General features: G+C 45.9%; 1 protein-coding gene and 2 long non-coding RNA genes across 3 annotated transcripts; all 3 read right to left on the bottom strand.

Moving 5' to 3' along the window:
- Positions 1–25,876: 25,876 nt before the first annotated feature.
- Positions 25,877–70,262, bottom strand: LOC119179174 (uncharacterized). Its single transcript, XM_037430246.2, has 9 exons — positions 70,102–70,262; positions 62,465–62,554; positions 58,700–58,876; positions 49,259–49,335; positions 38,200–38,354; positions 37,092–37,118; positions 36,004–36,077; positions 34,124–34,216; positions 25,877–26,080 (listed from the first exon to the last, which is right to left on the bottom strand). The coding sequence occupies exons 2-9, from the start codon at positions 62,526–62,528 to the stop codon at positions 25,899–25,901; spliced, it is 849 nt and encodes a 282-aa protein (XP_037286143.2). The 5' UTR covers positions 62,529–62,554; positions 70,102–70,262; the 3' UTR covers positions 25,877–25,898.
- Positions 70,263–98,560: 28,298 nt separating this feature from the next.
- LOC119179932 (uncharacterized) lies at positions 98,561–112,069 on the bottom strand. The gene is made up of 4 exons (XR_005110910.2): positions 111,940–112,069; positions 104,354–104,473; positions 100,841–100,952; positions 98,561–98,698 (listed from the first exon to the last, which is right to left on the bottom strand). It is a non-coding gene; the product is annotated as an uncharacterized LOC119179932 (long non-coding RNA).
- An 8,661-nt stretch (positions 112,070–120,730) lies between these two features.
- LOC142767521 (uncharacterized) lies at positions 120,731–141,760 on the bottom strand. Its single transcript, XR_012884947.1, has 4 exons — positions 141,608–141,760; positions 135,494–135,636; positions 124,439–124,550; positions 120,731–121,812 (listed from the first exon to the last, which is right to left on the bottom strand). It is a non-coding gene; the product is annotated as an uncharacterized LOC142767521 (long non-coding RNA).
- Positions 141,761–144,179: the final 2,419 nt, after the last annotated feature.

The raw sequence follows: 144,179 nt of genomic DNA, 5'->3' as shown, positions 1-144,179 counted from the left end.
GTCTTTGGTGAGCGAGGGACGCTTCCCCCACTGTATCACGAGGTGCTGCAAAGGTCCCAGCATGAACATGACTAGTGCAAATTATCGTTACTCAACTGGATTCATTTGTGGCACTTCAGTGACAGTCACTAGTTAACAAAATATAGGAAAAAAATCTGGGGATGTTAGGGCTTACAACCACTCAAAACACGAATGAAGGTATCTCCTCTAATGCAAACATTTTCAGCTGCATTGTGTAAAACCAACTCAGTTTTTTTTCATTAAACGTGGATTGTTGTTTTTTTTTCTTCATTCATAATTGCTTTATGTGCCTCAGGCGGCAAAACAGGGAAGTTGTACTTGATGGTGAGCACATGACTTCAACTGGTGTACGCTAATTATTGTCACTATATTATGGATGAAATGCGGTGTACTTTACGATATTTTGCAACTTTGCGAATTAACAAGTTATGATATTTTTGCAGCTTAAAACGAGCGAATATTTTTTTGTTTGTTCTAAGAAAAACAGTGGCGCCACTTTCGCTTGGTTTTGATTGATATGTGGGGTTCAACGTCCCAAAACCACCATATGATTATGGAGACACCGTAGTGGAGGGCTCCGAAAATTTCGACCACCTGGGGTTCTTTAACGTGCACCCAAATCTGAGCACACGGGCCTGCAACAGTTCCGCCTCCATCGGAAATGCAGCCGCCGCAGCAGGGATTCGAACCCGCGACCTGCGTGTCAGCAGCCGACCTTCGCTTGGTGGCTCCGATGATCCGTTGCTAAGGAGTGGCAGCATGAACCTTGTTAGCGGAGGGCGAGGTGGCAGCTGTCGACGAGCTGAATTAGAAAAAATGCCACGCAGCCTCCGCCATATAGTTCCTGCAACGCGTTACTAGAGCTAATCACGGAGGCCACGCGCGTCTGCCTCGCGAGGTGGTAAATCAACTTGACGTGATGACGAGTGTTCCTACCCGATTTCATGGGTGAAACTCCGCATGGTCGAGGCATGCCTGTTGGCGCTGGCGTTGTGAGCCGCACACGCTACTAGTCACGATGACTGTGACATTGATGATGCTGAAGAACAAGCGATTTCCAGAAAACACGTTCTGTTTATGTCATTATGGCAGAGCACATGCTAGCTACCCACTATACGTCATGACGATGACGATTACGCTGATGACGATGATCATCACGGATAACGACTACTGGCTTGTGCAGTAGGGGACGTCTCGATGTGCTCAATTATTAATTTCGTATGACTGGAAACAACTAAAAACCACCAGAAGAACGTGCATACACCTCGTCTTTGCCAGCTTCAGGCTAGATCCGATACCAGAGAGCAGTAATAATAATGGCAAAACGAAATTCACAACTCAATGCAAAATACCATTTGTGACCAATAAACATTGTATATAAGTGTACACCACATCGTGACTCATTTATATGCGTAAGTGTTCAAAGCCACCGGTGAGCTACGGTAAATCAGAATGATACTACGGCTTCGCCAACTCATTATCATTCACTTCGTGGAAATGGCCAGATATTTTTTTATGTTCAAAAATGGTTTGAAAGGTCAACATTGTGGGATGATACTCCATAGCTTCTTTCACTCTGGCGAACACAGTAGTCTCAGTGTAATGAACACTTGGCGAGGAGTTCAAACGAAACATAAACTCACACAGTAGAGCTTCCTCGTCATTCCCATCGCTCTAAGTGGTCATTATTCCAACGTCTATTGCAGGAAACAGCTTACGTAAGACACAGCAATGTTTCCCGATCACACTGAGACGTAAGTGAGGCATATGCTTGATATTGACAATGGTGCTATTCTTAGCTCTCCTAAAATCATTGCTTACCATCAAGACACATTATTAAAGAAGTTTTGATCTACGAATATGCACATTATAGCTCCGTAGGGCCATTTTTCCTACAAAGGACTTCTTATAATTTACTATTTGAGCCGTGAAGCTAGATATGATCATGACGTGTAGAAATCAGAGCTCGGTCTTGCAAAAAGAACCGCGGAAAGCATACCGTGGGAAGGCTTCACCTTGTCCTGTTACTGTTAATAAATGAACATTTTTATCTATGGTGAAATGTAAATCCTGGTAATAAAGGTGCCGTATAAAAATTGACTAACGGGACGTAGTATAAACCGAGCTATTTATTGGTTCGGTTTGATAGTTCATGCATAGAACTCGAATTACGGGACGTAATACAAAACGAGCTTATTTAATGGTTCCGTTTGATATTTCAAATGTCGCCTCAGAAGCACCTCAAGGGTTCTTCGTTCTTCGAACATGAACTTTCACCATATCGCACTGTCCCTGTTAGTTCAATGAGATTCAAGTGATGTACTGAGGGCTGCTGCTGTTAGTGAAATTTCCGGTTGGAACGCGTGACCCGATCCACGTTTTTGCGAAACCCGACAGCCCATGCGCAGTCTCCCATTTGTGGTAGGCCAAAGCCGTGTGGAGGCGCTTGCTGGCACATTCCTTTCGTTGACAACAGGGATGAGGGGAATATGCGATCGGACAAAAGAGAGCCGCTTTAGCAGTCAAAAAGCCATCGAACAAAAAAAAACCGTTGAGGGAGCAATGATGGAACAGTGTCGGATGCATAGTTTTTGAGAGAATATTCCCAAGATTCTTGCCATGGCTTCAGTGCCGGAATTTCCCTGTGATATTAGCTGGCCGTAAACACACAATATGTTACACTTACTTGTGTAATCGATCGTGTGGACTAAATTTCGTGAGGTTCCTACTTTCATGTATTATGTATAACATTTATTTTGTATTACAGGTGAAGATGCTGTATGCTCGCGTGCAAAGATTTGGGTGCACGTTAAAAAACCCCAGGTGGTTGAAATTTCCAGAGCCCTCCAATACGGCATCTCTCATAAACATATGGTGGTTTTGGGACGTTAAACCTCACATAACAACAGCTGATTGGTGATATCACTGAAAACATTGTTCAAATTCTCTAAAAAAGAAAATTTTGTAACGAAATGAAAACACGTTATTCTATCGCACACAACAAGAAGCTTATCTGTTGGTATTACTCATGAAATCGTGTCATGCGATATCACGTTAAGTATGTCATTACCTTATCTTCAGTGACGAGCCCAGACTTGCTCAACAGAATCTTACTCACACAAAGTCTATTAAAATCTCCCAGTACTGATACGCTCAACGGAAAACGCTTCAGAGGCTGTATTTTGTTGTTGGAGACAATCTAATGTACCCAGTGATTACTATATTAATGTCAAGAACTAGACCTAGACCTAATATATACCCTGCACTTGGTTGCGTGTTTACTTCATTAAACAGTGTTCATATGTGACTGATTTTTTGAGCGTGTGCAACATCCTCATTGTAGCATCTGTCTTGTGCGTTAATGCCGAATATAGCACGGAATCTTTTGTTCAGTGATACTTTAAAGGCTTAGTTCTGCAGAGGCTGGGCGAAATGCGTGTATCATTTGTGCAGTAGTTTATTTTCTTGGCTGACTTTCACTTATACCGTCGGAAAAAAAGTTGCCATTAGCTATAGTGCATGAATACACGGCCAGAAACGCCCCCAAATAAACACACTGATGGACGCGCGCGCGCACGCACGCACGCACACACACACACACACACACACACACACACATGCATGCGACCGCACGCACGCACGCACGTATTGTGAATATATTCGAGCACTCATCTTGAGTGAGAAGCTCATATCAATCTGAAGGGAATTCTAAAAATGGCCAATGAAATCACGACTGACGCAGCGATTCTAATTTATAAACTGATTTAACTTCACGTGAACATATGTTAGGGTAAATTAGTGCAGTGTATGGCTACAAGTAAATTACCATACTGTTACAAAACACAGAGCGCGACAAGTAGTAGTCAACAGTTTGCATGCCACATGAGAAGTAGAAAGATTTCGTGAAGGGTTTCGCCAATAAGCGGATAAGCAGTCGCACACAATGTGAAAGAGCAAAGCAGAATATTCTGTTGGAAAAGGCTTGTTACGGTGTTACGGTCATAGTTTTTTTTTTCCCAGTAGCTCGCTGACAAAATTTATGAAAAGATAAATAGTGCTTTAATTAGGCACCCCTTTCAGTAATCTAGAAATAATATTTACAACGATCCGCATGAAATACAAATGGTGCACTATCGTTCTTTCACTACATAAACCAATACTTAAATGCCAACAAATAGCCATGCTTATGTTAGTCAGTACCACGTGTTCTGAAGCTAGCTGATGCATTCTTTTAGCAACGAAGTATTGCACAAAAAAAAACAGCACACGAAAGACAGAGACAAGGACACCAGTGGGAGCTTACGGTTGATTTATTCACACCTTAGACGAGTGCGTATATAAGACAGAGAGAGGACAAAAAAGTGAAAAGAAGGATCTGTACTTGAGCAGATGAAACTGCAAAAAGGAAAAGGTAATGCGGCTGTTACCCTTACTGGGATTTCGAGTCTGTCGTACAGTAAGGCGAGCTTCCTGACGCAAGAATAGGCTTGAGCAGATGAAAAGTATTATAAAATTTAGGAAGCTTGCTACAAGTCTACCTTGGCTCTTCGACCTAAATATTTCAGGAGGTCAAAAGTTTTACACTATTACGACGCTTATGACATTTACGGATTGCCTGTAGAGTCATTCGAGAATTCTTCGCAAAACTGGAACATTGTTGGCTAGTGTTTAGACGGACGTTGTTTACCCTAAGGGCCCTGAAACACTTATCAAGTAACCATGGCATGAATTCACTGAAATACCTCATTGCCTAACGAATTTAATGCCGCAACAACTCTAAGAATCCGGCCAGTACGAGCGGAGTTACACAGATTTGTCGCACGCTTCAATCACATTCACTCTTCTCTCGTCCCGACGAAAGTACGAAAGCTAAGTGGGAAGGCTTGGCCGGGGAACATAAATTATGTCACGCATGCCCTGAGACCTGGAGCACTTTTCTCTTTCTTTTTTTCTTTCTTCGAATGCGCGGCTTTACCAGTGTGATCACGCGCGCACGCGAGGACATGCCGCGGCCTCTCGTGGCGATTCCTGTAATGACGTAGCGCGCCATGTAAACAGGCTAATGGCTGATAGATAGCCTTCTACGAGCGATGTTTGAGCCTCTTCCATCCATTGTCGAGAGAACGTAATGTTTAGCTGGCTTAGATAATATACTGTGAATTCCAGGCCACTTGTTGATGCTATATTTGGTTGGCGTGTTCTGGGAGCTTCTACTACTGATCAGCAGTGTTTTCTGACCAAGCACAAAAAGTGTTGCAGGGCCCCTTTAAATCTGAACTGCATGCGCGTGGTTTTCGAGTGACAGCGGTGAGATAGAGCGGCAAACGAGCTCCGTCGTGCTGTCGCGTCACGACGGCTGCAACCACATGTTGGTGACAAAGTGCCATTGTTTCTATATTCGAAACTATCGCTTACATGCCGATAAATAGCGGAAATAACTTTACAATATATACGTGTCACCCTAGCGAATATATTACTGCGTTGTGTGGCATATAAAGAGGTCATAATAGCGTTTCATGACTGTCTTTTTTCGCAATCTTTTGTTTAACAGCGAGAGTAAAATATCCGCTTTCACCTCAGGGGTTTCCGAGAAGCGTAGGCTATGACGGCTACGACGTACTTTGCATGACGATTTGACATTGCAGCTAGTTACTACCGAAACATTAAAATAAACCAACGATTACAAGAATAACAACCAAATACGAGTCGCTGCCTCACTCTGCGCGTGAAATGTGACTATATGAAAGGCAGTCTATACATTCATATCTTCAAGTACGCGTGGACATTAAGCATCGCGAGGAAGTTGCATTCGAAGCGAGGATCAGGGGTGCTGCCGTTTTGCCGGAAATTGTTGCACCCACATCAGGGCGACAAGCGAGCTTTTAAATTTTTCCAGAAACCCGCGATGTGGCAGTCGACAGCGATGGATGGCCCTCAGTGATATCAAATCCTGTCGCTCGTTGCCATCACTCGAAAGTCGCGTGCATGTGGTTGGGCCTTATTTTCTTGTTCATATATTCGCATTTGACGTAAGCGCCTCATTTCGATGCAAGAGGACCAGGCCACCTTCTCTGCCTATCGGTTAATAAGCCTGTCTTTTTTTTTTCTCTTGGTGCAAGAGATGGCCTTCCCCTAACTGTCCTAAAACACCACACAAAATTCACAGCTAGATGAGTGGATGAAGGAACTTTATTTAGGTACAATATGTCGTCCAAGTTTCCTGGTCCGAAGTGGGCAACTTCCACATTGAGACCGGAAGACCTAGCCTTGCGTGCGCTTTGTGGTCCTTGAGACTACCTATAAATGTGTCTCCAATGTCGGACTGATACGGATGGGTGGTTTGTAAAGAGCCTTGGCCAGTAAAGAGCGGGAGTGAGGAAGACCCTGAAGATTTCTCACAGACTTTAGTAAGAGTTTTATGGGAAGGATGCCATGAACGATCTTGTTATTCTTCCAGCGTGAAGGATTGCCATGAAGCAGAAAAGAAATCGTGAGTAACTTTTTAAAAACGACTGTGTGTCCATCCCCGTACATTGTTATTTAACAGTTTCCGTAGCGCACTAGTGCAAATGAGTACGCAAAAACATGTGATCTAGATCTGTTGAGCGGGTTATAGAGCTTCTTGACAGAAATAGTTAAGATAATGTTGTTAACGACAAGTACCTTTGAAAGATTGAATTAAGTTATACGGGAGAGGAAAATTCGGCGACGATTACGTTACTATATACCTTATGGGAATTCTAAGCACAGCCTTGTGTTGTGTTGCGTTGAGGTACAGCCAACTGTCTTTAAACCATCACCTTCTCGCAAGGTATTGACTAGGCCACCAATCACATTTTTATGAAGTAGGACAGCACCTACCACGTCATTCTTTGTCACTCTGTGGATAAGTCAGGCACCTACTACACATCCTAAATATAAGAAGTGCACTTTGTTGACTTTGAATGTTAATGATAACTCTGAAGAATTATTACTGAGTAGTTTGCACAGGGTGGCAAAAATTAAAGCAATCACACTCGTTGCGCAAATAGCATTGCGTGATGGCATGTTTCTTATTTTACTTTGCTGCATGCTGTAACACGTAGATTAACGCGTGTCGCCCCGCTGCGGTGGTCTAGTGGCTAAGGTACTCGGCTGCTGACCCGCAGGGCGCGGGTTCGAATCCCGGCTGCGGCGGCTGCATTTTCGATGGAGGCGGAAATGTTGTAGGCCCGTGTGCTCAGATTTGGGTGCACGTTAAAGAACCCCAGGTGGTCTAAATTTCCGGAGCCCTCCACTACGGCGTCTCTCATAATCATATAGTGGTTTTGGGACGTTAAATCCCACATATCAATCAGATTAACGCGTGTCCTTGCCCCGAATGACACCAGTATATGGTGTTCTTACTAAATGGTTTCAAGCACAATCGTAGTTGTGTGGTAAAATACTTGACTACCACGCAAATAGCTTGCGTTGTAGTCTCATTCTATCCTGAATATTTTTTTTTTTCATGTCTATCAGTTACGCCAATAACGGCGAGGGCAGTGGCGACGGCGACGCTGCACAGCGCAGGAACGGGAGCCCTGAGAGGTGAGCTCTGAAATGTACAGTTCTCTAAGCTAATCAATCCGGTTCTGTGCTCTTTGCTGCCACGTTATATCTGCGAATTTCTGAATAATATCTGCCCACATAATTCTCTGCTTCCCCCTCACTGATTTTCCCACTTTTGAAATCCAGTGAATTACCCTCAATATTGGACCAGCGGTTATCTTGCCTACGCGCTGCGTGCCAGGACAACCGCTGACCATAGAGGGTAACTGACAGTATTACAAGAGAGGGTAAATCCGTGAAGGGGAGCCAGAAAATTAGGTGAGCAGATGAGAGTAAGAAGTTTGCAGGCAGCAGAGAGCGCAGAACAGAGATGGTTTTCAGAGCATGGAAGATGCGTCCATTCGAGCTGCTGCTGCCAATGATCATGAAAACAAATCTGCCACTAGAAGCGTTGTTCAGGTCGCTTGCCTTTACGAATTCTACCGACTTTCATGAAGCACATAGTTACACGCTGCACGTAGCTTGACGTTGCAACCGCCTCTTTACAGATTTTACTTATACTTTATAAACACGTTAGTCGCAAAGTAAAGTAAAGGCATGAAAACGTCACGTGCTATGTTTGGACAACCAAAGTGAACCCGATGGACAGACAGCGTCTTTCCCTATTAGGATATGAGGAGCTCTTAACTTTGCTCGGCTTCCGACTTCATGCTTCTCTGCGGAGCATACCAGCTTGCCCCTTGTGTAGAACAAAAGAAGATGCATCAATTGATCTATGACAAATCTACATAGACTTCGCTGCTGAACGTATTGCTTGCGAGGAGAAAAATACGAAACTATGAGAAGTGTAGAATGCCTAACATATAATATAATTCAACAAAAATTGCACATGCTCCACAGAGCTTGATATCGGGAGCTGCATAAAAGTAAGTAAATAAACATAAATACACAGATATTGTAGGCACAGTCGAGGTACGACGACGAAGACCAAGCCATGCAGCTGATGGTAATTTATTAAGATTATGATGACGTTTATTTGCCTACGCACAAGTGGTTAATGTACCGAAAGAGAAAGAGCGAACGAAGTTGTGCACAGGTAAAACGCCGTGTGTGTTTCTTCAAGTACATCTATTCTGCTCCGGCACAGCTTTTCCGAATTGCAAATATTTGACCAACCAACCCAAACGACTGTGCTTGTGATCAAGATGCGTTTAGTGAAGATGAACCTAATACGTGCTTACCACCAAGTTAGCTATTGTATTTTAAATGAAAATAATTTAAACATATGCAAACATGGATAAATCCAGGATCGCTCAAAAATGTTCCAACGCACAAAGCAGTGACCTCTGAAAAGTTACATGACATAAAATAAAGCGCATAAAGACGACACACAAAAGAAGGAGAACACAGGATAAGCGCTGAACTAGCAACTGACATCTTTATTACAAAAAATGAGAATCAATACAATCAGTTCCGCTGAGTCCGCATCCTCCAAACTGCACGTAATAGTCACGCTTTTTCAAGTAAACTGATTACACAATCACGTAGAAAGATGTATGGGGAGGAAATGCAATTATCATGGTTTTTCATGATGCGGAATGCTTCGATGATTCCACGTGATCTTTGACACATGTGTCTCAAGATGTCATGCGAGTTATGAAACAAAGGTTTTCAACTAAAGGTGCGACAATGGGAAGAGGAATGTGAAGTAAGTGTGCCCTTCAATGTATTGTAGTGTTGTGGGAGCCTCTCGTTAAGGAAGGCGCCAGTGTGACCTATATGGGACTTCCCGCATGATAACGGTTTATATTATACCACGCGACACACGCACGTGACAAACCAGTACGGTGCTTGACGGGAACACTTTTCTTATGCGATAGACCTGTCAACTACTTATTTCCAGCAGGTCATGCTCTAGCAACTTTGCCGCGGGCAGAAAAGAGCACATCGACGTCGAAGCCTTTTGCAATTTTTTGAGCCTCTGTGATAATCTACGAACATAAGTAATGACTGTGAAATTCTTTGGCCTATTGCTGGGGAAGAACGGCGATTTGGGCTTGTTGGTTTTTAGTGGGGATTACGCGTTGTTCCGGCAGTAAAGCAGATAGCTCTAAAAATTTCAGCAAACCAAGGGAAACGTAAGACAAGGTTGAACCAGAAAATCCCGCTCTTCTTAAGCGAAGTAACTGTTCCTGAAAACTGGCTTCGATCCTGCGGTGGCAAGACTTGTTAAGATCTGTATTTAAAAAAATAAAGGCAATGTCTTCCTTCACATTCTTCGAATGTCTGGACGAATAGCTGAACAGTAATTTTTTTTCTCGCAGTGAGAAACGCCTGCATGCATAAATGATTTGGTTCAGCATGCAAATATCTCACAATCTAGTCACACTATATACTGGCTCTTCAGTCGTGAACACCAACTCGAAGGCATTGTCTTTAATTATGTTCAGTACATCATGAAATAGTGCTGTACAAGCGTCACTCGGCGGGATAATAAAAAACCGAAATAACGAAAGATTTTAGTAACTCATTTGTGCGCCTCCTTTTCTATTTTTTGCGGTCAACAAGATACAAAAAGATATTACTAAGTACAGGTGCCACTTTTGAAACCATGCAAATACCTAGTATTTCACTATATTGCCCACCTTCCCACATCACAAAAGTCGTGTTTATATAGAAATTGAACAGTTCCAAGAAGGCCTCCGTCGTTATACCACATCTATTTCTAACGGCAAAGTGTGCATTGTTTTACTGAAGCGATAAGCTTGTCGTGAGGCATACAATTAAAGAGGTCTTCCACACCAAAACTAGCAACTGTACAGGAGCTAGGGTTATGAGCAGACAGATACTCAGTAAGGGGGCTCAGACAGATACTCTGTAAGGTGGCTAGCGCTCTGTAATAGTAATGGATCTTCTAAACGTAGGGATGAAAGATGCTTTGCAAGATATCCGGAAACAACTCATTGACAGTAGTGGCGCTGCCAATGAGTAGGAATGAAATTTCCGTTTTGTGCGTTGTTGCACTGAAGAAAACGTGGAGCGTGTCCTGTTCTGCCTTCTGAACAGACAGGGCGAGATGTTCAAGGCCTATTTCGTGCATGAAGGTCACTGCCTATTTTTTTAGCACACCCACTTCACATTTGTCTTCCATTGTAGCACCTGTGGCTGTAAACCACTGTTTCATGGCACGGATGTCATCTTGAGACACATGGATCAAAGATGACGTGGAATCGTCGAAGCATTCGGCATAATGAAAAAACGATGGTAGTTGCATTTCAGCCCCATACACCTTTCTACGTGATTGTGTAATCAGTTTACTTGAAAAAGCGTGACCATTACGTGCAGTTTGGAGGATGAGCACACAGCGGTACTAATTGTATTGATTCTACTCTTTTGTAATGAAGATGTCAGTTGCTAGTTCAGTGCTTGTCCTGTGTCCTCCTTTTGTTGTCTGTTGTGAATATGCGATGCATACTACAATGCGAAGCTAAACCAACTCGGCCAGTTTTGTACGCTGCTGCTGCAATTTATTTGACGCAACAACGATCATGTTATGCCAAAATAACATGTCGAAATAAAGAAGTTGCAATAGCAGAGCAGCAACGTTGTTTTAAGGTCACGATTGCACGTACCACATGACACATGTTAGAAATTAAACAAAAGCGTTGATATGCTCGTAATGGAACATCAAAATGTATTAAAAGGTAACTGACATATATATCCCCATGTCGGCTGCGGTCGTCAGGTCAACGGTACGAGTTGTGATACGTAAAAGTCGCGTCTCGAGCGCAGGTCCTCTTGCAGGAACCAATCGAGGGAACCGGTTAGTCCCCGTCAGGCATATCTGTCTTTGAAGATTCAGTGCAGATGTCTTGAGACGCTGCATCTTCAGCGCGCCTGGTAATCTGCCCGCGAAATACGGGTACTTAAGGTGGTGAACTGTACAGCTTCCCGAAGGCGGTGTGCGACACAGTTCTGGGTAAGTCTGGTTGTCGAGACACCTGCGCGTGCACGACTCTCGACTGTCGAAGAGGTCGCCGTCATCCATGGGACACCTCCCGAAAGGGAAGTCCCACGGCCGGCATGTCTCGCCTTCGAAGAACCACAAAGGTCTCCTCAAGTCGGCGCTGCGTTGAAGAGGAAGCAGCGATGTTATTCTATTTCCGAATGAGACTTTATATGTTCGTGACCTTACCCCGAATACTGAAAGTGTATATGGAAATGAAGTAAAACTTTAAAGGCTCATTTTCTTTGCAAGGCGCAGACATATTGAGAACTAGGAGACATTGATGCCAAGAGAAGTATAGGAGTTGTATTCCGAAGAAGAATACATGACGTGCAAACGCGGTCAAAAGAATAATGTCACGCCCAGTCTTTTCCTAGGCTTGATTGCGGATGTTATTAGAAGTAATTGTAATACGAAGGTCAATAAAGAAAAGTAGACGAAAATTTAACTTGCCAAAGGCAGGAACCAAACCTGCCACCTTCGAATGACGCGTCTGTTGCTGTACCACTGAGCTACATTGTGCCAGTCATTCTTCTGTCCGATTTGTAGCGTATATATGCGCATTTAAACGTGAGAGCGTCGGCCAGCGCCACCAGTTACCATTAGGCCGAGTTCACACTGACCGTAACGTGATTTAGTAAATAGCAGGAATTGTGAGACGCGGATTGGCCAAGTTACTACAACTGGGCAAACCTCTTTTTCCTACGGCGTGCTTCAATTTAGGAGCATGAAGCTTATTTAAGCTAGAGTGATGCGGCCAGTTTCTCAACAGAAATGTTGATGGGCTGGAAGACATATGAGGCGTCCTTAGTTTATTTCAACAGCGTATTGGACACTGCAGTGCGGTGTTGTACACTACTGCAAAGCAAGATGCGACTAATACGGCAAACTCTCTCCGTACATGTGCTCTAACACAGTCAACGACACGTAATAATAATTCCTTCCTATACATGCCTTTACGTTTAGAGATACAGTGAACAGGTGAAGAAATACAGGATTTGCTTGAAAATATTTTGACAATCTCGGGTTGTGCTAAATGCAAGGTACTATTAGAACTACTCTGTTATAAATGAGCTGCAGGTACATACAAAAACCAGAAACCTCAAATTGCTTTTGTTACAAAGATAATTTCATACCTCCTGCATTGCGAAAATACGGGCCGCTCTAGGCATCTCCCCGATGGACGAATTGGGTGCACGCAAGTTTTATGGCAGCTCGCCTCGGAGGCAAACTTGTTGGGGCTGCGGTTGCACACCTCCACCCCGTAGGATGTGGTCGCCCTTGCGCACGAGTTTGTCGAACCGCTGAAGTAAAACTCCCGAGTGGTCATTGGGCAGTGCGTGTAGAACACGGTGTCGCACAGGTGGTGCCGGTAGCTCTGGTGGGACGAAAAATTGACCTCGTATCTGCATGTTAATCTGCAAATGTCGTCGAAAGACGATGGTATTGCGGGTGGAGAGAGTGAGCAAAACCTTTATTTGATGTTCTGCGCAAGAAAATCAGTGAATGGTATTCTAGAAGCGCTGCGTTAGAGTGCCTCGAGCGTGCAGCGGAGGCGAACGAGCGCATCAAGTCACGTTACACGTGAGACATGAGTGTCATCTGGCAGTTTTCTTGGAAAACGAAGCGCATGGCTCTGAGACGGGTGTGCGCACACGTATCCGAGGTGATAAGGTGTGGAACACAAGGCGACGGCTAGGTGCCACCAGCGTTTCGTCTAAGCAAAGTGTTGGAAACACTCGCTTCTTCGTGCAAGCGTTGCATGGTCAGCGCAGCGTGAGAAACGCTACAGTCTTTAGAATTCCTTATGAATGTCTTTTTTAGTAAAAGACGCACATGCAGAGTATATACGTGTTGTTATGGTGCCCCAGACATGCGCAATAATTGCCTTTTTATTGACAATTGCACAACTATGAAGGCTAAATCTTGAGCAGCACTGGTGGGTGCGACGTGACGGATAAGGTCGACCGTTTCAAATACCTGGTGTTGTTAAGAGTGGACAAACAGACAAATGGACAGACAGACAGACAGACAGACAGACAGACAGACAGACAGACAGACAGACAGACAGACAGACAGACAGACAGACAGACAGACAGACAGACAGACAGGCAGGCAGGCAGGCAGGCAGGCAGGAAGGAAGGAAGGCAGGCAGGCGGGCAGGCGGGCGGGCGGGCGGGCGGGCAAGGCGGGCAAGGCAGGCAGGCAGGCAGGCAGGCAGGCAGGCAGGCAGGCAGGCAGGCAGGCAGGCAGGCAGGCAGGCCAAACCTTTTGCGTCGAAGGTCCCCAAGAAAGACTATCGTCTTTAATAGCGAGAACGAAGGGGCTGTCACTCTGTTTCATGAGCCGCGCGCCTTGAATACCCTTGCCAACCGCCAGAATAACGTATAGATGATCTATGCGGTCATGTACATGCATTTGGGCCTCCTTACAAAAAGGCTCATTCTTCGTAGCTGAAGCATATAGAATGTGGTAACTCGACTAGGCTTACTACTCACGACTACCACATAATGGAATTGGATGGCATTGCAACCTGCGTATAACGTTTGGTAGCCTACTCACCACATCGGAACCTTCTGCGTCCAATGAAGTACCCGACCTCGAGTTATTTTGAAGCACACCGGAGTGCTCGCCGGTTTTACTGTTCGGGTTTTCTTGAGCCCCAATTTTTCTGGGGGCAGCTTCTCCTTCCCGCTCTTCTGCGTCAGCGGAGCTCACGGCACGCAGCAAGCCATAGCTCCGTGCGTGGTGTGCAGCAGCAGAGGGTGTCGTCTTGGCACTCGGTGGCGGCGCTATTGCAGTGCCTGGGACACCTGCGTGAACATGCTTTCAAGACCATACCCATATGTGCCTCATTGGTTGGAAAAAATTTCGAATGAGGCCATCGTTGTGATACCTATTGTTCCGAAGTTCAACATCCGGCCTTCTGATGACGACAGGCAGAATATAATCAATATAGGAAAACTATGTCCCTTAGCCTCTTTAATACGTCTTATCTAATGAGACACGCTGTATTAATTTACGAAAACAGTTGGAGATTGCCTAAAACCGTGCACCCGAATAGATTCTGACAGTCACCTGCCTTCAGCAGTGATGCTCCCCAGCACACGTCAGCCCCCAGCAATATTTTCCAATACTGGCTGAATTATAGCTATTGACCCTCAAGTTTGGGTGATTTGTGCTTTATGCTGGCAACGGTGGGCTGGGATGGCAACATGACCAATAATTGTAGGTATCTGCTGTGTGATTCGAACGTTCTTGTGATTCAGTCAGTGTCCGATAAAGAAGTTGGCTGCGAAGTTTTTTTCTGTTCAACTGCTTTTTTTACTTCTTTTTCTGGATTCCGGGAAAGCACATTCACTTTTCAGAATGAAATGCTTTGAATGAAATGTATGCACGTAATTTTTCATTATTCATCGAATAATAATTAATGTATGAGTCAACAATCAGGTCGCTCATTTGCTGTTCTTTTTGCTGCTTGATATGCAAGTTCAATATACAGTTGTGGAATTTCTTCTAGCCAGCCATCTGTTCAAAAATCGAAAGTTCAAGATACCAGGTGAAACAAGGTGCTAAAATGGACAGGCGATTCCCATGTGCATCGGAGTTTCCTTGCAACTGGGCTTCATTGAGAAATGTTCGTTTCACCTTTTGCCACTGTTTTTTGTAAATTCCCGGCAGCCCCTGCCTCCGCTTAAAGCCTGCTGGTCGCTGACAGGCCAAACCAGTTCACACATCAGATCCCCACACGTTCGGTGGCTGTGGGCTCAATTTTTTCCCGAAAAAAAGTAAGCCTGGACAAGCAAGGTTTTTCAAGACTTCATATGAAGACTTTCAGTACTTACTGTTTAAGTATGCATGCTCTTACGCATGATGAATTTTATCCTACGTCATATAATCTCTACGACCTTAACTGCTGATCTGCTTAGATAAATTTCAGGTCGAGACCTGAAAGTAGCGACTTCGACTCAACAGCGTTCTTTTAAGCTTCACAACCTAACCAGCTGTAGATCGAATGTTCATAACGAATGTTGTAAATAAATGAAGCATGCTACCAGTGTGGGCTTTAGATCCTTGGACTACGTTGGTTGGTCGTGATTGTCCATCGGTGTCAGGTACCAGTCGGATCAGCACAAGACCTACGGTTAGTGCCAGAATGGCCGTGAGCAGGACGATTGCAGCGTAGCACAGGCTCGTAGTCAGGGGCACCTGCGGCGCGTTCGGGTCGTCTCCACCGCACTCCGATGAACGGGAACCTTTTTTGGGGGACGACCGTGTAAGGCGAGGAAATGCTGGTGGACGACGAAGCGCGGCTTCTCTACATGCACAAGATGAAGCAGCACTAGTTTCTTTCAGCTTACAGCTGCGTACGCGAGCTCTGGATGGAGTTGCGCCGTTAGGATATACTCTCTATGCGGATGATATCACCCTATAGGCTACGCGTGGATCTCTAGCTAACAAAGAGCAGACACTTCAAGAGGCTGCAACAGCAGTTGAAAACTTTGTGAAGGCAAGCGGGCTCAGCTGTGCCCCAGAAAAATCTGAAGTTATCAGGGTACATGGAAAAAGATACAAAAGTAACGGAAGCATTGACATACACATTCAAGGTGTCAAAGTACGTGAGGTGACCGTCGCACGTATTCTGGGTTACTGGGTTCAAAGTAATGCACGAGTGAATCATACAATAAACATATTAAAATCAGCCACGAAACAAGTTGCACGAATGATTTATAGAATAACATACCACAAACAGGGCATGAAGGAAAGAGACAAAATTAGATTAGTACAGGCACTTGTACTGTGTAGGGTTACGTATAGTCTACTTTTCCACGTGTTAAACAAATCAGAAGAAGAAACCATCGAGTCTATGATTAGGGGCACCTACAAAGTGGCCATAGGGCTACCGGTAAGCACACCAACCCAAAAGCGTTTGGACCTCGGTATATATAATACATACCCTGAGCTAAAGACAGCGGTACTGACTGCGCAGAGAAATCGTCTAAGTCAAACGAAAGCGGGGAGAGAGATACTTTCTAGGATGGGCTTTCCGCCATACCCCCAGAACATGGACGATGTTCTTGTAGAAATCCCGGATCCCGTCCGCAGCAAGATCTCAATCTCACCGCTGCCGAAGAACATGGACGTAAAAACAAACAGAAAGCGCAGAGAGGAGAGAGTGCGATGGCTCCGAAAAACATTCAAAAACAAATCAAATGTTTTGTATGTGGATGCTTCGAGGTACAATTTTAAACGATCAGTTGCATCAGTACTTAGCAACGGCAACTGGATGGTGACATGTGCATCACTATACACGTCCTCGATCGCCAAGGCGGAATGCTTTGCCATTGCCCTTGCAATCAAAGCGCAGGAACAAAGAGATGAACCGCAGACAACTATCATTTCCGACTCGCAGGAAGCGTGCCGTTTCTTTTTAAGAGGCCGCCTTCCGTTAAAAATAAGCAAGTTCTTAGGCGGGAGCTTGACGAACAAATACAGACTGATCTGGTGTCAAGGACACGCAGGCATGGAGGGGAACGAAAGCGCTGACGCTTGTGCTCGAGGGCTCACGAACCGAGCAGAGCTTCGACAGCACATTCAATCCTTTGAAACACTCCAGGAGGAAGCTATCGAGGAGGATAATGACCCATCCATAATGGCCCCTCGCGAAATTCTCGCTAACCAGCGAGGCATGCGACAAAAATACAGCGCCCCCCACACATCATTAGAAGGGGAGGACGCGATTGACCTCCGCCGAATTCAAACGGGAGTCTTTCCCAATCTTCAAAGGTTACACAAAATTTTTCCAACGCTGTATGGGTGTGCTTGTCCGTGGTGTGGCGGCTCGCCATCGCTCTACCACATTTCGTGGGGATGCCTAAAACGACCACCAAATTTAGATACCTTTTTAGGTCAGTACAAGCTTTGTAATACTTTCGAGCAGTGGGAGGCACAGCTCGCCAGCTCTGACCAGAGGTGCAGCTTGCACTTCTGCGTCACGTCAGACAGACGGCGGCAGCCAGTGGAGCCCTGGACTTGGGGCCCCACCCATCAAGCTCATGACCCCTCCCAAACCCTTGCAAATAAAGTTTTTCCTTCCTTTCCTTCCTTCGCAGGCGCGCGCCGTGCTGCGTTGCTTTGACGCATGCGCGTTTCAACGCGTCCGATGTCCCTCCGTCATAAAAATAGGAAGATGCTGTGTTGTCTTGGTAACGCATTGGCGCAAATTTCACGCCTGTTTCGGTTGGGCCACGCCGACGGACGCTGGTTGCGGCGGTCGCGCCTGGCGTCAGACTATAGAGTGCTGGCGTTTTGCTAACGTAGCATCGCTGTGCCCAGCGTCCGCACGCATCAACGCTACAATAGAGTATATTGAGTCCTTCATGATGCGCTCGCGACCGTTTTGCTAGCTCCACATATACAATATTTGGTGTTACGTGGCGTCAAAGAATGATAAATGATTTGACTGGTGCAAACATGATAATCTTGACCCGCGTGTCATGTAAGTACACGACAACATACCATGCTAATAGTGGGCTCGCGGCCGTTTCGCTAGCTCCACATGTACTAACTTTGTTATCACGTGACGTGAATTGATGACCAAGGTAAACGGCACATCCAAATATGATAATCATGACATGGAAGTCTTGTAGGGCATCGTTAACCTTCACGTGGTAATGTTCTGCTAATTTTAAAGTGACATATGATCCATTTTTATTCGTGCTTCACATATCATGGATTCCCACTGTACGTGGGATCTGCCAATTTTTTTTCACACGTGGAACCCCTTGACTTTGACACAATGCTGCCTTCGTTTGATCTAATTTTTTAAGTATGCTGCTTCATCGAACACAACAGCTGACCGAATGTGACGTGTATTTTTATGGTCATCTTCAGAAACTGTCTCTCTGATGCGTATATCGTACACTCACAGAGGACATGATTGATGTGTTCAACGACGTTAAATTGTGTGCAAAATGCCGAATCTGACAGTCCCATTTCTTTCCTGAAGTAATTCGTATATAAAACGTTTAACGGATGCGGTGTGAACATGTTTCGTCTTGCTTGTTGAGGTTTCGCGGCATCTTGAAGTAACACGACAGATCGATCTTGTACAGACGCCAATACTGTTGGCTACGGTCTGTCTAGAGGGATCGCTGGAGGCGCCAAGCGTGTGCTGACACTAGCGTTGCAGCGTCCTGCCTCGAGAAAGGTATCTCGATGATTTCTGCCGAAGTGTCATGTCCACCGTTGGTAGCATCATCAGCCCGGACGTTGCCTTGTATTCCGAGGTGGGCAGGTATCCACTGCAGAACAATGTCGTGATGAATGTCACAGGCGTTTTTGCATAGGCGTTTGTTGTCCATGACCTGTTGATTTTGTGTGCATGGAAACTTCAGCGACTGCAGCGCTGCTCTTGAGTCAGTGAGGATAACCCAGGACTTGGCTGTCTGGTCCACGATGTAATTATATACAGGCAGCCCGCAGTGCAGCCCGTTCAGTGGCTGTAGATGAGGTGCAGTGGCTGAGAGTGGCAGAGATGGTGACATTGGCAGATGGAACCCAGAAACCAATGGTGGATGATGTAAACGTAATAGAGCCATCAGTGTAAATATGACGATGAGCTCTGTAGCTGTTTTCCAAATGATGTAGAGTGAAGTACCTAAGCGCTGGTCCGGATTCGCGTCTCTTGCTCTTGAACCCAGGCACGAAGGTGACTATGGTCTACGAAGGAGTTTTCCACTGTGATTCTGCATGCATTGATACACTCTGATAGCGAAGCGGAAAGAGGCTCCGCAGAGGACTGTCCGGAGCAAGTGGATTATTCAGCACTCTGGTGGCATAGCGCAAGTGGAATCGAAGAAACTCCTGCTGCAGAAGAACAGGAGCTGAAATGCGCCTACTTTCAGCAAGGGTTCCGATGCTTGATGTCTTTGTGGTAGACCAAGGTACTCCTCCAGGCACACCTTTGCTTGAGCTCCAGCCAGTGCTTAAACGTTGGTCAGAGAAATTCCATGTATCGCACGAAGGCTGTAACGTAGAAGACCTTCGCAGAGAGCGGTATTGATTGATAAGTGGGTTTTAACGTCCCGAAACCGCCATATGATTATGTGAGAAGCCGTAGTGGAAGACGCCGGAAATTTTGACTATTTGGGCTTCTTTAACATGCAGCCAAATCTGAGCACACGGGCCTGCAGCATTTTCGCGTTTATCGAAAATGCAGCTGCCGCTGCCGGGATTCAATCCCACGACCTGCTAGTCAGAAACCGAGTACCTTAGACACTAGACCACTGTGGCGGGGCGACAGCGGTATACATTCGTAACATGGCATTAACTAAAGAGCCACCAGCATCGCCTGATAACAAGCAAAATATTATGCTCGCGTATGACGCAAGTTTTTGCTTTGTTATCCGAACGTGGGGAGTGTATATCATTAGCCGGTCGATTGTCACTCCCAGAAACTTATTCTTTGTCACGTACCAAATGGGAGAATGTGCTACCTTTAATGTGTAGCGTAAGACATCACGCCTCGTAAAAGCAATGGCGGCACACTTTTCTGGTGACATTGTTAAACATCCTTCGAGTAAGCATTTTTTCAATTGAGTTGAAAGCTTTCCGCAATCTTGCTCGTATAAACGTCTGTTGCGACTACTGCTCCATATACGAATGTAATCTGCGTAAAGTGAGACTTCTACAGATGCAGGGATGCACATCTCTGCTCTGATGAGAGAAATGTTGAATAAGGTCAGACTGAGAACACCACCCTGGGGAACTCCTTGATGCACTGTATGTGGAGCTGTGTCACCTTCTCTTGTGAACATGTAGCCTGCCCTGTCGCTGAGGTAGTCCAAGATCCAGTAAAACATACGATCTGCTAAACCTAATGACTTCAGGGAGTGTAGGATAGACTCACGAGTCACGTTATCGAACGCTCCCTTGACGTCGAAGAATACGCTGATAGTGATGTTGCCGGTTGCTTTGTTTAACTTTACGCAATTGATGAGTGTGATGGTTAAGGACGTTCGTCACTATGTTTGTTATTAGCGGACGAGAAAGGATTAACATCAACAATTGATGCGAACAAAAGAAGCTTTATATTGCACACTAGAGAAGGAAGTGACACTTTCTTGTTGATGAGCTGCGCGAACCAATGGCTCTGCGCCTCCTGCGCGGGGAACACGCCCCCAAGCAGCTGCAGCAGCCCGATGAAGGCCAGCGTCGGGTGCGGCAGGTGCGGCGGAAACACATACTTGTACAGGCACACCTTGTTCTTCTCGGTTTTGTGCACTTCCTGGTCCAGGAATGGGAACGTCGCAGTTTGGGTCCCCGTCGTCCCGACATGATGCGGTCGTCGACGTGCGCGAGGGCAAAGGTGGCACGGCTGGAACGACTGACCGCACACGGATGCGCTACCGTGTGCAGCGCCGTTGAGTCGGACGTCGCGGCCAACCCAGCAGTCAGGGTCGCAACTCCGGAGGTCCAGGATCAGGCCACGGCTCACGACGACCACACCCGGTAGGCCTCGCCCACGAACCTGCTCCCGGCCACTGCACCCAGGCAGGAGCCGTTCGGAAGGTCTCGGCCTTGGACCTTGAACAGACACACCGGAGCTCGACCTGGCCGACACGTACGGGTTTCACGTCCGGCTCAGGAACGCTGCCAGGAACTCGTCCTCTCGAGCGGCGCACCGCTCCTCTGCCTTCGTGGCCTCAACCCTCGAGCTCTCTTTTCCGCACGTTCCTTCTTCTTGGCCAGGGCACCGCCAGGTACCCTCGGGTGCACACTGCAGCTCACGAGCTCGTGGCCCACGTCCGAGTCTGGTGCATCACTCGGCACCGCTCGGCGATCCTAGATTCAGCCAGCAACTTCTCTGGCACCTGGACCTTGCCCGGCTCCGTGGTCCGTGCACACACCCGCGTCTCGCCCGGCAGAACGTCTCGCTCGTCCCTTTCCGATGTGCGACGCTCTGGTGACACCGGCGCTTGATGGCATGCGTGCGACTACTGAGCAGTCAACCCGCATCGGAGACGCGATGCTGCATGCTGGGAATGGCCAGCCCGTCCAGCGAACAGCTTGCATCGAGACGCGATGCTCGGCGCAACCGTGACCATTAGCCAGGCCACGTTCATCGCTGTGTCGAACGGCTGACCGTGGAGACGCCTCGCCGAGATCCGCGATGCCCTCGGCAAGGAAGAGAACAGCAGGCCAGGCCGCGCCCCGAGATGCAGTACTCGTGCCGGTAATGCCGCCCCAGCTGGTGGTTGGACGGCAGCAGCGTGGACGGCCGCGTTCCCTGGCCGGAACGTGGCTCGCCTGAGTCCGACGCTTCAGCCCGCTGTCTCCCGTCTGCCGCTGCTTCGGCTCGTCCCCAGCCACCCAGCCTACTGCCACGTAATGGTCGCACGTGGCCCAATCGTGGCATGCCACCTCTATGGGCCACCACTGGTCATCAGCTGATTGGCGCACAGTTTTCTCGTAATCCCACGTGCCTTCTTCTTCTCTTCTTCATTTCTTGTTGTCGCCTTCGTGCCACCTGCTCTCCGCTCGTCTTTTTCAGTTTTGGTTTGCCGTTCCTCGGCGTCTTTAAGTCCTTTCCTTACAATATCCCCCTGCTCAAGAAAGTTCCATGATATTCAAAGGTACATCTACCTTAATGGTGCTTGGTGGCGTTGAAACCTGTCTTGATGCACGAGGTAAAGTTGCTAGAACCGCTACTGCAGTGATCTTAGAGCAGAAATCCTCCGCCATGTCCAACTCGCTGCTGTTACTGAGCTGAAGGGGTGCAGTTGAGTGGGTGGGGTTTTCAGGCTACAAATATTACTCCATATTTTTACAGCGGCATTCTTGGGTCTAGTTTTGAACAATGAAGCCACCATTGCCTCTTATCTAGCTTGTCAAAGTGACATTTCTTTCGTTTTTGCGTTCGCCTGGCATCACGGGTGACATCTGCAGACAATGTCCTATGAGCATGTCTTTCAGATCAGCGACGAATAGCCCGCAGCCTCTCATACTCTTCGTCGACCATTGAGTGAGCTTGAGGTGCTTCTAGATGTTTAGTGCTGGTTTGTTTTGCTCGATTCATAGCAGCCACAAATTCCTCATACGTCATTTCAGGTGGCTCTGCGACTTCGACTTCAACGTTATATACATCCCAGTTAGTGCTCCGAATCGTCCTTCACATTGTGTTCAGCGTAGGATAGCCTAATGAGATGTAGGTGGGCACGGGCTCACTCCTATAACTTTAGATTTCAGCAAAACACGTCGCCGTAGACATGAGGCAGGTGGAGATCATGGCGATGTCCAAGGCAATGCATCGGTCATTCTTCAAGAAGGTTGGCCGCCAATCATTAAAAATCACCAGGTTGTTTCGATGTGCGATGCACAAAAGGCGTCTACCGCGCACTGAAGTCCTCCTGCCGCCTCAGGCTAGGTGATGTGCATTAAAGTCCCCGGTTAGTATGTGAGGTCCAGGTGTTCCATCTATTGTGTCCGGCAGTCTGTCCACATAGAATGCAGTTCGAGGTGGTGTGTATGCCGCAATCACAGTAAATACTAATGTGTCCATCTACACTGTCACTACAGCATATTCATTGGATGCGTCAGCTGATACGTAGTGAACATGGAAAGTTAAATCATTGCAAACAGCTAAAAGAACTCTACTGACGTCCGTTCCTGTCGATGAGATTGTGATGGTGTATCCTGAAGGACGTATGCCGGTGCGCACTCGGGATTCTGAGATGGCGATCATAGGAAAGTGGTGCTTGTATACAAATTGTCTGAAGTTAGAAAGACGATAGCGGAGATTACAGGCTTTCCGATGAAATGTGATTGACTGTCCTCTAATGTTCTTCAGACTGGGTAGCTGGGCCGTTAACGCCATTGTGCCAGAACAGGAGACATAAAATCAAGCAGCGTCAATATAGACTTAGCTACCGGAAAGGACATTGGATCGAGGAAGCTGCGCACAGCGTTCACATGTGCAGATAGCAATGATTATATATGTTTCCATTGTCTTGTAGAGCACCGTACTCGCGTGGCCCATGCGAAGAAGTTGGTGCCCACGAATCATTCTACTGGCCAGACGTGAGCTCCTGAGCACTTCGTGTGGAAGGAGCTGGGTCTTATGGACGTGTCGGTAGAGACGGGAACTCAGTTGTGTCGTCGGGCCGTGGCGGAATTGCTTATGTTCGTTCGTCAGCTGTGGGCATCATTGCTTGGCCACCACTTCGAGGTTTCTGTTAATGGCGTACCGCATCCTTCACCATTCGGTACCCAACGTTGTTTTTCACCTTGTAGTTGTGGATGCGCTCCTCTTTGCGAAGAATTGGGCAGCTAGTGGACGTATATTTATGTACAGGCACGGTGTTCACGCCACCGCAGCGTCAACACCAGCAACATGACCAGCAACATGACCGAAACGCTGACACTTGGTGCACTGTCTCGGAGCCTCAATGCACTTGTACTCTCGGTATCGTTTATAGCCTCAGATTACGTCTTCAGGAGCGCTTTTCATTATGAACACAATGTGGACGTTTTCTGACGCTCCCAGTCGCCTTACAGATCCGACGGGAGCTCTTTGAAGAAGTGCAGCTTGATCAAGGTCTACTGGCACTTCATTGGTGACGCCTACTTCGCAGTTGCTCGGTCGTGGCTCGAAGGCTTGTACAAGTACTTCGACAATGCTCGAGATTTTCAGCAGACGTTCGGAAGCGTTTGCTTTACGGTTATCTACAGCCAGAAGATTCAGACGTTCATTTGGCCGTACTCGCAGTACTCCATCTGGAGCTGCGAAGGCTGCTTTCAACGCAAGTGGATTGAAGCGTGTGATTACAAGCTCTATGTTTTTTTTTCTTTTCAATATGATGGCCAAGTTCAGCTGTGTTTTCTGCTGGCAGAAAGTTAGGTGGTATGAGCGACCTTTTCGATCCACGGCAGCGTTTGTTGGGTTGTACATCAACGTATTTTTCTGAGCCATTGGAAGAAGGCGCGGTAGCATCCATGTATGTAATAGTGGCAGAGGATTCAGACATGTCAGAAAAGTCATCACCTAGACCTTCAGGCAGATTTATGTTGAGGCAGGAGACGCACTCTATGGGAGGGCCTTGGCCAGGTGGTAGCGTGATATTTGCGGAAAAAGGTGTACAACCCTGACCTGTAGCCGTTGGAAGCTTCTGCCCTGCGCCAGGGGTTGTACCGACGCTGGTTGCCGCCACTTTCGTTTGATGTGCTTTGTCTGGCGTATTACCGAGATGAAGCTCAGGAGGCTTCGACGGGTGCGGTCTCTGGGGCACCACACCTCTTGCTGGGTTCATGTCCGACGCTCAAAAATTCAGTGTGCTAGACGAAGTGCAGCGAGGCGCATAAAATAAGAAAAACTGCACGAAGACGAGCGAAGCAACACAGCCACCACGCGCTCTCTTGAAGTTCGTTTTACTGCGCTATTTCCTGATTCAGACTTTTCAAGCAAGTTGCAAACATTTTCAACTTATTAGATAATACACCTTGACAAATTTAGCATGAAAATCAATGCATTGGAATCAAAAGCCATACATGGCGCACACATCAGCGTGTCCGTTTGCTCCTGATATTGTGGGTCTTACGGACTACAACTACGCCACATGGACTCAGAGGCGTAATGACTGGGAAAACTTGGATGTGGAAATATGAACTGTACACATGTATATTGCGGATGTATTTTCTCAACACGCATTGTGCATATGCGTGTCTTAAATATTGCGCCTCAAAACACCAAGAAATATAAGAATCAGTAGCGTACAACTGACGATGCACATTTTTCTTCGTCTGTGTTCTTCACTTGCGGAGAACGCACTTGTCCACTTTTCTACGCAAGGGCTCCTGTATATCCGTAGGCTGTAACCACGTCAATGAAGGTGGGACCAATCGCACTAGTATTTGCTTTGTATCCTACGAAGCTATGTCGCTCGCATACACGCCGGGTGGTTTGTGGAAGGATTCTAGAAATTGTAATTAAGGTCCCACACTGTACGGCGGACGGGAGCACCTACATAGCTCCTTGAGGTATTCACCTTGAAAAGAAGCCTATCGGCGTCATCAAAACCAGAGCGGTCTTAATCATACGCCAATCAGCCACGGTGTAGTACTAAATTCTTATGATTCTCGGAGGGTATTTTCAAATGACCCAAGTGGATTCCATTCAGCCGAGGTGTGGTGCTATAATCTTGTGACCTCGGGTGGGTACTTTCAAATTATTAAAATGGGCCCTTGAGTAACCGCGAAACAGCAAACATTTTCCTAAAATGGCTAAACGCCTCACTAGCGGTAGTTTTGCGCCACTTAGCGTCCATTATTTAGAAGTCTTTATTTATTGTCCCCCTTTTTTGCCATGTTTGTCTGCTAACTTGTCGTGCAGTTTACAGCGATCTCGATTTTCGAGATACGGAATAGTCCACCCGCCCGGGCATTCTCTGTAGAAGGTATCGAAGCACACGCTCTCGTCTATGCCTTTGGCGTTGTCTGGCCCCCAGAGTGAGCACTTTGGTGGACCTGCAGAAAACACAGCACACACAGTGAAACTAGAAGATTTCGCACAATAACAACCGAAACTCGAAATAATTGCAGTGCTGCACTTTAAAAACGATAGTCTTTCTTGGGATTTTCAAACTAAAAAATGTTGGTCTATCTATCTATCTATCTATCTATCTATCTATCTATCTATCTATCTATCTATCTATCTATCTATCTATCTATCTATCTATCTATTTATATATCTATCTATCTACCTACCTATCTATCTATCTTTCTGTCTGTCTGTCTGTCTGTCTGTCTGTGTCTATCTATCTATCTATCTATCTATCTTATCTATCTATCTATCTATCTATCTCTATCTATCTATCTATCTATCTGTCTGTCCGTCTGTCTGTCTGTCTGTCTGTCTGTCTGTCTGTCTGTCTGTCTGTCTGTCTGTCTGTCTGTCTGTCTGTCTGTCTGTCTGTCTGTCAATTCAGCCACCCGGTGAAAGTTTGAGCCCTTTCTTAACGCCCACCCATATTCATCTCGTGGCTGCGTTCGCACTTGTGAACATTGTCAATCCAGAAGCCAATAATACGCATATTTGAAACGCAACATGAATACGTGAGTATAAAGTAGTGTGTCTTTTCGTTTGAAATACGCATAGATACGTAATTGTAATGTCCGCGATGTATATTACGCTCAGCTGCCATTGCGACGCAGGCATTCTATTGTCATTGCATTACAGGAATTCTATTGAATTATGGTTGACTTTAATCTAACATATTCATTGCTAAATAGAGTTTAGAGTGGGAAACTCTGGAAATGTGATAAAAAAAGTTAGGATTAAAAATGTTTCATCGCATATTTCATTCCAAAACTGGTACAGATAGAAATAATTACATACTTCGACCGCGTTACATCTCATCATGACTTGAACATTCTAACAAAGTTAGAGAAAACAAGTGCAGAACTTGTTTAACAACATATTTTTCCCCGCACAATTTCGCAATGAAATTATCTTACAAATAACGTTACCATCGTCACCTCTAACTCTGCCTTTCGCTTTTTGTTACGATGTTATGTGCACTTTGATTTTTTTTGTCATCATTAACTTTTGAGCGTGGAGTCCTATGCCTGATACATTGTTATCTTTTTTTCTGTTGTGTTACAAGACCAGTAAATATGTATTTATTACCCATTATGTATTGTGTAACCCCCCCTCCTCTGTAAGGTCTTTTGGCGCTGAGGGTACTTTGATAAATAAAGAAATGAACTAAAAAGCTGGTGTTTCCTACGTTTCGCTAAAACGGTAGAGTGCTGGCACCTACCAGCTGCTCTGCGCTCTCAAAACACTTTCGTTTTGTGACGTTGCTGCAGGATGGCTTCCGTATCTTACGCAGTGCCCCATTGCCCTCTGAATCCTTACACAGCTGTCGGCCCCACATTCAGAAGGAGACTGGAAACAGCCAATACGGATACCCGGCCACCGCGGAGTTAGAGGCAATGAGCTTACCCATGCTTTAGCGAGAGAATTACTCTTCCGGACCTCCGATCCCGGCATATCGCATACACCCCCAGCTCTGCGTATGGACCCGCTTCACACCTATACAGAAATTTCGCAACAACAAACACTCGAAGGACAGAAACCTCCACCCCCAGGGCTGAACCTCAGTAAGGAATCACAGGTAGCGTGACGTCACCTACAGAGCCTGTCCTACCCCAATCCGTACATACTGTCAAAGATAGATCCCGACGCACACACATATCGCAGTGCACATTCTGCGCCAATAGAACAGCTACCTTGTACCACATGTCATGGGAGTGTCCACACAATCCCCCTTTGCAGCCCAGGACACAACACAACATGAGAGGGTGGGAGGCAGCTCTCTCGAGCTCGTACCTGAAGAACAAAGAGGCCCTAGTGAAACGTGCGAGGACTGCGGTCCGCGCCAATAGAATTCTGGACTAAGAATCCCCCCCTCACCGATCTACTCTTGCAGCAAATCTTAATAAACGTTTTGTTTTCTCTCCAGACAGAAGACTGTCGTCTTTGGACGTCCTTTTCAAAAAGCACGCACATATGAGCCAAATTTTTGATTACTGGTTACTTACAATATAAACGCTAGGAACTGATCGTGGACATTTTACCCGTGCTATCAACTTAACGAACACCTATTGCGTGTGAGTGAAACCCGGGACTGAGTTTCATATTTATTCCCACATTACATGACGATGAAGGTGGTGTTCCTTCACTTAAGGCTTGTAGCCGCACTGAAAGAGTGTCCAAAAATCGTTCGAATGAAATTCTACAGTCGTGAAATATTAACTAATCATTTAACATATCAGCCTTCGTATATATACTTCATCGGGAAAAAAATTCTGTAAAATTCTCCAACGTGGTGGTATGTTTATGAAAAGGAAAACTAATAATCCTCCAATTGCCACGCAAACCTGCCTTAAAAGCATGCCGGCCTTCTGAGAAATAAATTATCATAGTTGTCGAAAACTTTGCCTTGCTAAGCATGAATTTCTTTTTGGCTTTACGCTGTAGAGTGGTAATTCTGAATTTTCCACTTTGTCCGCCTCAGCTGTAGTCACCTGCACGGCTCCCTCGTCTGCGTAGCTTCTGCTCGGCTAGAGTAGCTGGCTTCATACGAATGGATGGCGGGTGTTCTGGACAACACATTATTTATATGGGTGTCACTTTAGTTCTTTAGGAAGGTGCGAGCCCCTCACTGAGCAAAGTTGGGAGGGCTGAGCCCCCAAACTTTCGACAGTGGTCGTTCTTGGCTGCACACTGGGGAAACCAACTAATAAAGCGAAGTCTTCCGTCACAACAGCAATCACTCAATTATGTTCTCACGGGAGAATGAAAATGTTATGAGGCAATGTTACAATATAGCAAAGTTTCTCAAACATTTCCGCTGTGATTATTTTCCTTGTAGGGTCTTTGCGGTTCGGGGTTGCCTATTTGACACTTTCTCGTCTTGTGCTCTAGTACTACAGAGCAGGCAAGCGCTGAAAAAAGGCCCTATAATGTTACATCACTTGTTCATGCTTTGATTCTGCTCTGACTTGTTGATTCAGTTACGAATGGCAACGGTCAGGCTTTTTATGGACTGGTCAAAGCACTTGCTGCCTCTGGAAAATATTTTTTTTGGGAAAATATGTGTCATCACCGCTGCTCTGTTGAAGCTGTTGCGAGATGAGTGTGGCAAATCGTTTTTGAAGTTTTTCTATAATGAAACGCCAAAAATAGTTTCTCCTTTAGTCTATGATAAACCTGATCAGCCTTGCTTATGGTAATTTGGAGGCTCGGAAAATGACCACGAATAAAGCAGTGCACTAGAGCTCAGTAAGAAGTTTGGCTTTTAAGCTTGCCCCACAACTTACCCACCGGACCAGGGATAAGGTTAGATACCGCAGTTTTTAGCACAATGGAGACTTAATTAGGAGTCGGGTTGTTGATTTTTCTTCAACCTCAATTGTTTTTTACAGCTCAAAATACATCTCGGACAGCACAAAAGCACACACGTGCAGCGCTGCTTATTTCTCTCTATTCCTCTTTATCTCAGCAAGTATGAGCTCAATGAGATGTATAGCCGGACAAAGTATTAACGCCGCTATGCTGCAAGTGGAAATGCTTTAGTAAACTTATAATCCATCTCCCCAGCTGCTCTATGTAGCCGCTATTTATGTGATTGGCAGCTAGTCTACTTCAATTACATTTAGAATGAGATGCTCTCCGGTTTCATGACGTCATGTAACAAGCATGCGAATTTGTGGCCTACAGAAAACGTTAAATGCCTACAGGCTGATGTTAAACAGTATGCCGTGCCGAAAATAGTTTATTTTCTTACTTTTTACGTGGTCGTGCATAAGTGGGCATTACGCGATGGGTCATTTTTGCGTCATCTGTGGCCTCGCGTAACAAGCTGGTGCAGTGGACATGACAAATACTGTTCACATCAATCACATGCAGCTGACGACCATTTCGAAAGGAAGCAGCGAGGGATAGTTTAACCTAATATTCGCTCACATTTTGTTGTTTCAAAGAAAAAGTATTTTTGCACCATTTGTATTGGCGTATTTATGCAGGTGCCTGGAGGCCCGTTAGGAATTTTAATGCAAATTCAATGAGTGTAAATAAAGTACTATGCCCTTAATACCACGAATTATACACTTTTTCAAGGAAAGGGATGGGAAGTAGATAATATAATTAGCATCAATACAACAATAGCAATATTATTATTAATTCCACGCTCCAGATTTAGAGTTCAGGCTATTAGCAAAGAAGGCAAGTTATAATACGCACATGCCTGAATATATGCAAGAAAGTGTATTACTTATATGAAAGAATATAACAGCAGTCATTTCTTGAAAAAACGCATGGTTGATTGATCCCTCCGCCAGAGGAATGGACATATAACAGGAAAGTAACAAGTGCCATTACAGGGGTAATTAAATGTTTACTGTACATTCATAATGGAGGGTTTGCTGAATGTATGCTTTGGTGTTTGGCAGCTATAGCCCCATTCAACGTGGATTTATCCTCGTTAACACTTAGTACATCTTCATCCCGACGACTAACATGCATGATAAATTTATTAAACAAACTATTGTGGTGTATGCAGAGGTTAATCACCAAAGCATAATCAGATAAAAAGGCTTGATAGCAAGATGAGTTTCGCACGCAGATTGAACGCGGAAATTGGGCTAAGGGCGCCAAGTATTTAAAAATGCACACGTTGTGTCACCTCTGTGTATGCAAATTTATATCCAAGTGCGTGCGCATGAATGAAGTTCTCTCTCTCCAGATATATATATATATATATATATATATATATATATATATATATATATATATATATATATATATATATATATATATATATATCATTTGCCTTGTGCGTCAGTTGTTTGCGGGAATAATAGGCAATAGATGTCATTTGCCTTTGTCGTCAAGTTGTTTTAGCACAGCACCGGTTCTTCAATTATCCGCTCCTTCAGTTCCCGAAAGGCTTGCCCGCATGCTTTTGTCCACGTCCACTTGCTGCCTTTGTGGAGTAGTTTCGCGAGTAGGAGAGCGATGTTGCTGAAAGTAGGGATGCACTCACGGTAGGTGTTTACAGTGCCCAGAAAACGCTGCAGATGTTTTCCTCGTGTGGGTTTCAGAAATTTGTGTATGGCAGCCACATTACCTTGCTTGGGTGTCGCCGTGCCTTGAAAAATTTTGTGGGCCAGGTATTCAATGCTGCAGCGTTCAAAGTGGCACTTTTTCCCTTTGAGTTTTACGTTCTAGCTTTTGGGAGCTTTCAATAGCGTCTCGAGGTGTCGTATAGTATCATAAAATGTCTCTGAGTACACAACCACATCGTCGAAGCAATTACTAACATTGGTGAACTGATGTTTCGCAATTATCGAGTTCATGGTTCTTTCAAATGTAGCCGGAGCGTTCTTCAACCCAAACGGCATTATTACGAACCACTCAAAATGATCATCAGGCGTGGCAAATGCAGTTTTATGGACGTCGTCGGGATGCATTTGGACATGCCAGTATCCCGACATTACGTCCAGCCTAGTAAAAAACAGTGTCTTTTCCAAGTGGTCAACAATATCATCTCTACGTGACATTGGTTGAAAGTGGGGTACCGTTATGGCGTTGAGTTTCCGGTAGTCAATACATAGACGAGTACGTCCTTCACCTTTGTTTCCCGCTAAAATGACTGGTGCGGCGTAGGACGACAACGAAGGCCTCACAACCTTAGCTTAATTAGGGCGTCAACTTGTTTGTTAATCTCCATTTTGTCTGTCTGTGAACATCGGTATGGTGCTCGATGAATAGGGACAGTGAAGGTAAGTACGATCCCATGTTGTTCAGTAGTGATGCACCCAATATCTGTCTGATATTTCGAAAACATCTCGCCATACTTGCTTAAAGGAGATCGAGCGCCGCAGACTCATGCTCTGACAAGTTTTTTGAAGTCAGGGTTCGCATCAGTGGGGCTTGAGTGGTTTTATTTTCATTGTGATGTGGAAGGTTTCAAATCTCACGTGCTTGTGTCACCGACTTGCCTTCAAGATTTAGAGAAAGATTGAAGTACGAAGCGCTGTCAAGGCAAAGAATTAATAGCGTTCTTATGCCTCAAAGAACGTGTACAGAAGCTTTCTTTGTGACGTTATCCATTTGTAACTGAATGTTTACGCGACCTAAAGTTCGAATGCTTAAAGCAACTTGCTGGAGTATGATGCTGGAGTCTCTCATAAACTGAAGTTTTAGCTGTTTGGAGACATTCTCGCTGATACAAGTAATTCTTGCTCCTGTATCGAGAATAGCAGTTGCTGGCTTTCCATTGATGAGAGAGCACTGAAATGTATTAATGAAACTATGGGTCGCACTCCTCGTTTCCCCGTTCAGTCTCAATAGCAGACACATTGCCGCGGTGCTACATTCGTTGTGCTAGTGAAACTGTCGTGGGAAAACAACAGCTGAGCAGTATCTACATTCGTTTTGTGGGGCACGTGGTCGAGGAGTGAATGTTAGCTGCTGCGGTCTGCTGAAGAAACGTGAGGCTCTTGTTGCAGTACTAGCGTTATGAGTAAAGGAAACTCTTCTCACCCGTTCTAAAGATGTCTCGACCCGTTGAGCACCGCTGAGCCACTCTAATGACAAGTTGAAAGACAGCCCGGTGAGCGCCAGTTCCATACCAGGAGGAACACCATCAGTCAGTCCAGAAATGATGGGGCACTCTTTCAGGTCAGCGAAAAAACCCAGTCGCTTTTTCTCATCGTAGTAGTCCTTAATGGTCTGCCCTCCTTTAGTTGGTAGTGGATGGAGAGACAAAAGTCATCTCCGTCAGCCGTTGTAAAGCGGGCTTGTATATTGCGCTTGCTATCGTCCGAAGTCGGTCAACATTGCCGAAAATCTCTGTCAGGTACCACTTGAACGCTTTCCCTTCAGGGCATTCGCTGAAGCCGATCACGGTGAGTCCATGATGCCTCGGCCGCCTTCATGTCGAAAAGAAGAAGCCACTTTTCGATGGAGACGTCGACCTTCTGGTATTCCTTTGAACTTCTGTATGTTCAGTGGAGGCTTTGTCATAGCCATGGCAGGTTGCTGAGGTTGATCTCGTCGACTTGTGTGACGCTACAAAAATGAAGACACGTCGTGGTCCTAATGTGATGCGTTTATTCTAATCCACGCCCATGTCTTCTTCCTAGGCTTCTCATACAATCATTTTGTTGATTCGTCACACACACACACAGATATATATATATATATATATATATATATATATATATATATATATATATATATATATATATATATATATATATATATATATATATATATATATATATATATATATATATATATATATATATATATATATTGTTCGTCTGAAGCGTTCTTTCCTTTTTTCCAAGTTCTTGTGACCCGAGTGTTGTATCTTGATTCGTTCGCTTTACTTTGTACGAGTTACTCCCATCCCAGCTTACAGCCTCAGCTAGAGGCAAGCAGCACTGTATAAATAAAAAATAAATAACGTGCACTTATCCCAGAAGAAAATAGACCTGCGAAGTAGGTACCACTTCGCAAAGTAACAGCTGCCACCACAGTGACTCAACGAAGATTAAAACAAGCACACTTTGAAAGAAAAAAAAACAGTATAGTTTGAGAAGTTTAAGGTTGCAATAAAATGTTTACAGCCTCACATGTGGTTCATGCACGCCGGAATATTTGCTGCCATGAGCGCAAGTTGATGAAACACCATTGTATGCAGTAATCTCTTTTGTCATATGAAGTGCTTAAGAAAGGTTTTAAGTGTACTTGTTGGTACACAACTCCACAGATTGCTAACAATTCAGTGATTAAGAAAGATTGTATTCAACTACATCAAAGCCACCTTTTTCAAGATGCTAGTGAAAATTTAGGGCTAGATTGCTTGTTATGTTGAACCTTCCTGTCACAATAATTAAAACCAATGACGCCCTTAAAGTTTAATAATATAATAAACAAAATTATCACACAAAAAATGCCTCCTCTCTCACCCCACCCCCCAGATATGCCGTCACCTTTTCTTACGGGAGTCTTGAGCACAATGCAAGAGCCGTCGGCATATAGTACATGGACCTTACTTGGAAGACCAAATGGCAACGTTGTTGCACCTGTAACATTTGAAAACGGCCATGAGGCAACAGAAAAAAGGACATTTATTCACTTGCTAATAAATAATGTAGGAACTATACGAGCGGTGGCTTTCATAACACGAGTTGTTTATTATTTCTTCTTTTGGCACATTTGTCAGCTAGTTTCCTATGCAAGTTCCAGTGATATCAGTGCCCTAGGCGTAGAATGGTTCATTAAATTTCGATGTTTCTGTGAATTGTATAGAAGCAGACAGTCGCCTACTTCGTTTATCATTCTTGCCCCCAGCTAGCATCAAGCCTTCTTCAGAAACTCAATACCTACTTCGAGGGTGAAGCCTACTATATACTGTTAGTGACATATGGGAGGGAGCAGCAGACTTTCCAACGAATCCGACGTAGCATAAAGATGCATAATAAGTGTCTTTGTGGTACTGGAGGACCGGAAAGAAATATCTGTATTTGTAAATAAATATCTGTATGAAAACGAATGTGCGCCACCAATAAAGCTGATGACAAAGCTCAGTTTACGGAACAATAAAAAAGGCTATTCCATACATTGATCGCTCTGCCGTGTTCAAATATGATTCGGAGCAGCTGTCATAGATGGCGAAACGGCTTCTTAACGCATGGACTCGCCAGAAACAGGCTGTCGACAAATGCGAAGACAAAAGGGCGGTTCGTGCGTGTCTCGAGCAATGAAGCGCTGCTAACACTGGGTGGTGATTCATAGATGAAAAGGTGTGGGCGGAAAAGTACGAAGTGCGATGACCATTTTCATAGTGGCCTTTGGTATGCCTTTTGCTCAACCACAGACGCTCAATTGCGAGTTGTGAAAACTGTAGCTTTACCGAGTTGGTTATTTATGAATCATGATTCTTGAAATTTGAGTGCTTAAGTTTAACATAGATTTGGAATACGAAGACAATCAAGAGCCTACGGTGAATTGAAAGTTCATTCGGGAAACATTGACATATGAGCATATATACATCGACAGATAAATGATACGCGTAAACAACCGATCAAGAAAATACAAGCAATGAAAACATAATAACCATTGCATCTTGCTATTGGTTGCATTGTTTTGGCCCCGCAGCGGGAGTCTAATGGCTGGGGTACTCAGCTGCTCCCCCGCAGGTCGCGGGATCGAATCCCGGCACCAGCTGCTGCATTTTCGATGGAGGCGAAAATGCTGTCGGCCCGTGTGCTCAGACATAGGCGCGTTAAAGAACCCCAGGTGGTCAAAATTTCCGGAGCCCTCCACTGCGGCGTCTCTCATAATTATATGGTGGTTTTGGGACCCCACATATCGATTGCATTGCTTTGCTAACAATAGTCAACCGCCGTGGCCTGTGTTACTTTCCATGAACACGAGCTCTTGATTGACAGGTAGTTAAGGCTTTACTCACACAATGTGAGCGTGGACAATGGTAACCTAGCAAAAGATGTGGGTGCCGTGCAAAGCCAAACCTTCTTTCTTTGGTGATGGGCACTGAACGTCTATTCGGAATAGTCCCACACATGTTCTGATTGTTGCATTTTCGTCATGGTATTTATTTATTTATTTATTTATTTATTTATTTATTTATTTATTTATTTAGCCAAATTTGCCTAAGTGGACATGTATTGTAGAGGGTGAGGGTAAAAAAGTATCAAACATATGTGCAAACAATCAATCACGTGGCATTGACATGCGAAATAGTCTTTTACCTCAGCGAGAAAAATTGCAGTTACGTGTAGGTGATTGTCTTAGTGTTCGTTGAAAAATTGTTTTCAACTACAAGAATGTTTTTACAGATGTACAGTACCTTTTTTGTATCTTCTGAGAAGAAGTGTTGTGGTGTCATTTTCCATGGTTAACTCGAACAAAATCTTCTCCTTACTATACAACAAAATGAAAATCAAACACAAATTTCGTCTCGTGCACCAAGGAAGGCGAGTGGTATGCATAAGAATGGCCCTGTCAAGATGATGCAATAGTTCGCGCACGCTCTGAATAAACCTAATGATTTATTCCAAAAATGTTTTTTGTAATGTGGTGCAACTGTTCAATTTGATTAACGAAAAATTCAATCGTAGAGTTGAATACTTTTTTCATGTGGCTGAATTGTTTTATTTCTAGAAACTACCTTAGGTCTTTTTGTCTCTCCTTGAGAATATTAGGGTGCTTTTTGCAATCACGCTGGTTTTACTCGCTTCTGTAAAATTTGAATGCATTACTCCTCAGGTCTAGAATATTCGTCTGTTTCTGCTTGGCGAAACATGTTTCCACGGCTACATGGCACACCGATTTTGTTTAATAAACGTCAGCTTAATGAACCTCCGAGCTTTACAGATGCACATTTCTAGCATATGCTCAATCGAACCTCATCATACGCCGACGCAGAATCTTAATGCTCTGTCTGACACCAGGTGCTCTCAATGCTGCTATTCTTCATGTTGACAGGCACGAAGCAACAATTAGGCCCCTAAGAGCTTTGTATGCCCAAATTTCGGCGGAACATTTCCCAAATTCGTTTTACGCCAGTCACCAAGTTTGGGTCTGAAATTTGGGTACCACTTGAAACTAAAAATTATTAAGATAGGTGGGCAGATGAGATTAGGAAGTTTGCGGGTATAACGTGGCAGCAGAAAGCAGAGGACCGAGTTGACCGGCGGATCATGGGAGAAACCTTTATCCTGCAGTGAAAGTAGTCAGGATGATGATGTTCATGAAACTAAAAGGCCCCACTTAGCGGAGGGAACAATGTACAGACTGAAAGTGGGTAATACTACGTAATCCATGAAATTCATAAACATTAGTAGTGCCTTTTTGATGTGTGCAGAATTTTCCGCAATTCTTAGCTGCCGAATTATTCCAGCTACCAAACAAAATAAACATCATTCCTCAACTTACAATTTTATAAGAGCATCGGGAAAATTCCTGAAAAGAAAAGACAACAAAACGTTTCAGCTTTTTATAGGTACGCTATTTGGTTATTTTCGCCCCTTCTATGTACAAGCAGGAGAACACATAGAGCAAACACATAGTGCAGGGCGATTGCATAGATGGCGTGGTATTCCCCGGACAACATTCTCAGCGTGTGCCATAATGCAGACTGTTGACACTAATATTATCATGACGGTGGTGACTTACAGTTGCCTCGTTAATTGCTACCGGGTGAGCTTCAATGCAGATTAAAACAAGTAAGCCTACCGTTGCTTTGAACTAGTATTGTACGTAACGTGTTACAAACTATCGAATACTTGTAATTAAGTACATTTCCTAACGCCATGGGTTACATTCTCGATGTTGTACCGCTGCAGACAATTCAATTATATATTCTTGTCACTGATTGCCATTAATGTATTACTATATGTGACTGCTCTGTACGTACCACCATCCTGCCAGACGGTGGGTCCTACAGAGCCCCTATTTTTCAGCTTTTCCGTGGCTTTAGCCGCAACGTCTTACCCAAGCACCAGCAACAGTGGGGCGCGACGTGACATACATAATCTGAACACTTGAATCATAGCACTCCGCAACCCCGAACTAGTAAGAAAAATTTCCTTGTGTTGTATTACGTCCCTTCCCTCCTGTGCCCGCACTGAGAACGTCTTCACTGTAGCAGCTAGCTTCTTAACTAGGAAACGCAGGAAAACCAACGACAACGTTGAGATACCACTACTTTCAAAGTTAACGTGTTGCACTATATTGTAGAAGACACATTTAGCTTTGCAGTGATCATGCAACCTCAAGCATTCTCATGATCATGCAAGCAACAGTAACTAGTTGTATGAGTAGGCTGCTGTTTTTTGTGCCACGGAACTAAAAGTATGAAGGAGAGCAGTGCAAAAGTAATCAATTTGTACATAGTCAGCAATTTTTAAAAGTGCGTATGTTTTGAAAACAAGTATAATTGAAATCGCTTGCTTGTATGCTGTGACGCATACAAGTTTGCATCGGATGCATCTAGTCTGGAAAGTCAATCTTAAATTTTATAGGAAACTTATTTATTACTCACCCAAATGAAACAAACTTTCTGCACGATACTGTGCGCACAACGTTTCTTGGCGGAAAATTGGTGTAATAGTCAGAATCCATACAAAAACATTTGGGGTCAAAGATTCGTTCCTTTGTAGCGAGCACTTCCACAAGGCGCTTCTCGCTTTTTAGAACCTGCATCAACACAAACCATTCACTGGCAACTTTTTTCGGGGATCTACCAGGTTTCCTATTCGTTAAAGGACACTAAAAAACAATTAGTTGCTTTATATTGATAAACTGCGCTCTTAGAACTCTAAGGTGATAAGTATTATTATCAAGAGGCAATTATTAGCGGAGAAAATCAAGGTTGAAGTTTTCATTTTGAAACTTGCGCCGTAATTTCCGCGTGTGACGTAAGAAATTCCACGATGTATTGTTTATGTATTCGCGACATGGGCTCGCTGACATTTTCTGAGACTTCGTATGCTAAGTCGATGACATCCACAGATCACAATGTACTTCTGTTTTAACAATTAAAAGGTACGTGGGACCCAGTAGAGGCCTTCAAAAATTGATGACGTCACAGTGTGTGGTGCGAGAATCTCAAGGTCACATATCGACGCGCAGTTTCTTTTCACGCTTTTTATCGCTTGCCAACTGTGGTGTAGCGGTAAGAGTGCTGCTTTAGGGAGTATAAATTTGCACATCACTAGTACGTGAGAAAAAGTTTCGCTCTTTAGTGTATCTTTAAGTGTGGATTTATAAGAAACTGATCATTTGCTACTAAATGTGTGGAATGCGTAAACATTTTAGATATTGAGAGCAAAGCAATACTACATAAGCTGGGAAGATACCGATGCCCGTTTTAGATTGTTTGAAACAGATCTCTAAATAACCCGTCATGAATATCACCAAATCTATGCCCATTCCAGTTCCGTCTTCAATTACCGGCTTATACCAACGATTTTTACATTCCGTCACAACGTCTAGTTCAGCAGTGCGATCACCTGCGTTTCAAAATCATTTGCGCTTACTTTCTGATTTCTGAGGAGCATTGGTTCTCTGAACAGTGATTCACTAGACACTTCTGACACCGTGAAATATTGTGGCATTTACTGCTGTTCTAGCTGGCAATAAAGGGATGAAAGCTTTCGTTTTTAATACAATCTAAAATTGAATTTGGAAGCAAGGTGGTCTGCCCAGTTATGTAAGTTAGCAGTCAACGTATACAGAGACGGTTGCAAGAAATGAGGTCGTTCGCAAATGTACACACATCTTGGGGGAATGGTAATATCAAAACAATCCACGCATCTCCACCAAGTCAATCAGGGCAGTCATCTCATATTCATGTTGATGTAAATGAAGTCTGTTTTGTCATCATCGTTATTGTATCTCTAAGAAGAAATTGTTCTGTTGAAATGTTATTGACATCAGTGACAATAAATTTTTCTAGACAGGTTCAAAAGTTCACAATGTCTACGGTTAAGTCGCCTACTTGTATAAGGAGCTTGTGCTTGTAGGGGTTTAATATTGTGCCATCCTGGTTAACATTGATATTACTGTTTAGTTACACTTTTTTGGTCTCACATAGTTTACCCTAGCGTTGCCCCATAGAACGTAACTGGAGTGTCATAAAGTTCATTCATTGGCAGACTTCTTCTACTCCATGCAGAGTACGTCTGTTCCATTGGCAGGTTAGTAGTGTTTTTGTATGTTCTATTGGAAGATTTAGAACAGCTCCGTCGCGAAATCCACTTCACGCAGAAACGTTTTCTTCACCGAGAAAATTGCGGATTCAACCGCAAGTCGGGAACGCCCCGTGCCTTGAAACTACTTGAAACAGTGCTAACTTTGGGCGCGCGGACGAACGCTGGTCGCGTCAGTTGCGCCTCGCGTCGTAGCTCACGTGTTGCTAGCGTAGCATCGCTGTGCCGAGCGTACCCACTCATGCAAGAAGAGAGACGCACGACATAGAGTAACATAAAAATTTACTATGTTACTCTATGCGCGCACATCGCGTTCCGTTCCGACCCTGCCATTTGCTCCAGAGGGAGTGCGTGCGTTCCATTGGTAGATTCCCGTCCCTTGCCCTCCGTCAGAGTGGAGTGCTTCGGTACAGAGTTTGTCGGCCACTTCGAATATGCCAATCGATGACACCATTAGAGAGTCTATGGCAAAACTAGGTGCTGAGGTCGATAATGTCTACGTTGAAGTCACCGTCTTGGTCTGCGCTTGTAGCTGTTATACATTGATGACTATGATTGATACTAGTCACAATGATGATTGATACTACTCTATTATACCTATCTCGTGTCTGACATATAGTTTGACTGTACTGTATAATACCCGAGAAGTCACGCTACGTCTACTGCAAACCCGAACTTACCGAACTCCGTATTTACTACATAAAATTCTCCCTGACAGTGAAATTCAACACAAGTGTGACGCGTGCAATGGCATCATTGAGATAAGACACATGCTGGCGGGCTGTCCCGAGACTCTCGCCGACCCCGAAGATCAATGGCTTTACTGGCAGACGATTGTGCGAAGCGCGTCTTATCAAGACCAACTACGGCCAGTGCAGAAGGTCCACGATGACGCCACAAGCCTCAACCTGACGGTACCGACGTAGACGCGGCCAGCCTCGGTCTGAAAATACCGGGCTTCAGGACACAAGTAATGTTTTGGGGATGAATGAATTGCCCCATATAATGTAGCCGTGAAAACGGACACTAAAGAAGCCTGCCTACCTTTAAACTGCTGCGCCCCTAATTGTGAATGGGAAATGGGGAGATCAACGCATGCGCCCAAACTAGTCCATTTCGATGCAATGATCCCGTTTGAAGGTATCGAATTTCTTTGTCGGTTAGTACGGTCGATGGCGTGCTTAATATGATGGCCTATTCTAATGAACTGCCAGTTCTTAGTAATTTTTCCGGGTGTGGCTATCAATGTTTGCGCAGGTTGCCCGTCTCGTGAAAATTATGACTGCACCTGCACTCGGCATAATAAATAGCAAATCACTTCCAACTTTGGCATTGAGGTTAGTCTTGCGCTCTGGCAGCTGGTCGTTGATGCACCAACCTGACTGCTCCACGTAAAGCCCCCTGCAGGGCATGGGTACCTCATACGTCTCTTCAGTATTTCAAGGCGCAAATTTTGTCACACATTACTTCTCGCTAGTCAAAGGGCCTGGGCGAGGCGCAATCACCTTCTTGCATCATGAACCCATCTTTATCGGCGCCTAAAACACCACCTTTGCGCTGGCACATGCAGCTGCCTTTTTGATGTGCTCCCAGTTGCTCGTGCTTGAATGTTAGCATCATTCTGGCTCATTAGTTGTGGGACACTACTTGACATGAATGTACCGCAGGCACTCATTGATGAGCAAAACTGTGCAGTGTGGCCAGTTCCACCTGCTAGAACGGCGCTCTGCTGAAGTCGAGACACGTTTTTCACAGTCTCACAGATCGCACAGACACACACGCACACACACGCGTGTACGATTGGTATATACAGGTTTTGTCTAAAGCAAGAGCCGCATGGCCTCCAAGATACGCGCCACGCGCTCGCCATTTCGGAGGCCATAAAGAGTCTGACAATGCCTCACAGATGGCAGCACATTATCTAGCGTTTTTTTTTGTGTGCTTGATCAACGCTGCTGGAGAGGGGTGAAATTTTTTTTCCGCTAGATGGACATAGTTGTCAATTTTTACAGCTGTTTGAAAGATCCTGTGTGTTTTTAGCGGCGATGGCCTCACTATTCTGCTTTTTTTCGACGTAGTTTCGTGGCCTCCCAAATGAGCCTACAAATCGCCGAATAGGCTCATTTTCGTCGTGACACCTGTCGAACAAAATGCATTATGGAGAGCCCTTCCACTACATGACATTTATGTAGTGTTTTTTTCTGAAGCAGCTGCACGTAACATCGTGGCTTTGTAGTAGGACACCTGCTCGCTACGCGAACGGCCCGAGTTTGATTCTAAATGGGACCGAAAATTTTATTCTTTCTTTTAGTTAATTCTTTTTCGATTTTTCGCTCACAACCAACGATGCCGATGCCGACGGCGGAATTTCTGTGACTCGAGCTCTCTAACGCTATCGCGTTAACTATAGCTCTTCGCAACGTGGCGAGTGGACATAACTCGGCGTTCCCAACTTACACTCGCCCCGCGAGAAATCGCAGCCAGCCAACCGGGAAGACGCGAAGGCTATTGCGTTTCCCTCTGGTTGGGCACTAGTGTTCAACGCAGTTTCAATACGCAAACACGCCGCGAAAAGGTGGCCTTTGCCCGCGTTCAGTATACAAACAATGAGAGAGAGAGAGAGATTAATGAAAGAGGAAGAGACAAAAAGGACGCTATTTTCTGCCTCCCGTCGCGGGGGCACGGCTCAGCGCCTTTAGGGATCGGGGAAGGGGAAGTAAAGATGATAGGAAGAAGAGAGGAAGGAAAGAAAAAGTGAATGTCATGGCAAGAGAACGTCTTGTCAGTACAGTCAGTAGTGCGAGTGAAAAGAGTCCGTCTATAAGGCGGCGAGGTCCGCGCAAGCACAGAACTCGAGGAAGGCACGAAGGGCTTTCGTCTTCGAGCGCGCGGGAAAAAGTATGTCTTCCATTGTTTCGGCAGGTAGTCCAAGCAGACGATAGCGGCTTACCAGTGCGCAACGCTCAGTGGCCAGGTCAGGGCAGGAGCAAACAATATGCTGCAGCGTTTCGTCATCACCGCACCTTCGGCACGCTGGCGATGAAGAGCGACCCGCGGAATACATGCGTGCCGCAGGCCAGACGCTGCCAGTACGCAGGCGAAGCAACAACCGCCGCTCGCATCTGTCCAGGCCGGTCTCCGGAAGGGATGGTGGAGGTTTGCCGCTTGCCACCCGTGTGTCAGGGTGGGCCGTTGGTAAGAGCTTCCGCAGTCGCTGCCGTGAGTAATCCGACTGGGTTACCGCCTTAGTGACTGGCGTGTCGCAGTGGTGTGCTGCCTTAGCGGCGGCGTCAGCCTCCTCGTTGCCAGCTATTCCAACGTGCGAGGGAAGCCAGTGGAGGGACAGGCGCACACCACTCTCTTTGATGGCGGTCAGTTTTGCGTGCAGCAACGCCACAGTTATGCCTGCTTGGTCTGGTTGGAGCAGCGCTTGTAGGGCTGGTCGGGAGTCGCACAGAATCGCCACAGGCAACTGGGGTAACGTGGCAGCAAGGTGGTCGGCTGCCAAGTGAAGGCCGGCCAATTCAGCTGCAGTGGAGCTGGCGTGAAAGGGAAGTCGGCAGCGGATGGTTGTCCCAGTCGATGGTATGACGCAGGCAGCCGCGGCCGAATGGGGGCTGTCCCGAACGGACCCGTCCGTGAATACCAGGAGCTGCCCCTTAAGTCTTTCATGAAGTTTCGCCACGGCTGCCTGATGGAGCTCGCATGCCGGTGTGCGCCTTTTTCTGAGGTTGTCCAGAGTTAATTGTACGTCCAGAGGCTGCTGGTGTGGTGGAGGGGGTTGGATTGGACTGGGGGGATCGGGGACCAGCTCTTCATAGAGAGCGCAGATCTGTGCCATCCGTGACGCTGGTCGGCTCCGCAGTCTCCGAAGGAGGGCAGCGCCCCCGAGGGCCCTGTGAAGGCGATCCACGTGATGCAGCGCCTGTCGTAGCATCAAGAGTGACAGAGGCCAGGTCTGGGCCTCCGCCAGGGTTGCAGCTATGGGTGACTGACGGGGAAGTCCCATGAAGCGCCGAATTGCCATGCGATGTTGCCGCTCCAGTTGCTCCTTGCGGTGTGGCGCTAGCTGCACCAAGGGCAGTGCATAAGTTTGCGCTGTCGTTGCAGCCCCTTCGTAGAGTCTTAGAGCCAGCCGTGAGGTGCACCCTTGGCCCCTGCTGAGCAGTTTGCTTACGGCAGTCTCGACCCTGGTGGCCTTGAGGACGGCGAGCTTAACGGCTGGTATCCAGGTAAGGCGGTGGTCGATCCTTAGCCCCAGGTACGTCACTGCATCGCTCCACGGGATAGGTCGGTCACCTAGCACAAGCCTTCGGACGGCCCTCCGCGCAGTGGCTCTGGGGTGAACCAGCAGTGCCTCCGTCTTCGTGGGCGAAACGTTCAGTCCGATTGCCTTGAAGAAAGAGACGACGGCATCCAAGGAGCGCTGCAGGGAACGCCTTATGGCCGTGAAGTTTTGCCTAGGCCCCTTAACCCACAGTGCCACATCGTCTGCGTACAAGGAGCACTGCGTGGGGTAACGCTTGTCTGCGGGCATCGCGGTCGGCAGCCCCGCTAGCACCAGGTTGAACAGAAAGGGGCTCAGGACGGAACCTTGTGGAACGCCTGCTGTCACTGGCCGTGGGTCGCTGAGCGCGCGTCGTACTCTAACCCGGAGGGTGCGTTTTGCCAGAAAGGCACTGATAAAGGTACGTAGGCAGCTCACGATGCCGAGTGTGTCCAAAGCACTCTCTATCGCTATGTGAGGCAAGCTGTCAAAAGCGCTCTGTACATCCAGCAGGACGAGGAGGGCCACTTCGCCGTTGCGCTTGGCCTCCTCCAAGGTAGAGACGACGTCCGCGATCGAGTCTGCTGTGCATCGGTGGCGTCGGAAGCCCGTCTGCTGTTCTGGTAGGAAATCCTTTGCCCCCGCAATCCAATTTAGGCGTGCCAGTGCTATGGCTTCCATGAGCTTGCAGGCAGCAGAGGTGAGAGAAACGGGTCTGTAGGACGTAATGGCGGCACAAGGGCGGCGAGGTTTCCGGATCGGCACCACAACAGCGGTCAGCCAGGCTTCAGGTAGGTTGCCGCTCTGCCATATTTCATTAAAAGTCCTCAACAGGTGTCGTCGTGAGGCCATATCCAGGTTGCGCAGCATCTGGTATGTGATGCCGTCGGCACCAGGGGAACTGCGGCGCTTGGTTCTGGCTAGAGCAACGTTCAGTTCGTGTTCGAAAATAGGGTCCTGACACAGAGATGCGATCTGGCTGGCCGTCCAGGCAGGGTGATGACCTTGCGGTGGCTTGGGAGCAGGCGTGGCGATGAGGGCTGAAGGATTGGCTGGTGGGAGTTCTGTGAAGCGATCGGCCAGTCGCTCTGCCAGTTCTTTTTCACTAATGCCTAAGTAGATGGCCACCGCAATGACGGGTTGCCGCACCATTGGTCCAGTGACGAGGGATCGTAGAAGTCGCCATGCTTTTGCGCCACCTCTTGCCTGACTCAGGGAGAGGCAGATGCCTTGCCAGCTTTGCCGCCTGCGACGGTTGGCATGTCGCCGACATACCGCATCCACACGATTGAAGAGTGTACGTTGAGCTGGGTCATGGGATTTTAGGTACCTTCTCTCAGCCCTGCGCCTCGCAGCCCGTAAGTTCAAGTGATGGAGGTCTGGCACAGGGTGGTGCTCTGGCACCCTGGTCTGGATAGTTGCCGCCTGCGCTGCCACTGCTACCAGATTCAGGAAATCCTGATCCTCTGGGACGTCTCGAAGCTGCCTTCGAAAAGCCCGCCAATCGATCGTACTACACAGCCTCCTCCTTGGGATCTTTCCGCCCACAGGTGAGATGACGATCGGCAGGTGGTCTGAACCCCAGGAGTCAGGCTCCACTGCCCAATCGTACCGGTCCCCTTCACTGGCCAAGGTGACGTCAATGGCGGAGCATGACGGTCGTGCTGTTCTGCGGACGAAAGTGAAGGATCCGGTGTTCAAAACTTGTAGGCCCAGTTGATGGATAACGTCCACCAGATCCCTTCCTCGAGAGGAGCAGGTGCTACTCCCCCACATGGTGTGATGAGCATTCATGTCCCCACATATGAGGTAGTCTCTTCCGAATTTAGCCGTGAGCTGTAACAGCATGGAGGCGTCCCACCGCTGTCCAGGTCGCACATACACAGAGGCCACTGTCGTGTCCACACCGCGAAGCCGCACCGTCACGGCACAACACTCAAGAGCCCCTCCAGTGACATCAGCCACGTTTATGTGCACATGTGGTAGTTCTCGTCGCACGTACACTGCACAACGTGGTCGACCCTGGGGATGTGCACTCGCTATGCACGGCGCGTCCTGGCACGTGTCTAGAGTACACGACGTGATACTTTGGTAACCGATGTATCCGGGAAGTCGCAAGTCGGTCGCTGCTACGTACACTTCCTGCAAAGCAAGCACATCATACTCGCTCTGCAGGAGATGTGAGGAGAGGTCTGCATGCCGCCGCCGCAACGAGTGAGCGTTCCATTGAAGCACACACGGGCGGCGGCGGCGGTGGTTCTCTGCAGCATGCGGATGAGTGTCAGCCATGGTGGCTGCTATGAGGGTGCGCGCCACCTGCCTGAAGGCAGATGGAGCGCAGCTGGTTTTCAGGAGGCAGCAGGTCCGCAACTGCTCTTAACAGGAGCCTCAGGTTTGCATTTTCCTGGTCCACACGAGGCTGGGAAGGTACCTTCGCGGGTGGACGAGTCGTGGTAGAGTCTGGGTGCTTGAGACCAGCCGAAGGGCCCCGTTGTTGTACGCCTGTCTGGCCTGGATGGGTCGAGCTGACCGTCATCTTGGATGGTGATCCCACTGCGGCAGCATAGCTCTTGCCCGTGGTCTGCTTCAGCTGAGGACTATCAGTTACACTAGGGCTTGCCCGCAAGACTGCTTGAGCCTCGCGGTGAGGCAGGTAGGTGGGAGCTGATGCCTTGATGGTGGCCAGGCGCCGCTCTCTTTGCCAGAGCTGACAGTCTGCGGAATCAGCTGAATGTGGCCTGCCGCAGTGCAGGCATCTTAATTTGTTGGTGCAGTTGGCGTCTTTCCCATGGTGGCCACCACATCGCAGGCACCGCTCTGGTCCTCGGCAAGTGACGGCGATATGCCCATAGCGTCCGCACCGCCGGCACTGAAGCGGGCGAGGTCGGGATGGCCTCACTTCGAACACCATGCGAAAAAGGCGGACCCGGGTGGGAGGCACGGGAGAGGCGAACCGCAAGACTAGTGATGTCCCTTGTCGCCTGGCTGCAATCACCGGCACATCGGACGACACGGCGGCCAGGAGGGCTTCGTCGGTATAGTCGCCATCGACGCCTTGCACCACGCCACTGCTTTGTGAACGGTCAGCAGGGAGGCGGGCAGTCACGGGTATTCCTGCGAGCTCCGATGTTGCTAGTAGGCGATTCATCCATTCTGGTGTAGATGCGTCTGCTGCCACGATGTTCTTTTTCGTGTTTACTCTCACCTCCTTGACTCCGGGCAGCGCAGAGAGAGCTTGCGCAATGGCAAGACGAGAGGTGCGGTGAAAGGAGGCGCTGGCGTTTGCTGGTCGAAAAAGAATAGTGCCCGAGTCTAGCGACGATGAAGCAGAAGCCGGCATGGTGTGTTCAGTGGCGCGTACCCCTGCAGGAGCGGTCTGAGTCGCAGTGGGCGCATTAGAAGTCCCTGGAGCAACGTGGGCAAGCATAGCCGTCGATTCAGTGGCGGGACGAGGACCAGTGTGGGCAGCGGGTCCTTGAGATGTCGAGGCTCGCTGTCGGCGCTTCTTAGACTTGGAGAGGACGGTCTGAAACTCAGACTGACTGATTTCGTCAGTTGCGTGTGTGACGGCGTCTTCGTGGGCAACCGCATCATTTGACGTTGGGGTAAGACACGCAACTGTGGCACGTTCAGGCGCTACTGCGTGCATCTTCCGCGAGCCACCCTCATCGTCGCTGCCCGACTCGCTAGGACGCGAGCGCTTACGCGTTGACGTAGTATCCATGTCTGCAATATCAGGTTCCTCGTCTAACGGCAGTGGTACGTTCTGCGGAACGGTGACGTTCACGCACAGAATTGACCCGGCATCTTCGAGTTGGGCTGTATGATGCGCCGCTACAGCGGTCGAAGATGCTGTGGTGCTAGTGGTAGGGCTGGAGGCCGCCGAGGACGTCAGGCCCCTTGCAGTTGTCTCGACGTCGGCAGCAAGCACCGGTAGGCGAAGTGATGTCGGTTTCTCGCTGACGACTCTGCACAGTTTCTGTGCCTGTTCATGATGCAACCGCACCGCTTTGGCACTGGAGATGAGGTTCCACAGCACGCGGGTGCACGCGACGCTCGCTGAGCGTCTGTGTGACGATGTGGGAACCAGGGAACGCGACGGGCGTTCCAATGGCGTAGCCGAGAATGGAGGGGACTGCTCTGCCATGGTAGTCGGGATGACAGCTGCCCCAGCGACGCGCAGGAGCAGAGGACGCTGTCACAGGGCTCAGGTCACCGAAAGCGGTGGCAGGGATCCAAGGGCATAATCTGTAAAGATTACTCTCCTTGACAAGACTCGAACGGGTATGAGAGTCCAGGAACGCGAGGAGCACTGCGCGGAACGCGGTCGCGTCTCTCGCGGGCTGACGCGGTAGCGTCTCTCGCAGAATCGGGAGCACCGGGCAACACGTCTGCTCTCTGTGAACGCTCGAGAGAGACCAAACAATGACGCGCTTTTGTGGTGGTCACATCATTTTCTCCGGTTCCACTCTCACCCAGGTACCACAAGTATCTATGGCATGAAGGTTTTTTTAAATCATTCATCATGGACGTTGGTCCTCGTGATACATATGTACCGCCAAGCGTCAGCGTGGATTCATTGACGTTAAGTTGTGCTATAACTGTCAAACACTGTCAAACACTGATGGGCAAGCTCCCTTTAAGCAACTATGTTAGGTACATTAAACATTCACCTACTTCTGTAAATACATGTTATACTTCCGTGTTATACCAATTCCTATGACACGGAACATCCATGTTGTGACAGTGGAACCAGTGCTGCAGTTTACTCATGGCAGTAGGAGCGCTAAGTGATAATGTGATGTGTCAACACTCTTGATCGCGATTTCGTGAATTCAATTTAGTTTCTTAGGGCTTTCTCGAAGTTCTCTCCGTTTTTTAACGTGTGGGAGTTTCGCTCATTGCTAGCCGTTCATGTTCTTTTTTGTTGATGCTGTTGCAATTTTTACTTCCGTCCCTCTCCTTTTGCTGCAATGGCTGTTACAAACAACTAAATAGGCGCCTTCTCAGTTTCCTCAAAGCGGCCCCCTATGAGTAGAGAAGCCAACCGGTTTCCTGAAAGTAGGTATTCTTCCTACATTTTCAACTCTGCTCTCCTCTTCTATATCACTACCGAAGTTTACCTTTATGGCTGATCCGGGAATGTAGGTTCCTTTAGGGAACTTGGTAGTCTTTGGTTTTGGTGTCCGGTACCCAGGATCTGAAACGTCAGAGTGGGCCTGAATGGGTATTTTATGCTGCAATAACGTAATTTTTTTATAATCCTCCTTCAGGCTGCATGCTATCAGCCCACTTCTTTAAATGCTTTCTGTACGAAACGTTTCCCAGTGGCTCTGACGGCCTGCTATCTTCATAATCACATTATGTGCTCCACTGATATCCAGCGAGAACTCTTATTTACAAACCAGGGCTTGCAAGCTGCTTTGATGAACTGTGACGTCCTTATAATATAAATATGGACCACTTAACCCCAAAATAATTGTGAGGGATCACCATGTCAAGCGTGAAACATAAAAGTGCTGAAAATCAGTGACATTATTTGTTTCTTTTTTTTAACCGTCCGCCGTCCTCTGATTTTAATGGCAAACTTAGTGCATTGTTGTGAGTGAAGTGCGCGAGTCAAGTGACTTTCAAATTTGGCGCGTAAGATGAACTACTGACAATGTGTGCAAGATGGCGTATTGCGCCAGTGCGGCGAACACTGGCGATTGGAAAAAGAAGAAAATTCAAGGGAATGGGAGAAAAATCCAGAGCCAGGGCATCGAAGAAAGAAGAAGAGGAGATTCGGGCTCGTGCTTGGAAGAAGAAGGCTAGGGTGCGGCGTGCGACCTCGTCGGGTGCGAGTACCTCCTGGGCGTCAGGGCATCCACCTAGCTGGCGACTGTTTCCACGGGGTCCTGGTGACCATTCAACCGCAGCGGCTATTGGCGAATCCTTGGCAAGACCTTGGTCTGATGTTCGAGCGGAAGACAGCGCAGCAGATGACGTCTACCGGGAGCGGGAGCAAGCCGTCGGGCTACGGGCCCGAGCTTATGCACTCTCACCACGGCAGCTTCCCCAATGGACTATTGAAGGGCGTGAACCGCTGGTGAGCCGTATCCGTCTTCTCTCGCGTCCGGACTCAAACACGAGGACTTTAACGAAAAGGACTGTTTAGACTCTTAGAGGTTTCCGCTCGCTAACGAAACTGACAGTGCTAATTAGTTAACATTTTTCTGATCTTAGTATTTTCCTTTTTGTGGTTTTTTTTTTGTGTGTTTGTGAAAGTATAATCTTTTTTTTGCAAATCAAACGCTCACTTCCTTTTCTCGTGAGAGATTAACGTTTCACAGCTAGCTCGACTGGCTTTATTTACTGAACCTGTCACAAATTGGCGTCCGCTACGACAGGACGTGAGTGTTTGCCACTAAAAAGTAGATTTGAGTAAGGCTAACTAAAAAAGTAAAATGGGCTCACGAGAGTTGATGGCGCTGGCAGAACGCATGGGGTTGGAGGGAGCAGAATTGCAGGCTTGGTTTGACGCACGAGAAGCGCGTGAGCGCGATGAACGAGCCGCGGAGAGAGACGCGAAGAAAGAACAGTTGGAGCTGGAAGGCCGCAATTTACAGCTACGTCTTGAAGTAGCAAAAACGGAGAACTAAACCCGAGAAGCAAGCCAGCGACACTTGGAAGTAGAAGAGAGGACGCTGCAACTGCGCCTGAGAGTAGCTGAGGCCGGTGTCGGTCAGCCTACGGTGGCTGACACGGGCAACCAAAGGAACGCGCCTATGGTAGTGAACCCGCATAACTTTATACCCGTTTTCAACGAGGACAGAGACGACCTTGACGCCTACCTGAAAAGGTTTGAGAGAGTGGCGACAGGTCAAGATTGGCCACGGGAAAAGTGGGCCACGGCTCTTAGTTTGTGCCTTGGCGGAGAGGCTCTGAAGGTATTTGGACGGTTGTCACCGAACGATTCCCTGTCATACGACGAAGTCAAATTGGCACTGCTCCAGCGTTTTCGCTTCACGGCTGATGGCTACCGTGAGAAATTCCGGAAAAGCAAGCCTGAAGACGGCGAAACTGGAAAACAGTATGCCACGAGACTCCAAAGTTTCTTTGACAGGTGGATAGAAATGTCTCAGACAGAGAGGAATTTCGATTCAGTCCGTGACTTGATTGTAGCCGAACAATTCATGGCGAACTGCAGTAGTCAGCTGGCGCTCTTCTTACGGGAGAAGAACTGCAAGACTCTGGAAGCCATGGCAGAGGCAGCTGATATATATATAGAGGCAAAGAGATTGAAGAACTTATTAATAGTTCAGAATAAGAGTGAGGACACAACTGGGAAGGCTAAATTGATTTCAAGCCCAAGAGCAGAGATGCAATGTTTTGTTTGTGGCCGTAAGGGGCACAAGGCTTCTGACTGTCGAAGTAAACCTAAACAAGTATTTTGTACAAACTGCCGTAAGTGGGGGCATGATGTGAAGGGCTGTCAGAAAATGACTGGCACTTCGAAATCAACTACATCTTGTTTAATGCTACCCAAAGAAGAGACCGGTCCACAACAATCCATGATTGATGGCGACGACTCGGACCGAGACGACAATGTTATGGGCACGGTGAAGACGCAAGCGCAATGTAAGAAACGTCCCATGCCAGTGTTACCAGGGGAAGTGAATGGACAAATTGTTCGAGTCCTAAGGGACACCGGAAGCAACACGTTGGTAGTACGCCGGTCATTAGTACCTGATGAAGCACTAACTGGCACTACCGCGACGTTGTGGTTGGCTGATGGCAGCACCATCGTAACCCCTGAGGCGGAGATACGTATCAGATCTCCATACTTTTCCGGCATGGCCATCGTCAAGTGTATGCCGTCGCCACTGTATGACGTCATAGTTGGGAACGTACCGGGGGCCCGTGACGCCAATGACCCCGACGTTTCGCGGAAACTTTCTCAAGATCAATTCATTAAGAAAAAAAGTTCATTCTGCGGACGAAGGTAACCACCCAAATTCTCAACTGGTTGGTGCCGCACGTCTCAATAGTTCGCGAAGGGCCATCTCTGTTGGGCTCCCTGGCCAGATGTCTCGCAAAATGTTTCGCGAAGAACAAGAAAAAGACCAGACACTTGACATCTGCAGAGCCAGAGTGGGTAAGAAGTTTGTTAGAAAGGGCTCGACATCTTTTTCTTTCGTAGCCAAGAATGGTATTCTTTACCGACAATACTTCCTGTCCCCTGGTAAGATCATTGAACAAGCCATAGTCCCGAAGTCCCTGAGAGGCCAAGTGTTACGTTTGGCTCATGAAAATGTCATGTCAGGTCATCAGGGTGTAAAAAAAACAATAGATCGAGTTCTGGACGCCTTCTACTGGCCCGGGGTACAAGAAGATATCCGCAGATATGTCCGATCATGTGACGCCTGTCAAAGGACTTTACCGAAAGGCAAGGTGGGCAAGGTGCCTCTAGGGCGTATGCCGTTGATCGACACCCCTTTTGAACGTGTGGCGGTCGACATCATTGGACCGATAACTCCAGCCTCGGCAAAAGGCCATCGGTATATTTTGACTCTTGTGGATTTCGCCACTCGCTACCCTGATGCAGTGCCTTTGACAGCAATTGACTCAGCTACAGTGGCCGAGGGACTTGTCGAGATGTTTTCTCGCATTGGTTTTCCACGAGAAGTCTTGGCTGATCAGGCATCGTGCTTTACCTCAGATCTAATGAAGGAGGTGAATGAACTACTGGCAGTCAAGCATCTTAGCTGCACTCCATACCATCCTATGTGCAACGGGATGGTAGAGAGGTTTAATGGAACACTCAAGCAAATGCTCCGCAAAATGGTTCAAGAACAGCCTAAATGTTGGGATCGCTTGCTAGCACCTCTTTTGTTTGCTTATCGTGAAGCCCCACAAGCAAGCTCCGGGTTCTCACCATTTGAACTTATTTATGGCCGACATATTCGAGGACCTCTGAGCATCCTGAAAGAGCTATGGACTCATGATCAGGAGAACGAAGAACTTAAGACGACGTACGGATATGTCCTGGATTTAAGAGAGCGAATTGAGAAGACACTAGAGCTGGTACGACAAAACCTGAGCCGAGCACAGGTGTCGCAGAAAAGGTATTACGACCGCCACAGCAAGCAACGGGACCTGAAAGCTGGTGACCGTGCATTGATCTTGCTTCCCACAAGCAACAACAAGTTATTGATGCATTGGAAAGGGCCGTTTCCAGTCATAGAAAAGAAAAACGACTATGACTACTGGCTGGACCTTGGACACAGCAAAAAACTTTTCCACATAAACATGCTGAAAAAGTATGAAGAACGCCGTGAAGAACAGCTTCCTCAGACATCATCTTTTGTCGTTCTGGAGGAAGAGGAGTCTGAGAAACCACTACCAACTTTCAAAGTACAGGGTAGCTGCGGTATTGACTCCATAAAGCTTGGAGATGAAATCGGGGAGCGACAGCGGGTGGAGATAAGGGACATCTTAAGTACCTACGAAGACGTATTCTCGGAGATCCCAGGTAAAACAAACCTTGTGGAGTGTCGGTTACAAACGACCAGTTCAGAACCAGTTAACACCCCACAATACCCATTGCCATTCTCTATGAAGGAAGTCGTTGAAAAGGAAGTGCAAGACATGTTGCAACTTGGCATTATAGAACCCTCAGAGTCACCATATAATTCTCCTTTGGTACTAGTCAAAAAGCCAGACAATGGCTACAGGGCCTGTATAGACTTTCGCCGTATAAACAATGTTCTGGTATCTGATGCAGAACCTATACCCAGAACTGATCACTTGTTTGCCGAAGTGGGAACAAAGAAATGGTTCTCAAAGTTTGATTTAACTAAAGGATATTGGCAGGTTCCTCTCGCAAAAGACTCGCAGCAAAAGACCGCCTTTTCAAGCCAGTCAGGGCATTATCATTTCCTGTATATGCCTTTTGGCATCAAGACCGCATCCGCGGTCTTCACTCGTCTGATGAGAAAGTTATTGCTTGGAATACCCAACGTCGTTCATTACATAGACGACGTACTGGTGGCTACCACTACGTGGGAAGAACATCTAACAACTTTGAAGCAATTTTTTGCCAGGATACGACAAGCCGGACTAAGGATCAAGCCACAGAAATGTGAAGTGGCTATGAGCACAGTCACCTTTTTGGGACATCGATTGGGAGATGGCAACATACGGCCAGTCGAAAGCACGATACAGAAGATCACCTGTGCTTCTAAGCCTGAAACAAAGAAGCAACTCCGGTCATTCCTTGGACTGGCTGGCTATTACCGTGACCTGATACCTCGGTACGCCGAGAAAGCACAGCCGCTTACTGAGATGACGAGGAAGATGGAGAAAAACAAGATTACGTGGACCACGGATAGAGAAGAAGCGTTTGAATCACTCAAAAAGGCTTTGTCTTCTGGGCCAATCGTCAAAGCACCCGATCTGAAAAGAGAATTCGTGCTTCGGTCTGACGCCTCTGATTCTTGTATAGGCGCTATCCTTATGCAAGAGCATGATGGCATCCTCCACCCTGTGTCATATGCCAGTCGTCAACTTCAGCCTCGCGAAAAGAGATACTCAGCAATCGAGAGGGAATGCTTAGCGTTGGTCTGGGCGATAGAAAAGTATCATGTTTTTCTGTACGGAACGTCATTTGTCGTACAGACCGATCACCAACCACTGCAGTATCTCTTAAGGGCAAAACACCTGAACAGTAGGGTATTACGGTGGAGCCTCGCGTTACAAGAATATTCATTCCGAGTCGAGCACATTAGAGGCTCTGAAAATGTCGGCGCAGATTATATGAGCCGGTTGTGAATTTTTACGTTTTCTCGAGACAAGCGACTACTTCAAGTTGTTTGTTTGTTAAGGACATCTTGTGAATGGACGACGCGTGGTGACTTCTCGCGCACTGAACTGCAGTTTATTTTTCTTCGCGAAAGAAACTTTTCAAAGGGGGGACTCTTGTTGTGAGTGAAGTGCGCGAGTCAAGTGACTTTCAAATTTGGCGCGTAAGATGAACTACTGACAATGTGTGCAAGATGGCGTATTGCGCCAGTGCGGCGAACACTGGCGATTGGAAAAAGAAGAAAATTCAAGGGAATGGGAGAAAAATCCAGAGCCAGGGCATCGAAGAAAGAAGAAGAGGAGATTCGGGCTCGTGCTTGGAAGAAGAAGGCTAGGGTGCGGCGTGCGACCTCGTCGGGTGCGAGTACCTCCTGGGCGTCAGGGCATCCACCTAGCTGGCGACTGTTTCCACGGGGTCCTGGTGACCATTCAACCGCAGCGGCTATTGGCGAATCCTTGGCAAGACCTTGGTCTGATGTTCGAGCGGAAGACAGCGCAGCAGATGACGTCTACCGGGAGCGGGAGCAAGCCGTCGGGCTACGGGCCCGAGCTTATGCACTCTCACCACGGCAGCTTCCCCAATGGACTATTGAAGGGCGTGAACCGCTGGTGAGCCGTATCCGTCTTCTCTCGCGTCCGGACTCAAACACGAGGACTTTAACGAAAAGGACTGTTTAGACTCTTAGAGGTTTCCGCTCGCTAACGAAACTGACAGTGCTAATTAGTTAACATTTTTCTGATCTTAGTATTTTCCTTTTTGTGGTTTTTTTTTTGTGTGTTTGTGAAAGTATAATCTTTTTTTTGCAAATCAAACGCTCACTTCCTTTTCTCGTGAGAGATTAACGTTTCACAGCTAGCTCGACTGGCTTTATTTACTGAACCTGTCACATGCATTTAGATACACATTGTCACTAATCATGTTTCAGCCGTTTCTCACTACACCAACTAAGTGTCCAAATTATCACTTGGTGCCTGAGGCTAACCTAAATGTAGGCGAAGTACTATAACTGTGTATTTGGCTCACAAAGCATTTGCTAAATTTCAGCATATCCCGCTTGCGATATCTCAGTATATTTCCGCGATATGAGCTTCACTGCTATCGACAATAAAAGAAAGAAGTAGCAGTAAATTGCTAAGCACATCTTCAGGGGATGAGAACACAAAAATGTTTTTTTTAGTTATAGATAGGTTGTTTTTACGTATTGGTGCGGCAATGTTTCGCTCACGAGCTGTAAAGAATTAACGAGGCAATGTGTCAGGAAGGAAGGAAGCTGACAGAAAAGAAGGCAGGGAGGTTAGCCACAAAGGCATCCTTTTGGCTACTAAATACTGGGTTATTAGGAAAATATATACGATGAGAAAGAGGTAGCAGGGAAGAACAGGAAAAAGAAGAAAGATACTGATAGTAAATTCAGTGCAGTGTGTGCACCTCTGACTTGCGGAGGCAATGTGTAAAGCCAAATATTGCCTATAGACATGATTTGTTGCAAAGTGTGGTTGACAGCAGTTCGCTGGCGCTGCAGGCATTAGTGGCGCTTACGCAGTGCGCTCGTTATACTTACGCCCTTTCTCTGGCCACCTCCGTTCGGTACTTCACCTTCCGCTGCGGGGCTTCTACTCGTCTGCGACGCGGCTGCAGGTTGTTGGAGGTTTTCGTCGCGCTAATATTCGTTTAAGATGTTGCTGCGACAGGGGTCGCCGGCCTTAGTTTCGGCGAGGAGGGCAGTCAGCTGTTTTGCACACGCCCCGATAGAACAGTTGCCTAATATTCGTTACCGTAATTTACCAGTGAGGTGGAAACTTTTTCTACGATGGTGAGCTAAGGCTTCCCATTTATACTTTCTTTCAAACTCCAAGTAGAAGAGCACTGCCTATTGATTGTTGGTTGTTGAGCCGCACTGAGGAACCAGATGTCCACAGTGTCACGTATTAATTTAGATACCACGTATTAATTTATGTGAGTCATGGTGTGACTATATTAAGCACAGTCCCCGAGGCCATCGCCTTAGACGCATGTCAAGGGCCATGTTCTGGTGCACTGACTAGCACTTTCTCAGGACAGTTTTCTACCTTGTCACGCAAGCCCCTTTACTTTTTGCTGTCTCTCGAGGAGCGCACTTTTGTGTTATGTTAGCAGGTCTTCACAGGCAAATAAACTCAGAGAAACCCATACGTGCAGGGCAAACACGAATTTCGTGAGGACGTTTGAAGCGGCTCGAATGTTCAGTACGAAAGGACTGTACTCCTCTCAGATATCAAGCCAGCGCAAAGTAACACTTTTTGTTCAATATCTTCACCGCTCAACTAAGTTACAACGTAGGTCTTGGGATACAGCACACTCGAGTGGAAGCAATATTTCGTTTCTTGGCGCAACAGTCACTTATAAAACTCAAAGCTTGAAGAATGGCACTGGACCCTAATATTTACTTGTGAAGTTTTCGGCCGCGATAAAGAGTGGAAGTTGGACTGTAAGGTTTTGAAGCATAAACTACGGACACTCATGTGTATAGCTCGCGAAGCCTACCTCGTATGCAAAGCGTAGCTTGTTAGTGAAAAGTAGAGAAATAAAATATGTCACAGCTTGTCAACAAATAAGGCTGGACTGCTCTCTATTACTTCTTATTGTCAGAAGACCTAGTTTACGTGTGCACATTAATTCTTATCTAAGCTACGTGCGACGGAATAGTAAATGCATTCACCACTTTAGAAGACAGAGAATGGTTCACCAGAGTAACAGCCGATATCCTCCTTGACAATTCAACACTCCACATTTCGGTATGCGAAGGTTTATTGGACAGCCACCGTCTCGGACAAATGTAACGAGCCCCGTAAAGCCGTCTGGTGAAAAAAGTAATCCACAATTTCGACATTTGCTATAGGATGAGGAGGATAGCACTCCCAGGTAGTAAGCACGCATAAATACCCTGCAAAAATGTTGACAAGGGAGCAACTATTGTTCTTGCTCAAATCATACAGGGCATTGCACGCGTAGTTCAAAGGTTGTAGGTTCTGGTTTCACGGACGAAAAGGGTGATATTTCGCCCACTTGACATCCTTTCAATTTAATTAAAATGTTTAAATTGCCGTGAACAAATAATAAATAATGTTCCCGATGTCTTCCTAAGTCTAACGGTTTAATTAGTTTACAATATGGAAAAAACGAAACCCGCTAACAGGTCTTGTGCTTTCACACTAAAAGTTCGACAGCAATTATGCGGAACTTTTTACATAGCCGGGTTGGTCTCTTCGGAGCATCAATGTTCAGAACTTATGATTCTGGTGATTATGTTCTTTGAAAATGCGACAAAAATACCAACGAAATGCTTCGAAAATAAAGAAATAATATATTTTGCTTTCCAAAAAGAAGCCGAACAATAAAGAAATGCACCTAAAAGACTAATGTCACGAATTAGAAACTCTCATGCAAATATTATCTTTCCCAGATATTCAGCCGACGATAACCCAGCAGATAAGGCTTCAAGAGGGTGCCTGTGACAATGATCTGCTGCCATGTAACAGCCAAAGAAACGCATGCTGATGGATTTTAAACAAAACAGTGATAGAAAAGACAAGCTCTAATATACGGCATTTGTTTACCTTAGAGCGTTTTCACTAAAACCAAAGGCAACACAAGAATTCTCAATTCACCGAACTTTCCACTTGAGCCTAGTTGTGACGCACAAGGTGTGTACCTTCTAAACGTAAGTATGTGAAGTCATTACCGCAGTGTTTTAAAAGAACGCAGGCTCCGTCTTTGCTCCTGTACAGCTTGTCTTGGCATGCGCAGCTCCATGAACCGACCGTGCATGTCCAATGCTTGGTCTTGGGGCACATAGCTTGGCGCACAATTTGGCTTCTCGTACAATAAGTAGCTTTCTGATTGTCTTCGCAGCTTGAACCTCAGGAAAAAAAAGATTATATGAACGCTGATGATGAGCATACAGGCAAGCTTTTGCAGCACAGCACTATCAATTAACCTTCATGCATCCACATACCTAATTATTTCTTGCTCATAGTACACTGATTGCAGGTAATATGATCTTGTAAACGGATGTACAAACAAGCATCGCCCAATCGATTTAGGTAGCAGGGAACAGAGCTACAATCCCTGCGAACACCAGCGCTTCAATTAAGCTTAGCACGTTTGGTGTTGCTCTAGTATGAAGTAGATAGACGCTCAAGTGGCCTGAAGCACGCACGAAAGTGCTTAGAATTTAGCACTAGCTCTTAGCGTATATTGCCTGTGCTTATGAAGATCGTGACGCCCACCTATCATGGTTCCTATAAGGGGCGTGAAGATAGCCGTAGGAGATTTGACTTTGGCCGAGGCTACTGCGATTCGCCTCGGCCGATGTTCATGAATATTATTCGCTGGCATAGATGGCGTTAGACATTACAAAAACACAGGCATAAACCCTAAATCTGAAGTTCCCTGCCAGAACACGGCATCAGGGGACTCTTTGTTCTGCCGCGTTAATTATTTGTGGAACACATGCCACTACATATTATTATGCCCCGGCGCCTGCAAGGTACATGTGCACAAAGAAAGTAGTGTGCTGCAAGTGATTCAAGGAACACGAATGATGATTATCAACTTTTTTTAGCATCGCTTTTGGAGTGGAGTGGTGAACAGTAATAATCTGGCTAAAGTTACATGCATCCTATTTGATTTTACTCCGCACTGTAGCATTATATATCATGGTACCTTAGCAGGCAAAGTGTCGTGCTGCTACGCTCTAGAATTGGGGGTTTCGTTTCTGTCATTGCGGTTATAGCGAAATTCAAGTGCAATAGTACGCTTAGATTCAGGCGTATGTCAATAAGGCTAGATGGTCTCATTGGCAGTTTTCTGCAATGCATATACCTTGTTGCACTGTAGTGTAGGTATCTCATGTAATAACTTAATTACTTTGTTGGACCTTTACCCATCTTCATTTTTTGTTGCTTACGAGTATCACTACTATACCCATCGTCAAGGTATCTGCATTAGCTTAGGTGTTGGGCCGGTTATATGTCATTTTTTTGAGCTGCCATTGACCGAAAGGTGGCTTTGATTCTTGACGATGCCCTAGTGTAACAATTTATGGAACATGTAGACGATTTTTTAGTTATTTTAAAATTAACCTTTCTGTAACGACCACTGATTCAGTATATGATGTTCTTCTTTTGCTTATACAAGGTGCACGTCAAGGAGTTTCCTTTACGCGTGAGCTGCCTTTTGTTCAGAATTTGCAGTTTCTTTAGATGTAATCTTCATGCTATCAGAGCGACATATTTGCTGGTGCTACTACCATCGCTCTTGTAAAGAACGTTAACCCTAGGACTCAGCACACGCGAAACTTGTTAACAGGGCAATAACATCAATGTGCTTTGAATTCGCGTCGACGTGGTCCAGTGCTCACACAATGCAAGAAAGATTTTACAACCAGGTTGATAAGCTGAACTCATCCGGATACCCATGCTCTGTTATGGTAGCAGCAGCGCACACAAACTGAAGGTCAGGCAGAAAACACCGTGCCGCATACGTACGAAGTTGCTCGCTATACTTAAAAAAGAAATGTGAAACAGCAGATCATACTGAAGTCGCACTGTTCGTGTTCTTTTCTCATTCCCGTTGTACCAACCTTTGTAGGAGTTGTGCATCTCTGAGCCCCATTTCCTCGTTCTCCACTAAGTAGTGCGTCCTTTCTATATATTCGCTTCTCGTGCAAGAAGGAGTACCAGAATAATATTCATTTGTTGTCAACCTTTTCGCAACATTTTCACGAAACCGCTGGTGGTGGCTGTCACTGGTGCGTTTCATGCATTGGCAACAGATTATTTTTGTATAACTGTGCGCCACACTGGTGTCAACGAAATATGGTCGGTAAACTCGGTAAACAAGACCAGTCTGCCCCAGAGGGCATTGTAAATGAGTTAATATGTCAGGCACGTAAGAAGGCGAAGCCCGAATGTTCTGTAGCCAAGAGTAACAAGAACTCTACCTGGTGATGCCTTCGAAAGGCAAAGGCACTGCAGCCAGCCCTCTGAAGTCGAAACGCATCGCAGTTGCAGGTATAGCGCAGTGACGCAGACAAGAAAACAAACAAAAGAGGCTTATGCGTTCACTGTATGTGCTCCGTGATGTTTAATAATATTAGTCCAGAATAACTTGGCTAGCTCTCACTGTTTACGCTATGCACAAGTTGCTCTTAGCTCCACATTAGTTATAATGTGAAAATGCCCGAGAAGTGCGCACAGAAGCACAAGAAGGGCATACAAAACACCTGTTCACCAAGAAGTGCGTGCAGTGACGGCGATGACAGATGCAACGTTTCTGAAGAATAGGTACAAATGGTGTAAATAATATGCAAAATAATATTGGAGTCCACAAAAGCGCAGATGGCCTAATTCGAAGATTTATATTATTACAGCAATCACCTGGTAAACGGACAATAATTTATTAAGAGCAACTCGCCACTGGCGGTGCACGCTCAGGAGGCGTGTTTTTTTTTTTTTAGGTAGACGACCGTTTTCACTACCCAAACACCGAACTGTGGGGTAAATATTTTCTTTGGTAGCCTTGAGCAACTACTTGGTTTTTCTACTGAGAGTAAACACCAATTGATCGGCTACCGTTCATCAAGGTAATATTGAACTCTGCATATAAACTGTGCTCTATTCCCCATTTTCTAAAATGTTTGCAAGGACATCTACGCCTACTTATACTTATTTACTTCTACATATATATATATATATATATATATATATATATATATATATATATATATATATATATATATATATATATAGTCTGGCCTTCATCAGGATCCTGATGAAGGCCAGAGTCTAGGCCGAAACGTCAAAATAAACCACGTTGTGACCGCTCACGGGATCAAGAAATAACCAGCCGTGAGCAGACACACACACACACATAAATATATATATATATATATATATATATATATTTATATATGTATATGTATATATATATATATATGTTTATATCTATCTATCTATATATATATATATATATATATATATATATATATATATATATATATATATATATATATATATATGTGTGTGTGTGTGTGTGTGTGTGTGTGTGTGTGTGTGTGTGTGTGTGTGTGTGTGTGTGTGTGTGTGTGTGTGTGTGTGTGTGTGTGTGTGTGTGTGTGTGTGTGTGTGTGTGTGTGTGTGTGTGTGTGTGTGTGTGTGTGTGAAACGCACGTCATGCAGATGCTTTAAGCAGCAGCATCACGCCGCGCGATAAATACACGAGAAAATGTTTACTGAAACTTTGAGCCCTTAAAGTTATGTTATCACGACAAGAATAAAAGTAGGCAAAGGCGGCGCACTCTAAAGGGATAGCATTACTTATGCAAGCTGCAGCTCTCTCAAAAGGTGCGTACTACACTTTTCGCTGGTAAAGGCTTTGAGTGGACATACATAAATACATGCTGGAGATTCGCACGCAGGAGAAAGAGAAGTGCAACGCTACTCACATTCCGCAACAGTCAAAATTGTCGATGTGAGCACAGTGATCTCGCAGAAAAGGTGCCACAGCATTTGGCTGTCTTGAACGTGTGATCACTCTGAATTCGAAAACAAAGTTACTTTAATTAAGGAATAAAAATTAAAAAAGGGCTACTAGTGACTTTATCGCTTTACGGGAAATTTAATATGCATACCAGCCAAAAAAAAACGCATGGATCGCTCGCAATCAAGAGTACGTATATACATGAAAAATGTTTCCGGTAAAGCGAGCACGTTCGAGATGATACTGGCCATAATCTTAAACTAGATATAGGGCATGTATGTGACCAAGGTTGCATTTCACCACACCCCAGAACACCCCAACATACTATACATTGGTGAATCTGGACGCCATTATGTCCTGTGAGTGAAGGAGTCCTATCTACCGTTTTAAGTTGCGTTCGGGCTCGTGACATGATGCAGGCCTGAAAGCTTACTTAAGCAAAACTACGATTCAGCCTAGTTGGAACATTTCCAACTTGAAATGTTTGCGCACGCACAGAATGTTGCTCAAGGTTGAGAGATTGGCGGCTAGAGTGAACGCTGTGCGGACGTGTTTCGCATGAGCTCCGGCCCGGTGACCGACTATCGGCGGACGCGCTTTTTTCTGGACTTTCTGTCGGTAGGCTCGTCTGCAGGAGGTTGCCCTGTACCTACGGACACCACTCGTTTAGGCAAATTTGTCCCCGTTTTTGGAGTTTCCGAGATTTTCCTATCAACCCCGCGGTGGCAAGGCTAGGCCTATCTTCTAGCCCAAGCCTGGCCTGGGCCGCGTCGCCCGGCGTCTGACTTGCGCCCGGTGACCATGAGCCTTGTTGGGCTGAAGATGGAATAATACGTCGAAGGGGAGACTATAACACCCGAAGGTTTTGAAGCGCGAGAGTGGGCTCCAGTGCTGAAGGCACAGGACCGATTTAATAAGACTCAGCATGGCGACAACGCCAAGAGTAAGCCTTGCGAGACGCAGGCTGGCAGCGACGGGCGCAAGATGCACGGAGCGCAGCAAGTCAAGCGGGGGAAAGCGCCGGTATGGAAGAAACGCGGACCGTTTCTCAAGTTGCCAGCCACGGATTTCAAGATTGTGTACAGGCCCCAGAACTGGGACTTGAGTGTTGTGACAGCGAGAGAACTCGGATGTGCACTGAGAGCTGCAGCGCGTCTAACGAGTGCGATTGCCGCGGAAGAAGACATTGTGCGGGTTAATGGCACAAACAACACGTTGACGGTGAGCACACCGTGCATAAATCGCAGTGGGGCATATGCGACTGTGAAGACACTCAAGCTGGGTGATCGTGACCTGCCGCTTTCGGCGTTCGTGGCGCCGTTGGAGAACTCCGTGCGGGGAGTGATTTATAATGCTTATGATGGATGCCCAGTGGAAGAAGTTCGGGCGGGATTCCTGAAGAAGAATGAAGGCATAGACATTCTGGACGCGAGACCTCTGGGAAAGTCAAAGGCGATTCAGATTACGTTCGGGGGAAAACGCATACCACGGCAGATTACTTACTGGAACTGTCTGTTTGCTGTGATCCCGTACAGAAATTTAGTCGAGACCTGCTAAAACTGCAAACGAGTTGGACATCGAGCGGATGTTTGCTATCGTCCGAAGAGCAACCTATGTCACCGTTGCGGGAAGGACCATCCTGCCCCGCCAGAAGGAGAGCCACCTACGTGCACGCCGGACTGCATCGTGTGCCATGGTGCGCATCACACAGGGAGCCGTAACTGCAAGTTTCGCCTGGCTCGCAAGCCACCGACAGGCCGGCAGCAGAGCATCGAAAGAGAGAGCGAAGCTGGCAACGATAAGCGGTCCTCGAGGGCCACGGGGCGGTCACCGAGGGGTAAAGAAGGCAGAAGCAAAAGCAGGGACCGGTCGAGTTCCTTCCCGCCATTGCCAGGGCGCGGGGGCGGCCAAGATGGTGGACGAGCATCCAGTACCAACAGCTGCGCACGCGACACCAACAAAAAGGTGAGCTTGTCAAGCACGGCCTCCCAGAACGAAACCGCTCGAGAGAGGGAGTTAGCAGCGCTGGTTCAGCGACAGGGAGACTTGATTAAAAGAATGGAAAACAGAATTGCAGAGATGGAACGCGCACTTAGAAACGACCACCGGCAGGGGACACAGGCACCAGCCGTGCAAGGCCTACAGAAAGCGACGCAAGAGGCGTCTGCTCGCGTACAGGAGAATGCAGCTATGGAAGTGGAGAATCGGGGGACAGTGAAGCGACCACTGCCGGGGGATGAGGTAGCTAACGCAAAACAATTACCCGAAACGTCACCAGAAGACATGCCACAGCCTGTTTTTAAGGTCATTAGTCTTAAGTCGGATGTAACAACACTTGCGGATAAAGTAGGCAAACAAGGGAAAAAACAGGATAGGTTGGAGGCTCGAGTCGAAAAGATCGAAGCCAGATTAGACACAATAGAGGAGCGTCTCGGCATGCTCTCCACTGAATTTAGGGATTCCCAAACCCAGGTCATGGGCATGTTTCAGCAGCTTCATACTCTATTGGAGGCAAAACTGCCTCCCATAGGTGGCCAAGTGCCATTGGTCAACCTGGTGCCTCATCATGGCGCCTCGCCAGCAAATTGAGGTTTTGAAGTGGAACTGCAGGGGCTTTCGTCAAAAACGGGGTAACCTGCAGTTGCACGTACAAAATCTGGACAGTAAACCAGACGTAATAGCCTTACAGGAGGCTAGTGGTTCCGTAAAATTACCTGGATTTAAGGCATTTACAGCGCCAGGAATTGATTCAAGGGGCGTATCACGCGTCTTCACAGACGTGCTAGTCCATCGCAACATCACTGCCATTCAGCATTCCGTAGATAGCAGCAGGGAAGACTATGTCCTGCAAGAGATTTTGCCTAAATGAAAGTATGAGAAGAGTCTGTTTTTACTTATACTGTATAGTTCTCCAAAAGATAAAGGATTGGGCTTGCCACAACTCCTGATTCAAACTCAACGGTTAGCAGCTCGCGCTCCGCTTATAGTGGTAGGAAATTTCAATGCGCCTCACCCGGAGTGGGGTTATATTCGAGCCAGCCCAAAAGGCAATCGGCTTTGGCAAGTTGCCCGGGATCTGCGATGGACGCTGTTAAACAATCCACAAGATCATACGAGGATAGGCAACAGCATAAACATGGATACCTCCGCAGACCTTACGTTTTTTAGAGGCATCAGTAATGCAAAGTGGATTAACACGGGACAAGCCCTAGGAAGTGATCACTATATTCTTTCCACGACGTTTAGCGCTGCGAAGCATAAAGACAAAGTGAGGGGGCATAGAATTACAGATTGGGACAGATCTAGGAAAAACAGAGCAGACACTGTAAACGGCAAAATTAATGACCTGGATACATGGGTACAGGCGCTCAAGGAGGATGTAAATAATACCACGGTAGAAGTACCAGTCGAGCAGGAGGAGTTTACCGCTGACTCGAGACTATTACACATGTGGGAAGCGCACGCGAGTCTCTTGAGAAGGTGGAAGAAGCAAAAACATAATGGCGTCCTTCGCAGAAGGACTGCCAAGTCAGAACGTAAAATCGAAAATTATACAATTGAGTTGCAAGCCAAGCAGTGGGGCCAGATTTGTGATCGCATGAATGGACAGTTTGGATGCAAAAAGACATGGCAGCTGTTAAGGCATCTTTTGGATCCGGCAGCAACAAAATCGGCGCAACGGGGGCAAATGACTCGGTTAATGCATCAATATGAAGGCACAATTGGAGAGTTTATACAGGAACTCCGGAATCGGTACATAACTGATGGAGTAGACGGTTGCTTACCACACTACTCGGGGGTGGAAAACTCAGACCTAGATGAAGTGTTCACAATTGCGGAGGTGGAGTTTTCCATGGGGCAGCTGCGTACTACGTCTGCCGCAGGTCCGGATGGAGTTACTAATAAAATGCTGAGAAACCTAGATTTCAAATCGGTCGGGGCGATCACTGACTTGATAAATGAGTATTGGGTGGCCGGGGAGATCCCAGCACAATGGAAGCATGCTAGGATTATATTTATTCCGAAGCCGGGCAAGAAACTCTGCTTGGAAAACCTGCGCCCCATATCGCTGACATCATGCGTGGGCAAATTGATGGAGCACGTGGTTCTCAACAGGCTTCATAATTATGCAGAGGACAAGACCATCTTTCCCCCAACTATGATAGGTTTCAGGGCCAATTTGTCCACACAGGATGTCATGATACAGCTAAAACAAGATGTAGTCAATATAGCTTTGGTGCACAGGCACCAAAGCTATATTGGAGCTTGACCTGAATAAAGCTTTCGACAATGTTTCGCATGAGGCAATATTGAATAACCTATCAGAAATTGGCCCAGGGGTCAGGACATTTCGCTACATCAGATCATTCTTGGAGGGCCGAACCGCAGAAATTTCAATAGGAGATATCAAATCGGACTCATTCGCGTTGGGAGGCAAAGGGACGCCGCAGGGTTCAGTTTCGTCACCGTTCCTGTTTAACATCGCCTTAATTAAAATAAAGCCGAGGCTGGAGGAGATACCGGGACTCAAACACACATTTTATGCAGATGATATTACTCTATGGGTAACCAGGGGTAGTGACGCGCATCTGGAAGAAACACTGCAACAGGCAGTTAATATTGTCGAAGAGTTGGCTGGGGAGGCGGGACTTTCATGCCCTCAGCCAAAGTCCGAGCTTTTTTTGGTTCGGGACAAACCCAGAGGGCTACATGCAAGACACTATATTCCGCCACCGCCGTTAGAGGTAAAGGTAGGGGGTAGGCCGGTAGCTGAAGCTCAAACGATTAGAATTCTTGGCCTATATCTGCAAACTAACAGGCAGAATAGGGTGGCCCTTGAAAAACTTAAGACCACGGTCAATGCTACTGTCAGGCTAATCAGAAGAATCGCTAACCGTAAGAGCAGGGTTAAAGAAAAAGAACTCTGTAAGCTGGTACAGGCGTTTGTGCTCAGCAGGATTACTTACGCGACACCTTATATGAAGTTGGATGCCGCAGAAAAAGGTAAGGTCGAGGCTAAGATCCGGCAAGCTTACAAGGCAGCACTTGGGTTGCCTAACAACGCGCCTACAGAAAGGCTGTTAAAACTAGGGGTACACAACACCCTGGATGAATTATGGGAGGTGCATGTGGTGATGCAGCACGCTAGGCTTTCGACAACCAAAGCGAGCAGGATTATATTGGAAAGGATTGGCATTGGAGCAGAAACTCCCACTGGGGACACTAAAATTCAGGTGCGGCGAGAGTTACATAAAGCCCTGTACATAAAACCTTTGCCCAAAAATATGCATCCGATTCACCATACGCAGCGCAGGCAGGCAAGATCCAGAGCTTTACACGTTGAGTACGGCGAGTACAAAGCGGCAGTCTATACAGATGTTGCGGAATATAAGGACAAAGACGCTTTTGTGATTGTGGTGGTGGACAGGCGGGGGCGCTTGGTCGCCTCTGGATCGGTCAAAACGCGCTCCTCGGAAACTGCAGAGGAAGCGGCAATAGCGCTAGCTATAACTAATTCGCAGTCAGATTTGATTTTCAGTGATTCAAAGACAGCTATCCGAAATCTGGCGAGGGGCAGAATATCGGCGACCGCCGCACGATTTCTGCATGGGGCCACGGGACGAGAAATGAGAGAAATAGAAATTGTCTGGGTACCAGCACACTCTGGGAACCCTGGGAACGAGGCGGCTCACCTGAATGCTCGAGGTTTCGTCAGCCGGGTAGGTGAGCCGCCAGTTCCGGGGAGGTCCGCGAGAGATGGGCTCGTGTCCTTTCATGACATAACAAATCATTATAAACTAGAGCGGAGGTTTTATCCGCCCCCGCTTAAGCGGTTGACTAAGGCGCAGGAATGCGTCTGTGGAAAACTACAGACGCGATCTTTTCCCAACCCTTACGTGTTGAACAAAATGTACCCGGAGGAGATTAAGCCGCAATGCAAATGGTGTCAGGCTGTGGCAACATATGATCACATACTTTGGGAATGTAGCATAGTGCCACCGCCGGTGGATATTATGCGTGATCCCTCTCTTGAGCACTGGGAGGCCGTGTTGACCAGCTCAGACCCAGTCGTCCAGTTAAGGGTCGTGGAGTGGGCCACACAGGTCACAGCCAACCTTGGGTTGATGGCCATCTAACACGGAATCATCCTCAGTTGCTTTCTGACGAAATAAAGTTTTTCCATCCATCCCTTGCGCAGGCACACGGGGACACAGAAGAGAACAAAGACGGGTGCAATCTAACAACTGGTTGATTTTTCGAGAACGTTCACTGAATACCCCTCAGATTTGCGCACTCTAGCCCCCCCCCCCCCCCCCCCGCCCAAAAAAAAAAAACATTTGGACTGCGCACATATTACAACTAACGATCACAAGTTCATTGAAAAACAGACAAGAGCGTGACTTATTTTTCTTCTTGTCCATGAGATAGGCTTCCATTATTTCTCTTGAAATTCTGTTTTGATGCCTATATTCCAAGGTACTGTTGTTGAAACAAGAACATGTGGATCCATTGCAATGCATTCCTAAATGTGTGTTAGGGCAACCTTTAAAGGGCCACTCACCAGGTTTGACAATTTTGAGCTGACAAGCGCTATGCGTAGACGAGGCGTTCATGATCACGTCAGCCAAACTTTGCAACGCTGCGCGCCATGGAAAGGGGTCAATTTTCAAGATGAAAGCTACTCGCCCTCCCCTCTACCGGCGCGCGCATAGAGAATGAGGGCATGACGTGGGCGTAGGAATGGCCCTACGTACACAGCTCTGCGGTCACGTTGGCCCTCTACGTAGACGACTCTGCTCTGACGTTTTCAACAGTATACCACGTGACATGGCAGAAATTATTTAACACAACATGCGTGGTTTATGTATTTGTTGCTTTAAGAGATGAATAAAACTTGAAATAAATAGTGAGACGCAATAAAATTTTGTGCGTTTTTCTTACATTTTGTTCCGATTAACTGCTACGAGATGCGGGGCTAATGTGCCAGCGTTTCACATGCATTCGAGTGCCCGCGGTCAGCGCATTGAGCAGACGACCGCCGTGGAACGCTCCTACGCGTTCGCGCACTCATTGTGCTCATGTACTCTACCGTGTCTAAACCAGCGTTTCCAAACAATCCCGCAGAAACAGGCAGAAGACCACAAAATAACGCTGCTCAACAAAGAAACGCCACTCGCGTGCATGGGGGCTGGGCTTGTTCAGGCACGTCTTGCAAACGTCATCTCTTGGTCGGATGCCGGAGAGGGTGGAGAAGAGGTTTGGCTTGCGAAGGCTACGCGGAGGAGCGGCAAGGATTTCGAGCTCGTCTCCTCTCACCCTCGTTTCGCGCCGCTTCAAAAAAACCTGTTTTCTCCACTCGTAAGGAACCGATTCGAAAAGTTTTCGTGGCAAAACGTTCCTCATCGAACACCCAACAACTTCCACTGTCTAACTAAAACTCGGTATGGGGCCTGGTGAGTGGCCCTTTAAGACTTGACATATGCTACCCTGGCCTCGTTTTAATACACCTGCCACTCTGTCCAATATGTACGCAACCGCCCGTTTGTGTTCTCTTCTGTGTCTCTGTGTGCTTGCGCAAATATTTAAATATAGAAAGCTTACTTGTTGCATGTGTCGTCTCGTTGCATGTGTCGTCTCCACTAAAACAGTTTTCTCCACACGTATACCTCAGAGAAACTTCTTTTGAAAGCTTGCAAAACTCTATGCAAACGTTATGCAGACGAGCCGTCGGTATTTAAAACAGCGAACACAGATGATGAGGCGCCCGGTATCGGCCTTCAAAGTGCAGCTACTAGAAATGATATATAAAAATTTGGTGAGCTAAATGTTTCAGCCTCACTGGTATTTGAGGACAATTTCTTCTAAGTTCATTTATTATTACTGCAGGACATTCTGCTGCTCTTAAGAATTAAACTCAAAAGAAAGATGAACAAGATGCCCTGGGCTGCCCTTCCAATTGATTTCAAATTGATTTGAAGCGCTGCTCATGTCGTCGTGTTTTGCACCTATTGTCTGTCTCGTTTTAACTACTGACAGAATGCCATGCAGCCATCGATATGGCTGAAGAACAATAAGTACTTGAAAAGGGATATGGTTTCGCGCTTTGTTTTGGCTTTAAATAGCGTATGTAGAGCGATCTGGTTCGAAGACATGATGGTCAGATACTACAATTTTTTCAAGTTTCTCTTGTGTTCAGAATTTTCGCTGTTTTTCTGGCTACGATTACCAGCTGTCATCATCCGAGTGGCCAGATCAAAGCCCCGGCTTTTCGCTCATGGTCATCATGAGCCAAAAGCATTCCATGCTAGAATAGCATTTCCTTGCTTGTGTTATATGCAGCGAAGCCAATGCAATTAGGTGATAAATTTTATGTGATGTAGCCAACGAGTGCAACTGCAAAATTTTAAAAGCAGAGCTATTTAGGCACAGAGTGAGATAACCGTTGCAGAAAACACGACTGGGCGTTAGCCGCTAATATTGAACGAATATCACAACGAGTGCGGCTAGTGAGAGGGGAAGCGAAGCCCGTGGAGGGAGGGAAGGAAGTCTAGGAGATTGAGGAATCATTATACCATATGGTGATATAGCACACATTTTACGGGGACTAAAAGAGTGAGGGAGAGTGTTGGAGACGGATGTTGGAGCCTGAGATGGGGAGGGAGAGTAAAGGCCGTGGTCTACGGCACTCCCGACCTGCCAAGATAACACCTCTTCAGCGCACATGTCTAGTTTGTACCTTCTGCCGCTAAGGCCTTAAACTACGAGCGGTGTGGCGGCAGTCAGCGCCTGCTCGCTGACGTCACCTTCAACGTTTGTGGTCATATTTCGGTCAACAGAGCACTGATAGTGCGTTATTATCGTGCACAAATAAAAATATCTCGGAAATAAATATACTAATAGTCATCCAGAAGTTGTTTGCAATTAAATGAACGCGACACCACATAAGCTGTCCTCCACTATGTAAATCTACGGGTTACCAGGTTTGTCAACCAGTGTGCAATAAATACTTAACGCACTGAACAGCTTCCTTGACTAGCCATCCAAGTAAAGAAATAGTCCCACATATGCCGGCAGTTGATCCCGGAATGCAGGCTTTCTCACTTCAGCGCCGTCCAAACAACCATTGAGTAGCACCGTAGAATAGACGAAACAACCGTAGAGTAGACGAATAGGTTATAGCTAACGCCACCAACGATAAGCTGTTGAATGAGAGTTGAGACACGAGCTCCTATCGGATCACCACCATCTGTACAGGTCAACAGTACAGTAGGTCGTGGTAAAGGCTGACAGAGAAGGAGTGCTTAGGCAAGGAGTTCGGAAGCAGCAGAGCGGCCAGTGTTAACCGTGAATTAAGCGTGGCGAAACGGAGAGCAGGAAGAAGACGATAGAAGATAATGGAGGCGAAGAAGGAGTAAATAAAAATTGGCAGATCCCACAGTGGGAATCGTTGATATGCGAAGGCAAAATGAGAAAGGTTGATATCTCATTTGAAAATCAGCACAACATTATGATCTGGAGGTGAATAAGGCCGTACATGACTTCCATGTCATGACTATTATGCTCGGATGTATCGTTTACTTTCATCATCTATTCACGTCACGTGATACCAAATTTCAGTATATGTGGAGCAGGCGAAACGACCGCGAGCACGCTGTGAGCGTGGTATGTTGTCATGTTTTTACATGACGCGCGTGTCAGAATTATCATGTTTGCACCAGTCATACACTTTTGTAATTTATTAACGCCACTTAACACCAAGTTTGGTAAATATGGGGCAGCTAAAACCACCCCAGGCGCATCATGATGGGCCCAATATACTCCAATGTAGCGTTGATGCGTGCGCACGCTGGGCACAGCGACGCTACGTTAGCAAAACGCAAGCACTCCAGGCTGACGCCAGGCGCGACTGGTGCGACCAGCGCCCATCGCCACGGCCCGACGGCAACCAGTGCGAAATTGGACATGGTGCATTTTGCACCGATGCGTTACCCGGACAACTATGCGTCTCCTTTTCTTCGTGACGGAGAGACGCCGGACGCGCTGAAACCATAGAGAAAGGAAAAGACAAGAGAGGACATTCCGCGAAACCTGGCCTTAAGAAGTGCGTCACGACTACGTAACGAACGAGTGCTCTCACCAAACGTCAGAGAGCGCAAGCGCAAAAAAAAACAGTTATAATCAATGCAACAAAATCGTTTTCACAAAATAATAATTACACGCCCAAACTTGGTATGTTCTTTATACATAAAAACAATTTATTCAACACACCTTACGCGATTATTTTTTTTTCAGCCGTACTGTCATAAACACCATCTACCCAGCGACAGCGAGAAGCTTTCGTCGCTTTCGTCAACGTCGGCGTTTTCGTGCGTGAGATAACAGGTGAGGCACGTTTTCAAGCGAAGCTTGTTGAATGACATGTTGTTGGGCTTGTTCGGTCATTTTTTTCAGAAAAAGGTTACACCTGCCCGAATAAGACACCATGCAACAATCATAGAAAGATGCACACACACACGTTGCGCTTCGTGTGTGCGAGTTTGTTTCTTACGTGGCGTCTCATTCACGCAGTTGTAACCTTTTTCTGAAGCTTGTAAGGACGCAGAGGTTCGCTAAAAAGAAAGTTTGCGGCTCTATGCGGCGGCTAGACGGGAACATTGTGCAACGTATGCAGTATAGCAAAGGCGGCACGGCGTCAAGCCGAGGCGACGCGTGCTGCGTCTGCCACGGACGCGAGCGTCTGTGCGCTGAGCATAGCTGGGCAGCTAGGTCATAGGCTCGGTGCAAAATATTGAGAAGCGTTCGCTGGGCCTCGCATGCTTCACAACGCGTTTCCCAAAGGCTCGGAACACGAATAATTCTTGGTGTGCCGGAGGTAAATCTGGACTAGCCAAGTGGCCATCATCTTCGTTTCTTCGCTAGCCTTGTGCCACTAGTGCAAGCTGCCCACAAATTTTTTGACGTTTCCAATATAATTTTACCGCACAAATTTGAACTACGATTTTTCTTCCCAGTTTACTGCTGATACTGCGTACGCGCGAAGGTGTTCTAAAGTTCCCAGGCCACGATACTATTGCATTATTGCATTACAAGGGATAGCTGCCTGGAAACTTCTGAAGATCTTTGTACGTGGTCTTGACGTCTATCTTTGTAAGTCAGAGTTTTATGGGTCAGAGATGTATCACTGGTTTTGTATTGTGCATCGATTAGCTAATCATTCAAAGGGGTTTGCTGGTACACTTATGACGTGCACATATCTTTTTCGTAACTTGACAGCGAAGCATCCACCTACTAACATTTTCAGACAGCGCTGATGCCATGCAGTCCGGCGGTCCAAGCTACAGCAGCTACTGCTGTGTATCGTGGTGCTTCAACAATGGCAGAACCCACAAGAAGCCTGGGACGAGTTTCTTCCGCCTACCATGGGACGGCAGGTGTGTTAAAGCTTTTGTATGGTTTGCTAAGGACACCAATTTTCTTCCTCTAGAGTTGTCCCTGGAGCTTCCTCATAGGAAATGGTGGGCATTAAAGTCGCCAGTGATCACCCATGGCCTTGGAGTCGATGTCAGGATACCGCGTAAGCGCTCGCAGTCAAGGCGGCTTGATGGAGATGGAGTCCTTAGCCTCGGAGTACGAACTCTGCGTTTGTAACGATGGAAGCCCTACATATTTACGCGGATCAGCCTATAGCAGCTGCCTGGACCTTACATTGGTTTCTCGCTCACTTATCAGGAAAGTGCACTGGTTTTCGGATCTTGAAACGCGGGGCAGCGATCATATACCAACTTACCTGTGTATAGAAGGTTTCACCAGCTCCAAGTCCTCAAGAGGCCTCAAGTACGCCGATTGGCCGAAATTCAAAATGTTAATGGAAGACTGCTGTACCGACGGCTCATCATATAACCTAGAGGACTCGACAAAGAATGTCCTGCAGAATACCACGAATACACATTTGACTAGTCACAAGCGCACCGATTTCGACATCGAGCTTGAGAAACTTCGGGCAATACGCCGTCGTGCAGAACGAAGGTACCGACGCACAAAGTGCATGGATGATTTGAGGCTGGCTAGACGCATTCAAAAGAAAATGCAGTGGTACATGGATAAACTGGCTAGGCGACGTTGGACATCCTTTTGCGAGTCGTTGGATCCACGAAAGGCCCTATCACTGATATGGCGAACTGTCCGGGGTCTTAGCACAACCTTGGGTCAGCGACACCCGTTTACATCTCTGGCACTTCACCTTCGATGCAGAGAGATTGACGTCGCAGAATGTTTCTGTAGAAGAATTGCCGGTGATTCCAATTTCACAGTATCAAGAACGGGAACTTTTGGCAACCCACCGCCCTCACGTGATCCCCGTATGGAATGCCAGTTTTCTATGGATGAGCTAGAGGCGGCACTGGCTCTGTGCAGACGCTCTTCAGCACCCGGTCCTGACGGCATTACCTATCGTGCCCTTTGTAATCTTGGAGACGAAGCTCGGAAGGCACTCTTACGCCTATACAACGACTCCTGGCAGACTGGTACTGTTCCCCAGGCATGGAAGTCAAGTCGCCTCATTCCACTTCTAAAGGCTGGTAAATCTCCTTTGGATATTGCCTCATACCTTCCTACCGCACTTGCCAGTTGTGTGGGGAAAACGATGGAACGAATGATTCTAACACGAATGGAGTGGTATTTAGAGCACTACGAAATCTATCCAGTATCCATGACCGGATTCAGGCGCGGCCATTCGTCAATCGACAACGTTGTTGATCTGGTGACATATGTTCAACACCAGAAAGCCTGTAAGAGACTTTGCGCCGCCCTGTTTCTAGACGTTAAGGGGGCTTACGACAATGTCACCCATGAAGCCATCCTTAGTGCTTTGGAAACAGTAGGTCTTGGTGGGAAGATATATATGTGGGTGTACAGCTACTTACAGCTGAGATCATTTTACGTGATGACAGCGAATGGCCCAACACCTGATTATTACAGCAGCCGAGGAGTTCCTCAGGGAGGAGTGCTAAGCCCTACCCTTTTCAACCTAACTCTCATTGGTCTAGTCGAGCAGCTACCTAGCACTGTAGAACTTTCTGTCTATGCTGATGACATCTGCATTTGGACATCAGGTGTGACAAGGCCTCAGCTTCGCGCCCGCCTTCAGAAGGCTGCTACAACAACGTCATGCTATCTTCGTAAACAAGGCCTCGAGGTGTCCTGCGGAAAATGTGCAGTGGTAGCGTTCACGCGGAAACCAATGTCTGCTTACAGTATATCGATTAATGAAGAATACATATCGTTCAGCAGAAGCCACAGGTTCTTGGGAGTCATAATAGATAGGAACCTGTCATGGACTCCACACGTGAACTATGTGAAGAAGCGGCTGATCGCAACATGCCACATGCTCAAATTCCTTGCAGGAAAAAATTGGGGAGTGCCCATACCATCCATGCTACAACTGTACAGAGTGCTGTTTATCGGATTCTTACGGTACAGCTTACCTGCAATGTCTAACACCGGCAAGACCAACCTGCGCACAATTCAGAGCATTCAAGCCCAATCACTTAAGATATGCCTTGGAATACCCCGCAGTGCTTCAACGGCTGAAACCATTGCCATCGCTGAAGATCACTCGATAAATACGCATATTATTACCGAGACAATGCGCATGCACCTCAGGCATTATTCCAGGACCCCTTCTCACCACCTGGCGAGCCTAGCTGCTGAAAGGCCCCGCACGACATACGGCACTATTGTCTCCAAGCATCGTTCATCGTTTGCTGAGACATACGCACCTGCATCAAAGCCACTGCTTCCTCCTTGGAGCTTGAGCCGGCCGCGAGTTCACCTAATGATTCCAGGAATGAGGAGAAAATCGGACTTACCGACACATGCCCTGAAACAACTGAGTCTATTCCTACTGGAAGAAAACTACAGTAACCACGTGCACATTTACACGGATGGCTCTACTACGCCGTCTAGTTCAGGTGGAGCAGTGGTTATACCATCACAAGGGATAACTCGGTGTTTTAAGACTTCACATGTGACAAGTTCAATGACGGCAGAACTCGAGGCTCTGCGCAATGCACTGGAACACATCAATTCAGAAGAAAGACCAGGTAAATGGGCTGTGTTTTCTGACTCAAAACCAGCGTTACAGAGCCTGATATCAGCTCTTCGACGCGGATGGCACGACCAGTTGACCTACCAAACCGTGAAACTTCACCACCTGTTAATACAAAAAGGCCATGACATCGTCTTTCAGTGGTTACCTGGGCATAGTGGTATCGGCGGCAATGATTCTGCAGATCATGCTGCTCGCACGTCACATAAAGAAGCGAACAGCGTTCCGATACCGCTTTCAAGAGCGGATGCGGCGAGGCAGATTCGTCAACTGGCCCGCAGTCTCACACTGACTGAGTGGAACACACCAAGCATACGACGTACACGACTGCACGAGCTCGACCCTTCACTGCAACTCCGGCCTCCACCCGGCCTACATCGACGTGAAGCTTCGCTTCTCTATCGCCTTTGGCTGGGAGTTGCTTTCACGAAAGCTTATACCACGTTAATCAGAATTACTGACAGTGCGGCGTGCGATGTTTGCGGCACCGACGAAAATATCGAACACCTGCTGTGTCATTGTCCTCGATTTGCCTCAGAAAGACAAGTACTTGCCAACGCAATGCGGCGACTGGATGATCGGCCTCTTTCTGTGCAGGTGCTATTACAGCAACGTACACATGCCTCGACAGCCCACAAGGCAGTGAAAGCCCTGCTGCGTTTCCTGAGAAAGACAGGCTTGTGTGAACGCCTCTGACATGCGGTAGAGTTCTACAAGCTGCAGTGAAATTACTGTCAGTCTCTCTCCCACCCCCTTTTTTCCCTCTCTTCCTTCTTTCTCGTCTTTCTTGTCCCCTTCCTTTATCCCCCAGTGTAGGGTAGCCAACCGGATGTCTTTCTGGTTAACCTCCCTGCCTTCTCCCTTTTTGTTGCTTCCTCCTTGTATGGTTTGCATGTCTTTAGGCTTACTGTTCGTACTTGCTCAGAGAGGGTAACAATAAAAAAATCACTATTCAAGCACTTCCCCTTTCAGCTGATAGTTCATTGCCAATGCAGGATGAAAGCATGGATGCAGTATGCTGGACGCGATGATCTCCTTAGTAAGCCGGCCAGCCTATTGTACGCAACGTACAGGGTTTGTAGCGACCATTTTACTGCTCAAAGTTTCATGGACCCTGGGCACACAAGGCTTACAAGAATGGCTGTTACCAGTGTGAAACCAGCTGCACCATGTAAGTGATTGACTAAAACTCAAATATGTGTAATAGCAGCCACTTGTATTGAATCAGTGGCGACAGTTAACCGTGAAGATCTTTGTAGGCGATGGAGAAACCTCACTGTAGAAGTAACACTTGGAAAGTCTTAAATTTTGTGAATTGTGGGCTATTACCTTCCTAACAGCAGCTTTACATTTCTGTCGTTTTTTGATGCTCTTGACCTGCGCAACTTGTTTTGAAAGACTTTAAAGGGCTATTTCACGTTATCTTCAAGCCTGAGTGCACATGTACGTATACCTTTCATCAGTGAAAGCTGCCACTGTTGATAATTCCAAAAATCACAAATTACTTGCTTCCTAGTTGGTGCCTTCTCTTTTCTTCCACGTTCGACCGATTTATGCGTTCGAAAGAGCTGTTTAAGTTTCCCCATGCTACAAGCTTTGTAACTTGTACCAACTGCACATATATGCAGGTTCTCTGAGCGTCGCTTCAAGTAGTGACTGTGACATGGCTGCAGAATCTGCACTGCAAGGTGCGGATGAGCTTCAGTTTGTGTTATTTTAAGCCTCTTACTAACACATTGTCGTAATTTCATCTCTTCAGGACCTGCGGTAGAGGCTTCAAAAAGTGGCTCCCACACATTGAGGTGCCCCGATGAGCAGGGTGCGTTCAGTGTCGCGATTTCTTTTCTTTTACCCAAATTGACTGTTGACCAAACCTCTGAAGGTGGCAGCTCCCTTGTAGCTGGTGAAAGAACTTCTGCTGACTTCGTCTTGCCGGAGGAAACCTTAACCAGTCGTTCAGCTGTCACAAAAGGAACTTGTGTGACCGGTAAGTTGTATGTTCACTACAGCACCAGAGTGAATTGATATAGAGACTTCCGCAGGCCGCTCGCAAGATTGTTCCGACAGCACTGTCCGAGGCACTGAACAAGCTTCAGAAGACCCTCCAGAAGACGTCTCCGCCAACAGCTCCACGACTGAGTGTCCTAGAGAAAATGGTGACTATGCTTTTATTGCAGCTGTTTTTAATGTGCTATTTTATGTTTAGGACCTTCTGAGGAAACTATCCTCAAAAGGACACTACGTGTGCACTTACAAAATGTAAGGGTAGGCTCTCAGTGATTTTCATTTTTTTGTGCATTGTCAACATTGTGAATGGTTTGTTTTTAGGTAGTGGAATCGAAAACTTTGCACCACAGAAAGTTGTGCACCTTGGGTCTGAAAGAGCGAGGAAAGTGCTCGTATGGGATTAGTTGTTCTTCGCTTTTACATCCATTTTTTTGTTTATTGCAGTGCGTTCCTGTGTGCCAGCGACAATGTCTCCTTCAATGGAGAACAAGCAAACCATTAAACATCTGCAAGTCAAAGTAGCAGCACAGCGGAAAACTATCAAGATACTGCGGAGACAGCCTCACCAAGCACCGTCATCGACTTCAAAGACCCTTGAAGTTATCCGACCACACAGCACCCGAGGAGGTTTTTAAACTTCTTTCTGCACATGTTCGCTTGAGGCCCAAACGCAAGGGCAAGCGGTTTCCCGTGTGGTTCAAGAAATTCGCTCTTCACTTAAACTTCCGAGGTCCCCGAGCATACCGATTTCTGGCTCCATATTTTAGGGGCGAAGCTCCTTAGGGCGTGGGCTGTGCGTCCCCTGTAGCCTGTATGGAGCCACCTCTAGTTTAGTTCTTGCAGTGTTCACTCGATGGCGGTACCGTCCCCTGTATGTAGCCACCTCTAGTTTAGTTCTTGTAGTGTTTACTAGATGGCGGTACTTGTAGCTGATTATGAAAAGATGCAAGATGTTATAAACTAGAAAGCGGTACTTGTAGTTGATGAAAGACGCGAGATCTTATAAAATAGGAATGATGTCACATATGGCGCGTGTCATTGGTTGAAGGCAATCGTTCGATTTAGTGCGGCGACGTACGCTAGGGGGAGCGTTGTAATAAAATCCGTTCGCTGTTGGCGCGCGCTCGGAGTCGCCGGATGGATAAGGCTGCACAGCGGAGAGAGCGCAAGGCGGCAGCAGCGCGCGCTCGCAGACAGAATCCCGATGTGCGAGCGCGCGAGGCAAGGGACATCGCAAGCCATCCATCGTCTAACAACAAATAAAAGTTTATTTGTGTATATACACACACAGCGTTTCTCACGTCTTTATATGATGATCGACTGGGCAAATTACACGAAAGATTCGCAGTTTACCAATGAATCCCTCCGGAGCTTCGCCCATTCATCATCATTCACCCCATGAATATGCCGTAATTTTTTTATTTGCCCTCCCGGCGTTCATTAGGGAGGTGGCCAGCTAATGTAAAGATGACTCTAGGCATAATTCCAGGAATCCTTTATTCCATTGCAACAAATACTCAAGCTTGCAATGAACGGGACCGAGTGTGCGCTTTAGTTTTCGACGAAATAGCACTCAAAAAGAATTTGTACTATGATGCTGCAAGAGACGTTGTCCAGGGTTTTACAGATGATGGCACTCATCGCACTTCAACCATCGCTGATCGAGCACTGGTTTTTCTTCTTGTTGGCGTTTCGAGAAAGTGGGTTCAACCGGTTGCTTTTACTATAGGACACACATCAACACCATCATCTGTTATGCATAATTTGCTGGTGTCACTCATTTTGGAGCTTAGGAGCATTAATATTGCAGTGAAAGCAGTCATTTGTGACCAGGGCAGTTCAAATGTAAGTCTCGCTAACCAACTAAGAGGGACTGTAGCAAAGCCTTTTTTTGAAGTTAATGGTGAGCGGGTATATTACATTTTTGATGTTCCGCGTTTAATTAAAACAACGCGCAATAATGTCCAAGCACACAAGTTATACATTGGGGATGACTTCGTTAACTGGTCGCACTTTGTAAGCCTTTACCAATCCTCACATGAGTTGCGGTTGCGATTGGCTCCAAAGTTGACTGAACGGCACGTTCATCAGAAACATTTTCTAATATGGAGGTCAGCAGAGCAACTCAGGTCCTCAGTGCATCAGTTTCGATTGCTATCACGGCAATGGTGTATGCGAAGGTGCTGCCTGCCTTGGCCATCCCTACAGCTCAATTTTGTGATCGTATGGACAGGATTTTCGATGCCTTGAACAGCTCGAGTAAAAAAAGAACTTCGCAAAAGCTGCGGCATGCAATCATGAAAAATGATTCAGAGCTGATTGACTTCCTCCGAGGCCAGCTTCCCTGGATTGCATCATGGCAGTTTGTTGGCAGACGTCAACCACAAACCATCGTAGGTTGGCAAATTACAATTCAAGCAATTTGTCAACTATGGGACGACCTCTCCAAAAATTACAATTTTGAATACCTGTTAACACGCAGGCTTCAACAGGATCCTCTGGAGAACATATTTGGCCACATTAGGCAAAAACAGGGTTGCAACACCAACCCCAATGTAGCACAATTTATTGGTGGCCTGAAGCTCATCTGCATAAGAAAACTCTTCAAGCTGTCAGAATACGGAAATGTCGAGGATGATGAATGTGACGTCCTCCAGGAGCAGCTCTCGCCATTCTCCCTCACCAGTGCGTCTCTTGTGGATAATGAGGAGTGTGCGCAGCCACAGCCTGACGAATTTCCCGCTCTAGACGATCTCTCTGAACTTGCGGCAAACATTCACTCCCATATTATCGATGACTCCGCTGCATATTGTGTAGCTGGTTTTCTAATCAAACACTTTCTTCGGAATGCATGTGACGGTTGCAGTTGCCCACAGTTACTGAAAGACGACAGTGAGACGCTTAAGGGCACCCACCAGTATTTCAAAATGCTCAAAGCATACCACGTCCCCAGCAAACTTTTTGGTAATCTCACTGTGCCATCAAAAGCAGCTTTTGCATACGTACAACAACTTGAATCTCACTTTCTTGCCATAATTGAGGCCACTGCACATCACCTGAAAGTGTGCGATGCTTTGTATCACCATCTGTCAAGTGTTGGCGATTTTCATTTCTGCTCTGCTTGGTGTCGCGCGAAGTTTCTGAAAATGTTTTGCCGGGTTCGTTTATGTTGGCATGTGCGTTTTGTGAACCGAAACTTAGATAGGGTTAGGTTCCAGTCTTCAATCTCAGGCATACAGCTTGACAAGTTCAAAGGTTAGCAATTGGCGGCGGGTTTACACTAAAGTATTCGAGTTGAGCCGAATCCTGCAATAGCTTTGTTATGTTATTACTTCGTTACAGCAGACTTCATTATGGTCTTATATGCTTATATTCAGTTCAACTGGACTAACCACTCCTTCGTTGCATACATTGTTTTGGTTACCCGCTATGAGGAGTAGGGACACTGTGTATTCGCTGGAAGTGATTTGCATAACCTTAAAAAAATGTTGGGTATCCTGTCTGTATTTTTGTAGGAAATGCGGGCGAACTGTACACTTTACTGTGGCTCGCTTGGTCACTGTGTATGCTTTATCTCTTCAGCTCAAGTAATATATCGATGACAAACCGCTTGTTGAAATGTCTTCGAGCGGGTAAGGAACACAGTATGAAGTGGGCACGGTTCACGTTATCACGCTTTTCGTATTTTAGCTTCTCATCGACCTCTTCATCTCGCCCATCAAAGTTTTCAAAAGAATACCCAAACTTGTAGCGTTTGATGGGACTGCGGACGCTGCCATTTTATTTTTATATAGCTTGTGAGTGATAACGTACGAGGTAGAGCCTTTGTGAAAAATAATGAGCCAAAGTGGTTTCCTTCTGCTATTTATTAGCCCTGTAATGCCGCTCTCGTAGCACCAATTGAGGTCCACAATTCTGGATAAGTGATGACTACAATCTATCATAGCTCGCAAGCGTCACAGCAACACCCACACGCAAATCACTTGGGATCTTAAGTTTTTGATGAAGGCGACGCATAAGAAGAGCCACAAGACCTGCCAGTGTTGTAGCATAAAGTTTGTCTTTCACGTAGTGAGCAAGCTGCAAATCCCTACCTTTCTGAGGACAAGCAGGCATCAAGTCTGCTTTTTTTCATTTTGGGCTAGCTGTTCTTAAGCACAGCCAGCACACTGCACCTTTGCCTTTCTGCTATATTGTGTCGTGTGGTTTCTGTGTGCTCTTTTTTATATGCATTATTTCGGTTAACCCCAGGCGTGATTCGCGACTTCATTGCTGTGTATAAGTCACTTCTTCCTTTTTCATCAGCATTGTGCGCTGTGTTTTTGCCATAGATCCTTACTTACCCACTGGCCCGGTGTGTCATACTTCACCAGCTTCTCGGCTTCTGCCACATCTAGCGATGTCTGCGTTGCCTGTGTTCTCTCTGTATTTGTTACAATATTTGTTACAATTTATTTGTAAGGCAAGATGCATTTGTTGTCTACCTTTGTCATATTGTGCTTTTTATATTCTCGGACTCTACCTTGCCTTTGAATAAAATATTGCGGATACTCTGTCTCTTTGACTGATATATACATTGATCACTTGTTCCAAAAGAAAAACACAAGCGCGATGAATAAAACCCGTAGTGAATTATCATTACCTGCATCTCTTTTTATTATAACCTAATCGAAATAAAAATTACGCCACGACCAATTCGCATGAACCACTGAACAAAACAAAGCAGGAAATCTCTAAATCAAAACGACCTACAAAAACTATCCATTTGGGCGATGAAACGTGGTCTGAAATCATGAGCTTTCGTCAAAGCCAAACGTCGGTTACGCAAAATAATTCAAAATTTGCGCCAGTGAAACCGAAACAGGAAGCGCACGCCACTTGCTCTCACCAACCACCAGGTGTGCTAGGGTCGATTGGGCCGCTGGGGTGTATGGGTGTGTCCACTCTTAACCTTTTTTTTTATTTCTCTATGCTGAAACGGGCATGCGGCAAAGCAACGCAGCGCGACGCACACCTGCGAGTATATAGCAGGACCGGCGCCTCGAAATGAACGCCGGCGAGCACGCGCACCACATCACGTCGAAATAAATTTGCACCTTGACTGTGGCACGTAGTCATGTTCTTACAAGACACGCATCTCATGATTATCATGTAATCTACCAGCCACGCACCTTTGTCATTCATTGGCGTCACGTAATACCAAATTTGGAATATGTGAAGCTTGCGAAACAGCCGCGAGAGCATCATCAGTGTGGCGTGTGGTCATGTTGTTACATGACACCGATGCTGTGATTATCATGTTTGGACAGGTCATTCACCTATGTCGTCCGTTCGTGCCGCGTAATACCGAGTATGGTACATGTGAAGCTAGCGAAACGGCCACGAGCGCATCATGAGCGTAGCATGTAGTCATGTTTTTACATGATACGCATATCATGATTATCATGTTTGCACCAGACCTTCGTCATCCATTCATGTACCGTAATATCCAATTTGGTATATCTGACGCTAGCAAAATGGCCGCGAGCGCATCATGAGCGTGGCATGTAGTAACATTGTTACATGACACGCATCTCATGTTTATCATGTTTGCGGCAGTATCGCACCTTCGTCATTAATTCACCTGCCGTAATTTCAAATTAGGTATAAGTGAAGCTAGCGAAATGGCCACCAGCGCATCATGAGCATGGCATGTAGTCATGGTGGTACATGACACGCATGTCATGATTATCTTATTTGCACCAGTCACATACCTCCGTCGTCCATCCCCGTACCGTAATACCAAATTTGGCATATCTGACGCTGGCGAAACGGCCGCGAGCGCATCATGAGCCTGGTATGTATTCATGTTGTTACATGACATGCATGTCATGTTTGTCATGTTAGGGTCTGTCTCTTGTGTTCACCATGCAATCATGCTATACCATACCAGTTTTGCCACATGCCATGTGAACGAAACCACCGAAAGAGGTGCAGGACCATGAAGTGTAAATAATGACATTCGTGACATACATGTCATGATTTTCGTGTTATGACTAGTCAAATAAGTTCTTCATACAGTCATGTTTTGCCATAACAAGTTTGGTATCAATAGCATTATCGAAATGGCCTATGAGCTAGAAGTCGTAGGCGGCTAGATAGATAGATAGATAGATAGATAGATAGATAGATAGATAGATAGATAGATAGATAGATAGATAGATAGATAGATAGATAGATAGATAGATAGATGGATGGATGGATGGATGGATGGATGGATGGATGGATGGATGGATGGATGGATGGATGGATGGATGGATGGATGGATGGATGGATGGATAGATAGATAGATAGATAGATAGATAGATAGATAGATAGATAGATAGATAGATAGATAGATAGATAGATAGATAGATAGATAGATAGATAGATAGATAGATAGATAGATAGATAGATAGATAGATAGATAGATAGATAGATAGATAGATAGATAGATAGATGGATGGATGGATGGATGGATGGATGGATGGATGGATGGATGGATGGATGGATGGATGGATGGATGGATGGATGGATGGATGGATGGATGGATGGATGGATGGATGGATGGATGGATGGATGGATGGATGGATAGATAGATAGATAGATAGATAGATACGCTTAACATCACGAAGTTCGCTAAGAGATGCTTCGCATTTAAAACAAAATAAACTTTCTTGGTGAGGCGGAATCTTAAATCGGGTACCCATAGCACCTGGCATGCTGGCCATCACGTTCAGCGTGGATGGTATTTCACATATGATAGATAACTTAGAACCTTCGTTATGTACCGGTATCGATGGTATTAATTCAAAGCTCTTAAAAATACTAAAGATATATCTGATGCATTTTTGTGTTTTTTGTTTACTCAGTCACTTTCATAAGACTGCATACCTCATGACTGCCAAATGGCGATGGTCATTCCCTTCTACAAAGCAGGCGACGGGCTTCACCCTTTAAATATCGACCCATCTCCCTTACGAGTCTGCCAAGCAAAATCATGGAACATGTCACTTACTCTCTCATTATGGATCATTTAGATGATAATCCTTTTTTTTCTTCACAACACAGGTTCAGCATTCAACTTTACGCATATGGCAATGGAACTGTCGGTCATACCGCCCTCGACACGCAAGCCTACAAGAATTCATCAAGCTTAACCAACCACACATCATTGCACTTCAGGAAACCAACACGCAGAACGTACGGCTGCAAGGGTACACGACCTGCGCACAAATCCAACGCACTGCCATACTTGTCAAGAAAGCACTTTCAACGCAAAAACACGAAATCGAAGACACTCAGATAGAACATACCCAAATAGAGATTCTGCCGGAACGAAAAACGCAGCTTAGTCTTTTCATAACCAATATATACAGCCCCCCACGAGACCAACTACCAGACTTCGATCACTTCATACGAGAAATCAGGAAGCGCGCGAATGGCCACCAGATCATAATAATGGGAGACTTTAACGCCTCTCACACGGCATGGGGCTATCATATCACCACGAGGAAGGGTTCTAGGGTGCACGATACTGCTCAACATCATAGACTAACCCTGTGGAACGACCCTCTTCAGAAGACGAGAATCGGGAATAGCGTCTCCAGGGATACAAATCCAGATCTTACATTTACGGCGAACGTCACTAGGGCAGAGTGGAGTGTGCTACTGAAAACTTTAGGTAGTGATCATCACATCGTCGAACTCTCCGGAGCGCTCACTCGTAAACAGACCAAGAGTGGAATAGCGCGGTTAACGGAATGGCAATCCTTTAGGAACGACCTCGACGTTGAAACCACCATAATCGACATTGAAGACTGTTTAAGAATGTGCTCTAAATAGCCGAACGCTACACTAAGGACATACAGCTTGACGTCGATAGACCCGTCGTCGACGCACATCTCCTCCCCCTTTGGGAGGCTAGAACAGGACTTCTAAAAAGGTGGAAGTGGCAAAAACTAAACAGAAAGTTACGGAAACGCATTTTTCTCCTCACCAAGCAATCTCAAGAATATGCGAACCAATTGGCCAGGAAGCACTGGCACGCTTTCTGCGACAAGCTGCACGGGACTCTGAGCACCAAGAAGACCTGGCATCTGCTACGCACACTTCTAGCCACGCAACCCTCCAAAGCAGCACAGAAGCAGTACCTTCAGAGGCTTATTCGAAACTACGCCGGTGCAGAAGAACACCTCCTAGGAGAATTACAAAAGAAGCTCTGCGGCGATGCACCCAATGGGGCTTCAGTTCACACCAAAGAATACGCTGGCGCACCAAACACTGAACTCGATCGGCCCTTCAGCCTGGCTGAACTGCACACAGCCCTAACGAAGTTGACAAGAAATACCAGCCCCGGAATAGACAGGATTGTCAACAAGCACTTACGCAACCTACCGCACCAGGCCAACACGGCTCTTCTCCGATATTACAATAACTGCTGGGATAAAGGAGAGCTACCTGCGGTATGGAAGCACTCGGAAATCACCATGATCCCTAAGCCTTACAAACCAGTTGGCATCGAGAACCTACACCCGATTTCTCTCACCTCGTGCGTGGGAAAGCTGTTCGAAAACATGGTGCATGACCGCTTAACCCAGTACCTAGAAGATAGTAGATACCTACCGGACACCATGTTTGGCTTCAGGCAGCATCTTTCGACGCACGACGTGCTCTCACTACTCAAAGAAGACCTCCTTGATCACTTCACCCATCGAAGAAAGTACTCCATACTTGGAGTCGACGTGAAGGCGGCCTTCGATAACGTCAGCCACGACACGATACTCAACAACCTCGAAGGCGTTGGCTGCAGCATTAGAACCTACACGTATGTCAGAAACTTTCTGACGGACCATACGGCAACTGTGGGCATATGCAACATCCGCAGCAAAAGCTTCCAACTACCGAAAAAAGGAACGCCGCAGGGTTCGGTCATCTCGCCGTTACTTTTCAATGTGGCTATGATCAATCTGCCGAAAATTCTCAACAAAATACCTGAATTATGGCACGCGATCTACGCTGATGACATCACGCTCTGGACCAGGGCTTCGAGCACTTGAAGACAAGAGACCTGCCTACAAACCGCCGTAGATGCCATCGAGCGGTATCTCATAAACTGCGGTCTCTGCTGTGCCCCCGAGAAATCTTAGCACCTCGTCCTCAAAGTGAGAACAAAAGGCAGACCCCCTCTATACGACGAGCCCGACCCCAGCGTTGCGCTGAAAAGGACCTTAATTCCAAAAGTCGAGACCCTGCGAGTGCTTGGAGTTCAAATCTACAAGGATGGATCGGGAGCTGCCGCCATACCGAGACTCCAACAGACACTATCACAACTCACGCACCTCGTCAAGAGGATCGCGAATCAACGAAACGGACTCAAAGAGCGCGACACGCCACGTATAATGCAAGCTCTGTTCACCAGCCGCGTTACGTACGGCAGGCCGTACCTGAATTTGAAAACCGCTGAAATTGAAAAACTTAATGTCATGATAAGAAAGGCCACTAAAGCAGCCCTGGGACTTCCGCCAATGGCCTCTACCACACGTCTCCTAAAGATGGGCGTCCACAACACGTGGCAAGAGCTCATCGAAGCGCATAGGAACAGTCAGCTGGAGAGGCTCAAGCTGACGCCCACGGGAAGGTCGGTGCTCCGGTACCTCAACTACAGCGACACCTTCATCGCCGATGCAGACCGGGAAAAGCGCATCCCGCTGTACATTAGAGAGTCGCTGTTCATCGCACCTATTCCACGCAACATGCATCCTACTTTCCACAAAAGTAGACGCGAGGCTAGAGCTAACGCTATTTGACGAAAGCTCAAGCAAGACCCGGACGCCCGCTACACTGACGCGGCCAAGTATCCGCATAGAAACGCGTACGCTGGCAGCGCCGTGGATTCTCAAGGCCGAGAATTAGCGTCAGCCACGGTGAACGCCCCCAATTCAGACGCCGCAGAAGAATCAGCAATCGCTCTAGCAACCACAACATGCGCTCAGGAGGATTCGTGTGGGCGCCGCCTTGACTCCTGCAATCCGGGCTACATGGACATCTGGTGCACAGCCTCCCCCAACGACGTGCCCATTCTGCGTTGCCCCAGCCACAGAGGCAACGCTTGATCACCTATTGGGAACCTGCCCGGGCCTTCACCAGGCTCGCACTCGCCACCTACGCGGCCTTCACCACCACCCCGGCCGGCCACCTGACTTGACGCGCTGGACGCACGGTCCACTGCATCGACAACTCCTGGCCTTCATACAGGAAACAAAACTTTTCCTTTTTATTTAACTGATGCCGTAGGGCATACTAGCGCCAATAAAAAAAAAAAAAAAAACCACAACATGTGCACACGCCGCGGTTATTTTCACCGGCTCACAAGCCGCCTGCAGGAATTTTGTTAAGGGCCGTATCTCAGCCAATGCCATCAATATTTTGAAACGGCGAAGCACTCCACTCCCATACAATTGTGTATTATGGGTGCCAGGACACGATGCTCTGCAGGAAAATGAAGCGGCCCACGCCACTGCCCGCGAGCACGTCAGCCGGGCCGCCCCCTGCCCACAGGACATCCGACGCGTCGTTGAAGACACGGAAGTTGTTCAAAATACATGTGGGCATGGAACTTCGGCAAAGGTGTACACGCACCTGACACCCTTCTGTTATATTGTGCAGATCTCGACCATCACTGCTTCATCTACCGGTCCTTTTCCCGGAGCCGCGTCTGCGCACCCGGTGGCGTTCCTGGACGCGCGCTTCAGCCAAGCCATGCGATCACCTGACTTTCCCGCTTGCCGGCCTTCCGGATTGCGCGTTCGTGAATGCCTGCCGGTGCTCGACCCCCCACAGCTGTCAGCTTCGACGGACGCATCAACTGGCAGCTGTATAAGGAGCTGGATCTTCGGCCGCCCCTTTGGTGGGCAAGGGACTTCGGCAAAGATGTGCACGCATCTGGCACCCTTCTGTTATGTTGTGCTGATCTCGACCGTCATTGCCTCATCTACCAGTCCTTTTCCCGGAGCCGCGTCTGCGCACCCGGTAGCGTTCCTGGACACGCGCTTCAATCAAACCAAGCGATCACCTGACTTTCCCGCTTGCCAGCCTTCCGGTTTGCGCGTTCGTGAATGCCTGCCGGTGCTCGACCCCCCACAGTTATCAGCATCGACGAATGCATCAACTGGCAGCTATATAAGGAGCTGGATCTTCGGCCGCCCCTTTAGTGGGCATGGAACTTCGGCAAAGATGTACACGCATCTGACACCCTTCTGTTATATTGTGCAGATCTCGACCGTCACTGCCTCATCTACCGGTCCTTTTCCCGGAGCCGCGTCTGCGCACCCGGTGGCGTTCCTGGACGCGCGCTTCAGCCAAGCCATGCGATCACCTGACTTTCCTGCTTGCCGGCCTTCCGGATTGCGCGTTCGTGAATGCCTGCCGGTGCTCGACCCCCCACAGCTGTCAGCTTCGACGGACGCATCAACTGGCAGCTGTATAAGGAGCTGAATCTTCGGCCGCCCCTTTAGTGGGCATGGAACTTCGGCAAAGATGTACACGCATCTGACACCCTTCTGTTATATTGTGCAGGTTAGTTCACCGGTTTCCCTCTATGCTAAAAAAACAAACAACGTTTGTTTGCTGATGCTTCCATGCCCACAAGTTTTGCTTATGTCCATTTGTGAGTGCGTTCATGTCGTTAGGCTTCTCGCTATGTCCGGCGATGTTCAGGAAAACCCGGGCCCGCCAAAAGAAGATACGGGGAAGCAATACAACGAGTTAATCTCGTTGATTAAGGGGCTGCACTCTAAGATAGACGCAAAACACGAAGAACTTATGGAATCCATTAACGAAGTTAGAGAAGCGCAAGTGTCTCTTGAACAAAAAGTGGCAGAATTAGACAACCGATTATGCGCAGTTGAGGAATGTGTCCGGGTCTCAGACAGCGAGCCGAATCGTCAACGGGTACCGGAGGTACTTTCGGTTAACAAGCGCCTTGACGAACTTGAAGATCGTTCTCGCCGAGAAAACTTGATTTTTTATGGAATAGAAGATTGCGATTCGGAAACGTGGGCGCAATCAGAAGAAAAAATTTGCCAAATCCTCAATGAAACTCTGAAGCTAAACTTGGGAAGTAGCGACGACCGCATATCCCGCGCGCACAGGCTAGGCAGATTCGTAGTTGGCAAATCTCGACCAGTGATCGTAAAATTTGCTTCTTTTAAGTTCCGAGAAAGCATACTGCAGTCTAGAAGTAGTTTTCGCGAGTCTCATGTGTCAATCAGCGAGGATTTCTGCCGCGCAACAAGAAGCGTGCGCAATAAGCTTTTTGAATTCGGCAGGGCGAGTGGCGAGAAGTATACCGTCAAGTACAATAAGCTTTACATCAACAAAAAGTGCTTTGTGTACTCTCCGGTGACCGACAGCGTTTGTGAGCCGCATACAAATGCGCAGAACTCATCAGAAGCTTCGTCCTCCGCTACGCATGCCGACGAAGATACGCTCTTATCCTAACAAAGTTCACCCCTCGGCTACTTATCGTAACTACTCAGTTTTATATTCTAACGTACGAAGTGTTCTTAACAAACGGGATGCATTATCTTCAATTTTTGATGACTGCGCCGCCGATGTTGTAGTGTTAACGGAAACCTGGCTTACCCCTAACATTGCAAGTGTAGAGCTGTTCGATTGTGAAAATAATTATACCATTTACAGATGTGATAGAGAAGAATCGCCAGGAGGTGGTGTACTTATAGCCGTAGCTGATTATATAGTTTCTAGCCATATAGTAATAGCATCACCTTTAGAATTTGTCTGTGTTTCCCTCCATGTCAACTATCAAAATGTCATATTTTGTGGCTGTTACCGCCCTCCGAGTGCGACGCCAGTGTTTTGCGAGCAACTGCATGATGCTTTGAATGATATTGTCAAAAGGCACCCGCATACACCTGTTTCTATTCTAGGCGATTTTAACTACCCGGAAATAAACTGGTCACTTCCTTCCTGTTCATTAAGCTCACTTTCAGCCGACAGTTAACTTTAACCTTACCCAACTCGTAACGCAACCAACAAGAATGGGCCCCACTTCATCAAATGTTCTTGATCTGATTCTCACCACTGTACCTGACCTTGTCCATTCTATTTCATATATCCCAGGCATAAGTGACCATTGTTTCGAGCACTTCAATCTAACAGGTTCTTTAAGGCGTTGGTCAAACAATTGGAAAACAATAAGAGACTACTCACGCGGCGATTATGACTGAATCAACAGTGAACTCGAATCGAATTTTGAGAGCTTTGCTAATGGCTTCTTTGATCGCAGCGTTCAACAAAACTGGAACTTGTTCAAAATGAAAGTTGAATCTTTAATCACGCGATACATTCCCACATACGTTATCAAGGGTCGCCAACGCCCCCCTTGGTTCTCAACTGACTTAAAAAAATTGCGGAATAAAAAGAAACGGTTGTTCCGTCAGGCAAAGCAGACTAATCCGTTAGCCCGTTGGCACGTGTACAAATCTGTCCTTTCCGAATACAGAGCAGCTATCAAGGAAGCCAAGCGCGTTTTTCTTAATAATACCCTTCCCTCAATTCTTGTAACCAACCCTTCTAAGTTTTGGAAAACAGTTAAACCTAGGGAAAAGGAAAACATTTCGCTTACGAACTCAGACGGGCAGCCAGTTCGCTGTGAAGAGTGTTGCATTGCATTAAATATTTTTTTGTTACTTCTTTTTCAAGTTGTTCTGCTTCTGCGTTGCCGCAAATGCCTAGTCGTGATTTTTTACCCATGTATCCTGTTACCGTTGATGCCGTTGGAGTGCAAAATTTAATTCACAAGCTTAAGTTATCCTCTTCTTGTGGCGTAGATGAAATCAACTCAAAGTTTCTAAAAAACACTGCATTGTATTCATCAATTTACTTGTCCTTAATCTTTTCGCAATCTATTCAGACCTCCACTTTGCCGCTTGACTGGAAAGTGGGGAAGGTGGTCCCTCTGCACAAATCTAATAACACACAGTCTCCTCTCAATTACAGACCAATTTCCCTAACCAGTGTTCCTTGTAAAATGTTAGAACATATAATTTACTCCAACCTTGTCTCATTCCTAGAATCAAATTCTTTTTTTACTCCCTATCAGCACGGATTCCGAAAAAGTTACTCATGTGAAACCCAACTTCTTTATTTTACTAATGACATAGCATCGGCTTTAGATCGCGGCTCACTTGTGCATTGCATTTTTCTTGACTTTCAAAAAGCTTTCGATAAAGTACCTCACCAATTACTCCTCCTGAAAATTAGTGCCTTAAATATTGACCCGAACATTCTTAAATGGATTGAATGCTTTCTGATTAATCGCACTCAGTTTGTAAAAACTAATGGCTATAACTCACCTCTTTCTAAAGTAACATCCGGCGTACCCCAAGGTTCCGTATGGCCATTTACTTTTTCTTATATATATTAATGATCTCCCAGACAGCATTAACTCTGCTATAAGGTTATTTGCACATGATTGTGTAATTTACCGCGAAATAAACAATGAATATGATAACCAATTTCTACAGTCAGACCTTGACACTGTCTCAACCTGGTGCAATAAATGGCTTATGACTCTCAACTCTAACAAATCTAAATGCATGTCAATAACCCGGCGATCTATTTCTCCCCCCTGTACCTACAGAATTAACGCCGTTCCCCTCCAGCATGTCTCTTCATATAAGTACCTCGGCGTTTACATTACCAACAATTTATCTTGGCACACGCATGTTACCTACATCTGTAATAACGCTAACCGAACGCTAGGATACTTACGCCGCAACTTTTCTCGCGCTCCGCTGTCCCGCAAAATTCTATTATACTGATCACTAATTCGCCCAAAGCTTGAGTACGCGTCCGCTATATGGGATCCCGTGCAGCAAAATTTAATTAACGCGTTAGAATCTGTTCAGAACCGCTCAGTTCGGTTCATTTGTTCTAATTATTCCCGTACTGCTAGCATATCAGAAATGAAATCTAACCTTGACCTACCCAATTTAACTGTCCGGAGGAAACTGGCGCGACTGCATTTTTTTCATAAGATATTTTTTCACAATCCATCAATGAAGCGAGACCTCATTTCACAACCGTCATACCACTCATCGCGCATTGATCATCAGCATAAGGTTGCCATTCCGTTTTGCCGCACCAAATTATTTTCAGCAGCCTTCTTACCGAAAACAGCCGCCGATTGGAACCACCTTCCCTCTTCCGTTGTAACAATAACAGACCCTTTGTTATTCAAGACTGCAATTTCTCAGCAATGCTTGTAACTATACGCAGTTTCCATTATCTATCTTTGTCTTGTATGTGCTTGAATTCCTATACATTTTTAGTTGACTTATGTTGCCTTCCTGATTTGCGCATCTGACACTTGTTTCTTTATTTTGTCTTTTTTTTCTTGTGTGTTATAAATGTTGTACCCACCCCCTCTGTAATGCCCTACGGGCCCTCAGGGTATTCTAATAAATAAATAAATAAAATACCTACTCGTCGTTACTCCAGCATTACAGGCTGGAGCGACGAGTATACCCTCCACCACACCCAAAACTGACAAAAGAGGAAAGCGTAATACTGAGACGCCTGCAAAGCAGCACATACACACATGGGGCCCTAATGCACCGTCTCTACCCAACGAGATATAGCTCTATGTGCCCGCTTTGCAACGTACCGAACACCCTGGCGCACTTGCTTCTTGCATGCCAGTGTATTGCCAGACGTAATCTGCAACAACACACGACTGATAACGAAGCAGAACGGACGAACGAAGACCTAACCGAAACGTGGGAGGCGGAGCTCGCCCTAGAGGACCTGGAAGATCAACAACAACTCGTCGCCAGGGCCAAGAGGGCAGTAGAAGCCAGAGGGTTCCTGGACTAAGGAGCCCTCCTACCTCAGGGTGACACCGGGCATTGCTCGGGGCACTGTTTCAAAATAAACGTTTACTCCTCTCTCTCTCACAACACAGGTTCCCTAAGCACCTTTCTTGCAAAACACTACTGGCTCTTTTCATTCATGACCTTCATACGAATCTTGACTGCAACAAACAAACAGACGCTATCTTTCTCGACAATGAGAAGGCTTTGACAAAGTTTCCTACTCACACTTATTCATAAGCTTTCTATCTTAAACTTAAATTTTGACCTACTAAAAGGGCTTGAAGAATTCGTCATCAACCGCGCCCAGTAAGTAAGCGTTAACGATCAATCCTCCGTCCTTCATCCAGTCTTTTCAGGTATTTCCGAAGGACCTGTCCTCGGCCTGCTTTCTTTTATTTTGTATCAGCGACTTGTCCTCTCATGTAACTTGTAAAATAGGGATGTTCGCAGAAGACTGCGTGATTTATTGTGCCATTAATAATACTACTGATGCAGATAACTTGCAACAGAATCTTAACCATGTGCAGTCTTGGTGTTACCAGTGGCTAATGACTCTAAGTCCGAAAAAATGTGAACATATGTCATTCACCCGTAGTCCTAACCCCATACCTCCTTCCTACACAATAGCAGAGAGCCTTATTGAAATGGTTAAATCATTCAAGTACTTAGTCGTTTTAATTTCTTTTGATTGTTTAACTGAGGCACACACATCAACCACTTATCATCCACTAATTGTTCACTCGGCTTTTTGTGGCGCCATTCCCATTATGGCCCGCAGACCATTAGACTGCTAGCGTATACAGATCACTGCTCAGGCCAAAAGTGGAATACGCTTCCCTAGTCTGGAACCCACATCAAAAATACCTCGTCGACGCACTTGAATCTTTCCAAAATCGTGCAGCAAAGTATATTCATTCATCCTCCTCGTATGACGTAAGCATATGCGCCCTAATAGAAAAACCTGAATCGTAATCACTCGCGCATCGTCTTACGTTAGGCAGCCTCGGTCTTTTTCGTGATTTTTTTTTATTTTACAGTTTGCTAAAAGCACGCTGTACATCATCCCACCTGCAAAGATATCGCCATGCACTGGTCAACCACTACAAGTTTTAAAACCAGGTTCACGCGCAACTTACCTTCTCTGCCACATTTTTCTGTCGCGCAACTTACCTTCTCTGCCTCATTTTTCTGTCGAGCAGCGCCAGATTGGAATTCCCTTCAGCAACATGTTGTGTCTACAAATAACCATCACATGTTCAATTGATTGATTGATATGTGGGGTTTAAAGTCCCAAAACCACCACATGATTATGAGAGACGCCGTAGTGGAGGACTCCGGAAGTTTCGGCCACCTGGGGTTCTTTAACGCGCACCCGAATCTGAGCACATGGGCCTACAACATTTCCGCCTCCATCGGAAATGCAGCCGCTGAAGCCAGGATTCGATCCCGCGACCTGCGGGTCTGCAGCCGAGTACCTTAGCCTTTAGACCACCGCGGCGGGTCACCACGTGTTCAAGGCCACTGTTTCCTCTATTTTGCCAAATCAGCTATCGTGGTTTGTGCGACCTGGTCACCTACCACTTGTTTTTGTTTCTAGTATGATTATTTTTCTAGTATTGTATTCATTGTATCATAACCCCCCCCCTTCTGTCACGCCCCTATAAATGGGACCTTTAAGGAAAAATTGGCCACATCTGCATGTTACACTGCAAATGTCGTCCAAAGACGATAGTCTAGCGTCTAGAGAGAGTGCACAAAAGGTTAATTTGATGTTCTGCGCAAGAAAATCGGCGAACGATATTCTGGAGGCGCTGCGTTAGAGTGCCTCGAGCGTGCAGTGGAGGCGAACGAGCGCATCAAGTCACGTCACACGTTAGACATGAGCGCTATCTGGCAGTTATCCTGCAAAACGGAGCGCGCGGCATGTCCGCCCGTCTCTGAGGTGATGAGGTGTAGAACGCAAGGCGACGGCCAGGTACCAACACAGTGTCATCTTAGCAAAGCGCCGGAAACACTTGTCATTTCGTGCAAGCGTTGCATGGTCAGCGCAGTGTGATAAACGCTACGGTCCTTAGAATTACTTATGTATGCCTTTTTTTATTAAGAGATACACATACATATTATTGACGTGTTGTTACGGTATCTCAGATATGCGCAATAATTCCTTTTTAATTGACCATCGCCCAAGTATGAACGCTGAACCTTGAGCTATGTGGTGGGCGCTGTGGATGGGGTTGGCCGTTTGGAGTATCTTTTGACCACTTTGGTGCCGTTTATGGTACGCTTAACGGCGGACAAACAGTGTAGAGCTCGACCAAATTTTTTTTTCGTCGTAGGTTACCAAGAAAGACTATCGTCTTTAAAAAATCACAAAATATTCACGGAGTGAATATTTCGTGAGGATGAGTGGCGTGAAGCGTCCGTCAGCCTGTTCGTGCTTCCGTCCGTCCGTTCGCGACCATGCCGGCGTCAGTCCATGCGTCCGTCCATGAGTCCGTCCATCCGTCTGTTTGTCCGTCCGCACGTCCGCGCGTCCATCTATTGAACACTCCAAATACCGCCATCTCCCATCTTGCAAGCCCTGTGGAACATACCCGCTCTAGAGCAGGTATGTGCCATAAGTGGCTGCGTAAATACTTACATACATACATACATACATACATACATACATACATACATACATACATACATACATACATACATACATACATACATACATACATACATACATACATACATACATACATACATACATACATACATACATACATACATACATACATACATACATACATACATACATACATACATACATACATACATACATACATACATACATACATACATACATACATACATACATACATACATACATACATACATACATACATACGGAGGAGCGACAGACCCACACCATAAGGAGCTTCGCCCCTAATAAACTGAACTGAACATACAAGCCATTCACTGTGGACAAGGAATCGGCTTGGGGAGCCAGTATTTCTATTTCTTTTTTTGCTTTTTCGTACATTGTCAGTCTCTGCATGTACACTTTCTGAAATATGTATGAGTACCTGCCACTTCATAGATGCCGCAACTGCCTGAGAAGTTACAGTGTTTTTCTTTTATTGAAACATGCACATAAATACCGCAATAACGGTACAAAGGAAATTCTTAAAAATTGAAGATGCTTTCCATATAAATTATGAAGGCTCATTTTGATAGTATATTTTTTTAGTTCTTTGGAGTCCGTCTCTGGAGATAATAAGTGAACACTATGAGTGATATGTTATTTCATTCAAGATACAAATAAGAATCAGACACCGTAAGAAAGCTGTGACAGAGAACTCATGACTCTGTAGGAGCGCCAAAGATCTAACAGCACACGCTAATGAAAATATAGTGCTAAGATTTGGGTGCACGTTAAAGAACCCCAGGTGGTCGAAATTTCCGGAGCCCTCCTCTAAGGCGTCTCTCATAATCATATGGTAGTTTTGGGACGTTAAACCCCTCATATCAATCAATTAATGAAAATATACAGTTCAGGAGCATATCGCTATAAACACAAAGTACTCGTAAACTTGCTTGAAGGAGAGCCATCCAAAATCATGATAATTGTTTTCTTTCAGTTTGCTTTTTGGAGATTGCATGTGACATTTATTTGCTCCGCCGATCTTCAAGTGATGATTTCAGAGAGCTTCCCTTAGAATCATTGAATGTAAAAAGAGTCGCCCGCTGTCTCGTCAACATTAGTCATTTGACGATCTCTTTATTCTGCCTGGACTCCTACACAATAACTTGTCCTTTATTTCTTCAAATTACCGCTATAGTTTCGCTTGTGCGTAAAGTGCCGCTTCAGTGATAAACTGTCTACTCGTTCTACATACTGAGTGCTCACTTCTTGTAGTATGGGGGAAAGTTACGTATCCGGGCTGTCAAAATCGTTCTATTTATAACTTCCCAATAAATGGTTTATTTTTGCATATTTTTAGTGACTTATGATGCATATTTGTAGAACGTAGTAACAGTCGAGCTCAAAACAAGCAGTTTATTGTTCGTAAGGTCGATTCATGGAATCCTCGGGCATCTTGAACAACAGTCCGGGAACAATAATAAAGGTACCCCAGCAGCACCGGGGGGATGCTGATGTGCTCCAGGCCCTGACGGACACCTGCATGTCAGTAAATAGATTTTTTTTCACGGGTAGATTATTGCGTGGTGAGAAAGAAAAATCCTGCACTGAAGACTCAGAGATGAGCCTTTTAGCGAAAGCGTTCTTTCATAAAGTCAGCAGCGCCTGAACGCCCTTTTACCCTTGTTCACTTTGATATCATGTCGATAAGGTTACTGTTGTAGAAGCAACAGAAGCCTTTTGTGATGCTTTTCACAACACTTACAGGCACAAGGTCAGTCATGCACTTAATATTTAGTAGAGTTTCGTTGGACATGGGTATGCTTAGATCGTGGACGTCGCTGGCTGTGGCACACTTAACGACTTCAAAGCACTGCTTCAAATTGTTTACGATAAATTCATGCATGAGGAGGTGGCTCATTTAACTGCGAAAAGAGCCTGAAAAACAAAACAAGTGTTTAAGTGTAGCGTCGAAGTGCGACGTGTGTAATTGGGCGACGACATTTGATGTTCGTTTCGTTCATTCGAGAGCAGGTGAAGTATGCATTTTTGTAGCTTTCACACTAACCTCTTGTGAGCTCAAAGCAAGAGTTGACCTTTGTGGTGATTTTGCTTCTGCCACCTCCACCACCACTGCTGACTGCCTGAGTCAAGTTCTTGAATCTGTGGCGCGCACCCACGCTGTGGGATTAGCCATCTATCCCGCAAGCTTGTCATTCTTTTATGTATTATGTTGATATATGCTACGTTTATTGCTTACAAAATCACCCAAGGAGCAACCTTTCCAAAATTTTGCACCAAACGTGCTTTTCGATTCCGTTCGTCAACTGTGTATGAAACATACTACTCTATATTATTGGCATTTCGCCATATTATTGTCATCACTATCATGGAAGGGTATGCACCACAGAAGTTTGGTAATTTTAATGACTTATCACTGGTCCACCAAAATAGAAGAAGGCAAACCGCTAGCCCGACACACGGTTACGCGCAGCAGAAATTTCTGCAAGCTTTCAGAAATCTATTATCATCATACACGGGTGTTGGCCACAGACATTGCATAAGTCCCGCTACACACTTCAGCTAAAAAGCAAGAGGGCAACACAACAAATAGCTGTGAAGTGACGTCGGTGAACAGAAGACACCCAGTACGTATAACGATAGAATACATATGAACGGGAAATACAATGGCTTCTGCGAGAAAATTTCTGAGCGATGAAAGGAAGAAATGACGGAAGGAAGAAAGTAGAGAGGAAGGGAAGGAGGGAAGGAAGGAAGAGAGGGAGGAAAGGAAAGAAGCAAAGAAGGAAGGAAGGAAAGAAGGAAGGAAGGAAGGAAGGAAGGAAGGAAGGAAGGAAGGAAGGAAGGAAGGAAGGAAGGAAGGAAGGAAGGAAGGAAGGAAGAAAGTAGAGAGGAAGGAAGGAAGGAAGGAAGGAAGGAAGGAAGGAAGGAAGGAAGGAAGGAAGGAAGGAAGGAAGGAAGGAAGGAAGGAAGGAAGGAAGGAAGGAAGGAAGGAAGCAAAAAAAGGAAAACTTTATTCGCAATGATTTCAGGAAAGCATCGCAGCGGTTTAGAAACGACCCATATCGCCTACCCAAGGCCTACGAACCGTTCATAAGCAAGCAGATTAATGTTCAGGTCGTCCAGTTTTGTTTCTTAAAGTTTTGCGTGGCTCATAACGCGAGCTTCTCCAACTTATTTACCAACTATGCTATGGCAATGCTTCATAAAGGAACAAAGAAGATTATTAAATAATAATAAAATAACGCGCTAATAGCGCAGACAATTGTCAATGTATTTGAAAAATGAGCCTTGCCTTCATAAATAAATGTCAAGGGTTTTCATTGAAATGAAAATAGCAGGATTTTTATTTGACATCACAAAGATGACTGTGTAAGTCATTGTTCTATTTACATGACAGTGAAAAGGATATCACAACTATCTGTTTTTACGTCAGTGTGTGTCTGTTCGGCCATTGCACATGTATCACTATTTGCACTGATGTTCATGTGCCTTGAGCAGTAGTTCTGTTAGGAAAAGAAGTCCAAGTTTTCACTTTATAAAACGAGTTGGAAAAGTCTTCTCCTGCGTGCATATCTTTGTCCCTGGTTTTTTTTTTTTGCGCTTTTTAAGGATGCTCTTGTGCAGTCACGCATTTCTAAAAAAAAGCGAACTGCTTACCCAGTGATTGACAGCGTCTGTCCAGTGACTGAACAAGTTATGAAAGCGCATGGGTTAGCGGATGACACGTGAGATCCAGCTGGATATAGTCTTCCTTCGTACCAACACGCACCTATGAACGTTAAACTTTCCATTACTGTCATTCTTAAAAAATATATAGCCAAAAGACAGCACAGGCGCTTAAATACAGCCACTACAAAAACCATGTGTAGGGTTTTCGTCATCGCTAAGCTAACCCCTCCGTTTGCCTTAAAAGCAATTGGCAAAAGCAAAGTTAATGTAAAACAAACAAGACATATATTCAATGGAAAAAAGCAATGTAACCACAAGCTTTGCAAGTTTACTGAACCATCGTCTAAGCCACTCCTCAAAACGCTCAATTCGATGCTCACGCTCACTTTAATTGCTGCCGAAATCAACTCACAGAGCAAAGTGTCAGTATCACCAGTGCGCATTTTTCTATATTACCAAATTATCTTGACAGCATTTTGTCCCAGCTCCTGCACGTAAATATCTCCAGTACTTAGAAAGAGAGTGCGATAGAAATTAAGTAAAAAGTGAAGCAAACATACAAAATTACGTTAATTAGTAGAGATATCCAAAACTGCTTGGGAAGTGCTGATGAAAATGAAAAACCTAAAACAAAACGCATGATCAATAAGTGGTAATGGCAACAATATAGAATTTCTAAATACTAAAGCCTTTTTGAAGCAGGCCCCGACATTTAAAAACGAAATCGCCAGGATTTTTTTTTTGTAATCACGGAACTAGTGGTGCGATAAGTTAAAATTGAAATAATGGTCATGCCGAAACTAGCCATGGTGGTCTAGAAGTTAAGGCACTCTGCTGCTGACTCGCAGGTCGTGGAGTTGAATCCCAGTCGAGGCAGCTGCATTTTCGATGGAAGTAAACTTGCCTGGGGCCCGTGTTGTTATGTTTAAGTGCGTGTTAAGAGATGGAAATTTCCGGAACCCTCCACTACGACGTCTCTCATAAAACATATGGTGGTTTTGGGACCATAAACCCCAACAATACAGAATACAACATGGTTATGCCCCAAGCAGCTATGCTTACGTAGCCAGCCAGCCCAGGTGGCGGAAGGAAAACATAAGCCGCAGTGACTAAAGGGGTACCGGACGCCAGCATCGTCACTGGTAACTTTTGGACAAACGTGACGTTGTACTCATGGGCCTGCATTCTTGTTACTCGAAAATACCTGATTCTGCATAAAGGACTTTCTTAAAAAAATACGTATCAGCATGCCGTTCTTTGGTACGGCTGCATGTGCATTGGTGACAAAGAATATGTTATCTTTCACACCATCTCACAGTAGAAAAAGCGTACTTGCTTTATCAACTGCTGCGATATAAAGAGGTAAGTTGGGATTTGAAGAATAACTATTATTTGTTCAAGAACGTTTTAAAAGCTAATCGCGTCGAAACACTGTGGAATCAATTGATATCAACACCAAAGGAAAACGACAAAAATGTTGCATCGGTATCCATGAAAATATGCCATGTACCAATTAACCCCCTTGCGCCTACCCAGCACCTCCACCACTCTGTTACGTGCTCAATAGGCATTTGTGGTTGATTGGACGACGAGCCGTACAGGACTAGGTTTGTTTGTTTGCTTGCTTGTTCTGTTTTTTGTTTGTTTGTTTGTTTGTTTGTTTGTTTGTTTGTTTGTTTGTTTGTTTGTTTGTTTGTTTGTTTGTTTGTTTGTTTGTTTGTTTGTTTGTTTGTTTGTTTGTTTGTTTGTTTGTTTGTAGTCCAGAGTGCATGGCTCATACCCACTCTGTGGAATTGGCCAAGAGAACACGTAGTCTCATATGGATGATAACTGCACTATTGCTTACAAAAAAAATGAAAAAAAGTTGTAGAATGAAGACAGCATATTTAAAAAAACACAAAGAACCAGCAGGATGCAAGAGGGATCTTTTCGTTCATGTCCCTTCGCTTCTTCCTCCTTTTTCTAGTGCAGCACACACGCCACGTAACAATATAGTTGAAATTAAACATAGACAGAAGTATGTATGGCTGGGAAGACAAACTACGAAATACTTTCAGGTTATCGTTAACGAAATCCACGTCCAACAAAAAAATTGCAATAAGAAGCTCCGTAATCAACATGCCGACTTGTGTAAGGAAGCCGCTGATGGTCTCACCAGCTTCGTTAGCCTACGGGGGTGCCCCGTTTCGCAAGCGACTAAATTGGTTGCGCGGGAAGATTCGCCCTCGCCGGCCATGCCAGGCTCACGACGCCAATGGCCGCGGCTCTCGCAGATTCAACGTCAGCAAGCGGAACAGCGCAAACACTTCCGCGGTGTACACAACACCGGTGGAGGTGCGTTCCCCCCAACACGTGCATTTTCCTTCAAAAGTGGGAAAGCACCGGAGGCATTGTTTCTCCAAAATCAGTTGTGCGAAGTGTCCCTCTCAACGTCACAGCATCCTTCTTTCGAAGGGGAACGTGCACAAATACTGTGAGACCTTTGTTAGATTGAGAGAAAAGGAGACCACGGCAAATTAATGCTTTTTTTGGTGCTGTTCTCTGGATCAAAATGCTCAGTCAACTAGCCAGGAAGTTCAAATTATCAGATTCAGTTTCTTCCTCATTGCCTGTCCACTCTGGCAGACTTTGTCAAAAAAAGTAAAAGAACACTACTGCTTTTGGTTTTGTTCAGGTAGCGGCATGGCAGAATTGTACTGCGAAGCGCCACTCAGCCAACAATCCTACTTAGCGCGTTGATGTCGCAGTGTCTTGTATGGTCGCATTATCTTGTAGGTCAAAATACACGATACTTTATGTAATCTCTCAGAAATGCAGATGCGAATGGACGCCTGCCTAGACTCATCTCGATTAATAAACAAGATCCCCAGACAGTGCCTAAGATATTATCTTTAAAAATGTGTCTTCGCTGTTGCGAAGTACGCCACGTGGCACAGGAAAGACCATTTCGGCTTTTTATGCTATTGAGTATCCTATGTGGTTCGGTATTCGGTGAATGGCAATAGCAGCACGTGGCGTCAGTGCAGCGAATACATTTATAATATTGCAATAATCACTGCAGTCCCGAATAAAGACTGCGAGTTTTTTTCGTAACCCTCTGTCAGCGTGCGCTTCTTGGGGGTCAGAGATTAACAGTGAGTAAACGTGCTAAACTTTATTAGTTTCCTTGGGAGAGGAAATGTGATTGTTTAAAAAAGGTATAGGATATAAATTCTGGAAAAGCGTATACTGCCGCGCCGTTTGACCACATAATAATGTTCTTAGTTGACGTCACGCTGACGTACATTTGAACGTAAATGTGACATCAATTACATATCATTGTGAAAATGAGCTCCCTGAATAAAAAAATGATAAGCGGAATTGTAGTTTTTGTTACAAGATAAATAGTATGACGCATAACTGCGCTTAATTGCACTAGGCCTCGTGAAATATAACTCTGTATAGGTTAGAAATATCAGCACACTTTTGTAGAAGCAGCTTGTGTTCTAGAAAATTACTTACCAGGCACACTCCTAACTGGGCACCGGACATAACAGACAACTATCAATGATTGCGATATTAGTGCCAGAACCACTGTTAGCTTCTTCATTATTATTTTGATGATATGGAGGGTCTTCAAAGCTGAAAAAAATCTTGTGTCAGTAGCTTTTTCGTTGGCTAGGCTAAATTATCAAAAGTGATTTTAGAAAAAAAAATGTAGTACATCGAGGTAGCGCATGACAAGTTTATAGTTCGCCACGGGGTTGTAGAGTTTACGGTGTTCACCTGCTAACCCGCATGTCATGAATTGGATCCTGGCAGCCACGGTCACAGTTAGATGGAGGCGATATGCTGGAGCCCCGCGTGTCCAGCAATATCATTGCGCGGTAGAAAGCACCAGACAGATGAATATTTCAGAGTTCCCTACTATGGCGTACCTCTCAATCACATAGTGGCTTAGGCAAGTAAAAGCTCAGATATTATCATGTCAAGTTCTTTGTTTTCGGCCATTTCACTTTCAGATAATAAAATGTTGGAGATTTCTAGCAAGCTACTGAGCACATTGCGGAAATACGTCACGGTACCTTTGCGTATTTGCGTATACGCGTACAATATTCGCGCATGCGCACTCGTCAGCTGGTTCCGTAATGCCGCTTTCCCGTAACGTGTTTCTGTAGCTTGTTAAGAACCTCCATTACACTTAAAACAGATATCCACTCACGTTTGTCCCCGCTTCAGTGTGCCAAGAAAAGAACTGTCAAAAGCTTTAGATAGAATAGACAATCGCCAATTGTCGGAAGAAAGGGTATTAGGACACTGGCCGAGAGACCGTCCTCTGCACGCAAGGCTGAGAGCGTTGTTGCGCTTTCTGAGGGCAAGTGGTCTGAGAGACAGACTGTAAACAGCGTCGGGGATCGTCTGATGACCTTCTCTCTCTTTTTTTTACAACGTCTCTTTTCTCTCATCCTTTATCCCCCTTACCCCCTTCCCCAGTACAGGGTAGCCAGCTGGTCTGAGAACTGGCTAGCCTCCCTGTCCTTCCTCATTTATTCCTCCTCCTCCTCCTCTACTCACGTTAAAGACGCAGTAGTATGGTTACTTAGAAAGCAGGAAAAATGTGACGTGGTTAATTCAGTTAACGATATCGTTATTGTGCTGAGTGTTTAGCGCAAGTACGTGCGTTTAGCTTGGTTCGGGAAAACTTTATTCTTGAAAGTCCGAAGGCGTGTGCCCTAACACACGGCGGGCCGCTCCCACGACGGGACAGTAAGGCAGAGGTCTACCGCTGCATCATGGGCCCTCTGGACAGCCATAAGTTGTGATTTTATGTCCGGCCTTCGCATAGTGGAATCCCATTTGCTGGACATTGCTGTACCGGTGCCGCGTACCGAAAGAAATTCTCATGGCATGTGGGTTAAGGTGACTAAACCGCCTCATTTTGTACACGAGTTTATTCAATACGCGTCATGATAAAACTTGAGGGGCAAAGGCAGGATTAGAGTACGTTTTCGTTTGACTTAATCTCAATGTAAGTGCCTGCGCTCTCTTTAACTACTTAACTTCCTATGTGGAGGTTGAAAGTTTCTCCTATTTATTAGGCGCCAAAAGAAAATTACCGCAATGAAGTCAAAAAAATTAAAAAGTGACGCACCAGAGTACTTCCCTAATCTCAAACCGTACCGGTGCTCCTGTGGAGTAATTATCGCTTTTCTTACTACACTGTATCGCTTTTCTTTCAGGACTTATGTCACTCCACTTGAAATATGCCAGGCAAGACAGTGTAGAGGCCGTATTCAAGTGAATTTGCAATTATATATGAATTTCATTATGTCAGGAAAGTGTGACAGCTTCAAATCATCGCTAGTTTTGGGGTCAAAATGAGTGTTTTCTATCACTTGTTTTCGTCCGTAGCAGTATCCATCCTAGTGAAACCGCTGATCTGGAAAAAATTTTTTGAATCCGGTCAGCGCGACTTGGCCAAAAATTGTTGAAGTAGTAAGGCTGGCGCCATTCCTTTATCCCTTTATGTCGTACTTCTGTTTTTCAAGTCTTCTGTTCATTTACGCTCAGCTGTGGACGGGCTATCTTGCGGGAACATTGCGACTACTTTGGCAATGATGTGCCCGTTCTCCATCTGCTCTCGCTGTCACTCATGTCAGGTGGCCTCTCCATTGGGAAAGCAAGAACTATTCACCATTCCGAAAGTGCAAACTCCTCAACACAGACATCGATGTAATCTTTCATACTCTACTGAACCTCACCCACGCCCCACTGAGTGCGTTTTTAGGAGGTTGACTATTGATTCAAGCTGTGACACCTTCCGCCCTAGCCTCTTGCAGCACGGCGCAGCCCTCCCTTATGCTAGAAAGCTTCACACTCGCCACATTGCTAAACGACGATATTAGCTCTGCGCCAATACACGGGCAAGCCTTGACTAAGAACTTGGCTGTTAAAATAAGCCTCCGAAGCAAAGTAGTTGGCTGCATAGCAGTAGCTTACTGAAGGGCACGATGTGGGTGGCCTTTACGGCAGAGGACTAAGAAGAATTGAATGAAGTAGCCTCTTGCGTGACTGCTGCCACTTCTCGCAGCAGATGTACAGCAGATGTGTACGTATCCATTAAAAAGATGCTCTAAAAGCCCCACAGGAAAGGTCGCCATGGGAGCAGTAGAGCAGTAGGCGAGAGCTCTTTATCATGGTGTTGCATGTCGGACGCAGTGATGTATGTTGTTTGGCGTGGAGGATGTCGACTAGTGGATTCGCGGGCAAGCTGGCACATAAGTTACTCGGGTTGACCACGTCGTCCACGTACTATAGTGCCTTCAAGCAGCAGCCAGAAGAAGGCCAGCGTCAAGGGATAGCGTTGATTCACCGTAGCAAAGTACGAAGAAAGGCAGAAAACCAGGCAGTAGCATGGCGAGAACGGCTGTAAAATATTATAGTGGTGGACAAAAACGTCTGGGTGGTCGAACTTCGATGTCCAGCATTAGGCCCGTAGCCATGATTTTTTAAGGGGGGGGGGGGGGGAGTGGAACTTTGTGAAGATCTTGAAAAACGCCTATTTTTTATTATTTTTCCTCATTCAAACATCCCACATCATAATTTCGGGGGGTATCGGGTGGCTAGGGACCCCTTCTTACGGGCCTGAATCAGTGAGGCTACGTTAGCTGAAGTGCTGTGTCAGACAATTTGTTCGATAGCAGGCGTTCTACCACAGAGCCATGAGATTTGTAATAGTTGCATTTGAAACATAAAGCACTATATGAATGTCATGCGGTGGGAGCCTTTTAGCGCATCATATGTTGCATGGCAAAAGCGTACAATGGCACCGGGCGTCAAAAGGTGTCAATTGAGTAACGAGTGGGCGCTTCAAAGGCGAACCAATCGCAAGGCGCTCACACCTGTTAATCTTCAGCTGCAGCAGCAGCAGCAGCAGCAGCAGCAGCAGCAGAAACCACCATCAACGTCCACAGCCACGTAGGTTCGCGCGTTGCCCTATGGATGTATGAGTCGCTCACTGATTCGCGAAAGTAATTATTATGGCGTGGCGGACACTTGACCAGTGTGCTTGCAAGAGGCATTCAATGACACTTCGAAACGGACGGCCAGTTACGCGCACAGTCGTCCGTTTCCTAACGGTGGGATCGGGGCATCCACTGAGAACTGAAGCGGGCTATAGCGGTACAGAACAAGATGTGCACCAGTCCCGATTGCGCTACCATGATCTGCTCCTGAAAGTGACGTTCAAGCGCACTTCAACATTTGTGTACCCTCTTTGTAGTAAAGTTGTAGTAAAGAGACCACGACTGGCAGCAGAAAATAAATAATGGAGTGGGGAATGGGAAGAGAGGAAAGAAAGATGGCCAGCGCTGCGCGTACATGGCAGTACAATTGCAGAATGAGGTATACAGAGATTCCCTGACATGCATCACTTTACCGCTGAATCAATCCAAGTTTATCGTAGTTTGCATTTGATAGGTGCATTATTAGCACCGTTTTATCTACCACTGCTGGTTTCGTTTCTCACCTCTACTTTCATCGTGCAAAAATCAAGATGGTGTATTCTCTAGCCATAGACGACAACTCTAACACGAGGGGGGAGACGTTGTTGTCGAAGGAACGAAGGCAGCATAGCCTACGGAGACTCTACCACGTTGCCGAAAACGTAGCCGCGCTAAAGAGACCTTTGGGTAACCTCGAGCACACTCTACATACACTGAAAAAAAATTAAGACCTGTTCCACCCCTGTGCAATCTGAGTAAACTGAACAGGTGGATGGATGGATGTTATGAGCGTCCCCTTTACAACAGGGCGGTGACTTAGTGTCACCAGGGTTACAAAAAAATGAAAACTTTGTTTTTGTGTTGGCCTAATGCATTATCTACTTTGGATAAGTCGATCTTAATATAGCAAAGAAAAAGTTAAGTTTATGTTCCATCTCTCTGCCTCTTCAGGCAAAATGACTTCATTTTCCCGCTATTTCTGTCCTCTATCTCTACATTTGTGCCACTAATGCTCTAACCGTCTCTTACTTGCTTCTGTCGCGAACGTGTTCAGCTTTCCATGTTTGTCCCTAAAATCCAAAGTCTCATGTAGGCTTCTACTCACATGTATACCTGGGCAATTGTCCCCGCATTCAATCAGAACATGTTCCACTGTTTTCTTAGCTTCCCCACAGCATGAACGGACAAACAAGCGCCACCATCTGGCAAGACAGAGTGAGTTGCCTTTATATTTCTTCGCTTTCTGATATGTCCCTTTTTTATGCTCCTTTATATTTTGCTACAGTATTCTTTTTTTTACCTCGTATTTTTTATTATTGCCCATTCTACGGATTTCGGGTGGGTTAGCGACAGTGGACGCATAGCTGGCGGTGCCTCTCGTCACAAGCCCATAGAGGCACGTGTACTTAGATTCAATGTCACGCTAACGAAACCCTGGAACTCTAAATTTCTACAGACTTCTACTTCGGCATACCTCATATTCATATCGGGGTTGTAGGACGTAATGCGAAAGAAAACAATAATATTAATAACAAAATAATAATAAAAGTATTATTATTATTATTATTATTATTATTATTATTATTATTATTATTATTATTATTATTATTATATTATTATTAATATTATTATTATTATTATTATTATTATTATTATTATTATTATTATTATTATTATTATTATTATTATTATTATTATTATTATTATTATTATTATTATTATTATTATTATTATTATTATTATTATTATTATTATTATTATTATTATTATTATTATTATTATTATTATTATTATTATTATTATTATTATAGGGCCCTAGTCTGCTCACAGAAGTGGACTAGAACTTGCATAACGAAGTCGTTGAGCCTCGACGACCACTAACGGCTCTTCATGGAGCCCAGGATGTGGCGGTGAGGGCATCAGGCTAGGCTTCCCCGTTCTCGCAAGGGAACGGGGAAAGTCTATCAGGGCTGGTCTATCAGGGAACGGGCTTGCGGCGTTCCTCTGATAGACCAGCGTTTCTCGGGACCCAACTGAAGTTCGTTGTTTGTCGCCTGTTCTCATTGCCCTCTTCATACATTGCCCTCTTCATATTCTCTCACTTCCCTTTCCCAATCACCAGTAGGCTTACTGTATATGGTTACGATGCGGTTTATCTACTTCTTTTATTCTGTTTCACCCGCACACCACTCCTCCTCACGCCACTTCTTTTTAAAGCCGCTTGTAAAGGGACGAGGAGAAAGGGAAGAAATTAAAGGCAGAGAAGAAAAGGAAAAAAGTAAGTGAAGAAATTAAAAGTAGGGAAAATTGGAAGGAGGGAGGAAGGAAATGAAAGGCAGGGAGGTCAACCGAGCGCATATCCAGTTTGCTGCCCGGCACTGGAGCGAGGCATTATGTGATTAATAAAAAAAGGAGAGATAAGGGAGTACCGTCAGGGTACGTATGCTCATATCTATAGCACGCTTATGCACGGTCACCTAATCCACACGATATTTAAAAAAAACCCAAAAATCTCGTTTTAAAGATAATAATATTACAGTGCCCTAGTCGGCTGACAAAAGAAGACTAGAACTTGCATCACGAAGTCGATGGGCTTCGTCAATAACTAACGGCTACAACTAACTCTATGTCCCTTGCTGGTCTGCAGCGCCTAGAGACAAGATCTGCGGTGGTTCTCTTCGGGAAAAAAAATCTACCATCTAGTTTGTTCAGCGTTTTGCGTGGTACGTTGCGGTCGATCGCAAAATAATCACAAGAACACAATCAATGTTCTATTATTTCGACACTATCGCACGAGCTCTATCTGGTGTATGCGGCTGTGTAGAAGCTGTTGGAACACACACGCACACGTATGCTGCTTAATGTGCTGTGTTTATCTCTCTTCCCTTTCTCCTCTCTATCTTTCAGCTTCACCATCCTCCTCCCATGCGCAGGGTAGCAAACCGGCTGCCTATAGACTGGTTAAACTCCCTGCCGTTCTTTTCCTCCTATTTTTTTTCTTTGGAAGACACCCGATTTCTGTAGCGCATAACCATCGAGTTTTGTACGCACATCAACAACCTTCCTTCCAGCTGAAACATCTCCACTGTTAAAAGAACCCGTGACTGTTGGAATGCGTTGCTCATTTCATACGCACAAACCCATATCAATGGGTTTGGCATATTTTAAACATGGATGTCTGTCGCGATAATTTTTCGGCATGTATGTGCCTGCATCGCGAACGTGACAATGAGCATGTCCCGGCGCTGCAGCAATATACATAGGACCCGCCGGTCAAGTAACTCGAATACCGCAGCCGAAGGACCTGAAAATCTGCGAAAAAGTCTCGTGTTTCCCCAGCTTGAAACCTGCATTTCTCCGTATCAAGCCTGTTCATGGCTATCCATACTCCAGCTAAATATCAAGACTCATGGTCATGTCGGCTTTCCTTATGGGCGTACCACGTGTGCGCTCATGCAAGTTTTCCTCGATCACTGAGACTTTGATCTCCGATGCTCCATATCTATAGCTTTCATGCTGGTCTTCTCGCGTATCAACCTGCTCTGAGGCACAAAATTCGAGTGGCCAAGTGATTGCGCTGAAATCATTTGTGAAGGAAGCTCGAATACTTTGCACGATTTTTTTTCGTTTCAATGTGCTGATAGAACGGCAGCTGTAGGGCACCGCTGTTCTGTGAGCCCGAATTCCTCCACATCTTAGCACCTAATTAATCGTCTGAGATCATTGAGCTACAGTAACTTTTGTATCTTGAGTGCATCAGGCCACCAATTTGCTGTTTACCTGTTCAGCCAGGCCTCAGTTAAAAGGCAAAATTTAAATACTTCTTAATTTTACTATGCTTATATGTGGCACGTAAGGATTTTTTATCCACGTTGCGATTCACGACCACCAAATCATTCCCTGATTGAAAACTCATAAGTGCGCAGGTGCGTATTGGCCATTCTTGTTCTTTGTCTGCAAAAATAGCCTAAATATAAATGTAATTTGGTGAATAGTTTTATTATACTTTCTTGCGATAATAATAGTTCTCATCTGCAAAAAAAGTGCGTTATACAGAAAAAAAAATTACATGCATTTTCGCGCTACAACTCAGAAAAAACTCACCTTGTTCGCAAAAACTGGGAAATAACACCAATTTTTTTGTGCTACAGTATGCCCATATGCTGACCTAACCTACAACATTAGAGAAAGATCTGCAGTTAGTACGCTGGAATTTTCCGCAAGCCCATTTGTCTGTATCGAAGAGACAACAATAACTATTCATGAATTAATTCATAATTTTTATTGCTTTGTATGGCACTTCTACATTGTTACGAATGTGTGAGTTCATCTATATTATACAACGCGTTGAAAATTGATCACTGAAAACTATTTCGTGCGCGCCAGCACTGTGCTTCGAAGAAACTACGTCTGTAGATGATGATAAAGTGAATGCTTCCAACGTTTACGAATGTCACACCTTCAAATTTCCACCAAATAAAACCATTATTGTTTCGTTAAGAAGAGGACATTAATTAAGTCAATACACCAAATGCACTAAGTAGTGAAATTAGATAATAGGCAGTATTTTAGTAAAAAATGTGTCACTTTCCCTCCCCTTTAAAAATATCAAGCAACTCAATGGCGACACGAGCACAACTACACTCTACAATAGACACATTAAGGACTTCAAGGCACTTTCACATGGGTTATGAAAGGTTGAATCTTGTCTGCCTTCAAATTCCTAGAAATGAAGCGCGTGTTACGATCGCTGCAGACGTCGCTTCATTTCACAGTTCATAGCATGGAACGTATATGATAATAGGTGGTATCAGTTGCATTGAAGGACGTCAACTGGGTTCGCACTATAGAGTGTTTAACACCCCGCCCTATTTTAACGAAGTACTCACGTAACCCCCTGCTACCTCTGATCCCGATATATTTGTGGTGTGGTGAAGGCCTCCCTAGCGCTATGTCACGAACAACGCGAGAAAACAGCAGTCATCACTCCTACTCCCTAGCTTAGTTCAACCTGCTTAAGAACGTAGTCGAAAAACTATTTGCGAGTCGTGTTAACTATTACATACTGAGATCAAAGAATGTGAATGATGCCTTTCACAAGCCACCATATTCTTGCATCTCATTTACAGATTATATTGGCTTTCAAAAGGCCGGATTCGCACTATTTAATCTCAGTGCTTAACTCACACCTACTAGGTCGCCTGAGTTGACGGCCACATTTTCGGTGAAGCTGAAAATGCTAGACGGCCGTACACTTAGAAATAAAAGCACATTCTAGAACCACAGGAGCTCGAAATTTCCGAAGCCACCCCCGCCCCCCTAAACAGCGTCTCTCATAATCTTATCCTGGTTTCGAAGCGTTGCGCCTCCGCAATTATTACCATTCTGTGAAGTGAATCTGGCGAAGCTGCTAGTGGCCTCGTCATGGCCTGTTAGTATTAGAACGTAATGCTTGTAAAATATTACAGTTGAGTCCTTATGCCCATCGTTTTTCCTACTATTGATACAGAAAAGGAGCATTCATCACCATGCTGGCACGCGCTATTTTCGTTATCCTCCGCTTCACTTCCTGAACACGTGCAACGAGAACACGCTTTTTCGACGCGCGATTTTTTTCCGGAGTAGAAGGCAAACCCTGGATAGCCGAGAGAACGCGTACAAGGAGGTAAAATAAAAATCATATAAAGATAAAAAGATAGAAAAGAAAAAATCGGCAGAGGACACGTACAGTGCGAATCGATAATATGCGAAGCACGAATGAGTAAGGTTGATATGTCACTTTAAAATGAGCAATACGTTACGATGTGGAGGTAAATGATGCTGTACGTGTCATTACTATTGTGTTTGAATGCGTCATTTATTTTCGGAAGCTATTCACACCACGTCATACCACATTTAGTGTACGTGGAGCTAGCAAAACGACCGCGAGCATGCTATGAGCGCGCTATGTTGTCATGATCTTGCATGACAAGCCTCTCAGGATTATCATGTTTGCACCAGTCATATATGTCGTCGTCCAACGACGTGCCGTAACACCAAATTTAGTAGCTGCACGTGCATCACGAAGGGCCCAATATATTCCAATGTAGCGTTGACGGATGCGCACGCTGGGCACAGCGACGCAACGTTAGCAAAACCCGAGCGCTCAATAGTCTGACGCCAGGCGCCACCAGCCTCCGTCGGCGTGGCCCGACGGACACCGGTGCGAAATGCCACATGCTGCATTTCGCGCCGATGCGTTACCTACGCGACACTGCGTCTTTTTGTGAAGGAGGGACGCCGGACGTGCTGAAACGTGCATGCGTCAAACCAACGCAGCGCGGCGCGCGCCTGCGAGTATATGGCAGGACTGGCGCCTGGCGTAGCAACGCCGGCGTGACGCGACGATATGAACGCCGGCGAGCACGCGCACTGCATCACGGTGAAATCTCTTGGCGCCTTGACTGTGACATGTAGTTATGTTGCTAAATGACACGGATTTTATTATTATCATGTATGTACCTCACTTACCTTCATCACACATTGGCGTCACGTAATACCAAATTTGCATATGTGAAGCTAAAACAGCCGCGAGCACATCATCAGTGTGGCATGTAGTCATGTTGTTACCATGTTCGGATGTGTCTTTTACCTATGTCGTCTGTTTGCGGCACGTAATACCGAGTTTGGTACATGTGAAGCTAGCGAAACGGCCGCGAGCGTATCATGAGCGTAGCCATTAGTCATGTTGTTACATGACACCCATCGCATGATTATTATGTTTGCAACAATCACATACTTTTGTCATTCATTCACGTACCGTAATACCAAATTTGGTATATCTGACTCTAGCGAAATGGCCGCGAGGGCATCATGAGTGTGGCATGAAGTCATCTTGTTACATGACACGCATCTCAGGTTTATCATCTTTGTACCAGTATCATACTTTCGTCATTCCTTCACGTCCCGTGATACCAAATTTGGTGTAAGAGAAGCCAGCGAAACGGCCGCTAGCGCATAATGAGCGTGGCATGTAGTCATGTTACACGACACGCACGTCGTGATTTTCATGTTAGGGTCTGTCTCTTGTGTTCGCCATGCAATGATGCCATACCATACCAGTTTTAATATGTCACGTGAACAAAACTACCGCAAGAGGTGCAAGACCCTGAAATGTGAATCATGACATTCTCGACATACATGTCATGGTATCATGCTATGACTAGTGAAATATGTTGTTCATGCAGTTATGTTATGACATGCCAAGTTTGGTATCGACAGCATTATCCAAACGACCAGGAGAGCTAAGAGTCGTAGGCGGCTACATAGATAGATAGATAGATAGATAGATAGATAGATAGATAGATAGATAGATAGATAGATAGATAGATAGATAGATAGATAGATAGATAGATAGATAGATAGATAGATAGATAGATAGATAGATAGATAGATAGATAGATAGATAGATAGATAGATAGATAGATAGATAGATAGATAGATAGATAGATAGATAGATAGATAGATAGATAGATAGATAGATAGATAGATAGATAGATAGATAGATAGATAGATAGATAGATAGATAGATAGATAGATAGATAGATAGATAGATAGATAGATAGATAGATAGATAGATAGATAGATAGATAGATAGATAGATAGATAGATAGATAGATAGATAGATAGATAGATAGATAGATAGATAGATAGATAGATAGATAGATAGATAGATAGATAGATACGCTCAAAGTCGCCGACGCTAAGAAATGCTTCGCAGTTAAAATTCGGCAGATCCCACGTACCTGGCAATCGACGTTATGCGAAGCGTGTGGAGGGAAGGTGACCGTGTTGCAAATTTTTTATTGAGTGACACGTAATGAAATGACGCTAAATATATGTATAATTGTTGCACGCACAGACTTATGTTGAAGAGTCACAGATGTTATTATAACCAGTTGCTTGCACTTGCGCAACGATGCTAACTGGAACATGCGTATTATCAACACCACAACACCGCGCTGATGCTCGCGAAGATGTTGACCTTGGACACTGCTACATAAAACAACTCCAGCGCATGGCAACTAACCACAATTAACGTTAACCCGATGTGACGATTGTATCAAAGGAGTAAATATGATTGATTACTTTGTGGGGTTTAATGTCCCAAAACTACGATGTGAAAGGAATATGAAATGTTTATAAAAATGGGTAGGCAGCACTGCAACCACTTTTGACACTTCACGAAGTTAGCGTCTATTTCAAAAAGCAGTGCTGAGGCCTGGCATGGCTCCGTGGCAAAATGCTTTATTGCCACGCAGAATGCTTGCTTTTGATTCGAGCCATGGCCCTGACATTTATTCATTGCATTCGTCGGGTCGACGCTACCGATGTCAAAGATTTCTAAACACTCGCGCGTTAAAATTGCCCTTGTGTGTTCTAGCCGTTCCTAGGGATACTAAGCGTCGATCACCTGTGGCACATACTCGCAAACCAGCGGCACATACCTGTCCGTGGGTGTGTGCCACTGTCTGGCGGGAAGTGTTTGACGACGTACGTGGCGTCATTTTGACATTATGCACGTCTTGACCAGCGCGTCATATATTCCTCAAACGATCTTACCCTCTCATGCAAATTTTTGTTCACGCCAAGTTGATGCGGTGGCACCAGAGCACACACACGTAAGCGGCTAGATAGATAGATAGATAGATATGCTCAAAGTCGCGGAAGTTCGCTAAGAAATGCTTCGCATTCAAATGACCGAGAAAGAGGCAGTTGCTGCAATAGTCGTCGAGAGCCGCTCGCTGTCCTTTGTCTTTTTGGCCCAAATATTTGTTGCGGAACGCCGGTGTTGTAAAAGTAGCACCTCTAGACAAATGGTGCTGCGAGACGTCCAACAAAATTTTTAATGACGAAAATCGAACAGAGAAAACATACACAATAATGAGATAAGCATTTTCGCATCCATCGAAAACGCAGCAGCCGCAGCCGGGATTTGATCCCGGAACCTGCGGTTCAGCAGCCGAGTACCTTTGCCACTATAGAGAACAGCAGTGGGACCGTACAGGCGTTCGTACAATCCGTGCCTTTTCCTTGTTGAAGTTGGTAGTGCAGGTCGCAGGCTCAGTGGCAAGGCTGGGAAGGCATGAACGATGCCGTAGCCAATGGTGACAGTTATCGTTTTTCGTGGCGAAGAAATTTTCGTTTCACCTAGCCATGGACAGCTTTTGATGTGATAAGCAGAGTTAAGTAATGAATACAGTGACTGGCGTACCCCCCCCCCCCCAAAAAAAAAAAACTTTCATTATTCCAGCCAAACCGGCGCTCATGCATGTCACTCTTTACTTTCCTTACTTTACTTCAGGGCTTATGTGATTGCTCTTGAAACTTTTCAAAATTTACTAGGGAAGAATTATGAGATTCGATATACAAGTGAATTGGTAGAATAAATACTGAACCGGCACGCAGGGGACCCGGTTTCGAATTCTATTGTGTCATTGGTGTTTTTTTATTTACAGAGTTTGTGTTTTATTTATAGTGATAGTGGTTACGAACACCGGCGGTGTTGGCGGCGGACAACTGTGGCACCGCGCGTTAATCGTGTGCTGATCTCGTAAAGCGTTCGCTGTAAAAGATGCAGCAACCTGATGTAAGCACCAGCGGAAGAGCAATCAGCCGTTTACGAAAAAATAACAACTTCATCACGCCTTCACTTGGCTAGGGAAATATCGAGTCCTACCAGGCCTAATATTTATCGAAGTGAAGCACCCATTGTGATCATTGCATACGCACTTTTATTTCTTCACTTATAGAGTGACTAATGTCCGAAAGCAACTGGTATCGGTTGCGAAGGAGAGCATTGCCGTCTCCGCCCACGACACGAGTTATAATCCTTGAGTGCGTTCGTGCTGATCGATTGCATCAAGTCTTATTTTAGCATATTACGTGTTTCACCGCCGGTTTCCTTTAAGCGCGATGGAGTCGTGATAGTGGTTCGCTTAGCGCTGTGTTGTGCACAGCCCGATAAGACAGGAGTAAGGACGCGTTCTTCACGCTGAACATTCCGGCCACCTAAAGGAGGCAGAGTCCAATTTGGCGGCGGCGAGATCCGCCGAAAGGGCCCTTTTTGTGCTCATCGCTCTCGGACTGATTTTTTCGGCAACTGCCGCAAAATTGGTCGCCGTGGACCAGTAGGATCGCTGTTCGAGCAATTTTGAAAAATCGTGCCCAAGCCCGACTTGCATGCCATGTCGCAGTGCACGTAACTTAATGCTCTAAGCAACAGCAGTTCAACTCACTTTGTGCCTTCTTCACGCCCCTATTTCGTGGAAGTGATGACCGAGCTTCTCATTGGCATGACCGAGCTTGTCGCGGTCTTGCGGAGCAAGACGAACCCACTAATGCCGCTGGCGTCGGCGGTTTTCTCTGCTCTTCATGCATTACAAGAGAGTGACATGCCAACAAAGTACGCAATACCGCTTCTTCTTCTTGCCTGCGTCATCAAAGACTAGACCACCGGATAGCCTAGTGGCGTTTGCGAAGCGTGACAACAACCGGGTCACAGCGCATCCATCCCGCGTTCGCCCCATCGTGGATGGCATATGCGTCGGCGCTGGGCGCGTCCGGCGCGAACGACGCTGCGTTTAAGTTACGTAACTGTAAAGTTACGTAACTGTAAAAGGCGGATTCTTCAACGTGAACTAGGGTAATAGAGAGTTTTAATACTGCGGAATGGTGCTACGTACGCATCACGCTAGCGCCTTGCGTTACGTGGCGTCGTTTGCCACTAATCGGCTTTTAGTACGCCGTAGTACCCGCGTACGTAACGAGCGAGAAGCGTGTTGCGCCATCTAATAGATCAGAATAGAAGCACGTGTTGTTGACAGCCAATGTGAGCCAATCCAAGTGTTATAGCCAGATCATGGTCATATTTTAAGCCACAGAGCCGGTCGGTGTTTGCCTTCGATGCCGCCATTTTGCAAAACGAAGTCTCGCGCTTTCGCGAACTTGTTCGAGAGCGGCACGATCACTTCATACGTACGCACGCACGCATCTCATGCGTGCGTACGTAGCGGCTGCGTACGTAACGCGATACGTGCACGTTGCGGTCTGCGCATGCGCACTACGCAGAACGTGGCGTTTTCACGTACGCAACGCCACCACGTACGCAGAGTACGCTGTACTGAAACTCTCTAACGCCTCCTGCTTCTCAGTTGAGTTCAAGCAGCTGCTCACCAGCGGATAGTCGAAAAACTTTGGAAGCTGTGCGAAGTATTAAGAGGTAATTCAATCGTATAATACTTCTATCATAGTGTGTCGCGTACGGTTCCGCCGTATTTTTGATCGAGGGGAAATTGCTGGAGGCCTGCGTACCCGAAATAACGTGCACGTTCAAGTCACTCAGGTCGTGCAACTTTCTAGTTTTCCTTTGCTACGTCATTCATAGTGGCAGCTTCATTGAACGCGTTACATCCCTACAGTTAATATTGTTCTACTATGTATGTTCAAAGAATCTGCTGTTGCCGTCGGGACAGCCCACCGAATTCAGTAAATTAAAAAAATACAAACAGAATATCCACGGAGTGAATGATGATCAATGGGGCGAAGCCCCCGTCAGTCCCTCCGCGCTTCTGTCCGTTCGTTCGTGCGACCGTCCGTGTGACCGTCCATCCGTGCATCCATCGACGTGTACTACCGTCGGCCCGTGCATCCGCCCGAGCATCCGTGCATCTGTCTGTCAGGCCGTCGATTCGTCCATCCGCACATCTGTCCATTCATGCGCCTGCTTGTCTGTATGTCCATCCGTCCGTCCATCCATCAAGTGAACACTCCAAGTACCGCCATATTTCATTTTTTCATCATATACTTATCGTATAGAAGTACCGCCATTCAGCGGACAATCCAAGAACTAAACACCTACCACCACCACCACCACTACTACTACTACTACTACTACTACTACTACTACTACTACTACTACTACTACTACTACTGCTGCTGCTACTACTACTACGGAAGCGAGGCTAAGGCTTCTTGTGACCCAGTCTGATGGGGCGAATTCTATAGAGAGTGAAAATGACATCGAATTGTTTGTCTTGGTAGCTGTGGGTTCACAGAAACTCTGATTGTCAGCTTTCTTGAAAGTGCTTGGTTGGCCAGAGCATCCGCTCTTTCATTGCCGCTGATGCCAACATTTGAAGGTATGTACTTACAAGTTCTGTTGATTTTTTTTTTGGTAGCGTCTTTCAGTGATGCCAGCAACTTGCGGCATAACTTGTTTGTGGGAGTCCCTCGAAAAAGTTGTTGCATTGCCGATTAACAATCCTATGCACGATGTCTGTAAAATGTGAGTAATCCTAGTGCAAATACGCATGCTGCCGTAGCAGGCTTTGTCATCTTTCTATTTAAATTCTCCGATAATGTAATGAAGCACCCCTGCTGCCACCCTTCTCGGTCCATACGCCTCCTGTTGTTAACGCGTCATTTTCGACGTGGCTCTTCATGCTTTGCGGAGTCATCGACTTTGTTATTGAGGAAACACTTAAATGACAATTGAAAGTAAATGAGGGTTTGCATTTACAGGTGTTGCGAATTTTCAATACAGCTAGAGCGAACACGTTATACCGTTGTAACTTACATAAGCCTAAATGTTATTTTGGTGGTGTACCCTATGACGCCACCTTCGGAATGTCATGTGACTGCCATGAGAGTTTCCGTATCTCTTGGAAAAGAGCCGTATGCCTGGCAAAGCAGGACTCTAAAAAAAAGAGTCAGATGACACTCTTTTTATACAAATGACAAGGGAATGCACCCGCGTACAAAACAAGACAAGTACGCAAGCCTGCTTTGAAGACGTGTATGATTTTTTCAAAGTTATTCAAAAGTCTATGGTGTATGTTTTTATTTAAATCAATTATTCAAAACACAAAATTTATGCACTTGTGCTAGGGAGAAGCAAGGCTATGACTCAGTGAGGTTGGTAAACAGTTGCCACAATACACTGTAGTGAAAACGATAAACAGACCAGAGAGCAGACAGATGTAAAAACGCTAACATTCAGTTACTTTCATTGGAGGTATAAATTAGGTATGCAAAAAATATACAACTTTACGAAAATGCCAAGTCAGCGTGAAAGGCCTGGAAAGGGAATGCCACAGATGTTTCATGTCATTCTGTACAATACCTTCTTTCATTTAAACAATGGTTTTCGGACGGTAAGCTCCACGAAGCAAACAATCATTACTTAAACAACATCACTTGAAAATTGGCTCTCGCACGTTTCCATCACCTTGTCTCGTTTGATGTTCAAGAAACAATTAAGCGATAAGGGGAAGGACACGTCAATAAATCTTGCCTTGAGTGGCCGTTTTCTTTTCTAGTACAGTCCACTAGAGGCTTTGTTTTATGCAAATATTGGCTTAACGAAGGGGTGAAATTCTGTATGTTATGACGTTTATTTATTCATGATAAAAATAAACATTTTGTGCGTACAGTGACTAGTGCTTCCTTTATTCCTTTCCTTCACAGAAGGTGCTCTTTTTAAGTATGGTTCAATAGACGTGGTGCCTTTGTAAGCACAACTGGTGCTCTCTGCAAACAAACTAAATCTGCTCGAACTTTTCAATCGTCCCTTTATTCCATCAAATGAACCTTCTGGTCTCTTTGGCTACTCATAATCAAAAACAGCGCTAGAAAATACTTGAACAAAATGCTGGCAAGCTAGGCAAGGTCTACACTTTTCTTCTTATATCACAAATGTTTCGCCGGAATGGTCACAGCAGGAAAGTGGTCGCTTCCTCGTCCGAGCTAGTGTTTTGTCTGGCCCAACACTTGCACGTAGGGCCACTCCCCCATGAGCACAATCTCTATTACAAAAACCCTGGCGCAATCGACGTTGGCTAATGAGGTCAGCAATACTCGCAACATTCGGGATAACTTTTCGGACGTTGTATGAATGCTCTGGCGGCATGCTGACGTGGACCTGTAACTCTTGGACACCTGCGTTTCGGATAGTGTTTACCTTGTTACCACACAAGACATTATTACAAATACAACAGCGTCATAATCACTGGCAACGCAGGTACCATACCGCAGCGCCAAAGACGCATTCACAGCATTTTTTAAGTTTTTCACGGATCTCGGGAAAGTGCAATTTTTTGTGTCTGCGAAGGCTCCTATGTACCATCACAAAGGGAACAATCAAATTCAGTCACGGGTAACCACTGCTTTAGACACGAGGATCTAATTACGCGAAGAATGCTATACGAATTCACTGTGACAAACAACCACCTTTCTATTTGTATCACACGTATTTGCTCGCCTTCTTTGAAGTTATCGTAAAGTTTTTTTGTTCTTACAAAGCACGAGACAGTTCGATCTGAAAGTGGCAACACTATGAAAAGCAGTGGTATGCCGCGAGTCCTTGTGCCACTGGTGACGTTTCAGCTTCGGCATCATGATAATAGAGTTCACGAAACAGAAATGCTGAAAAATTGCACGTTGGCCACTATGTTGAGAGTTAACACTTTTCGTCAGTAGAAAAATGGTACGTAAATAATAACTGCAGTTTTGTAATCTCAGTGTAAACGTGATGCGTAATTGAACAGCATTGTTATTAGCTTGGTTCCTGCTTTACACATGGCGGGTGATTCAGTATTGAGGAAACTGCAATGTGCTCACGGGTAAGACTATAGACGTCACAATGCTATTTGCAGCATTGTTCGCAGGCTTGTGGACGTTCTTGTAAGTTCATAGGAAAATGATTTTGCTAGTCGGCAAATAGAGCAGCCACACCCATCAATTATATAAGCGTCAAGCAAATTTTAAAACACGTTGTTTCGGAAATAAAGTAATACACCTCGAGCAAAAAAGACAGAAATGTTGATGATTGATTGATATTTGAGGTTTAACGTCCCAAAACCATTATATGATTATGAGAGACGCCGTAGTGGAAGCTTCCGGAAATTTCGACCACCTGGGGTTCTTTAACGTGCAACCAAATCTGAGCACATGGGCCTACAACATTTCCGCCTCCATCGAAAATGCAGCCGCCGCAGCCGGGATTCGAGCCCACGACCTGCGGGTCAGCAGCCGAGTACCTTAACCACTGGACCACCACGGCGGGACAAGACAGAAATATTTGGATGCCTACAAATATTTTGTTTGAATTCAACAAGGTTGATCATGGATAAGGAATTTTTTTGAAACAGCTTAGTTCGTAAGCGTTTCTTCCTTAATTCCGTGGATTTATAAGCGCATATTTGACAACGTATTGAAGTATCTAGAGGTAAGTCTATGTCTTTCAAAATTGCAAGTATCGTATCGGATAAAATTACTCTGGGAGTATCTGTATATCGAGAACTGTTTACACCGAGAATCTTGAATCGTATCGCGATCCCACTCCAAAGTAAGTTTGCCCGATGCCGGAGGCAGTGCAGCATCACACCAGGCACAGAAACTACCATGCGTGAATATAAAATGTCGCGTACTAGGAGCATCAAAGTATATTTATGCTCAAGGTGCGGATCTGGTTCTTGATTGTACTGAATGCATTGCCAAGTGTGCATGAGGCTTTCATATTCAAGTGTTACAGAGATTTCGAACATGCTTTTACTTTGCTGCAAGTGACCGTGTGCTTCATTACTGTAGTGGTCAACCTTTTTAACTACATTTTTTTTCACAAAACATTTGAGGTGCATCAGCTAATACCTATAGATAGCACATTCTTCAGCGTATACTTCTAACTTCACTTTTCTAACTCAAACCTACGGCGTCTATCATAATCAAATAGTGGTTTTAAGACGTTAAACCCTACAAATCAGCCCCGCCGCGGTGGTCTAGTGGCTAAGGTACTTGGCTGCTGACCCGCAGGTCGCGGGTTCGGATCACGGCTGCGGCGGCTGCATTTCCGATGGAGGCGGAAATGTTGTAGGCCCGTGTGCTCAGATTTGGGTGCACGTTAAAGAACCCCAGGTGGTCGAAATTTCCGGAGCCCTCCACTACGGCGTCTCTCATAATCATATGGTGGTTTTGGGACGTTAAACCCCACAAATCAATCAATCAATCAAATCAAACCCCACAAATCATTCAATCAAATAATTTGTGACCTGCTTTTCACACTGTACACGCAAAGGGAAATTAAATACTGCGAAACTGTTTGGCGACCATTTCCAAAGCACGAGCGGTAACACAAAAGGTGCGGTATCTATACGAAATATTTCAACTAGGCTACTAGCGTGTTGCTGAGCTTGGCAATATTCTACATTCAGTGAACACATCATCTGGACATGGCGTGGTAAGATCGCACGACTGAAAGAAGCTGCTGCGTTAATTTACCTAAAAAGAACCGCATTTACGCCCATTCTTATGTGAGTTCGATACATTGAAGGGTGTAAATAGATGGCCAAGTGCACTTACGAAGAAAAAACCTGCACCATTTGCTCTCTAAAAGGCTCAAATTCATCAGTGTGCTTAGCGAGAGCTACTCCACCAGAACATTCTACGAAATTCACGTGTGTAAAAAATCTGATTTCTATAAAACTATATTTGAAATGTATGTCCCCGAAAGTAAAGATCAACGTTAGTGAGCCTACAACACAGAAAAATAGGAGCAAATGCAACTCACCCTGTGATTGCAACTGTGAGTCCATTGGCAGAACACGTTGCAAAAACGCAGGGATTTGAAAACGCTGCATTTTCCCCTGCCGGAATGAAACGTCCCAAGAAGAAGCATCCGACTAGGGAAAATCAGAGTACATATGATAACTCATTAGCTCATTATTGCTCATTAATAGCTCATTAATGAATCGATGGATCTTTAGGGTGTTAAATACACTCCGTGGTTTTCTACTAACCACTTGGCACTTTTATTTGAGCCCGGTACATCGGTTCCGAGTTCTATGCCAACACCTTTTTTGCGCAAAGAATTTTTGTGTCATTTGTGTTCACGAACAGCTCTGTAAGTTACCTATGAATGAAGAAGTCCCTTTGCCTGCTTCGTATTTTTACAACTTGCCAGCCTACTGAGTATGTTAAATTCGAATCGTTTTTTTTTAGTTATAAACAATCTTTTTATAAGAAAATTATTTTCATGTCTCTTCATTCTCATAAGGTTAATCCGCTTATAAGCTTACACGAGTTACTTTTTTTTTTACTTTCCGCAAGAGAATGGGAACGAAAGAATGCTTGACTAGAGGCGAAGCTACTGAGTATGTTAAATTCAAATCGTTTTTTTTAGTTATAAACAATAATTTTATAAGAAAATTGTTTTTATGTCTTTTCGTTCTCATAAGGTTCATGCGCTTATAAGCTAATACGAGTTACTTTTTTTTTTACTTTCCGCAGGAGAATGGGAACGAAAGAATGCTTGACTAGAGGCCAGATTATTATACACTAAATGTCGCGTTTTAAGCGCCAAATATTCGCAGGCAAAACAGTATTTTAGGCTCCGAACGTAGGCTGGCAAAAGAGGTTTCAGGCCTGGAACATCGCAAATATTGCTACAATAAGTTTGAACATAAAGTCAAATAATTTGAAAACAAATACGTAAGTGACCTACCCACGACAAGGAAGCAAAACATTGGCCCCGTATCTGCATGTTACAATGCAAATGTCATCGACAGACGATATTCTTGCGTCTGGGGTGACTGAACAATACGTTTACAGTGATGACTTGTGCTAGAAAATGAGTGGATGGTATTCTTGAGGCACTTCGTTATACTGCCTCGAGCGTGCAGCGAAGGCGAACGAACGCATCAAGTCAAGTCACACGTGATACATGAGTGCTATCTGGGAGTTATTTTGGAAAACGTAGCGAGCGGCGTGCGCTGCTGTCTCGGAGGCGATAAGGTGTAGAACACAAGACGACGGGTAGGTTCAAGCACCGTGTCGTCTTAGGAAAGCATTGGAAATTGTGGCCTTTTCATGCAATCGTTGCATGGTCAGCGTAGCGTGATAAACACTACGGTCCTTAGAATTACTTACGTATGCCTTTTGTAGTAAAAAGACACATCACAGAATATTAAAGTGTTGTTAAGGTGCCTAAGATATGTGGAGTAATTATTCTTAATTGACAATTGCTGAAGTATGAACGCTAAACCTTCAGCAATATTGGGGAGTTCTGCGGATGGGGTAGGCGGTTCGGGGTATCGTTTGGTGCCGTTTGGGACGGGGCCACCTGGCTGAGCTAGTGGGGCCTCCTGTCCCGCCTAGTCTCTGCCGCGTTTGGACAAAAATAAAGTTCTCATTAACTCACTGGGGTAACGTTAAGGGTTGAGAAACAGACAAATGTACAGACAGACTAAAATTTTGCGTCGAAGGTCCTCAAGAAAGGCTATCGTCGTTAAAAAGGAAGCTGCTTCGCCCTGTGGGCGCCAAGCCTAAAGAAATAGTGGAGCTTGGTAGCCTTTGTTTCTCTGCATTGTTCACAGTTTCTCTGTTATCTCTAAGTACGTCTTTCTTTCTCTGTGCAATAATTGCTTCTTATTTCTCGCTCTTTCTGTCTCTCTCTTTTTCCTTCCTCTCGCTCTTTTTGTTACATTGTTAATTTAAGGCCATGTTTTACCCTCTCCCCTTCCAGATTCTCCCCCTTTGGCATGCAACTCTATGAAGCGCTATGTCACACTCGGCTAGATAGCCGGAATAGCTGTGTGGTTAAGATTCTCGCATTCCGATCGTGTGTATAGCTGTTTAAAATCGCGCCTCGCCAAGTTTAGCACAGAACAGGACTTGGAGATGGCTCTTCAAATCTCCGAGCTCACAGTCCAATACTCGGCAGTCCAGGAAGCCTGTGAACAGGCGGAGGGCCACGGTCTTCAAGTCCCGGCGCTGCTGGCGCGGCCAGCAACTGCGGCGGACTCCTCTTAGAGGGGTATTTGACCAGTTCTTCAGTACCAAATAAAGTTCATTTCACTACACTTTACCAGGATTTTTTCCTCAAGAATACCTCTCTTTCTCTTTGTTGCTTTTTACTTCTCTCTCTCTCTCTCTCTCTCTCTCTGTGTGTGTGTACCCGTTCTTTCATCCATTGGTTTTATTGTAGGCTCTTCTACGAAAATCGGCACTCATGCTCCGATAGTGGAGCAGAATATAAGAAAAAAGACGAAAAGAAAGAAAAAGCAGGCGGGAATAAAAAATTGGCCCTGTATCTGCAAGTAATCTGCAAATGTCGAAAGACGATAGTCTTGCGTGTGAACAGAGTAAACAAAACATTTATTTGATCTTCTGCGCAAGAAAATCAGTGATTGGTATTCCGCAGGCACTGCGTTAGAGCGCCTCGAGCGTGCAGCGGAGGCGAACGAGCGCATCAAGTTACGTCACACGTGAGACGTGAGCACCATCTGGCAGCTTTTTTTAGAAAACAAAGCGAGTGGCCCTGAGACAGGCGTGCGCACCCGTCTCAGAGGTGGTAAGGTGTAGAACACAAGGCGACGGGCAGGGGCTACCACCATGTCGTCTTAGCAAAGCGTTGGAAACACTCGCTTCTTTCTGCAAGCGTCGCATGGTCAGCGCAGCGTGATAAGCGCTACGGTCTTTAGACTTACTTATGTATGCTTTTGCTAGTAAAAAACGAACATGCAGAATATAGACGTGTTAATATGGTACATCAGATATGCGCAATAATTGGTTTTTAATTCACAATCGCACACGTATGAACGCGGATTCTTGAGCAACAATGGTGGGCGCTGCGAGTGGGGTCGGCCGTTCAAGGTATTGGCTGGTGCTGTTTAGAGTACCCGGTTCGCGGTAACGGTGGACAGGCAGACAGACAGACAGATAGACAGACCAAAGTTTTTGCGTCGAAGGTCCCCAAGAAAGACTATCGTCTTAAAAAAACACGTATTGTTCATGATGATGATAGTTTTCGTTTGCTCGTCACGGACCAATACGTGGCTTGGACTAGTCCGATGTTGAAAATTGTCTTGTTTATGATGGCACCAAGGTGCCAACTATTCGCACGGCTGAGGGCAGATATATTGGGACCACTAAAAGACCAGATGGGAAGAATGCCTCGGAGTGACCGTGTCTCATCGCGTAGGGTCAGTTTTTCTCCGAACGCAGTAGACATGCAGATGTCGACTACAAACAGAAAAAAAATCGCAGATCCCACGTACATTGGAAATCGATGATATGCGAAGCATGAATGAGGAATGTTGATATGTCACTTTAAAATCAGCACTACGTTACGAGCTAGAGGTAAACTATGTTGTACATGACTTCCGTGTCATGATCAATATGTTTGGATATCTCGTTTACCTTCGTCGTTTATTCACGTCTTGTGATACCGAAATTAGTATATGTCGAGCTAGCGAAACGGCCACGAGCACACTGTGAGCGTGGTATGTTGCTATGTTCTTACAGGACACGCGTGTCTGGATTATCGTGTTTGCACCATTCATATATTTCATCATCCATTGACGTCACGTAACACTAAATTCGGTATATGTGGAGCTAGTAGAGAGTTTTAGTACTGCGGAATGGTGCTACGTACGCTCACGCAAGCGCCTTGCGTTACGTGGCGTCGTTTGTCACTAATCGGCTTTTAGTACACCGTAGTACCCGCGTACGTAACGAGCGTGAAGCGTGTTGCGCCATCTGGTAGATCAAAATAGAAGCACATGTTGTTGACAGCCAATGTGAGCCAATCCAAGTGTTATAGCCAGATCATGGTCATATTTTAAGCCACAGAGCTGGTCGGTGTTTGCCTTCGATGCCGCCATTTTGCAAAACGAAGTCTCGCGCTTTCGCGAACTTGTTTGAGAGCGGCACGATCACTTCATACGTACGCACGCACGCATCTCATGCGTGCGTACGTAGCGGCTGCGTACGTAATGCGATACGTGCACGTTGCGGTCTGCGCATGCGCACTACGCAGAACGTGGCGTTTTCACGTACGCAACGCCACCACGTACGCAGCGTACGCAGTACTAAAACTCTCTATTATGCCGTTGTGTTACCCATACAACACTGCTTCTCCCTCTTTTTGTGACGGGTGGACGCCGGATGCACTGAAACTCGCACGCGTCAAAACAATGCAGCGCGGCGCGCACCTGCGACTATACGCCATGACCGGCGCCTGGCGTGGCAATGCCGCCGTGACGCGACGAAATGAACGCCGGTGAGCACGCGCGCCACGTAATGTCGAAATGTATTGGTGCCTTGACTGTGGCGTGTAGTCATGTTTTCACATGACTCGCATGTCATGATTATTATGTTTGCACCAGTCACATACATTCGTCATCCATTGGCGTCACGTAATACCTAATTTGTTATATGTGAAACTAGCGAAACGGCCACGAGCACATCATGAGTGTGGCATGTAGTCATGTTGTTACATGACACGCATGTCGTGATTATAATTTTTAGATGTGTCATTTACATATGTTATCCGTTCGCGTCGCATAATACCGAGTTCGGCATATGTGAAGCTAGCGAAACGGCCGCGAGCGCATCATGAGCGTAGCATGTAGTCATGTTGTTACATGACACGCATCTTACGTTTCTCATCTTTGCACCAGTACCATACCTTCGTCATACATTCACGTCTCGTAATACCAAATTTGGTATAACTGAAGCTAGCGAAACGGCCGCCAGCGCATTATTAGCGTGGCACTTAGTCATGCTGCTACAGGACACGCATCTCATGATTACCATGTTCGCACCAGTCACATACCTTCGTCATCCATTCACGTACCGTATTACCAATTTTGGTGTATGTGACACTATAGCAAAGCCGGCGCGAATGCATCATGAGCGTGGCATGTAGTCATGTTGTTACATGACACGCATGTCATGATTTTCAAGTAGGGTCTGTAGCTAGTATTTGCCATGAAATGTTGTTATACAATACCAGCTTTACAACATGCCATTTGAACGAAACCACCGCAAGAGCTGCACGATCATGAAATGTAAATCATGGCATTCATGACATACATGTCATGCTTTTATCTTATGACTAGTCAAACGTGTTCTTTATACCAACATGTTATGCCATGCCAAGTTTGGTATTGATAACATTATTGAAATGGCCCGGAGGGCTAAAAGTCATAGGCGGCTAGTTAGATAAACAGATACGCTCAAAGTCACCAAAGATCGCTATGAAATGCTTCGCATTTAAAAACACCACGTTTAGATAATATGTTTGTTATTTTGATCTTCCAATTGCTTTTCCCTGACAGCTCTCCTCGGTTTGGTATTCGCAAACCGCTCGCGGCATGTTGGCGCCACGATAGAGTTTTCTAATTTACACTAGAGGGAACTCTGGCGATAGTCTCTATGGGAACTGCAACGCGCGGCACGTCAGCGAGCATGGGAATCATGGGTAGTACACAGATTTGTCTCATGTTCTTACTTCTGGCTTGCTTCTAGCTCTGAGTGTTCATGTGGCTTGAAGCTGTTTTCTCAAAACAAAACAAAAATCAGCAAATGTTCAGCGGTCGCGCTTAACCACGCTATTTTCTTAGGCTTACCTTCTCAAATCGGATCACGAAGTTCAAAACGGTTAAGTCTTTCTTTTTTAAACTAGACCGAAACACAGTGAAGAGGAAGCCACAAGTGCGATTCACCGCCCGCAAATACGAAGACTAGGCAAATCTGTGTACTACCCATAATTTCCATGGTCGCTGAACGATCGCAGCGCCAGAGACACCTCTACGTAATTTTAAGAAGGCCTATGGACGCGGCGGCATATGGTAGCCGGCACATCCCATTTCACTGCTGATGGTGCTGTTGGTCTCCGAGAGTTGGTTGAACTAGAGGACTAGGTCGAACCTCTTGGAGTTGCGAACAGCCAAAGTCGTGGCTCGGCAACGTGAATAACCGTCGCAAATTACACTCTAGATTGAAATTCAGCTTAGATAGCGTGCATATAGATGAATATTTCGAGTATAGGCATTTATAAGCACTTTTAGGCATTTTGGCACAAACTTCAACAATAGGCATTGAAAGACGCTACATAAACACTGTAAATACCCCTCTTAACGTCTAATTTCTGCTCACATAACAAAATTACGGCATAGACATACAAAGAACAAAGTAGGTGTTTGCCTAAAGCACGGTGTTTACTTATCACAGTACCATACAGCTGCTTCACAACAATGTCACTTGCTTCTGCAACAGGGCCACCCATGGCGCGAAAAAGCGTAGGTCATCACCTAAATCTATTAAGGTGTAAAACACTAGAAATTAGCATTGTTCTCTGAACGGTAATTTCGGTGCGTACCACTTGAGGGGCCCAGTTCGTCGCTTATTGTAGAACTGATGTGGCGTGATCATGCAGAAAATTGTTCATACTAGCCCTAGAACAAAGCTAATTGTGCTAAAAGCTAGGTTAAAATAAACGAACAACATATTGGACAATTTAGTAACGGAAATAACCATGCAGAATTGGGACAACTAAATAAAAATTGCTGAAAACACTTCGGAAAAAAAACTGTTCACGCTTGCGCTCTGCAAGAGAGGGAGCCACTAACTCGGCCAATGCGATTGCGCCTCCCAACGTCGTTTGTCCGGCGGCGTCATTACTACATCCGAAAAAAAAAATCGGCAGATCCTACGTACCTGGGAATCGACGTTATGCGTAGCATGCGGAGGGAAGATGGTTGTGTTGCAATATTTTTTTTGAGTGACACGTCATGAAATGACGCTAAGTATATGTACAAATGTTCCACGCACAGACATTTGTTGAAGCGTTTCATATGTTTATATAACCAGTTGTTTCCACTTGAGCGAAGATCCCAACTGGAACATGCGTATTAGCAACACCAGTAGCTGATATGAAGCTCTGAGGATGCTGGTCCTGGGCACTGCTACACAGATCAACTTCAGCGCATGGCAACTAACCACAATTAACGTTAACCCGACGTGACAGCTGTATCAAAGGAGTACATATGTAATGTTCATAAAATAGAGTAGGCAGCACTGCAACCCCTATTGACGTTAAAAGAATATTCGCGTCTATTTGAAGAGTAGTTCCGAGACCTGGTGTAGCTCTGTGTTAAAATCCTTCATTGCCACGCAAAATGCTTGGGTTCGATGCCAGCTGGGACTCTGACCTTTATCCTTTGCAGTCGTCTGGTCGACGCTACCGATGTCGGGTATTTCATAATGCTCGTGCGTTAAAATTACCCATGTGTGTTTTTGTCGTTCCCGGCTAGATACTAAGGGTCTATCACCTGTGGCACATACTCGCAAACCAGCGGCACATACCTGTTCGTGGGTATGTGCCACTGTCTGGCGGGAAGTGTTTGACGACGTACGCGACGGGATTGTGACATTATTCATGTCTTGACCAGTGCGCCATATTCGTCAAAGCATCTTACCCTCCCAAGCTAGTTTTGGCTCACACCCAGTTAAGGGGTTGACCACGAGAGACTCCAAACGCAAGTGGCTAGATAGATAGATACGCTCAAATTCACTGAAGTTCGCTAAGACGTGCTTCGCATAAAAAAAAAACTCGACGGAACTTGTTGCAGACAACACACACCTCAACGGCCCTCGGACAAAAAAAAAATTCATCCAGACAGAAGGCGCACTCCGCGTGCTTCAGACGGGTTTTTACCGCTCTAGGGGCTTTCTGGGTATGCTTCATCCGCACGTTTTTTCACTTTGCAAAGATTGGGGTGAATATTGTTCTTCAAGTCATATGCTCTGGCAGTGCCCTGCGTTACAGGACTTCAAAAGAGAAGGCTGGACGACCGTATTTACAGATCCCAACAGCACGTCCAGTTTCAGGTTGTTCAGGGGGCCCGTTAACATGTGGAGAACCATGGCCCCTCTGCTCCGACATGAGACTATAGCCATCGGGTGAGTGGGGGCCTATCTAATTTGCCCGCTGCCTCGCCTCTCACGGCTAAAATTAATTCTGTCTGTCTGTATATCCAGCGGAATGAAAATGCCCCCGATTTTGTCCAAACTGTGTTTCACCTGTAACACGAAGGATGGAAACATTTCTGCGTTGCCAAGACGCAAATTGTGTGCGTTTTGTCAACAGATGTTTAAAGCATGCGACTCAGCGCAGGATATGATTATGATACGCACTCATGCTTATGAATGTACCGCGCAATAGTTGCTATAATTTGCCAAGTTGTGGATCTGTCTTCACTATTCTGGTATAGCCTTTATAGGCCCGAGCTCCCACAAACGTTTGCATGATCTATCCAGGCCTGTGGCGAGGCACCCACTGCAAAGGCAGTCGTCGAAGTACACAGCAGCAACGCGACTTCATTTTATGCAGCTGTGCTGATAAACGCATTATGGGCCATACGGCACTCCACTATCGCAGAAGCAGCGTCCGTATTTACTACGGCATTGCACTTTTGAGTTTACGTTTTCGTTCGGTAAGTCTATGCACACTGTCTTAATCGCACGGTGTGTGGAATGCTAACCGCAAAATACCGCCGCCTGCTTTTTTTACCACTTATGCATTCGTCATGGTCACTTCGCACGGGTATTTTTCTCTTCTGCATCTAGACCATCTTTCCTTTGTTTCAATGCTCCAGCACCATCAAAAGAAAAAAAAAATACTAGCGTAACTTGGAGGAGCAGTGCTAAATATATGGTGAAGCTTTGGGCACCTGTGACTAAACACTTGTTCTGGAGCATCCTGGCTCTGATTGCAGGGTTGGCTTGGTGTTCTCCATGCCTTTCCCGCTTAGCAATAAGCCTTGTTTTACCACGGCCGGACTGGAAAGGCACGCGAGCGTTTCGTCTTTCGGCCTTCGCATTGCGTCTGTTTCCACCTCCCACCACAGCACTGTGTTGTCGCTGTGGCCCTGCCATTGCTCCTCGTTGCGTTCATGACTGCAGGCCATGCAAAAGCAGATGCGCAACGGAGAAAAAAAAAACAAAGATGTTCAGACGCTAAGCAGTAGGCAACATAGAGTTTCGTACAATAATACCTAGAGAGGAATCTGGCGGTGCGATCGTATATCCTTATGAGAATTATGGGAAGTACAGGCTTCGTTAGCCAGTCAACTATCCATCGATCTTTTTCTGCAGTTTCTATTTCGTTCTTCGCGTAGAGTGGGTAGTGGGTTGGGTGCAAAAAACTTAAGCTGCACCTTTGTAGTTCAAAGAAGCTAAAAACTGCTAGGCTCATCAATTTACTGCAACGCTGGAGCTGCATAAGTCGTGTTTGACAGTTTAAGCGAAGCGTCTTCTTCTCACCGTGGTGCATATATGTTGCGTCCTATGCCAGTGCAGGATATAACACCCAAGTAACGTTTGTTGTTAGTGCGTCTTGACAAAACTTGTTGAAATTGACTGCAAAACGACGGAGACGCGAAGTAGACGCACCGCCACGCTCTTCTGACTCGACTTCACAACAAAACGAGAGGTGCGTTTGGGGCAGACCACTTGAACAGACGCACCTGGCATCGCAGCATACAAAACGTTAAGTGTTCCTCACTTAATACTGTGTGGTTATTTCCATAAATAAATATTGCGTACTTTCGAAGGCAAACCAAGAATGTTTGCTTCAAAATGTTGTAAGGAATAATTCATTACATCTTGTTGCCAATTCTGGAACGCAATGGCAGAGCAATGCATACCCTGGTAATTAAATTGGTTAAGGTTTAACTCCTACCACCTAGTCACAAGAACTATTTCCAATAAATTTGCGTACAAAGCATTGAAGCAAGTTTTAATTGGAGATAACTTCATATGACTTTGTTTTACACTCAGCAAATAAGCGTCGTGAATGTCAAGAACGTGATTTATCCGAAGCAGATCCGAAGCCTGTACTTCCCATCATTCCCATGCGGGTACAAGCGCCGCTGAAAGAGCCCGCGTAGACACTAGTGCCAGATTCCACTCTAAGTAATATTGTATAAAACTCTATGGTAGGCAAAACACTTTTACCTATTGGAGGGTCACTGCGCCCCTTGCATTGAGCAGTGACTCCAACTGCGGAGAAACGATACCATTGCCCTGAACTTCATTGCGAAGGCCGTAAGACAGAACGCGCGTTTCTATAGTCCGGCCGTGGTTTTACGAAGCCCGACATCTTCTGCGGCAGCGCGAACTATTCTCCATAAGGCATGGGTAATTACTGAGTGAGTGCGGGTACAGAGCGAGCAGTTACTGCTCGAGCACCAAACAAGCACACATGCACGACTACTGCTACTGCGCATGCATGCATGGCTGGGCGTGACGTTACTGGGGCGGCCACGTGGTGGTGCAATGTATTCTCGCCCCTGTTGCTTGTGTGGTTGCCATGGCGACAGTGCAGTGTGATTTTGTAATAGGGTGACAATTAAGGATAGCTACACCTACTTCATTGTTAAAAGAATGCAGTACGCATGCAGTGTGAACGCATAAGTTGTGTTCTCTCCCGACTCTTCGAGAGGTCATTCTGATCTATAGAAAAAAAAAGAGCTTGTACTTGATTTCTTCATATAGGCGATTGGCGAATGCAACAGGCAGTCTTGTAGAAAGTATAAGCAATGCCGTAATTTTGTAAATGCGGCATCGAGCTACATGTATTGCATCACGATAAAGTTTGCCCGCTCTAAGCACGAATCACTCTTAGATGAACGTAGCGATGAACGATTCGTTTTATAATAGATTATTGAATTGCAGCGCATTACTATTCTGTGTGGAAACAAAGCAGACAATACAATGTAGGATATATGTCCCCAGGTGAATTGTTGAGAGTATTAATAACGATTCTTGTTGTACACACCTGCAGCAGATCGCACTGGGCACGTGATCCGAGGCCTGCGCTGTGCAAATGAAAGTGACGCTACTAAAAGGAGTAGTGCTGCCCAAAGTTTCTTCATTACTTGCCTTCTCCCTTTCGTTGATGGAACTGGCTGTCCCTGGGACCTGTAAAAATTACCGGTTACAGATGGCTTCCCTCGTTTTTCATTAAAATGTGTGACAAATGCCCCGTCATCTGCCATTCGAAGTTGGACTGATGACCGCGGTAAAATCAATTTGAGTTAGCACACCAACGTAAGCGGCGACGTAAGCGAGTAATCACAGGTGCCACACCGCCACCCAGCAATAATAATAATAATAATAATAATAATAATAATAATAATAATAATAATAATGTAAAGAGGTTTACTGGGCGAACCTAACAGGTAGGTGCAAGATTCGAGATAGCGACAGGACGAGGAAGATGGTGGAGCTCGAGCGCCGATGTAGTGGTGCCTTACTCTGCGATGATGCTTGTTGTTCCATGGTGTTGTCATCATTCCCTCATTATAATTGCCCCCTTCGAGAAAGATGAAGCCATTCTGGTGATCTAACAGGCGGGAGCGAGCGGGTTGAAGTACGGCTTCAAGTGGTCCACGTGAACAATATCGTGTCCACGCCGACGATGGTCACTGAGAAGCGTAAGCTGTTCGATGGCGTAATTGACGGGCGATGTGGGCCCTACCACGCGGTATGGACCATGGTAATTTGAAAGTAGCTTGGTAGACAAACCAGGTGCACAGGGTGGTACATACAGCCATACAAATGTTCCAGGGGCGAACTTTGTGGCAGGAGGGTGGTCTTCATCGCGGACCTTTTTCTGGCGGTGCTGATCAGCGGCAGTAAACTGCTTCGCTAGTTGGCGGCATTCTTCGGTGTGACGGGCGGCTTCGGACACGGTCGTGCACTCAGGTGCATCTGGTGCGTATGGCAGCAAAGTGTCAATTGTGTGCGATGGTTTACGTTCGTATAGAAGGAAGAACGGGGAAAAGCTGGTGGTGACTTGGGTAGCGGTTTTGTACGCGTAGGTCGCAAACGGAAGAACCAGGTCCCAGTTCGTTTGGTCAGATGCCACATGCGTCGCGAGCCTGTCACCCAGGGTCCGATTAAACCACTCAGTCAGGCCATTCGTCTGAGGGTGGTAAGCAGCACTCATCTGGTGTACAATATGGCACTGACGCAGAAGTGCTTGGATTACGTCGGATAGAAATACACGGCCCCGGTCACTGAGGACCTCGCGAGGAGGGCCTTGATGCCGCACAAACCGATGGAGGATAAAAGATGCAACGTCCAAGCGGTCGCTGTAAGACGAGCAGCGGCTTCGGCGTACCGTGTAAGGTGATCTACAGCAACAATAGCCCACCGGTTACCTGCTGTGGTCAATGGCAGTGGCCCATAAAGGTCAATTCCGACGCGATCGAATGGGCGGCCGGGGCACGCAAGCGTATGTAGTGGAGCAGCTCCTGCATTCGGTGGCTCTTCTCGTCGCTGACACTCGTGGCAGCCGCGAATAAACTGTCGAACAAAAGTAAACATCCCACGCCAGTAGTGCCGCTTCCTTACACGTTCGTAGGTCTTGAAGACACCGGCGTGAGCACATTGCGGGTCGCAGTGAAATGATGCACAGATTATAGAGCGCAGCTTTCGGGGAATAACGACCGGCCACTTCTTGCCGTCTGGTGAGTAATTGCGCCGGTACAAGAGGCCACCTCGAATGGTGAAATGCGAAGCCTGGCGTCGCATTGCTCGAGAAGGTTGGACGTGTAGGTGCCCCAGATAAAACGTCCAGAAGCGAAGTTATCCATGGATCGTCGCGCTATGCAGAGGACATTATGTTGATATCAAGAGCTGACAGCGCGTGATCTATAGAAGATATATAGGCAGCCTCAAGGGACAGTGGTGATCGCGAGAGCGCATCAGCATCGGCATGTTGGCGGCCGGAACGGTACACGACGTGGATGTCAAACTCTTGAAGTCGCAGAGCCCAACGAGCAAGGCGACCTGATGGATCCTTCAGCGACGACAACCAACATAAGGCATGATAGTCGGCAACTACAGCAAACGTGCGGCCATATAATTATGGCGAAACTTGACAATAGCTTAAAGTATGGCTAAGCACTCTTTTTCGGTAACACTGTAGTTTACCTCAGCCTTGTTGAGCGTTCTGTTAGCGTAGGCGACGACATACTCAGGGGATCCAGGCTTGCGTTGAGCGAGATTTGCACCGAGACTGACCCCGCTGGCATCTGTATGAATTTCAGCTGCAGCCATGGGATCATAGTGGCGCAATATAGGCGATGATGCCAGGAGACCGCGAAGAGTGGTAAATGCGTGATCACACTCGGAAGACCATGACGAGATGTCGTTGGCACTGCTTACAAGTTGGGTCAAATGGGCAATTATGGAGGCAAAGTTGCGCACAAACCGAAGAAAGTAGGAGCACAATCCTGCAAAGTTGCGTAGTTTCACAGTCGTCGGTTTGGGGAATTCAGCGACAGCGCGTAGTTTAGCCGGGTCGGGAAGAACGCCATTCTTTGATACGACGTGACCGAAAATGGGGAGCTTCCGAGCAGCGAAGCAGCATTTCTTGAGATTCAGTTGGAGCTGCGCATTCTTCAGACACGTGAGGGCATGTGTCAGGCGTACAAGATGTGTTCCAAAATCGGGTGCAAAGACGACGATATTGTCGAGGTAGCAGAGGCATATGTTCCATTTCAAACCCCGCAGATTGAACCGAGTCATCATGCGCTCGAATGTGGCTGGCGCATTGGAGAGGCCGAAGGGCGTGGCATTGCACTAATATAGCTCGTCCGGTGTCACGAAGGCTGTTTTTGGACGATCGCAATCTGCTAAGGGCACCTGCTAATACCCCGAACGCAAATATAACGATGAAAAAAACTCGGCACCTTGTAAGCAATCAAGGGCGTCATCAATCCGGGGCAAAGGGTATACGACTTTACGAGTGATCTTATTTAAGCGCCTGTAATCAACGCATAAGTGAGTCGTACCATCCTTCTTCTTAAAAAGAACGACAAGTGATGCCCATGAACTTTGAGAAGGTCGCATAACGTCGTGCTTGAGCGTATCGTCAACCTGCTCGGTGATAACCTGACGTTCCGTGGAGGAAACACGGTATGGTCGCTCTCGTACTGGCGCGTTGGAACCTGTGTCGATGCAGTGAAAAAAACTGGGAGGTTCGGCCAAGGGTAGGTTGAGCAACGTCAAAGAATTCACGGAACTGGTAGATGTCTCACAGATGAATGCTCTGCTCAAGAGGCTCAAAGCGTTCATATGGCGATAGTCCGTCAGCGATCAATGAATCGAAAAGCTCGGAAGGTGGTACGTTGGAAGGGTTGAGGGCACTGATGGCGTCGTAGTCACCGGAACAATCTGGCGGCATGGTAAAAATTTGTTCCTTATCAATGGCATGCGCGTGTCCAAGAAATTCACATTGAAACAGTTCGACGGGATACGGAAGGAGATTGATGAGGCAAAGAGCACTGTTTCCTTCAGAAATGGAGAGGGTTCAATAAGACAGAAGAAGTGATCTTCGCCTAAGGAAGAGGCTTGATGGTTCAAAGAATGCAGCTTCCTCCTTAATGCCATCACAGAACACGGGGAGCAACACAGCTGCTGTCGGAGGAATTTCAGTGCCTTCTTTGACGACGAGTTTGTGTACGGTGGGCTGAATGCGGTTGGTTTGTTGGTCGTAAAACGGGAAGAGTTGAAGTTCCGACCTTGCACAATCAATAACGGCGTGGTTACGCGATGAAAAATTCAACCCACGTATAATGTCGCGTGAGCATACGAAAGGACAAAAAACTCAGCAGTGTAGTGGTCGTTCTCGATGATCAGTCGGACAGTCCAGGTGGCTACAGGCTGAACAGGGTCTCCCTGGTAAACGCTGTTTGCAAGGACATCATATCAAGAGGCGTAGTCACTTTTTGGAGCTGGCGGCAAAGTTTAGCGTCTATCACGGAAACAGCAGCAGCGGTATCCACTAGAGAATATGCTCGAGTACCTTCTACAAAAACTTCGACAATATTCGACGGTAGTGTCCGACGACTTGAGCATTTCGAACGCGCAGTTCTTGCCTCCTGAACTGCGGCGGTTAGTTTCCCTCGCGTTGAGGAGCTGGCTGACGAAACATGGGTGACAGGGAGCGACGACGGGGTGAAGGTGAGCGACCAGACATAGTACGCGGACATTCCCGTGAAGACGAGTTCGACTGAGGATCCGAATTTTCCATACGTGATGGAGGAAGGTCCATGAATCTGTTCTGTGTCCGGGTGGCTGTGTATCCCGGCACGCGATGACGGCATTATCGGGCAATATGGCCAGGACCGCCGCACGCAAAACAGATGGGCCGGTTATCGCGCGTCCTCCAAGTATTGGCGACGACGGGAGCAGCCCATGCGGCGGACGGATGAGTTGAGGCTGTGGTGGCAATAGGAGGAACTCAGGCGGTGGATGGCTGAGTCGGGGCTGAGGTATGCGGCAGTCCCTGGAACGGCGGGCGCTGGTGTAGCTGCTGCCGCTTTAGTGCCTCAGCGTAAGTAAGAGGTGCGGTGACGTGGGGCTGCGCAAGGGCACCGGCATAGCCTCAGAAATCTGCTCCTGGACCACATGTCGGAGCATGGGAGCCAATGGTGGTGGGTTTCGCAGTGGCTGTTGCTGCGAAAGCTCCTGGCGTTGAACAAAAGGCAGTAGAGAAAGCTGCCGAGCCACTTCCTCTCACACGAAGTCTTTCATTTGTGTGAGAAGGTTTGTCTGGTTAGTCATGACGTCTAGTGCGTTCAGTGGTTGTATTGTCTGGAATGAACGTCGCGTCTGAGCTCGTTGCCTCCGCAATTCATCATAGCTCTGACACAAAGTCACTACTTCAGCCACAGTGCTAGGAGGTTTCGCGAGAAGCATCTGGAAGACGTCATCGTCGACGTCCTTCATAATGTGCTGTATCTTTGCACTTTCGCTCATGGAAGCATCGACGCGCCGGCAGAGATCGATCACTTTTTCTATACACTAGGTGAAAGTTTCACTTGGCTCCTGTGCCCGTGTGCGCAGACGTGGTTCGGCGCGTAGCTTCCGTTCGCGAACTCGGTTTCATGGCTCGTATACCACAGCTTGGCAACGTCGGTGAGATAAAAATTGACAGTGCCCAACTTAGCAGCATAATCCAACCTGTTGGGTCCACTGACTTTCTTGTATGACGCCACCCAGTCCTAGACGTCCTGGTCTTCGGTGCCCGCAAAGATCGGGGGGTCTCCCTGGTGAACCGAGCCGGGGCAAGTAGCGACCGCGAGAGCTACTGTTTGTTGGGCAGCGTCAACTTGCATGGTCGACGGCAAGGTGCGGGATCCGAGTTCCAGGGTGTATGCGATATGGTTACCGAGCATGATCCACCAAATGTAAAGAGATTTATTGGGTGAACCTAACGGGCAGGTGCAAGATTCAAGATACCGACAGGACGAGGAAGATCGTGGAGCTCGAGCGCCGATCTCGTGGTGCCTTACTCTTCGATGATGCTTGTTGTTCTCTGGTGTTGTCATTATTCCTTCATTTTAATAATCATAATAATAATAATAATAATAATAATAATAATAATAATAATAATAATAATAATATAATAGTAATATTAATAATAATAATAATGTGCCTATATCATCTCTCATTGAACAATCACTATGCCAGAGGAAGCATACGGTCATCATTAGTTCAATAAACTTATTATAACTACGGTATTAGTTCCAATGAATTGAAGTGCGTTAGCTTTTCTGTTGATGGTTCCCCGTGTTCAACCTAAAGCCAAGACTGTCTTCTACTATTTTTTTTCACGCGTTGTGCATTAACGCCAGCTTCCTGAGGTTTTACAAGCAAATTCATTCGTATTTGGTTCACATCTCCAACACATGATGTCACCGAAAAGTCACACTGAACACAAGTGCGCAACCGTGCTAAGCAACGTTATCAAGTATGTGCTGCTCAACTTTACACCACATTGGAAAATGAAATGTGTGATAAGAAATTGAACAAATGGCGTTGCAGCGAAAAAGTTGCAGTACATTATATTCTTCCAATAATTTACGCTTTTACGTACGTTTACAGGACGTATCCTCTGCTGTATATTCAATTCACGAAGCTTAGATTGTATCTTTTGCTAGGAAATGACGAGCTAAGAGGATTATATGAAGCCTCAATAATAGTTTTCAGAAGGTATGTTCAGGATTCACACAGCTCCTGAAGGAAGAAATAGAACAGCTCCAGCTGGTATCCAGCTGCACATAGCTGCATTTATTCATCTTCGCATTTTTGTTTTTGCTTTCTCATGCATACAAGACAATGCATTGCACACAAGCGACCGTAAGGGAGAGCAGCAGGTCACAAGAACTGTAATGCTGACAGCTAAAGCGAGCAGCGAGTTGTGTAGTTACGCGGCCCTGATTGAATGCTAGTGCTGTGTATAGTAGAGATACTTGATTGTTTATTGATCGCCTACAAGCAGGCTTCGCTTCTCGTTAGCTCTCTTCTAAAATGTCCGATTTGCACAATGATTTCAGAGCTTAAAATCCCGTAACAAAAACAAAAACAAAACTAGTTTTGTTCTCATTACTTTTACAAACCTTAAAAGCCTCATAAATGCAACCCATAAATGCAATGCAGCGCGTACGGTCGACTGACGTGGCGAAAAACATACAACAATCGCGCACTCTAAACACGTTAAGGTTTACACCATATAAGTTGACGAAACGTATAGTATATAAGTTACGTGGTTGCTAAAATAATTTTGTCGACGTTTTCTACGTCTTAACTTCCTCCTCGCAAAAAGTATATATGACTTTATGGCATGTCATTTCCACTGCTAGCGTACCCCATTGTGTGTTGTAACTCTTGGATCGCAACTTGAAATTATGCGTTATTCATCTGTCGAAATACCTAGATTATTAATTGGCAGTCTCTTGATCAAGAACAAGCTTTTGTGATGAATTCGAGCAGTGGACGACCAAGGATTACACTAATGTGTGGCACTTCGGTGTTGTTTTGATGTTTTGAAATGCTTTATTACTGATATTGACGCGATTTTTTTCCCAACATCAAGATTACCTAAGACAAGTTTGAAAAAGAATCCAAGCACCGGTGTGGCTCAGTCAATTAAGAAAATAAAACCGGCGTGGCTCAGTGTTAGAATACTGGGCTGGCATGCAGGGAACGCGGGTTTGAATCCCACTGTGTCTTTAGCGTTTTAATTAACTGTTTTTATTGTTTTTTGTTTGGTGCGATAGTTCTTACGGACACCGGTGGTCGTGTCGGCGGACAACTACAGCGCCGCACGGGAACCGTGTTGGTATCTCATAACATCTTTCACTGTAAAAGACACAGCAACTCAATGCAAGCACCAGCGGAAGAGCAGTCAGCCATCTACGATAAAAAAAGTACTTGATCGTGCCTTCACGTGGTTAGTAAGATATAGAATCCTGCCAGGCCTAATATGTATCGAAGCGAAACATGTGTGGTGATCATTACAGGCACCACTCCACTTTTTCACTTATAGCGTGACTGATGTTTGAGAGCAATCAACTAGTACCGGTTGCGAAGAAGATGATTACTATCTCCGCCCAGGACACCAGTTATATTTCTAAAGTGCGTTCGCGCTGATCGGCTGCATCAAATCTTATTTTAGCATACCACACATTTCACCACCTGCTACCTCTGAGCGCGATAGAGTTGTGATAGTTGTTCACTTAGCGCTTTGTTATTAACAGCTCGAGAATACAGGAGAAATACATCCTGTTTCTCGAAAGCCGAAAGTCGAAGATAGTCGAAAAAAATGTTTATTTGTTGTGCGAAGTATTGTGGCGAAATTCAATCTTAATAATTCCACCATACTGTGTCTCGCAAGTTGTCCGTTGCAATTTTTATCAAGGGTAATTTTCTGGAGGCCCATGCAACCGGAATAAGGTGCACGTTCAAGAACCTCAGGTGGTGCAAATTTGTAGTTTTTCTTTGCTACGTCATTCATAATGACAGCTTTATTAGTCGTGTTAAACCTCTATAATTATTATTGTTCTACTACGTAAATTCAAAGAATCTCCTGTTGTCCTCAGGACAGCCCACAGAAACCAGTAGATTTTAAAAAAATCACAGCATATGCACGGAGTAAATGATGATCAATGGTGTGAAGCGTCCAACAGTCCGTCCGCGCTTCAGTCCGTTCATTCGTGCGAACATCCGTTCATCCATGCGTCCGTCCGTGCATCATCCGTGTCCGTGCATCCATACATTTGCCTATCTGTCCACCAGTTCATCCATCTGTCCGTCTGCTTGTCTGTCTGTACATCGGTCCATCCATCTATCAAGTGAACACTCCAAGTACCGCCATCTTGCATCCCTTCATCATATTTATTTATTTATTTATTTATTTATTTATTTATTATAAATAAATAAATAAATAAATATGATGAAAGTATGCAAGATGGCGGTGCTTGGAGTATTCACTTGATGGATGGATGGACTGGCGGACAGATAGGCAGATGTATAGATGCACAGAATGACGCATGGACGTCCGTCTGTGCATCGTACTTCATAATATTCATATAGAAATACCGCCATCCAGCGAACAATCCAAGCGCTAAACAAGAGATCGCTACCTACTACTTTTACGATGACCACTA

Source organism: Rhipicephalus microplus, chromosome 7 (genome assembly GCF_043290135.1).
Source record: "Rhipicephalus microplus isolate Deutch F79 chromosome 7, USDA_Rmic, whole genome shotgun sequence".
Classification (NCBI taxonomy): Eukaryota; Metazoa; Arthropoda; class Arachnida; order Ixodida; family Ixodidae; genus Rhipicephalus; species Rhipicephalus microplus.
The sequence above is the reverse complement of the archived record's forward strand: the minus strand, read 5'-3'. Positions and strand labels throughout refer to the sequence as shown.

Excerpts from the sequence above, each read along its gene's own strand:
- LOC119179174 (XM_037430246.2), bottom strand. The coding sequence starts at position 62,528 with ATGCTGTGGCACCTTTTCTGCGAGATCACTGTGCTCACATCGACAATT. Across the intron at positions 58,877-62,464 it reads AATTTTGACTGTTGCGGAAT|GTTCAAGCTGCGAAGACAAT; the intron begins GTGAGTAGCGTT and ends TTTTTTCCTGAG. Across the intron at positions 38,355-49,258 it reads TTCCCGGATCAGCCATAAAG|GTTCTAAAAAGCGAGAAGCG; the intron begins GTAAACTTCGGT and ends GTGTTGATGCAG.